Source organism: Pseudophryne corroboree, unplaced genomic scaffold, assembly GCF_028390025.1.
Source record: "Pseudophryne corroboree isolate aPseCor3 unplaced genomic scaffold, aPseCor3.hap2 scaffold_1441, whole genome shotgun sequence".
NCBI classification, from domain to species: Eukaryota; Metazoa; Chordata; class Amphibia; order Anura; family Myobatrachidae; genus Pseudophryne; species Pseudophryne corroboree.
Genome location: NW_026968070.1, coordinates 4,437 through 133,661, shown reverse-complemented (window position 1 = coordinate 133,661; position 129,225 = coordinate 4,437). Strand labels below are relative to the sequence as shown.

Genomic DNA, 129,225 nt, shown 5'->3' with positions numbered 1-129,225 from the left:
ACACTTTTCAGAGAACAAATTAGTTAGCATAAAAATAAAGCCAGAAAATGAAGAGCTGTTTAATCACTCAATTGGATTTTTCTGCCAGCATATTTCATTTTCTCTGCAAACCACTGCTAAATTGTGCTTCCTAGCTGTTTTTGGATAAAATCACTTAATCAAATCTAACTCTGATTACATCAGAGTAGGCCAGGTACCCTACACCATAAGAGGGGGTTTGAAATTTTGACTTGTCTACTTAAAGATCACCAAAATCTGATGACAAGGTCAATAACATCCCTGGGTGGGATTGAACCACCAACCCTTTGGTTAATAACCAAACACACTAACCGATTGCACCACATAGACACTTTGCAAAAGTACATACTGACAAAGGCTAATAAGCATTCATCTAGAACGTTTCCTAGAAAACTTTAAAAAGTCAATAATCTGGAGAGTTTTTGTAAGATGTTTCTTCCATCAACCAATGAAGAAACGCATTGGTACTTTCCCATGATGAGTGAGTGCTTCAGGTTCTCTTGCACTTACATGTGCAGCAGAGTACTGCAATGGAAGCATGCTGGGCCCCTTAACCCAGAGGTAGGCAGATTGAAACTATCCTCTGCTATATGCATTTTTTTTTGTTAATTAAAGTAATCCAAAACTGGGATTGATATTTTTGCTCTTTTATTTTTACTTAAAGTACAATAACTTTTACCATTTTAATTTGTTTTAATAGTATATTGACAGTATTGTTTTCTTTCAAAAATCCACTTAATTTTCTTTACCCTATTATTAAAATGGTAATTGAAAAAAACAAACTACATTGTCACCAGAAGAGCAATACAAAATGTACAAGTGATATATTAAAATCATCTTTCCAGCTTGAATTTCAATGATGCATTGGGGCAACGATTTTGTGAGAAACATCTTCACCCTTAAATAAAGATTTTCTTAATTCCTTACCTGTGTGCTAATTAGATATCACCTTGTTTTCACATTAAACAGACTTCCACATGAGAAAGCAGCAAGGATGCAGTGGCGTTAATGTTTCCTGGTGTCAACCTGTATTATTTCAGTAGATATTGAAATGAGGATGCATCTTGCTGCCTTTGCAATGAAGCAAGTTTAATTTAGTAATAGGTGAAAAACCATCCCTACAAAGATGTTAATCAGATACTTGGCTTTGTGGACACTTTTCAGAGAACAAATTTGTTAGCATAAAAATAAAGCCAGAAAATGAAGAGCTGTTTAATCACTCAATTGGATTTTTTTGCCAGCATATTTCTTTTTCTCTGCAAACCACTGCTAAATTGTGCTTCCTAGCTGTTTTTATAAAATCACTGAATCAAATCTAACTCTGATTACATCAGAGAAGGCCAGGTACCCTACACCATAAGAGGGGGTTTGAAATTTTGACTTGTCTACATAAAGATCACCAAAATCTGATAACAAGGTCAATTACGTCCCTGGGTGGGATTGAACCACCAACCTTTTGGTTATTAGCCTTACACAGTAACTGATTGCGCCACAGCAACACTTTGCAAAAGTCCATACTGACAAAGGCTAATAAGCATTCATCTAGAACGATTCCTAGAAACATTTTAAAAAGTCAATAATGTGGAGAGTTTTTGTAAGATGTTTCTTCCATCAACCAATGAAGAAACACATTGGTACTTTCCCATGATGAGTGAGTGCTTCAGGATCTCTTGCACTTACATGTGCAGCAGAGTACTGTAATGGAAGCATGCTGGGTCCATAACCCAGAGGTAGGCAGATTGAAACTATCCTCTGCTATATGCATTTTTTTTTGTTAATTAAAGTAATCCAAAACTGGGATTGATATTTTTGCTCTTTTATTTTTACTTAAAGTACAATAACTTTTACCATTTTAATTTGTTTTAATAGTATATTGACAGTATTGTTTTCTTTCAAAAATCCAATTAATTTTCTTTACCCGATTATTAAAATGGTAATTGACAAAAACAAACTACATTGTCACCAGAAGAGCAATACAAAATGTACAAATGATATATTAAAATCATCTTTCCAGCTTGAATTTCAATGATGCATTGGGGCAACGATTTTGTGAGAAACATCTTCACCCTTAAATAAAGATTTTCTTAATTCCTTACCTGTGTGCTAATTAGATATCACCTTGTTTTCACATTAAACAGACTTCCACATGAGAAAGCAGCAAGGATGCAGTGGCGTTAATGTTTCCTGGTGTCAACCTGTATTATTTCAGTAGATATTGAAATGAGGATGCACCTTGCTGCCTTTCCAATGAAGCAAGTTTAATTTAGTAATAGGTGAAAAACCATCCCTACAAAGATGTTAATCAGATACTTGGCTTTGTGGACACTTTTCAGAGAACAAATTTGTTAGCATAAAAATAAAGCCAGAAAATGAAGAGCTATTTAATCACTCAATTGGATTTTTTTGCCAGCATATTTCTTTTTCTCTGCAACCCACTGCTAAATTGTGCTTCCTAGCTGTTTTTATAAAATCACTGAATCAAATCTAACTCTGATTACATCAGAGAAGGCCAGGTACCCTACACCATAACAGGGGTTTTCGAAATTTTGACTTGTCTACATAAAGATCACCAAAATCTGATAACAAGGTCAATTACGTCCCTGGGTGGGATTGAACCACCAACCTTTTGGTTAATAGCCTTACGCAGTAACTGATTGCACCACAGCAACACTTTGCAAAAGTCCATACTGACAAAGGCTAATAAGCATTCATCTAGAACGATTCCTAGAAACATTTTAAAAAGTCAATAATGTGGAGAGTTTTTGTAAGATGTTTCTTCCATCAACCAATGAAGAAACACATTGGTACTTTCCCATGATGAGTGAGTGCTTCAGGATCTCTTGCACTTACATGTGCAGCAGAGTACTGTAATGGAAGCATGCTGGGTCCATAACCCAGAGGTAGGCAGATTGAAACTATCCTCTGCTATATGCATTTTTTTTTTGTTAATTAAAGTAATCCAAAACTGGGATTGATATTTTTGCTCTTTTATTTTTACTTAAAGTACAATAACTTTTACCATTTTAATTTGTTTTAATAGTATATTGACAGTATTGTTTTCTTTCAAAAATCCACTTAATTTTCTTTACCCGATTATTAAAATGGTAATTGACAAAAACAAACTACATTATCACCAGAAGAGCAATATAAAATGTTCAAGTAATATATTAAAATCATCTTTCCAGCTTGGATTTCAATGATGCATTGGGGCAACGATTTTGTGAGAAACATCTTCACCCTTAAATAAAGATTTTCTTAATTCCTTACCTGTGTGCTAATTAGAGATCACCTTGTTTTCACATTAAACAGACTTCCACATGAGAAAACAGCAAAGATGCAGTGGCGTTAATGTTTCATGGTGTCAACCTGTATTATTTCCGTAGATATTGAAATGAGGATACATCTTGCTGCCTTTCCAATGAAGCAAGTTTAATTTAGTAATAGGTGAAAAACCATCCCTACAAAGATGTTAATCAGATACTTGGCTTTGTGGACACTTTTCAGAGAACAAATTTGTTATCATAAAAATAAAGCCAGAAAATGAAGAGCTGTTTAATCACTCAATTGGATTTTTCTGCCAGCATTTTTCTTTTTCTCTGCAACCCACTGCTAAATTGTGCTTCCTAGCTGTTTTTTTTATAAAATCACTTAATTAAATCTAACTCTGATTACATCAGAGAAGGCCAGGTACCCTACACCATAAGAGGGGGTTTGCAATTTTGACTTGTCTACTTAAATATCACCAAAATCTGATCACAAGGTCAATCACGTCCCTGGGTGGGATTGAACCACCAACCTTTTGATTAATAGCTGAACACACTAACCGATTGCGCCACAGAGACACTTTGCAAAAAGTAAATACTGACAAAGACTAATAAGCATTCATCTAGAACGTTTCCTAGAAAAACTTTAAAAAGTCAATAATCTGGAGAGTTTTTGTAAGATGTTTCTTCCAGCAACCAATGAAGAAACACATTGGTACTTTCGCATGATGAGTGAGTGCTTCAGGATCTCTTGCACTTACATGAGCAGCAGAGTACTGTAATGGAAGCATGCTGGGTCCATAACCCAGAGGTAGGCAGATTGAAACTATCCTTTGCTATATGCATTTTTTTTTGTTCATTAAAGTAATCCAAAACTGGGATTGATATTTTAGCTTTTATTTTTACTTAAAGTACAATAACTTTTACCATTTTAATTTGTTTTAATAGTATATTGACAGTATTGTTTTCTTTCAAAAATCCACTTAATTTTCTTTACCCGATTATTAAAATGGTAATTGACAAAAACAAACTACATTGTCACCAGAAGAGCAATACAAAATGTACAAGTGATGTATTAAAATCATCTTTCCAGCTTGAATTTCAATGATGCATTGGGGCAACGATTTTGTGAGAAACATCTTCACCCTTAAATAAAGATTTTCTTAATTCCTTACCTGTGTGCTAATTAGATATCACCTTGTTTTCACATTAAACAGACTTCCACATGAGAAAGCAGCAAGGATGCAGTGGCGTTAATGTTTCCTGGTGTCAACCTGTATTATTTCAGTAGATATTGAAATGAGGATGCATCTTGCTGCCTTTCCAATGAAGCAAGTTTAATTTAGTAATAGGTGAAAAACCATTCCTACAAAGATGTTAATCAGATATTTGGCTTTGTGGACACTTTTCAGAGTACAAATTTGTTAGCATAAAAGTAAAGCCAGAAAATGAAGAGCTGTTTAATCACTCAATTGGATTTTTTTGCCAGCATATTTCTTTTTCTCTGCAAACCACTGCTAAATTGTGCTTCCTAGCTGTTTTTATAAAATCACTGAATCAAATCTAACTCTGATTACATCAGAGAAGGCCAGGTACCCTACACCATAACAGGGGTTTTTGAAATTTTGACTTGTCTACTTAAAGATCACCAAAATCTGATAACAAGGTCAATTACGTCCCTGGGTGGGATTGAACCACCAACCTTTTGGTTAATAGCCGTACACACTAACTGATTGCGCCACAGCGACACTTTGCAAAAGTACATACTGACAAAGGCTGATAAGCATTCATCTAGAACGTTTCCAAGAAAAACTTTAAATAGTCAATAATCTGGAGAGTTTTTGTAAGATGTTTCTTCCATCAACCAATGAAGAAACACATTGGTACTTTCCCATGATGAGTGAGTGCTTCAGGATCTCTTGCAATTACATGTGCAGCAGAGTACTGTAATGGAAGCATGCTGGGTCCATAGCCCAGAGGTAGGCAGATTGAAACTATCCTCTGCTATATGCATTTTTTTTTGTTAATTAAAGTAATCCAAAACTGGGATTGATATTTTTGCTCTTTTATTTTTACTTAAAGTACAATAACTTTTACCATTTTAATTTGTTTTAATAGTATATTGACAGTATTGTTTTCTTTCAAAAATCCACTTAATTTTCTTTACCCGATTATTAAAATGGTAATTGACAAAAATAAACTGATGAGGATACTACTGCTGTCTTTGTTTCGTCTGTACCCGCTGAAAGAGCAGCAAAAGGTGGAGATCTTGATGGGACAGTTGAAAGGGCTTGCACTTAGAGAGGTTACTTCCTGGCCTACTGAAGAGAAGAAGACTGTGGACCAGATCCTCAACAGGCTTGCTACCACATTTGACACAAGGACAGTGTCAGAACTTAAAATGCACTTCTTTGCTCGAAAGCAACAACCAGGAGAGTCACTACGGGGCTATGCCCTCAGCTTGCAGGAAGCACTCAGAGATGTTCAGCAAGCAGACCCTGAGCAAGTGCATGACAAAGAGAAAATGTTATTGGACCAGTTCACTGAAGGTGCAAGGGGCGAATTTGTAAAACTCAGCTGCGACTATTGAGATTGCAGAAGCCTGGAAGCACATTCCTGGATTTTAAAGAGGCTGCGATTAAAGTTCTAGGCTCCAGTCTTACTTCAGGGGCTGTTCCACAAGAGTCTATTCCAGAGATGCCACGGTATCAAGAGAATTCTGATGCCCAGGAGTCAAGTTTTAAAGGAGCTACTTACCCACCTACAGTAAAAGGAGTGACAGTGCCATGTTCAAAGACATGCATATTTGACTCTTCTAGTGAGTTACGAAGTCTGCTGGCTGAACTGACACGTGGTGTGACAGAGATGCGCAGAGACCTGCAGATTCTGAAGAGACAGCAGGCACTGCTCCATGAAGAAATGGAATGGTGCCAGGAGAGGAGACCACTGAACAGTTCCCAATGGGACCTACATAGAAACAGGGAGACACTTTTTTCCAACCACTTTGCCTCCCAAAGGCGACCCATTTTTCAAAGCTGTGAAGGAAGCGGACAAATTAAGAGAGAATTTGAGCAGCCAGATCATTTAAACTCCAAATTCATGTGGTTAACCCGTTATGTTAGCCAAAGCCCGGTGGTTCAAGTTTGCATCAATGGAGTCTCAATGCCCGCTCTCTTAGACACTGGATCACAAGTGACCACAATACAAGCAACACAGTTTGAGCAGCATTGGACTGAGGAACAGATGTTTCCGTCAACTTCCACATTGATAAACCCGATTGCAAGCAATGGGCACTGCATCCCTTGCAAAGGATACTCGGAAGCTGAAATTCAAATCGGACGAACAGTGCTACCACAGCAAGGCTTCATCATCACCACTGCCCAAGATGATGGATTGCCTCCAGTGATAGTGGGCATGAATGTGTTGCGGAACTGCTGTGAGGAGCTCGTAGCAGCACTCCAAGGAGAGTTTCAAACTGACAAGCTCCAGGAGAAACAAGGCCTTCAACCTGGGATAGCCAAACAAAAGGGAAGAATGATAACAGAATTATCTGTAAGAGAGGAACATGAAAAAAATAAGGCTAGCCAAATAATGATAGAAATGCCCATCTCCAGTGTCCAGATTATCCGAAAGAATGCTTCAATGTTAGGCATGAATAATATAGCATCCAGTTCTAGAAACTGTGAGCAACCTATTCAAGGAACCAGTTTTGACCACCTGCAAGATAAAAGTCAGATGATAAGACACCTCAAAGCCTTACTGAAGATTGGGAAATACCTGACCAAGCGACAAAGGCAAGAATCCTCGCCAGAACTCCTGAAGTTGTTGAGACAGCGAGAAAGGCTGTTTGAAGAGAAAGGACAGTTGGTTCGATGTAGTGTGGATCCTAATACTCATTATAGGATCAGTCAACTTGTAATTCCAAGACAAAGTGCTTGTTATGTGCTTGAAGAATATCACGACAAGTCAGGTCACCCTGGGTGCAAAAGGATGGAAACAAGCATCTGGAAAAAGTTCTTTTGGGTTGAAATGAGGGAAGACATCAAGAGATGGTGCCGAAACTGTCCAACCTGTTCTGTAAGAAGAACCTTGCTGCCTCTTTCTCTCCAGAATCCATTGTCCCAAACCAGCTGTGATACTGAATCCCAAGATGGAATGGAAGAGGCTCATAAAATGTATTTACAGCAGACTAAGGTGGTTTGTCACCGACAAGGAGGCAAGAAGACTAGGGCTTGCAAAACAGAAAACCACCATAGTCAGCTGCAGTTTTGTACAGCATGTCCCAAAGACAGTTTAGAAAGAGTTCAATACTCATCCATGGCAGGGGGGTTGAGGTTTCCTAGACAAACTTTTCAAGACCATATACTGTCCAGATTTCAACCGATTGCTCCAGGAGCATGTGTTAATGTACTATAGCACAAAAGGAATTATACCTATCAGATACTGATGTTAAAAATGTTGATAAATGTTAATGTTTCAGACATAATCTGTGTTCACTAATGAATGTGACTGGATATAGTGAGAAGTTTATATAGGGATAAAACCAAAATGCGTGAGGACACGCATGTTTTGGGGGGGGGGGGCACGTGTGATATCCCATAACAACAAGGACATTTTTGACAACAGTGTAGTTGCCTGTGCCATTTTAAATAAAGTTTATTTAAAAGAAAATTGAACAGCAGTTTGAGAAGTCAGTTGGAGCCATGGTGAGGAAAGAGCTGGCGACGCCATTACGCAGAGATGAGCAGCTGAGAGAGGGGAGACAAATAAGCTGAAAATTGCATGAGAGAGTAAGCAGTAGTGCAAAATACAGCAGTGGAAGTGCAGCAATTAACAAGTAAGAACGCCATGACACTCTCAGCCAAGAGAGTGCACAGCAAGTGTCAGAGACAGGAGAGTATAAAGCCTTTATACCAATGCTGACTGGCCTACATCTGAGGGGAAACTGCCTCAGAAACATCTATTGACTGGGTGAGATAAATCCATATTTATACTGAAACCTACTCCACTGCAAAGGACATTATCCTATATTTACTATACCTATGCAGCGATTTACATGGGAAGCAGCTCCAGTTTGTTTTAAACAATCATCTTTACTACACAGAGCTACAATATTTTGTTCACAGCTAAAGGAGACAATAGCTGCATATAACTATGTAACAACATAACCGGGCCCCAACGTGCACATAGAGACTCCCTGCAGTGACACCAATGTTATCTGGGACTTAAATATTGTCTGCATAAGTTGATTTCTATTACTAAGCAACATAGTATTAATCTCAGATTTAGTTATATTACCATTTGTGTAATGACTTAAAGTGTATATGGTGTCTGTGTTTAAGTTGCTTGAATCAAATCTTTCCCTTCCCTACTGTAATCAGTTCCTTTTCTGAGTTATGTGGTAAACCATTTATTCTTTCATACAAAGCCCTGCCTGCCTTTCTTTGTGTCTGGGGAAACCTTGCCTCTCTGCCAGGAATAGAGAAGAGCTGCTGCTGAAGGAGGAATAGTCCATCAAGGTATCCCTGACCTGTTCCACATAGTTTACACACTTGTTATACCGGGGTGTTACATTGTGTGTGACTGACCTTAGGAAGAAACCGGAGCCTCCGCTGCAGTGACCCAGCAACCAGGGCACGGGAGTATACAGTGCCGCTGGGAGTGATGAAGCTGCAGTAAAGATGTCTATTAGACCTAGCCTGCTGCAGCCCTTGTAGATTCTCATAAAAAAAGTTCTTCTTTTCTTGTCAAAATTAATAGCTAAGAATAGGCTGCTTGAGGCAGGCCCCTGTTAAGTGGCCTGCTACTGAAGGCAACAACTACAAACTGAGCTCCCTGTTCATGGAAGCGGGGTTATAGAGGAGAATGCGCTGAGCATCTTGGGAACAGTCAAAAGCTTTGAGCCGGTTGGTGCCTCAGATCAAGATCCTACTCTACACCCCAATGTGAATCCTTGTGGAGTCCAGTGTACCCCACAGAAGAAATTAATGTGTCACACCCATTGGCAGCAACCTTAGAATAGCTGCTGACGGGCACAATTGAGAAAGGAAGGGGGGGGGGACATTTGAATCCAGCACATAGATGCAATTCAAATATGTAATTTGAACCTTCCTATTTTAAAATATAATGGATGAACCTCACCCTGTGAGAACAATCTTCATGATATAGAGATCTCATATGCAAAATAAGTATGAGTTGGGATAGGGCTGGGGAGGGTGGCTGCTCGGGCAGCCCCTCCCCCGTCAAGTTAAGGAGATTCAACTGAGGAAGCACAAGGGAACTCTCGTCTGGGGACAACAACTGCAGGGAGACCACATCTTTTCAGATGAACATGGGAGGGCGGAAGGCTGCCTAATACTGAAGCACCATCAAATATCAAACCATATGCAATAACTAGTACAAGCATTCCTGGGGGAAGGTCTGCAGGAGACGAATTTGCATACGGTGATGTCATCCAAGCAGTGGGCCAAAGTTGGCTGGAACCCTCATCTGCATATGAAAAGAGAAAAGGGTTATGCAGGGCATGGCGGCCTTTTGCGGCGCTTGGATGACCCCTAGTTCGCATTAAACACCTCCACCCTCCTTCGGTGTGGGGCTCATGTTGACTATGCCCCAGCCCCTGAAGCATTCAAGCTGATTTCTTGCAGCAGCTGGGCACTGTAACAGCTCCAGAGCTGCTCTGTAAGGCAAATAAAAGGGTGTGGGCCCTGCAGCACTACCTGTAGTTCGCATTGTGCGTTGGAAGGCACAAAGTAATCAGACGGGAGAAGTCAGGATAGTGCGCAAGGGCATAGAAGGGAGCGGCTCAAGAAAAGAGAAGTGGAAACAGACAGCAAACTAGGCTGGAGAGAGACCTGAGACAAAGAGATCTGAATTATACGAGAGCCGACCAGGGGAAACACAAATTATGCAGTCAAGTTTCCCACATTTGGGGAAATCGCAGGGGCAGCACAGCCAGAGTGCAATGGGTGAGCCTTGCCCTGGGAGAAGCACCTTCAAGATCATAGTATCTCACCTGGCAGGTAAGTAGGAGTTGGGCTAGAGCTGGGGAGGGTCGCTGCTCGGGCACCCCCCTGTCAAGTGAAGGAGATCCAACTGAGGCAGCACAATGGAACTCTCGAAAGAAGAACAAGGCTAGAGGAAGATCTGAGACAAAGAAATCTGACTTTTACCAGAGCTGACCAGCGGAAAACACAAACACAGTCCCCCACTACCACAAATAATGCAGGCGAGTTTCCCACATTTGGGGAAATCACAGGGGTCAGCATACCCAGAATGCAATGAATGAACCTCACCCTGGGTGAACAATCTTCATGACCATGGTGTCTCCTATGCAAAATAAGTATGATTTGGGATAGGGCTGGGGAGGGCCGCTGCTCAGGCACATCTCTGTCAAGTAAAGTTAATTCAACTGAGGCAGCACAAGGGAACTCTCATCTGGGGACAACAACTGCAGGGAGAACACATATTTTCAGATGAACATGGGAGGGCAGAAGGCTGCCTAATACTGAAGCACCCCCAAACAACAAACCAAATGCAACAACTAGTGCAAGCATTCCTGGGGGAAGGCCTGCAGCAGATGGATTTGCATATGGTGATGTTATCCAAGCAGTGGGTCAAAGTTGGCTTCAACCCTCATCTGCATATGAAAAGAGAAAAGGGGCGTGCAGGACATGGCGGCCTTTTGCGCTGCTTGGATGACCCCTAGATCGCATTAAACACCCCCACCCTCCTTTGGTGTGGGGCTCATGTTGGCCATGCCCCATCCCATGAAGCATTCAAGCTGATTTCTTGCAGCAGCTGGGCACTGTAACAGCTCCAGAGCTGCTCTGTAAGGCAAGTAAAAGGGTGTGGGCCCTGCAGCACTACCTGTAGTTTGCATTGTGCATTGGAAGGCACAAAGTAAGCAGACGGGAGGAGAAGTCAGGATAGTGCACAAGGGTATAGAAGGGAGGGGCTCAAGAAAAGAGAAGTGGAAACAGACAGCAAACTAGGCTGGAGAGAGACCTGAGACAAAGAGATCTGAATTATACGAGAGCCGACCAGGGGAAACACAAATTATGCAGTCAAGTTTCCCACATTTGGGGAAATTGCAGGGGCAGCACACCCAGAGTGCAATGGGTGAGCCTTGCCCTGGGAGAAGCACCTTCATGATCATAGTATCTCACCTGGCAGGTAAGTAGGAGTTGGGCTAGAGCTGGGGAGGGTCGCTGCTCGGACACCCCCCTGTCAAGTGAAGGAGATCCAACTGAGGCAGCACAAAGGAACTCTCGAAAGAAGAACAAGGCTAGAGGAAGATCTGAGACAAAGAAATCTGACTTTTACCAGAGCTGACCAGAGGAAAGCACAAACACAGTCCACCACTACCACAAATAATGCAGTCGAGTTTCCCACATTTGGGGAAATCACAGGGGTCAGCATACCCAGAGTGCAATGAATGAACCGCACCCTGGGAGAACAATCTTCATAACAATGGTATCTCCTATGCTTCATCTACACGTTATAGCCCTGCATTTTCCAATGCCTAGCTCTTTGCAAAAGAGAGATATTGGCAAGGAAAAGCTGTATTGTACCTTTGCATTTTTCTCCCAAACGAAGGACACTAGAATGAAAATTTTAAAGCCTCCTGTTAGTGCTTCATCTACACGTTATAGCCCTGAATTTTCCAATGCCTAGCTCTTTGCAAAAGAGAGATATCGGCAAGGAAAAGCTGTATTGTACCTTTGCATTTTTCTCCCAAACGAAAGACACTAGAATGAAAATTTTAAAGCCTCCTGTTAGTGCTTCATCTACACGTTATAGCCCTGAATTTTCCAATGCCTATCTCTTTGCAAAAGAGAGATATCGGCAAGGAAAAGCTTTATTGTACCTTTGCATTTTTCTCCCAAATGAAGGACACTAGAATTAAAATTTTAAAGCCTCCTATTAGTGTTTCATCTACACGTTATAGCCCTGAATTTTCCAAAGCCTATCTCTTTGCAAAAGAGAGATATCGGCAAGGAAAAGCTGTATTTTACCTTTGCATTTTTCTCCCAAACGAAGGACACTAGAATGAAAATTTTAAAGCCTCCTGTTAGTGCTTCATCTACACGTTTTAGCCCAGAATTTTCCAATGCCTATCTCTTTGCAAAAGAGAGATATCGGCAAGGAAAAGCATTATTGTACCTTTGCATTTTTCTACCAAACGAAGGACACTAGAATGAAAATTTAAAAGCCTCCTGTTAGTGCTTCATCTACACGGTATAGCCCTGAATTTTCCAATGCCTAGCTCTTTGCAAAAGAGAGATATTGGCAAGGAAAAGCTGTATTGTACCTTTGCATTTTTCTCCCAAACGAAGGACACTAGAATGAAAATTTTAAAGCCTCCTGTTAGTGCTTCATCTACACGTTATAGCCCTGAATTTTCCAATGCCTATCTCTTTGCAAAAGAGAGATATCGGCAAGGAAAAACTGTATTGTACCTTTGCATTTTTCTCCCAAACGAAAGACACTAGAATGAAAATTTTAAAGCCTCCTGTTAGTGCTTCATCTACACGTTATAGCCCTGCATTTTCCAATGCCTATCTCTTTGCAAAAGAGAGATATCGGCAAGGAAAAGCAGCATTGTACCTTTGCATTTTTCTCCCAAACGAAAGACACTAGAATGAAAATTGTAAAGCCTCCTGTTAGTGCTTCATCTACACGTTATAGCCCTGCATTTTCCAATGCCTAGCTCTTTGCAAAAGAGAGATATTGGCAAGGAAAAGCTGTATTGTACCTTTGCATTTTTCTCCCAAACGAAGGACACTAGAATGAAAATTTTAAAGCCTCCTGTTAGTGCTTCATCTACACGTTATAGCCCTGAATTTTCCAATGCCTATCTCTTTGCAAAAGAGAGATATCGGCAAGGAAAAACTGTATTGTACCTTTGCATTTTTCTCCCAAACGAAAGACACTAGAATGAAAATTTTAAAGCCTACTGTTAGTGCTTCATCTACACGTTAATGCCCTGAATTTTCCAATGCCTAGCTCTTTGCAAAAGAGAGATATCGGCAAGGAAAAGCTGTATTGTACCTTTGCATTTTTCTCCCAAAAGAAGGACACTAGAATGAAAATTTTAAAGCCTCCTATTAGTGCTTCATCTACACGTTATAGCCCTGAATTTTCCAATGCCTATCTCTTTGCAAAAGAGAGATATCGGCAAGGAAAAGCTGTATTGTACCTTTGCATTTTTCTCCCAAACGAAGGACACTAGAATGAAAATTTTTAAGCCTCCTGTTAGTGCTTCATCTACACGTTATAGCCCTGAATTTTCCAATGCCTATCTCTTTGCAAAAGAGAGATATCGGCAAGGAAAAGCAGCATTGTATCTTGGCATTTTTCTCCCGAACGAAAGACACTAGAATGAAAATTGTAAAGCCTCCTGTTAGTGCTTCATCTACACGTTATAGCCCTGCATTTTCCAATGCCTAGCTCTTTGCAAAAGAGAGATATTGGCAAGGAAAAGCTGTATTGTACCTTTGCATTTTTCTCCCAAACGAAAGACACTAGAATGAAAATTTTAAAGCCTCCTTCATCTACACGTTATAGCCCTGAATTTTCCAATGCTTATCTCTTTGCAAAAGAGAGATATCGGCAAGGAAAAGCAGCATTGTACTTTTGCATTTTTCTCCCAAACGAAAGACACTAGAATGAAAATTTTAAAGCCTCCTGTTAGGCCATCATCTACACGACATAGCCCTGAATTTTCCAATGCGCAGCTCTTTGCAAAAGAGAGATATTGGCAAGGAAAAGCTGTCTTGTACCTTTGCATTTTTCTCCCAAACGAAGGACACTAGAAAGAAAATTTTAAAGCCTCCTGTTAGGCCATCATCTACACGACATAGCCCTGAATTTTCCAATGCGCAGCTCTTTGCAAAAGAGAGATATTTGCAAGGAAAAGCTGTCTTGTACCATTGCATTTTTCTCCCAAACGAAGGACACTAGAAAGAACATTTTAAAGCCTCCTGTTAGGCCATCATCTACACGACATAGCCCTGAATTTTCCAATGCGCAGCTCTTTGCAAAAGAGAGATATTGGCAAGGAAAAGCTGTCTTGTACCTTTGCATTTTTCTCCCAAACGAAGGTCACTAGAAAGAAAATTTTAAAGCCTCCTGTTAGGCCATAAACTACACGACATAGCCCTGAATTTTCCAATGCGCAGCTCTTTGCAAAAGAGAGATATTGGCAAGGAAAAGCTGTCTTGTACCATTGCATTTTTCTCCCAAACGAAGGACACTAGAAAGAACATTTTAAAGCCTCCTGTTAGGCCATCATCTACACGACATAGCCCTGAATTTTCCAATGCGCAGCTCTTTGCAAAAGAGAGATATTGGCAAGGAAAAGCTGTCTTGTACCTTTGCATTTTTCTCCCAAACGAAGGTCACTAGAAAGAAAATGTTAAAGCCTCCTGTTAGGCCATCATCTACACGACATAGCCCTGAATTTTCCAATGCGTAGCTCTTTGCAAAAGAGAGATATTGGCAAGGAAAAGCTGTCTTGTACCTTTGCATTTTTCTCCCAAACGAAGGACACTAGAAAGAAAATTTTAAAGCCTCCTGTTAGGCCATCATCTACACGACATAGCCCTGAATTTTCCAATGCGTAGCTCTTTGCAAAAGAGAGATATTGGCAAGGAAAAGCTGTCTTGTACCTTTGCATTTTTCTCCCAAACGAAGGACACTAGAAAGAAAATTTTAAAGCCTCCTGTTAGGCCATCATCTACACGACATAGCCCTGAATTTTCCAATGCGCAGCTCTTTGCAAAAGAGAGATATTGGCAAGGAAAAGCTGTCTTGTACCATTGCATTTTTCTCCCAAACGAAGGACACTAGAAAGAAAATTTTAAAGCCTCCTGTTAGGCCATCATCTACACGACATAGCCCTGAATTTTCCAATGCGTAGCTCTTTGCAAAAGAGAGATATTGGCAAGGAAAAGCTGTCTTGTACCTTTGCATTTTTCTCCCAAACGAAGGACACTAGAAAGAAAATTTTAAAGCCTCCTGTTAGGACATCATCTACACGACATAGCCCTGAATTTTCCAATGCGCAGCTCTTTGCAAAAGAGAGATATTGGCAAGGAAAAGCTGTCTTGTACCTTTGCATTTTTCTCCCAAACGAAGGACACTAGAAAGAAAATTTTAAAGCCTCCTGTTAGGCCATCATCTACACGACATAGCCCTGAATTTTCCAATGCGCAGCTCTTTGCAAAAGAGAGATATTTGCAAGGAAAAGCTGTCTTGTACCATTGCATTTTTCTCCCAAACGAAGGACACTAGAAAGAACATTTTAAAGCCTCCTGTTAGGCCATCATCTACACGACATAGCCCTGAATTTTCCAATGCGCAGCTCTTTGCAAAAGAGAGATATTGGCAAGGAAAAGCTGTCTTGTACCTTTGCATTTTTCTCCCAAACGAAGGTCACTAGAAAGAAAATTTTAAAGCCTCCTGTTAGGCCATAAACTACACGACATAGCCCTGAATTTTCCAATGCGCAGCTCTTTGCAAAAGAGAGATATTGGCAAGGAAAAGCTGTCTTGTACCATTGCATTTTTCTCCCAAACGAAGGACACTAGAAAGAACATTTTAAAGCCTCCTGTTAGGCCATCATCTACACGACATAGCCCTGAATTTTCCAATGCGCAGCTCTTTGCAAAAGAGAGATATTGGCAAGGAAAAGCTGTCTTGTACCTTTGCATTTTTCTCCCAAACGAAGGTCACTAGAAAGAAAATTTTAAAGCCTCCTGTTAGGCCATCATCTACACGACATAGCCCTGAATTTTCCAATGCGTAGCTCTTTGCAAAAGAGAGATATTGGCAAGGAAAAGCTGTCTTGTACCTTTGCATTTTTCTCCCAAACGAAGGACACTAGAAAGAAAATTTTAAAGCCTCCTGTTAGGCCATCATCTACACGACATAGCCCTGAATTTTCCAATGCGTAGCTCTTTGCAAAAGAGAGATATTGGCAAGGAAAAGCTGTCTTGTACCTTTGCATTTTTCTCCCAAACGAAGGACACTAGAAAGAAAATTTTAAAGCCTCCTGTTAGGCCATCATCTACACGACATAGCCCTGAATTTTCCAATGCGCAGCTCTTTGCAAAAGAGAGATATTGGCAAGGAAAAGCTGTCTTGTACCATTGCATTTTTCTCCCAAACGAAGGACACTAGAAAGAAAATTTTAAAGCCTCCTGTTAGGCCATCATCTACACGACATAGCCCTGAATTTTCCAATGCGTAGCTCTTTGCAAAAGAGAGATATTGGCAAGGAAAAGCTGTCTTGTACCTTTGCATTTTTCTCCCAAACGAAGGACACTAGAAAGAAAATTTTAAAGCCTCCTGTTAGGACATCATCTACACGACATAGCCCTGAATTTTCCAATCCGTAGCTCTTTGCAAAAGAGAGATATTGGCAAGGAAAAGCTGTCTTGTACCTTTGCATTTTTCTCCCAAACGAAGGACACTAGAAAGAAAATTTTAAAGCCTCCTGTTAGGCCATCATCTACACGACATAGCCCTGAATTTTCCAATGCGCAGCTCTTGGCAAGGAAAAGCTGTCTTGTACCATTGCATTTTTCTCCCAAACGAAGGACACTAGAAAGAAAATTTTAAAGCCTCCTGTTAGGCCATCATCTACACGACATAGCCCTTAATTTTCCAATGCGTAGCTCTTTGCAAAAGATAGATATTGGCAAGGAAAAGCTGTCTTGTACCTTTGCATTTTTCTCCCAAACGAAGGACACTAGAAAGAAAATTTTAAAGCCTCCTGTTAGGCCATCATCTACACGACATAGCCCTGAATTTTCCAATGCGCAGCTCTTTGCAAAAGAGAGATATTGGCAAGGAAAAGCTGTCTTGTACCATTGCATTTTTCTCCCAAACGAAGGACACTAGAAAGAACATTTTAAAGCCTCCTGTTAGGCCATCATCGACACGACATAGCCCTGAATTTTCCAATGCGCAGCTCTTTGCAAAAGAGAGATATTGGCAAGGAAAAGCTGTCTTGTACCTTTGCATTTTTCTCCCAAACGAAGGTCACTAGAAAGAAAATTTTAAAGCCTCCTGTTAGGCCATCATCTACACGACATAGCCCTGAATTTTCCAATGCGCAGCTCTTTGCAAAAGAGAGATATTGGCAAGGAAAAGCTGTCTTGTACCTTTGCATTTTTCTCCCAAACGAAGGACACTAGAAAGAAAATTTTAAAGCCTCCTGTTAGGCCATCATCTACACGACATAACCCTGAATTTTCCAATGCGCAGCTCTTTGCAAAAGAGAGATATTGGCAAGGAAAAGCTGTCTTGTTCCATTGCATTTTTCTCCCAAACGAAGGACACTAGAAAGAACATTTTAAAGCCTCCTGTTAGGCCATCATCTACACGACATAGCCCTGAATTTTCCAATGCGCAGCTCTTTGCAAAAGAGAGATATTGGCAAGGAAAAGCTGTCTTGTACCTTTGCATTTTTCTCCCAAACGAAGGTCACTAGAAAGAAAATTTTAAAGCCTCCTGTTAGGCCATCATCTACACGACATAGCCCTGAATTTTCCAATGCGCAGCTCTTTGCAAAAGAGAGATATTGGCAAGGAAAAGCTGTCTTGTACCATTGCATTTTTCTCCCAAACGAAGGGCACTAGAACGAAAATTTTAAAGCCTCCTGTTAGGCCATCATCTACACGACATAGCCCTGAATTTTCCAATGCGCAGCTCTTTGCAAAAGAGAGATATTGGCAAGGAAAAGCTGTCTTGTACCTTTGCATTTTTCTCCCAAACGAAGGTCACTAGAAAGAAAATTTTAAAGCCTCCTGTTAGGCCATCATCTACACGACATAGCCCTGAATTTTCCAATGCGCAGCTCTTTGCAAAAGAGAGATATTGGCAAGGAAAAGCTGTCTTGTACCATTGCATTTTTCTCCCAAACGAAGGACACTAGAAAGAAAATTTTAAAGCCTCCTGTTATGCCATCATCTACACGACATAGCCCTGAATTTTCCAATGCGCAGCTCTTTGCAAAAGAGAGATATTGGCAAGGAAAAGCTGTCTTGTACCTTTGCATTTTTCTCCCAAACGAAGGACACTAGAAAGAAAATTTTAAAGCCTCCTGTTAGGCCATCATCTACACGACATAGCCCTGAATTTTCCAATGCGCAGCTCTTTGCAAAAGAGAGATATTGGCAAGGAAAAGCTGTCTTGTACCATTGCATTTTTCTCCCAAACGAAGGACACTAGAAAGAAAATTTTAAAGCCTCCTGTTAGGCCATCATCTACACGACATAGCCCTGAATTTTCCAATGCGCAGCTCTTTGCAAAAGAGAGATATTGGCAAGGAAAAGCTGTCTTGTACCATTGCATTTTTCTCCCAAACGAAGGACACTAGAAAGAAAATTTTAAAGCCTACTGTTAGGCCATCATCTACACGACATAGCCCTGAATTTTCCAATGCGCAGCTCTTTGCAAAAGAGAGATATTGGCAAGGAAAAGCTGTCTTGTACCTTTGCATTTTTCTCCCAAACGAAGGTCACTAGAAAGAAAATTGTAAAGCCTCCTGTTAGGCCATCATCTACACGACATAGCCCTGAATTTTCCAATGCGCAGCTCTTTGCAAAAGAGAGATATTGGCAAGGAAAAGCTGTCTTGTACCATTGCATTTTTCTCCCAAACGAAGGACACTAGAAAGAATATTTTAAAGCCTCCTGTTAGGCCATCATCTACACTACATAGCCCTGAATTTTCCAATGCGCAGCTCTTTGCAAAAGAGAGATATTGGCAAGGAAAAGCTGTCTTGTACCTTTGCATTTTTCTACCAAACGAAGGTCACTAGAAAGAACATTTTAAAGCCCCCTGTTAGGCCATCATCTACACGACATAGCCCTGAATTTTCCAATGCGTAGCTCTTTGCAAAATAGAGATATTGGCAAGGAAAAGCTGTCTTGTACCTTTGCATTTTTCTCCCAAACGAAGGACACTAGAAAGAAAATTTTAAAGCCTCCTGTTAGGCCATCATCTACACGACATAGCCCTGAATTTTCCAATGCGCAGCTCTTTGCAAAAGACAGATATTGGCAAGGAAAAGCTGTCTTGTACCATTGCATTTTTCTCACAAACGAAGGGCACTAGAAAGAAAATTTTAAAGCCTCCTGTTAGGCCATCATCTACACGACATAGCCCTGAATTTTCCAATGCGCAGCTCTTTGCAAAAGAGAGATATTGGCAAGGAAAAGCTGTCTTGTACCTTTGCATTTTTCTCCCAAACGAAGGTCACTAGAAAGAAAATTTTAAAGCCTCCTGTTAGGCCATCATCTACACGACATAGCCCTGAATTTTCCAATGCGCAGCTCTTTGCAAAAGAGAGATATTGGCAAGGAAAAGCTGTCTTGTACCTTTGCATTTTTCTCCCAAACGAAGGTCACTAGAAAGAAAATTTTAAAGCCTCCTGTTAGGCCATCATCTACACGACATAGCCCTGAATTTTCCAATGCGCAGCTCTTTGCAAAAGAGAGATATTGGCAAGGAAAAGCTGTCTTGTACCATTGCATTTTTCTCCCAAACGAAGGACACTAGAAAGAAAATTTTAAAGCCTCCTGTTAGGCCATCATCTACACGACATAGCCCTGAATTTTCCAATGCGCAGCTCTTTGCAAAAGAGAGATATTGGCAAGGAAAAGCTGTCTTGTACCATTGCATTTTTCTCCCAAACGAAGGACACTAGAAAGAAAATTTTAAAGCCTCCTGTTAGGCCATCATCTACACGACATAGCCCTGAATTTTCCAATGCGCAGCTCTTTGCAAAAGAGAGATATTGGCAAGGAAAAGCTGTCTTGTACCATTGCATTTTTCTCCCAAACGAAGGACACTAGAAAGAAAATTTTAAAGCCTCCTGTTAGGCCATCATCTACACGACATAGCCCTGAATTTTCCAATGCGCAGCTCTTTGCAAAAGAGAGATATTGGCAAGGAAAAGCTGTCTTGTACCTTTGCATTTTTCTCCCAAACGAAGGACACTAGAAAGAAAATTTTAAAGCCTCCTGTTAGGCCATCATCTACACGACATAGCCCTGAATTTTCCAATGCGCAGCTCTTTGCAAAAGAGAGATATTGGCAAGGAAAAGCTGTCTTGTACCTTTGCATTTTTCTCCCAAACGAAGGTCACTAGAAAGAAAATTTTAAAGCCTCCTGTTAGGCCATCATCTACACGACATAGCCCTGAATTTTCCAATGCGCAGCTCTTTGCAAAAGAGAGATATTGGCAAGGAAAAGCTGTCTTGTACCATTGCATTTTTCTCCCAAACGAAGGACACTAGAAAGAAAATTTTAAAGCCTCCTGTTAGGCCATCATCTACACGACATAGCCCTGAATTTTCCAATGCGCAGCTCTTTGCAAAAGAGAGATATTGGCAAGGAAAAGCTGTCTTGTACCATTGCATTTTTCTCCCAAACGAAGGACACTAGAAAGAACATTTTAAAGCCTCCTGTTAGGCCATCATCTACACGACATAGCCCTGAATTTTCCAATGCGCAGCTCTTTGCAAAAGAGAGATATTGGCAAGGAAAAGCTGTCTTGTACCTTTGCATTTTTCTCCCAAACGAAGGTCACTAGAAAGAAAATTTTAAAGCCTCCTGTTAGGCCATCATCTACACGACATAGCCCTGAATTTTCCAATGCGCAGCTCTTTGCAAAAGAGAGATATTGGCAAGGAAAAGCTGTCTTGTACCATTGCATTTTTCTCCCAAACGAAGGACACTAGAAAGAAAATTTTAAAGCCTCCTGTTAGGCCATCATCTACACGACATAGCCCTGAATTTTCCAATGCGCAGCTCTTTGCAAAAGAGAGATATTGGCAAGGAAAAGCTGTCTTGTACCATTGCATTTTTCTCCCAAACGAAGGACACTAGAAAGAACATTTTAAAGCCTCCTGTTAGGCCATCATCTACACGACATAGCCCTGAATTTTCCAATGCGCAGCTCTTTGCAAAAGAGAGATATTGGCAAGGAAAAGCTGTCTTGTACCTTTGCATTTTTCTCCCAAACGAAGGACACTAGAAAGAAAATTTTAAAGCCTACTGTTAGGCCATCATCTACACGACATAGCCCTGAATTTTCCAATGCGCAGCTCTTTGCAAAAGAGAGATATTGGCAAGGAAAAGCTGTCTTGTACCTTTGCATTTTTCTCCCAAACGAAGGTCACTAGAAAGAAAATTTTAAAGCCTCCTGTTAGGCCATCATCTACACGACATAGCCCTGAATTTTCCAATGCGCAGCTCTTTGCAAAAGAGAGATATTGGCAAGGAAAAGCTGTCTTGTACCATTGCATTTTTCTCCCAAACGAAGGACACTAGAAAGAATATTTTAAAGCCTCCTGTTAGGCCATCATCTACACGACATAGCCCTGAATTTTCCAATGCGCAGCTCTTTGCAAAAGAGAGATATTGGCAAGGAAAAGCTGTCTTGTACCTTTGCATTTTTCTACCAAACGAAGGTCACTAGAAAGAAAATTTTAAAGCCTCCTGTTAGGCCATCATCTACACGACATAGCCCTGAATTTTCCAATGCGTAGCTCTTTGCAAAAGAGAGATATTGGCAAGGAAAAGCTGTCTTGTACCTTTGCATTTTTCTCCCAAACGAAGGTCACTAGAAAGAAAATTTTAAAGCCTCCTGTTAGGCCATCATCTACACGACATAGCCCTGAATTTTCCAATGCGCAGCTCTTTGCAAAAGAGAGATATTGGCAAGGAAAAGCTGTCTTGTACCATTGCATTTTTCTCCCAAACGAAGGACACTAGAAAGAAAATTTTAAAGCCTCCTGTTATGCCATCATCTACACGACATAGCCCTGAATTTTCCAATGCGCAGCTCTTTGCAAAAGAGAGATATTGGCAAGGAAAAGCTGTCTTGTACCTTTGCATTTTTCTCCCAAACGAAGGACACTAGAAAGAAAATTTTAAAGCCTCCTGTTAGGCCATCATCTACACGACATAGCCCTGAATTTTCCAATGCGCAGCTCTTTGCAAAAGAGAGATATTGGCAAGGAAAAGCTGTCTTGTACCATTGCATTTTTCTCCCAAACGAAGGACACTAGAAAGAAAATTTTAAAGCCTCCTTTTAGGCCATCATCTACACGACATAGCCCTGAATTTTCCAATGCGCAGCTCTTTGCAAAAGAGAGATATTGGCAAGGAAAAGCTGTCTTGTACCATTGCATTTTTCTCCCAAACGAAGGACACTAGAAAGAAAATTTTAAAGCCTCCTGTTAGGCCATCATCTACACGACATAGCCCTGAATTTTCCAATGCGCAGCTCTTTGCAAAAGAGAGATATTGGCAAGGAAAAGCTGTCTTGTACCTTTGCATTTTTCTCCCAAACGAAGGACACTAGAAAGAAAATTTTAAAGCCTACTGTTAGGCCATCATCTACACGACATAGCCCTGAATTTTCCAATGCGCAGCTCTTTGCAAAAGAGAGATATTGGCAAGGAAAAGCTGTCTTGTACCTTTGCATTTTTCTCCCAAACGAAGGTCACTAGAAAGAAAATTTTAAAGCCTCCTGTTAGGCCATCATCTACACGACATAGCCCTGAATTTTCCAATGCGCAGCTCTTTGCAAAAGAGAGATATTGGCAAGGAAAAGCTGTCTTGTACCATTGCATTTTTCTCCCAAACGAAGGACACTAGAAAGAATATTTTAAAGCCTCCTGTTAGGCCATCATCTACACGACATAGCCCTGAATTTTCCAATGCGCAGCTCTTTGCAAAAGAGAGATATTGGCAAGGAAAAGCTGTCTTGTACCTTTGCATTTTTCTACCAAACGAAGGTCACTAGAAAGAAAATTTTAAAGCCTCCTGTTAGGCCATCATCTACACGACATAGCCCTGAATTTTCCAATGCGTAGCTCTTTGCAAAAGAGAGATATTGGCAAGGAAAAGCTGTCTTGTACCTTTGCATTTTTCTCCCAAACGAAGGTCACTAGAAAGAAAATTTTAAAGCCTCCTGTTAGGCCATCATCTACACGACATAGCCCTGAATTTTCCAATGCGCAGCTCTTTGCAAAAGAGAGATATTGGCAAGGAAAAGCTGTCTTGTACCATTGCATTTTTCTCCCAAACGAAGGACACTAGAAAGAAAATTTTAAAGCCTCCTGTTATGCCATCATCTACACGACATAGCCCTGAATTTTCCAATGCGCAGCTCTTTGCAAAAGAGAGATATTGGCAAGGAAAAGCTGTCTTGTACCTTTGCATTTTTCTCCCAAACGAAGGACACTAGAAAGAAAATTTTAAAGCCTCCTGTTAGGCCATCATCTACACGACATAGCCCTGAATTTTCCAATGCGCAGCTCTTTGCAAAAGAGAGATATTGGCAAGGAAAAGCTGTTTGGGGAGTGTTTTTTGGAAGGGCCATCCTGCGTGACACTGCAGTGACACTCCTAGATGGGCCAGGTGTTTGTGTCGGCCACTTGGGTCGCTGAGCTTAGTCACACAGCTACCTCATTGCGCCTCTTTTTTTCTTTGCGTCATGTGCTGTTTGGGGAGTGTTTTTTGGAAGGGCCATCCTGCGTGACACTGCAGTGCCACTCCTAGATGGGCCAGGTGTTTGTGTCGGCCACTTGGGTCGCTGAGCTTAGTCACACAGCTACCTCATTGCGCCTCTTTTTTTCTTTGCGTCATGTGCTGTTTGGGGAGTGTTTTTGGAAGGGCCATCCTGCGTGACACTGCAGTGCCACTCCTAGATGGGCCAGGTGTTTGTGTCGGCCACTTGGGTCGCTGAGCTTAGTCACACAGCTACCTCATTGCGCCTCTTTTTTTCTTTGCGTCATGTGCTGTTTGGGGAGTGTTTTTTGGAAGGGCCATCCTGCGTGACACTGCAGTGCCACTCCTAGATGGGCCAGGTGTTTGTGTCGGCCACTTGGGTCGCTGAGCTTAGTCACACAGCTACCTCATTGCGCCTCTTTTTTTCTTTGCGTCATGTGCTGTTTGGGGAGTGTTTTTTGGAAGGGCTATCCTGCGTGACACTGCAGTGCCACTCCTAGATGGGCCAGGTGTTTGTGTCGGCCACTTGGGTCGCTGAGCTTAGTCATCCAGCGACCTCGGTGCAAATTTTAGGACTAAAAATAATATTGTGAGGTGTAAGGTGTTAAGAATAGACTGAAAATGAGTGGAAATTATGGTTATTGAGGTTAATAATACTTTGGGATCAAAATGACTCCCAAATTCTATGAACAAGGGAAAATGTCATCATCCCGCTGTCGGATTCTCGCGAGATTCGGATTCCATATAAAGAGCTGCGCGTTGCCGCCATTTTTACTCGTGCATTGAAGAGAGAGCGGAGAGGACGTGGCTATGTTCTCTCAGTGGAAATCTCAATATCAGTGCTCAGTATCAGTGGATACTTATTGCTGCTCAGTAATACTAGTAGTGTGTCTCTCCTGCTCAGTGTCAGTTCTCAGTAGTATCCTCATCAGTGCTCAGTATCACTGCTCATTGTCTTGTGCTGCATTGTTGTGCTCAGCATACTACAGTACATTACTAATAGTCCAGTGCTGCATCTTGCTGCTCAGTGTCAGTTCTAGTATCCTCATCAGTGCTCACTATCACTGCTCATTGCATTGTGGTGTTCTGTATACTACAGTAACATAGTAATATAGTAACATATAGTAACATAGTTTTTGAGGTTGAATAGAGGCAAATTGCCCATCGTGTTCAACCTGTTTTAAGTTGTGATGATTCTACATACTTGCTTAATAATGTATTATGACTAGTTAGCTACTACAACTCATGTTACCCCCGGATTAACCATGTTGATATTTTAAGTATTATAAACTTGGATAGCTTTTTCATTCAGAAATGTATCCATTCCTTTTTTAAATCCAATTACAGAGTCCGCCATTACCACCTTCCCTGGCAGGGAATTCCACATCCTGATTGCCCTAACAGTGAAGATCATAGTATCTCACCTGGCAGGTAAGTAGGAGTTGGGCCAGAGCTGTGGAGGATTGCTGCTCGGGCACCCCCTGTGAAGTGAAGGAGATCCAACTGAGGCAGCACAAGGGAACTCTCGAAAGAAGAACAAGGCTAGAGGAAGATCTGAGACAAAGAAATCTGACTTTTACCAGAGCTGACCAGAGGAAAGCACAAACACAGTCCCCCACTACCACAAATAATGCAGTCGAGTTTCCCACATTTTGGAAATCACAGGGGTCAGCATACCCAGAATGCAATGAATGAACCTCACCCTGGGAGAACAATCTTCATGACCATGGTATCGCCTATGCAAAATAAGTATGATTTGGGATAGGGCTGGGGAGGGCCGCTGCTCAGGCACATCTCTGTCAAGTATAGGAGATTCAACTGAGGCAGCACAAGGGAACTCTCATCTGGGGACAACAACTGCAGGGAGAACACATATTTTCAGATGAACATGGGAGGGCAGAAGGCTGCCTAATACTGAAGCACCCCCAAACAACAAACCAAATGCAACAACTAGTACAAGCATTCCTGGGGGAAGTTCTGCAGAAGACGGATTTGCATACGGTGATGTCATCCAAGCAGTGGGCCAAAGTTGGCTGGAACCCTCATCTGCATATGAAAAGAGAAAAGGGGCATGCAGGGCATGGCGGCCTTTTGCGGCGCTTGGATGACACTTAGTTCGCATTAAACACCCCCACCCTCCTTCGGTGTGGGGCTCATGTTGACAATGCCCCAGCCCCTGAAGCATTCAAGCTGATTTCTTACAGCAGCTTGGCACTGTAACAGCTCCAGAGCTGCTCTGTAAGGCAAGTAAAAGGGTGTGTAGTTTGCATTGTGCATTGGAAGGCACAAAGTAAGCAGACAGGAGGAGAAGTCAGGATAGTGCACAAGGGTATAAAAGGGAGGGGCTCAAGAAAAAAGAAGTGGAAACAGACAGCAAACTAGGCTGGAGAGAGACCTGAGACAAAGAGATCTGAATTATACGAGAGCCGACCAGGGGAAACACAAATTATGCAGTCAAGTTTCCCACATTTGGGGAAATCGCAGGGGCAGCACACCCAGAGTGCAATGGGTAAGCCTTGCCCTGGAAGAAGCACCTTCATGATCATAGTATCTCACCTGGCAGGTAAGTAGGAGTTGGGCTTGAGCTGGGGAGGGTCGCTGCTCGGGCACCGCCCTGTCAACTGAAGGAGATCCAACTGAGGAAGCACAAGGGAACTCTCGAAAGAAGAACAAGGCTAGAGGAAGATCTGAAACAAAGAAATCTGACTTTTACCAGAGCTGACCAGAGGAAAACACAAACACAGTCCCCCACTACCACAAATAATGCAGTCGAGTTACCCACATTTGGGGAAATCACAGGGGTCAGCATACCCAAAATGCAATGAATGAACCTCACCCTGGGAGAACAATCTTCATGACCATGGTATCTCCTATGCAAAATAAGTATGATTTGGGATAGGGCTGGGGAGGGCCGCTGCTCAGGCACATCTCTGTCAAGTAAAGGAGATTCAACTGAGGCAGCACAAGGGAACTCTCATCTGGGGACAACAACTGCAGGGAGAACACATATTTTCAGATGAACATGGGAGGGCAGAAGGCTGCCTAATACTGAAGCACCCCCAAACAACAAACCAAATGCAACAACTAGTGCAAGCATTCCGGGGGGAAGGCCTGCAGCAGATGGATTTGCATATGGTGATGTCATCCAAGCAGTGGGTCAAAGTTGGCTTCAATCCTCATCTGCATATGAAAAGAGAAAAGGGGCGTGCAGGGTATGGCGGCCTTTTGCGGCGCTTGGATGACCCCTAGTTCGCATTAAACACCTCCACCCTCCTTTGGTGTGGGGCTCATGTTGACAATGCCCCAGCCTCTGAAGCATTCAAGCTTATTTCTTACAGCAGCTTGGCACTGAAACAGCTCCAGAGCTGCTCCGTAAGGCAAGTAAAAGGGTGTGGGCCCTGCAGCACTACCTGTAGTTTGCATTGTGCATTGGAAGGCACAAAGTAAGCAGACAGGAGGAGAAGTCAGAATAGTGCACAAGGGTTAGCTGAACACACTAACCGATTGCGCCACAGAGACACTTTGCAAAAAGTATATACTGACAAAGACTAATAAGCATTCATCTAGAACGTTTCCTAGAAAAACTTTAAAAAGTCAATAATCTGGAGAGTGTTTGTAAGATGTTTCTTCCAGCAACCAATGAAGAAACACATTGGTACTTTCGCATGATGAGTGAGTGCTTCAGGATCTCTTGCACTTACATGTGCAGCAGAGTACTGCAATGGAAGCATGCTGGGTCCATAACCCAGAGGTAGGCAGATTGAAACTATCCTTTGCTATATGCATTTTTTTGTTGTTCATTAAAGTAATCCAAAACTGGGATTGATATTTTAGCTTTTATTTTTACTTAAAGTACAATAACTTTTACCATTTTAATTTGTTTTAATAGTATATTGACAGTATTGTTTTCTTTCAAAAATCCACTTAATTTTCTTTACCCTATTATTAAAATGGTAATTGATAAAAACAAACTACATTGTCACCAGAAGGGCAATACAAAATGTACAAGTGATATATTAAAATCATCTTTCCAGCTTGAATTTCAATGATGCATTGGGGCAACGATTTTGTGAGAAACATCTTCACCCTTAAATAAAGATTTTCTTAATTCCTTACCTGTGTGCTAATTAGATATCACCTTGTTTTCACATTAAACAGACTTCCACATGAGAAAGCAGCAAGGATGCAGTGGCGTTAATGTTTCCTGGTGTCAACCTGTATTATTTCAGTAGATATTGAAATGAGGATGCATCTTGCTGCCTTTCCAATGAAGCAAGTTTAATTTAGTAATAGGTGAAAAACCATCCCTACAAATATGTTAATCAGATACTTGGCTTTGTGGACACTTTTCAGAGAACAAATTAGTTAGCATAAAAATAAAGCCAGAAAATGAAGAGCTGTTTAATCACTCAATTGGATTTTTCTGCCAGCATTTTTCTTTTTCTCTGCAACCCACTGCTAAATTGTGCTTCCTAGCTGTTTTTATAAAATCACTGAATCAAATATAACTCTGATTACATCAGAGAAGGCCAGGTACCCTACACCATAAGAGGGGGTTTGAAATTTTGACTTGTCTACTTAAAGATCACCAAAATCTGATAACAAGGTCAATTAAGTCCCTGGGTGGGATTGAACCACCAACCTTTTGGTTAATAGCCTTACACACTAACTGATTGCGCCACCGCGACACTTTGCAAAAGTACATACTGACAAAGGCTAATAAGCATTCATCTAGAACGATTCCTAGAAACATTTTAAAAAGTCAATAATGTGGAGAGTTTTTGTATGATGTTTCTTCCATCAACCAATGAAGAAACACATTGGTACTTTCCCATGATGAGTGAGTGCTTCAGGATCTCTTGCACTTACATGTGCAGCAGAGTACTGTAATGGAAGCATGCTGGGTCCATAACCCAGAGGTAGGCAGATTGAAACTATCCTCTGCTATATGCATTTTTTTTTTGTTAATTAAAGTAATCCAAAACTGGGATTGATATTTTTGCTCTTTTATTTTTACTTAAAGTACAATAACTTTTACCATTTTAATTTGTTTTAATAGTATATTGACAGTATTGTTTTCTTTCAAAAATCCAATTAATTTTCTTTACCCGATTATTAAAATGGTAATTGACAAAAGCAAACTACATTGTCACCAGAAGAGCAATACAAAATGTACAAGTGATATATTAAAATCATCTTTCCAGCTTGAATTTCAATGATGCATTGGGGCAACGATTTTGTGAGAAACATCTTCAGCCTTAAATAAAGATTTTCTTAATTCCTTACCTGTGTGCTAATTAGATATCACCTTGTTTTCACATTAAACAGACTTCCACATGAGAAAGCAGCAAGGATGCAGTGGCGTTAATGTTTCCTGGTGTCAACCTGTATTATTTCAGTAGATATTGAAATGAGGATGCATCTTGCTGCCTTTCCAATGAAGCAAGTTTAATTTAGTAATAGGTGAAAAACCATCCCTACAAAGATGTTAATCAGATACTTGGCTTTGTGGACACTTTTCAGAGAACAAATTTGTTAGCATAAAAATAAAGCCAGAAAATGAAGAGCTGTTTAATCAGTCAATTGGATTTTTTTGCCAGCATATTTCTTTTTCTCTGCAACCCACTGCTAAATTGTGCTTCCTAGCTGTTTTTATAAAATCACTGAATCAAATCTAACTCTGATTACATCAGAGAAGGCCAGGTACCCTACACCATAACAGGGGTTTTCGAAATTTTGACTTGTCTACTTAAATATCACCAAAATCTGATCACAAGGTCAATTACATCCCTGGGTGGGATTGAACCACCAACCTTTTGATTAATAGCTGAACACACTAACCGATTGCGCCACAGAGACACTTTGCAAAAAGTACATACTGACAAAGACTAATAAGCATTCATCTAGAACGTTTCCTAGAAAAACTTTAAAAAGTCAATAATCTGGAGAGTTTTTGTAAGATGTTTCTTCCAGCAACCAATGAAGAAACACATTGGTACTTTCGCATGATGAGTGAGTGCTTCAGGATCTCTTGCACTTACATGTGCAGCAGAGTACTGCACTGGAAGCATGCTGGGCCCATAACCCAGAGGTAGGCAGATTGAAACTATCCTTTGCTATATGCATTTTTTTTTTTGTTCATTAAAGTAATCCAAAACTGGGATTGATATTTTAGCTTTTATTTTTACTTAAAGTACAATAACTTTTACCATTTTAATTTTTTTTAATAGTATATTGACAGTATTGTTTTCTTTCAAAAATCCAATAAATTTTCTTTACCCGATTATTAAAATGGTAATTGACAAAAACAAACTACATTGTCACCAGAAGAGCAATACAAAATGTACAAGTGATATATTAAAATCATCTTTCCAGCTTGAATTTCAATGATGCATTGGGGCAACGATTTTGTGAGAAACATCTTCACCCTTAAATAAAGATTTTCTTAATTCCTTACCTGTGTGCTAATTAGATATCACCTTGTTTTCACATTAAACAGACTTCCACATGAGAAAGCAGCAAGGATGCAGTGGCGTTAATGTTTCCTGGGTTCAACCTGTATTATTTCAGTAGATATTGAAATGAGGATGCATCTTGCTGCCTTTCCAATGAAGCAAGTTTAATTTAGTAATAGGTGAAAAACCATCCCTACAAATATGTTAATCAGATACCTGGCTTTGTGGACACTTTTCAGAGAACAAATTAGTTAGCATAAAAATAAAGCCAGAAAATGAAGAGCTGTTTAATCACTCAATTGGATTTTTCTGCCAGCATTTTTCTTTTTCTCTGCAACCCACTGCTAAATTGTGCTTCCTAGCTGTTTTTATAAAATCACTGAATCAAATCTAACTCTGATTACATCAGAGAAGGCCAGGTACCCTACACCATAACAGGGGGTTTGAAATTTTGACTTGTCTACTTAAAGATCACCAAAATCTGATAACAAGGTCAATTAAGTCCCTGGGTGGGATTGAACCACCAACCTTTTGGTTAATAGCCTTACACACTAACTGATTGCGCCACCGCGACACTTTGCAAAAGTACTTACTGACAAAGGCTAATAAGCATTCATCTAGAACGATTCCTAGAAACATTTTAAAAAGTCAATAATGTGGAGAGTTTTTGTATGATGTTTCTTCCATCAACCAATGAAGAAACACATTGGTACTTTCCCATGATGAGTGAGTGCTTCAGGATCTCTTGCACTTACATGTGCAGCAGAGTACTGTAATGGAAGCATGCTGGGTCCATAACCCAGAGGTAGGCAGATTGAAACTATCCTCTGCTATATGCATTTTTTTTTTGTTAATTAAAGTAATCCAAAACTGGGATTGATATTTTTGCTCTTTTATTTTTACTTAAAGTACAATAACTTTTACCATTTTAATTTGTTTTAATAGTATATTGACAGTATTGTTTTCTTTCAAAAATCCAATTAATTTTCTTTACCCGATTATTAAAATGGTTATTGACAAAAGCAAACTACATTGTCACCAGAAGAGCAATACAAAATGTACAAGTGATATATTAAAATCATCTTTCCAGCTTGAATTTCAATGATGCATTGGGGCAACGATTTTGTGAGAAACATCTTCACCCTTAAATAAAGATTTTCTTAATTCCTTACCTGTGTGCTAATTAGATATCACCTTGTTTTCACATTAAACAGACTTCCACATGAGAAAGCAGCAAGGATGCAGTGGCGTTAATGTTTCCTGGTGTCAACCTGTATTATTTCAGTAGATATTGAAATGAGGATGCATCTTGCTGCCTTTCCAATGAAGCAAGTTTAATTTAGTAATAGGTGAAAAACCATCCCTACAAAGATGTTAATCAGATACTTGGCTTTGTGGACACTTTTCAGAGAACAAATTTGTTAGCATAAAAATAAAGCCAGAAAATGAAGAGCTGTTTAATCAGTCAATTGGATTTTTTTGCCAGCATATTTCTTTTTCTCTGCAACCCACTGCTAAATTGTGCTTCCTAGCTGTTTTTATAAAATCACTGAATCAAATCTAACTCTGATTACATCAGAGAAGGCCAGGTACCCTACACCATAACAGGGGTTTTCGAAATTTTGACTTGTCTACTTAAATATCACCAAAATCTGATCACAAGGTCAATTACATCCCTGGGTGGGATTGAACCACCAACCTTTTGATTAATAGCTGAACACACTAACCGATTGCGCCACAGAGACACTTTGCAAAAAGTACATACTGACAAAGACTAATAAGCATTCATCTAGAACGTTTCCTAGAAAAACTTTAAAAAGTCAATAATCTGGAGAGTTTTTGTAAGATGTTTCTTCCAGCAACCAATGAAGAAACACATTGGTACTTTCGCATGATGAGTGAGTGCTTCAGGATCTCTTGCACTTACATGTGCAGCAGAGTACTGCACTGGAAGCATGCTGGGCCCATAACCCAGAGGTAGGCAGATTGAAACTATCCTTTGCTATATGCATTTTTTTTTTTGTTCATTAAAGTAATCCAAAACTGGGATTGATATTTTAGCTTTTATTTTTACTTAAAGTACAATAACTTTTACCATTTTAATTTGTTTTAATAGTATATTGACAGTATTGTTTTCTTTCAAAAATCCAATTAATTTTCTTTACCCGATTATTAAAATGGTAATTGACAAAAACAAACTACATTGTCACCAGAAGAGCAATACAAAATGTACAAGTGATATATTAAAATCATCTTTCCAGCTTGAATTTCAATGATGCATTGGGGCAACGATTTTGTGAGAAACATCTTCACCCTTAAATAAAGATTTTCTTAATTCCTTACCTGTGTGCTAATTAGATATCACCTTGTTTTCACATTAAACAGACTTCCACATGAGAAAGCAGCAAGGATGCAGTGGCGTTAATGTTTCCTGGTGTCAACCTGTATTATTTCAGTAGATATTGAAATGAGGATGCATCTTGCTGCCTTTCCAATGAAGCAAGTTTAATTTAGTAATAGGTGAAAAACCATCCCTACAAAGATGTTAATCAGATACTTGGCTTTGTGGACACTTTTCAGAGAACAAATTTGTTAGCATAAAAATAAAGCCAGAAAATGAAGAGCTGTTTAATCAGTCAATTGGATTTTTTTGCCAGCATATTTCTTTTTCTCTGCAACCCACTGCTAAATTGTGCTTCCTAGCTGTTTTTATAAAATCACTGAATCAAATCTAACTCTGATTACATCAGAGAAGGCCAGGTACCCTACACCATAACAGGGGTTTTCGAAATTTTGACTTGTCTACTTAAATATCACCAAAATCTGATCACAAGGTCAATTACGTCCCTGGGTGGGATTGAACCACCAACCTTTTGATTAATAGCTGAACACACTAACCGATTGCGCCACAGAGACACTTTGCAAAAAGTACATACTGACAAAGACTAATAAGCATTCATCTAGAACGTTTCCTAGAAAAACTTTAAAAAGTCAATAATCTGGAGAGTTTTTGTAAGATGTTTCTTCCAGCAACCAATGAAGAAACACATTGGTACTTTCGCATGATGAGTGAGTGCTTCAGGATCTCTTGCACTTACATGTGCAGCAGAGTACTGCACTGGAAGCATGCTGGGCCCATAACCCAGAGGTAGGCAGATTGAAACTATCCTTTGCTATATGCATTTTTTTTTGTTCATTAAAGTAATCCAAAACTGGGATTGATATTTTAGCTTTTATTTTTACTTAAAGTACAATAACTTTTACCATTTTAAATTTTTTTAATAGTATATTGACAGTATTGTTTTCTTTCAAAAATCCAATTAATTTTCTTTACCCGATTATTAAAATGGTAATTGACAAAAACAAACTACATTGTCACCAGAAGAGCAATACAAAATGTACAAGTGATATATTAAAATCATCTTTCCAGCTTGAATTTCAATGATGCATTGGGGCAACGATTTTGTGAGAAACATCTTCACCCTTAAATAAAGATTTTCTTAATTCCTTACCTGTGTGCTAATTAGATATCACCTTGTTTTCACATTAAACAGACTTCCACATGAGAAAGCAGCAAGGATGCAGTGGCGTTAATGTTTCCTGGTGTCAACCTGTATTATTTCAGTAGATATTGAAATGAGGATGCATCTTGCTGCCTTTCCAATGAAGCAAGTTTAATTTAGTAATAGGTGAAAAACCATCACTACAAATATGTTAATCAGATACTTGGCTTTGTGGACACTTTTCAGAGAACAAATTAGTTAGCATAAAAATAAAGCCAGAAAATGAAGAGCTGTTTAATCACTCAATTGGATTTTTCTGCCAGCATATTTCTTTTTCTCTGCAACCCACTGCTAAATTGTGCTTCCTAGCTGTTTTTATAAAATCACTGAATCAAATCTAACTCTGATTACATCAGAGAAGGCCAGGTACCCTACACCATAAGAGGGGGTTTGCAATTTTGACTTGTCTACTTAAATATCACCAAAATCTGATCACAAGGTCAATTACGTCCCTGGGTGGGATTGAACCACCAACCTTTTGATTAATAGCTGAACACACTAACCGATTGCGCCACAGAGACACTTTGCAAAAAGTATATACTGACAAAGACTAATAAGCATTCATCTAGAACGTTTCCTAGAAAAACTTTAAAAAGTCAATAATCTGGAGAGTGTTTGTAAGATGTTTCTTCCAGCAACCAATGAAGAAACACATTGGTACTTTCGCATGATGAGTGAGTGCTTCAGGATCTCTTGCACTTACATGTGCAGCAGAGTACTGCAATGGAAGCATGCTGGGTCCATAACCCAGAGGTAGGCAGATTGAAACTATCCTTTGCTATATGCATTTTTTTTTGTTCATTAAAGTAATCCAAAACTGGGATTGATATTTTAGCTTTTATTTTTACTTAAAGTACAATAACTTTTACCATTTTAATTTGTTTTAATAGTATATTGACAGTATTGTTTTCTTTCAAAAATCCACTTAATTTTCTTTACCCTATTATTAAAATGGTAATTGACAAAAACAAACTACATTGTCACCAGAAGAGCAATACAAAATGTACAAGTGATATATTAAAATCATCTTTCCAGCTTGAATTTCAATGATGCATTGGGGCAACGATTTTGTGAGAAACATCTTCACCCTTAAATAAAGATTTTCTTAATTCCTTACCTGTGTGCTAATTAGATATCACCTTGTTTTCACATTAAACAGACTTCCACATGAGAAAGCAGCAAGGATGCAGTGGCGTTAATGTTTCCTGGTGTCAACCTGTATTATTTCAGTAGATATTGAAATGAGGATGCATCTTGCTGCCTTTCCAATGAAGCAAGTTTAATTTAGTAATAGGTGAAAAACCATCCCTACAAATATGTTAATCAGATACTTGGCTTTGTGGACACTTTTCAGAGAACAAATTAGTTAGCATAAAAATAAAGCCAGAAAATGAAGAGCTGTTTAATCACTCAATTGGATTTTTCTGCCAGCATTTTTCTTTTTCTCTGCAACCCACTGCTAAATTGTGCTTCCTAGCTGTTTTTATAAAATCACTGAATCAAATCTAACTCTGATTACATCAGAGAAGGCCAGGTACCCTACACCATAACAGGGGGTTTGAAATTTTGACTTGTCTACTTAAAGATCACCAAAATCTGATAACAAGGTCAATTAAGTCCCTGGGTGGGATTGAACCACCAACCTTTTGGTTAATAGCCTTACACACTAACTGATTGCGCCACCGCGACACTTTGCAAAAGTACATACTGACAAAGGCTAATAAGCATTCATCTAGAACGTTTCCTAGAAAAACTTTAAAAAGTCAATAATCTGGAGAGTTTTTGTAAGATGTTTCTTCCAGCAACCAATGAAGAAACACATTGGTACTTTCGCATGATGAGTGAGTGCTTCAGGATCTCTTGCACTTACATGTGCAGCAGAGTACTGCACTGGAAGCATGCTGGGCCCATAACCCAGAGGTAGGCAGATTGAAACCATCCTTTGCTATATGCATTTTTTTTTTGTTCATTAAAGTAATCCAAAACTGGGATTGATATTTTAGCTTTTATTTTTACTTAAAGTACAATAACTTTTACCATTTTAATTTGTTTTAATAGTATATTGACAGTATTGTTTTCTTTCAAAAATCCAATTAATTTTCTTTACCCTATTATTAAAATGGTAATTGACAAAAACAAACTACATTGTCACCAGAAGAGCAATACAAAATGTACAAGTGATATATTAAAATCATCTTTCCAGCTTGAATTTCAATGATGCATTGGGGCAACGATTTTGTGAGAAACATCTTCACCCTTAAATAAAGATTTTCTTAATTCCTTACCTGTGTGCTAATTAGATATCACCTTGTTTTCACATTAAACAGACTTCCACATGAGAAAGCAGCAAGGATGCAGTGGCGTTAATGTTTCCTGGTGTCAACCTGTATTATTTCAGTAGATATTGAAATGAGGATGCATCTTGCTGCCTTTCCAATGAAGCAAGTTTAATTTAGTAATAGGTGAAAAACCATCACTACAAATATGTTAATCAGATACTTGGCTTTGTGGACACTTTTCAGAGAACAAATTAGTTAGCATAAAAATAAAGCCAGAAAATGAAGAGCTGTTTAATCACTCAATTGGATTTTTCTGCCAGCATATTTCTTTTTCTCTGCAACCCACTGCTAAATTGTGCTTCCTAGCTGTTTTTATAAAATCACTGAATCAAATCTAACTCTGATTACATCAGAGAAGGCCAGGTACCCTACACCATAACAGGGGGTTTGAAATTTTGACTTGTCTACTTAAAGATCACCAAAATCTGATCACAAGGTCAATTAAGTCCCTGGGTGGGATTGAACCACCAACCTTTTGGTTAATAGCCTTACACACTAACTGATTGCGCCACAGCGACACTTTGCAAAACTATATACTGACAAAGGCTAATAAGCATTCATCTAGAACGATTCCTAGAAACATTTTAAAAAGTCAATAATGTGGAGAGTTTTTGTAAGATGTTTCTTCCATCAACCAATGAAGAAACACATTGGTACTTTCCCATGATGAGTGAGTGCTTCAGGATCTCTTGCACTTACATGTGCAGCAGAGTACTGTAATGGAAGCATGCTGGGTCCATAACCCAGAGGTAGGCAGATTGAAACTATCCTCTGCTATATGCATTTTTTTTGTTAATTAAAGTAATCCAAAACTGGGATTGATATTTTTGCTCTTTTATTTTTACTTAAAGTACAATAACTTTTACCATTTTAATTTGTTTTAATAGTATATTGACAGTATTGTTTTCTTTCAAAAATCCAATTAATTTTCTTTACCCGATTATTAAAATGGTAATTGACAAAAGCAAACTACATTGTCACCAGAAGAGCAATACAAAATGTACAAGTGATATATTAAAATCATCTTTCCAGCTTGAATTTCAATGATGCATTGGGGCAACGATTTTGTGAGAAACATCTTCACCCTTAAATAAAGATTTTCTTAATTCCTTACCTGTGTGCTAATTAGATATCACCTTGTTTTCACATTAAACAGACTTCCACATGAGAAAACAGCAAAGATACAGTGGCGTTAATGTTTCCTGGTGTCAACCTGTATTATTTCCGTAGATATTGAAATGAGGATGCATCTTGCTGCCTTTCCAATGAAGCAAGTTTAATTTAGTAATAGGTGAAAAACCATCCCTACAAAGATGTTAATCAGATACTTGGCTTTGTGGACACTTTTCAGAGAACAAATTTGTTATCATAAAAATAAAGCCAGAAAATGAAGAGCTGTTTAATCACTCAATTAGATTTTTCTGCCAGCATTTTTCTTTTTCTCTGCAACCCACTGCTAAATTGTGCTTCCTAGCTGATTTTTTATAAAATCACTTAATCAAATCTAACTCTGATTACATCAGAGAAGGCCAGGTACCCTACACCATAAGAGGGGGTTTGCAATTTTGACTTGTCTACTTAAATATCACCAAAATCTGATCACAAGGTCAATTACGTCCCTGGGTGGGATTGAACCACCAACCTTTTGACTAATAGCTGAACACACTAACCGATTGCGCCACAGAGACACTTTGCAAAAAGTCCATACTGACAAAGACTAATAAGCATTCATCTAGAACGTTTCCTAGAAAAACTTTAAAAAGTCAATAATCTGGAGAGTTTTTGTAAGATGTTTCTTCCAGCAACCAATGAAGAAACACATTGGTACTTTCCCATGATGAGTGAGTGCTTCAGGATCTCTTGCACTTACATGTGCAGCAGAGTACTGTAATGGAAGCATGCTGGGTCCATAACCCAGAGGTAGGCAGATTGAAACTATCCTCTGCTATATGCATTTTTTTTGTTAATTAAAGTAATCCAAAACTGGGATTGATATTTTTGCTCTTTTATTTTTACTTAAAGTACAATAACTTTTACCATTTTAATTTGTTTTAATAGTATATTGACAGTATTGTTTTCATTCAAAAATCCAATTAATTTTCTTTACCCGATTATTAAAATGGTAATTGACAAAAGCAAACTACATTGTCACCAGAAGAGCAATACAAAATGTACAAGTGATATATTAAAATCATCTTTCCAGCTTGAATTTCAATGATGCATTGGGGCAACAATTTTGTGAGAAACATCTTCACCCTTAAATAAAGATTTTCTTAATTCCTTACCTGTGTGCTAATTAGATATCACCTTGTTTTCACATTAAACAGACTTCCACATGAGAAAGCAGCAAGGATGCAGTGGCGTTAATGTTTCCTGGTGTCAACCTGTATTATTTCAGTAGATATTGAAATGAGGATGCATCTTGCTGCCTTTCCAATGAAGCAAGTTTAATTTAGTAATAGGTGAAAAACCATCCCTACAAAGATGTTAATCAGATACTTGGCTTTGTGGACACTTTTCAGAGAACAAATTTGTTAGCATAAAAATAAAGCCAGAAAATGAAGAGCTGTTTAATCAGTCAATTGGATTTTTTTGCCAGCATATTTCTTTTTCTCTGCAACCCACTGCTAAATTGTGCTTCCTAGCTGTTTTTATAAAATCACTGAATCAAATCTAACTCTGATTACATCAGAGAAGGCCAGGTACCCTACACCATAACAGGGGTTTTCGAAATTTTGACTTGTCTACTTAAATATCACCAAAATCTGATCACAAGGTCAATTACGTCCCTGGGTGGGATTGAACCACCAACCTTTTGATTAATAGCTGAACACACTAACCGATTGCGCCACAGAGACACTTTGCAAAAAGTACATACTGACAAAGACTAATAAGCATTCATCTAGAACGTTTCCTAGAAAAACTTTAAAAAGTCAATAATCTGGAGAGTTTTTGTAAGATGTTTCTTCCAGCAACCAATGAAGAAACACATTGGTACTTTCGCATGATGAGTGAGTGCTTCAGGATCTCTTGCACTTACATGTGCAGCAGAGTACTGCACTGGAAGCAGGCTGGGCCCATAACCCAGAGGTAGGCAGATTGAAACTATCCTTTGCTATATGCATTTTTTTTTGTTCATTAAAGTAATCCAAAACTGGGATTGATATTTTAGCTTTTATTTTTACTTAAAGTACAATAACTTTTACCATTTTAATTTTTTTTAATAGTATATTGACAGTATTGTTTTCTTTCAAAAATCCAATTAATTTTCTTTACCCGATTATTAAAATGGTAATTGACAAAAACAAACTACATTGTCACCAGAAGAGCAATACAAAATGTACAAGTGATATATTAAAATCATCTTTCCAGCTTGAATTTCAATGATGCATTGGGGCAACGATTTTGTGAGAAACATCTTCACCCTTAAATAAAGATTTTCTTAATTCCTTACCTGTGTGCTAATTAGATATCACCTTGTTTTCACATTAAACAGACTTCCACATGAGAAAGCAGCAAGGATGCAGTGGCGTTAATGTTTCCTGGTGTCAACCTGTATTATTTCAGTAGATATTGAAATGAGGATGCATCTTGCTGCCTTTCCAATGAAGCAAGTTTAATTTAGTAATAGGTGAAAAACCATCACTACAAATATGTTAATCAGATACTTGGCTTTGTGGACACTTTTCAGAGAACAAATTAGTTAGCATAAAAATAAAGCCAGAAAATGAAGAGCTGTTTAATCACTCAATTGGATTTTTCTGCCAGCATATTTCTTTTTCTCTGCAACCCACTGCTAAATTGTGCTTCCTAGCTGTTTTTATAAAATCACTGAATCAAATCTAACTCTGATTACATCAGAGAAGGCCAGGTACCCTACACCATAAGAGGGGGTTTGCAATTTTGACTTGTCTACTTAAATATCACCAAAATCTGATCACAAGGTCAATTACGTCCCTGGGTGGGATTGAACCACCAACCTTTTGATTAATAGCTGAACACACTAACCGATTGCGCCACAGAGACACTTTGCAAAAAGTATATACTGACAAAGACTAATAAGCATTCATCTAGAACGTTTCCTAGAAAAACTTTAAAAAGTCAATAATCTGGAGAGTGTTTGTAAGATGTTTCTTCCAGCAACCAATGAAGAAACACATTGGTACTTTCGCATGATGAGTGAGTGCTTCAGGATCTCTTGCACTTACATGTGCAGCAGAGTACTGCAATGGAAGCATGCTGGGTCCATAACCCAGAGGTAGGCAGATTGAAACTATCCTTTGCTATATGCATTTTTTTTTGTTCATTAAAGTAATCCAAAACTGGGATTGATATTTTAGCTTTTATTTTTACTTAAAGTACAATAACTTTTACCATTTTAATTTGTTTTAATAGTATATTGACAGTATTGTTTTCTTTCAAAAATCCACTTAATTTTCTTTACCCTATTATTAAAATGGTAATTGACAAAAACAAACTACATTGTCACCAGAAGAGCAATACAAAATGTACAAGTGATATATTAAAATCATCTTTCCAGCTTGAATTTCAATGATGCATTGGGGCAACGATTTTGTGAGAAACATCTTCACCCTTAAATAAAGATTTTCTTAATTCCTTACCTGTGTGCTAATTAGATATCACCTTGTTTTCACATTAAACAGACTTCCACATGAGAAAGCAGCAAGGATGCAGTGGCGTTAATGTTTCCTGGTGTCAACCTGTATTATTTCAGTAGATATTGAAATGAGGATGCATCTTGCTGCCTTTCCAATGAAGCAAGTTTAATTTAGTAATAGGTGAAAAACCATCCCTACAAATATGTTAATCAGATACTTGGCTTTGTGGACACTTTTCAGAGAACAAATTAGTTAGCATAAAAATAAAGCCAGAAAATGAAGAGCTGTTTAATCACTCAATTGGATTTTTCTGCCAGCATTTTTCTTTTTCTCTGCAACCCACTGCTAAATTGTGCTTCCTAGCTGTTTTTATAAAATCACTGAATCAAATCTAACTCTGATTACATCAGAGAAGGCCAGGTACCCTACACCATAACAGGGGGTTTGAAATTTTGACTTGTCTACTTAAAGATCACCAAAATCTGATAACAAGGTCAATTAAGTCCCTGGGTGGGATTGAACCACCAACCTTTTGGTTAATAGCCTTACACACTAACTGATTGCGCCACCGCGACACTTTGCAAAAGTACATACTGACAAAGGCTAATAAGCATTCATCTAGAACGATTCCTAGAAACATTTTAAAAAGTCAATAATGTGGAGAGTTTTTGTATGATGTTTCTTCCATCAACCAATGAAGAAACACATTGGTACTTTCCCATGATGAGTGAGTGCTTCAGGATCTCTTGCACTTACATGTGCAGCAGAGTACTGTAATGGAAGCATGCTGGGTCCATAACCCAGAGGTAGGCAGATTGAAACTATCCTCTGCTATATGCATTTTTTTTTTGTTAATTAAAGTAATCCAAAACTGGGATTGATATTTTTGCTCTTTTATTTTTACTTAAAGTACAATAACTTTTACCATTTTAATTTGTTTTAATAGTATATTGACAGTATTGTTTTCTTTCAAAAATCCAATTAATTTTCTTTACCCGATTATTAAAATGGTAATTGACAAAAGCAAACTACATTGTCACCAGAAGAGCAATACAAAATGTACAAGTGATATATTAAAATCATCTTTCCAGCTTGAATTTCAATGATGCATTGGGGCAACGATTTTGTGAGAAACATCTTCACCCTTAAATAAAGATTTTCTTAATTCCTTACCTGTGTGCTAATTAGATATCACCTTGTTTTCACATTAAACAGACTTCCACATGAGAAAACAGCAAAGATGCAGTGGCGTTAATGTTTCCTGGTGTCAACCTGTATTATTTCCGTAGATATTGAAATGAGGATGCATCTTGCTGCCTTTCCAATGAAGCAAGTTTAATTTAGTAATAGGTGAAAAACCATCCCTACAAAGATGTTAATCAGATACTTGGCTTTGTGGACACTTTTCAGAGAACAAATTTGTTATCATAAAAATAAAGCCAGAAAATGAAGAGCTGTTTAATCACTCAATTGGATTTTTCTGCCAGCATTTTTCTTTTTCTCTGCAACCCACTGCTAAATTGTGCTTCCTAGCTGATTTTTTATAAAATCACTTAATCAAATCTAACTCTGATTACATCAGAGAAGGCCAGGTACCCTACACCATAAGAGGGGGTTTGCAATTTTGACTTGTCTACTTAAATATCACCAAAATCTGATCACAAGGTCAATTACGTCCCTGGGTGGGATTGAACCACCAACCTTTTGACTAATAGCTGAACACACTAACCGATTGCGCCACAGAGACACTTTGCAAAAAGTCCATACTGACAAAGACTAATAAGCATTCATCTAGAACGTTTCCTAGAAAAACTTTAAAAAGTCAATAATCTGGAGAGTTTTTGTAAGATGTTTCTTCCAGCAACCAATGAAGAAACACATTGGTACTTTCCCATGATGAGTGAGTGCTTCAGGATCTCTTGCACTTACATGTGCAGCAGAGAACTGTAATGGAAGCATGCTGGGTCCATAACCCAGAGGTAGGCAGATTGAAACTATCCTCTGCTATATGCATTTTTTTTGTTAATTAAAGTAATCCAAAACTGGGATTGATATTTTTGCTCTTTTATTTTTACTTAAAGTACAATAACTTTTACCATTTTAATTTGTTTTAATAGTATATTGACAGTATTGTTTTCTTTCAAAAATCCAATTAATTTTCTTTACCCGATTATTAAAATGGTAATTGACAAAAGCAAACTACATTGTCACCAGAAGAGCAATACAAAATGTACAAGTGATATATTAAAATCATCTTTCCAGCTTGAATTTCAATGATGCATTGGGGCAACGATTTTGTGAGAAACATCTTCACCCTTAAATAAAGATTTTCTTAATTCCTTACCTGTGTGCTAATTAGATATCACCTTGTTTTCACATTAAACAGACTTCCACATGAGAAAGCAGCAAGGATGCAGTGGCGTTAATGTTTCCTAGTGTCAACCTGTATTATTTCAGTAGATATTGAAATGAGGATGCATCTTGCTGCCTTTCCAATGAAGCAAGTTTAATTTAGTAATAGGTGAAAAACCATCCCTACAAAGATGTTAATCAGATACTTGGCTTTGTGGACACTTTTCAGAGAACAAATTTGTTAGCATAAAAATAAAGCCAGAAAATGAAGAGCTGTTTAATCAGTCAATTGGATTTTTTTGCCAGCATATTTCTTTTTCTCTGCAACCCACTGCTAAATTGTGCTTCCTAGCTGTTTTTATAAAATCACTGAATCAAATCTAACTCTGATTACATCAGAGAAGGCCAGGTACCCTACACCATAACAGGGGTTTTCGAAATTTTGACTTGTCTACTTAAATATCACCAAAATTTGATCACAAGGTCAATTACGTCCCTGGGTGGGATTGAACCACCAACCTTTTGATTAATAGCTGAACACACTAACCGATTGCGCCACAGAGACACTTTGCAAAAAGTACATACTGACAAAGACTAATAAGCATTCATCTAGAACGTTTCCTAGAAAAACTTTAAAAAGTCAATAATCTGGAGAGTTTTTGTAAGATGTTTCTTCCAGCAACCAATGAAGAAACACATTGGTACTTTCGCATGATGAGTGAGTGCTTCAGGATCTCTTGCACTTACATGTGCAGCAGAGTACTGCACTGGAAGCATGCTGGGCCCATAACCCAGAGGTAGGCAGATTGAAACTATCCTTTGCTATATGCATTTTTTTTTGTTCATTAAAGTAATCCAAAACTGGGATTGATATTTTAGCTTTTATTTTTACTTAAAGTACAATAACTTTTACCATTTTAATTTTTTTTAATAGTATATTGACAGTATTGTTTTCTTTCAAAAATCCAATTAATTTTCTTTACCCGATTATTAAAATGGTAATTGACAAAAACAAACTACATTGTCACCAGAAGAGCAATACAAAATGTACAAGTGATATATTAAAATCATCTTTCCAGCTTGAATTTCAATGATGCATTGGGGCAACGATTTTGTGAGAAACATCTTCACCCTTAAATAAAGATTTTCTTAATTCCTTACCTGTGTGCTAATTAGATATCACCTTGTTTTCACATTAAACAGACTTCCACATGAGAAAGCAGCAAGGATGCAGTGGCGTTAATGTTTCCTGGTGTCAACCTGTATTATTTCAGTAGATATTGAAATGAGGATGCATCTTGCTGCCTTTCCAATGAAGCAAGTTTAATTTAGTAATAGGTGAAAAACCATCACTACAAATATGTTAATCAGATACTTGGCTTTGTGGACACTTTTCAGAGAACAAATTAGTTAGCATAAAAATAAAGCCAGAAAATGAAGAGCTGTTTAATCACTCAATTGGATTTTTCTGCCAGCATATTTCTTTTTCTCTGCAACCCACTGCTAAATTGTGCTTCCTAGCTGTTTTTATAAAATCACTGAATCAAATCTAACTCTGATTACATCAGAGAAGGCCAGGTACCCTACACCATAAGAGGGGGTTTGCAATTTTGACTTGTCTACTTAAATATCACCAAAATCTGATCACAAGGTCAATTACGTCCCTGGGTGGGATTGGACCACCAACCTTTTGATTAATAGCTGAACACACTAACCGATTGCGCCACAGAGACACTTTGCAAAAAGTATATACTGACAAAGACTAATAAGCATTCATCTAGAACGTTTCCTAGAAAAACTTTAAAAAGTCAATAATCTGGAGAGTGTTTGTAAGATGTTTCTTCCAGCAACCAATGAAGAAACACATTGGTACTTTCGCATGATGAGTGAGTGCTTCAGGATCTCTTGCACTTACATGTGCAGCAGAGTACTGCAATGGAAGCATGCTGGGTCCATAACCCAGAGGTAGGCAGATTGAAACTATCCTTTGCTATATGCATTTTTTTTTGTTCATTAAAGTAATCCAAAACTGGGATTGATATTTTAGCTTTTATTTTTACTTAAAGTACAATAACTTTTACCATTTTAATTTGTTTTAATAGTATATTGACAGTATTGTTTTCTTTCAAAAATCCACTTAATTTTCTTTACCCTATTATTAAAATGGTAATTGACAAAAACAAACTACATTGTCACCAGAAGAGCAATACAAAATGTACAAGTGATATATTAAAATCATCTTTCCAGCTTGAATTTCAATGATGCATTGGGGCAACGATTTTGTGAGAAACATCTTCACCCTTAAATAAAGATTTTCTTAATTCCTTACCTGTGTGCTAATTAGATATCACCTTGTTTTCACATTAAACAGACTTCCACATGAGAAAGCAGCAAGGATGCAGTGGCGTTAATGTTTCCTGGTGTCAACCTGTATTATTTCAGTAGATATTGAAATGAGGATGCATCTTGCTGCCTTTCCAATGAAGCAAGTTTAATTTAGTAATAGGTGAAAAACCATCCCTACAAATATGTTAATCAGATACTTGGCTTTGTGGACACTTTTCAGAGAACAAATTAGTTAGCATAAAAATAAAGCCAGAAAATGAAGAGCTGTTTAATCACTCAATTGGATTTTTCTGCCAGCATTTTTCTTTTTCTCTGCAACCCACTGCTAAATTGTGCTTCCTAGCTGTTTTTATAAAATCACTGAATCAAATCTAACTCTGATTACATCAGAGAAGGCCAGGTACCCTACACCATAACAGGGGGTTTGAAATTTTGACTTGTCTACTTAAAGATCACCAAAATCTGATAACAAGGTCAATTAAGTCCCTGGGTGGGATTGAACCACCAACCTTTTGGTTAATAGCCTTACACACTAACTGATTGCGCCACCGCGACACTTTGCAAAAGTACATACTGACAAAGGCTAATAAGCATTCATCTAGAACGATTCCTAGAAACATTTTAAAAAGTCAATAATGTGGAGAGTTTTTGTATGATGTTTCTTCCATCAACCAATGAAGAAACACATTGGTACTTTCCCATGATGAGTGAGTGCTTCAGGATCTCTTGCACTTACATGTGCAGCAGAGTACTGTAATGGAAGCATGCTGGGTCCATAACCCAGAGGTAGGCAGATTGAAACTATCCTCTGCTATATGCATTTTTTTTTTGTTAATTAAAGTAATCCAAAACTGGGATTGATATTTTTGCTCTTTTATTTTTACTTAAAGTACAATAACTTTTACCATTTTAATTTGTTTTAATAGTATATTGACAGTATTGTTTTCTTTCAAAAATCCAATTAATTTTCTTTACCCGATTATTAAAATGGTAATTGACAAAAGCAAACTACATTGTCACCAGAAGAGCAATACAAAATGTACAAGTGATATATTAAAATCATCTTTCCAGCTTGAATTTCAATGATGCATTGGGGCAACGATTTTGTGAGAAACATCTTCACCCTTAAATAAAGATTTTCTTAATTCCTTACCTGTGTGCTAATTAGATATCACCTTGTTTTCACATTAAACAGACTTCCACATGAGAAAGCAGCAAGGATGCAGTGGCGTTAATGTTTCCTGGTGTCAACCTGTATTATTTCAGTAGATATTGAAATGAGGATGCATCTTGCTGCCTTTCCAATGAAGCAAGTTTAATTTAGTAATAGGTGAAAAACCATCCCTACAAAGATGTTAATCAGATACTTGGCTTTGTGGACACTTTTCAGAGAACAAATTTGTTAGCATAAAAATAAAGCCAGAAAACGAAGAGCTGTTTAATCAGTCAATTGGATTTTTTTGCCAGCATATTTCTTTTTCTCTGCAACCCACTGCTAAATTGTGCTTCCTAGCTGTTTTTATAAAATCACTGAATCAAATCTAACTCTGATTACATCAGAGAAGGCCAGGTACCCTACACCATAACAGGGGTTTTCGAAATTTTGACTTGTCTACTTAAATATCACCAAAATCTGATCACAAGGTCAATTACGTCCCTGGGTGGGATTGAACCACCAACCTTTTGATTAATAGCTGAACACACTAACCGATTGCGCCACAGAGACACTTTGCAAAAAGTACATACTGACAAAGACTAATAAGCATTCATCTAGAACGTTTCCTAGAAAAACTTTAAAAAGTCAATAATCTGGAGAGTTTTTGTAAGATGTTTCTTCCAGCAACCAATGAAGAAACACATTGGTACTTTCCCATGATGAGTGAGTGCTTCAGGATCTCTTGCACTTACATGTGCAGCAGAGTACTGTAATGGAAGCATGCTGGGTCCATAACCCAGAGGTAGGCAGATTGAAACTATCCTCTGCTATATGCATTTTTTTTGTTAATTAAAGTAATCCAAAACTGGGATTGATATTTTTGCTCTTTTATTTTTACTTAAAGTACAATAACTTTTACCATTTTAATTTGTTTTAATAGTATATTGACAGTATTGTTTTCTTTCAAAAATCCAATTAATTTTCTTAACCCGATTATTAAAATGGTAATTGACAAAAGCAAACTACATTGTCACCAGAAGAGCAATACAAAATGTACAAGTGATATATTAAAATCATCTTTCCAGCTTGAATTTCAATGATGCATTGGGGCAACGATTTTGTGAGAAACATCTTCACCCTTAAATAAAGATTTTCTTAATTCCTTACCTGTGTGCTAATTAGATATCACCTTGTTTTCACATTAAACAGACTTCCACATGAGAAAGCAGCAAGGATGCAGTGGCGTTAATGTTTCCTGGTGTCAACCTGTATTATTTCAGTAGATATTGAAATGAGGATGCATCTTGCTGCCTTTCCAATGAAGCAAGTTTAATTTAGTAATAGGTGAAAAACCATCCCTACAAAGATGTTAATCAGATACTTGGCTTTGTGGACACTTTTCAGAGAACAAATTTGTTAGCATAAAAATAAAGCCAGAAAATGAAGAGCTGTTTAATCAGTCAATTGGATTTTTTTGCCAGCATATTTCTTTTTCTCTGCAACCCACTGCTAAATTGTGCTTCCTAGCTGTTTTTATAAAATCACTGAATCAAATCTAACTCTGATTACATCAGAGAAGGCCAGGTACCCTACACCATAACAGGGGTTTTCGAAATTTTGACTTGTCTACTTAAATATCACCAAAATCTGATCACAAGGTCAATTACGTCCCTGGGTGGGATTGAACCACCAACCTTTTGATTAATAGCTGAACACACTAACCGATTGCGCCACAGAGACACTTTGCAAAAAGTACATACTGACAAAGACTAATAAGCATTCATCTAGAACGTTTCCTAGAAAAACTTTAAAAAGTCAATAATCTGGAGAGTTTTTGTAAGATGTTTCTTCCAGCAACCAATGAAGAAACACATTGGTACTTTCGCATGATGAGTGAGTGCTTCAGGATCTCTTGCACTTACATGTGCAGCAGAGTACTGCACTGGAAGCATGCTGGGCCCATAACCCAGAGGTAGGCAGATTGAAACTATCCTTTGCTATATGCATTTTTTTTTGTTCATTAAAGTAATCCAAAACTGGGATTGATATTTTAGCTTTTATTTTTACTTAAAGTACAATAACTTTTACCATTTTAATTTTTTTTAATAGTATATTGACAGTATTGTTTTCTTTCAAAAATCCAATTAATTTTCTTTACCCGATTATTAAAATGGTAATTGACAAAAACAAACTACATTGTCACCAGAAGAGCAATACAAAATGTACAAGTGATATATTAAAATCATCTTTCCAGCTTGAATTTCAATGATGCATTGGGGCAACGATTTTGTGAGAAACATCTTCACCCTTAAATAAAGATTTTCTTAATTCCTTACCTGTGTGCTAATTAGATATCACCTTGTTTTCACATTAAACAGACTTCCACATGAGAAAGCAGCAAGGATGCAGTGGCGTTAATGTTTCCTGGTGTCAACCTGTATTATTTCAGTAGATATTGAAATGAGGATGCATCTTGCTGCCTTTCCAATGAAGCAAGTTTAATTTAGTAATAGGTGAAAAACCATCACTACAAATATGTTAATCAGATACTTGGCTTTGTGGACACTTTTCAGAGAACAAATTAGTTAGCATAAAAATAAAGCCAGAAAATGAAGAGCTGTTTAATCACTCAATTGGATTTTTCTGCCAGCATATTTCTTTTTCTCTGCAACCCACTGCTAAATTGTGCTTCCTAGCTGTTTTTATAAAATCACTGAATCAAATCTAACTCTGATTACATCAGAGAAGGCCAGGTACCCTACACCATAAGAGGGGGTTTGCAATTTTGACTTGTCTACTTAAATATCACCAAAATCTGATCACAAGGTCAATTACGTCCCTGGGTGGGATTGAACCACCAACCTTTTGATTAATAGCTGAACACACTAACCGATTGCGCCACAGAGACACTTTGCAAAAAGTATATACTGACAAAGACTAATAAGCATTCATCTAGAACGTTTCCTAGAAAAACTTTAAAAAGTCAATAATCTGGAGAGTGTTTGTAAGATGTTTCTTCCAGCAACCAATGAAGAAACACATTGGTACTTTCGCATGATGAGTGAGTGCTTCAGGATCTCTTGCACTTACATGTGCAGCAGAGTACTGCAATGGAAGCATGCTGGGTCCATAACCCAGAGGTAGGCAGATTGAAACTATCCTTTGCTATATGCATTTTTTTTTGTTCATTAAAGTAATCCAAAACTGGGATTGATATTTTAGCTTTTATTTTTACTTAAAGTACAATAACTTTTACCATTTTAATTTGTTTTAATAGTATATTGACAGTATTGTTTTCTTTCAAAAATCCACTTAATTTTCTTTACCCTATTATTAAAATGGTAATTGACAAAAACAAACTACATTGTCACCAGAAGAGCAATACAAAATGTACAAGTGATATATTAAAATCATCTTTCCAGCTTGAATTTCAATGATGCATTGGGGCAACGATTTTGTGAGAAACATCTTCACCCTTAAATAAAGATTTTCTTAATTCCTTACCTGTGTGCTAATTAGATATCACCTTGTTTTCACATTAAACAGACTTCCACATGAGAAAGCAGCAAGGATGCAGTGGCGTTAATGTTTCCTGGTGTCAACCTGTATTATTTCAGTAGATATTGAAATGAGGATGCATCTTGCTGCCTTTCCAATGAAGCAAGTTTAATTTAGTAATAGGTGAAAAACCATCCCTACAAATATGTTAATCAGATACTTGGCTTTGTGGACACTTTTCAGAGAACAAATTAGTTAGCATAAAAATAAAGCCAGAAAATGAAGAGCTGTTTAATCACTCAATTGGATTTTTCTGCCAGCATTTTTCTTTTTCTCTGCAACCCACTGCTAAATTGTGCTTCCTAGCTGTTTTTATAAAATCACTGAATCAAATCTAACTCTGATTACATCAGAGAAGGCCAGGTACCCTACACCATAACAGGGGGTTTGAAATTTTGACTTGTCTACTTAAAGATCACCAAAATCTGATAACAAGGTCAATTAAGTCCCTGGGTGGGATTGAACCACCAACCTTTTGGTTAATAGCCTTACACACTAACTGATTGCGCCACCGCGACACTTTGCAAAAGTACATACTGACAAAGGCTAATAAGCATTCATCTAGAACGATTCCTAGAAACATTTTAAAAAGTCAATAATGTGGAGAGTTTTTGTATGATGTTTCTTCCATCAACCAATGAAGAAACACATTGGTACTTTCCCATGATGAGTGAGTGCTTCAGGATCTCTTGCACTTACATGTGCAGCAGAGTACTGTAATGGAAGCATGCTGGGTCCATAACCCAGAGGTAGGCAGATTGAAACTATCCTCTGCTATATGCATTTTTTTTTTGTTAATTAAAGTAATCCAAAACTGGGATTGATATTTTTGCTCTTTTATTTTTACTTAAAGTACAATAACTTTTACCATTTTAATTTGTTTTAATAGTATATTGACAGTATTGTTTTCTTTCAAAAATCCAATTAATTTTCTTTACCCGATTATTAAAATGGTAATTGACAAAAGCAAACTACATTGTCACCAGAAGAGCAATACAAAATGTACAAGTGATATATTAAAATCATCTTTCCAGCTTGAATTTCAATGATGCATTGGGGCAACGATTTTGTGAGAAACATCTTCACCCTTAAATAAAGATTTTCTTAATTCCTTACCTGTGTGCTAATTAGATATCACCTTGTTTTCACATTAAACAGACTTCCACATGAGAAAGCAGCAAGGATGCAGTGGCGTTAATGTTTCCTGGTGTCAACCTGTATTATTTCAGTAGATATTGAAATGAGGATGCATCTTGCTGCCTTTCCAATGAAGCAAGTTTAATTTAGTAATAGGTGAAAAACCATCCCTACAAAGATGTTAATCAGATACTTGGCTTTGTGGACACTTTTCAGAGAACAAATTTGTTAGCATAAAAATAAAGCCAGAAAACGAAGAGCTGTTTAATCAGTCAATTGGATTTTTTTGCCAGCATATTTCTTTTTCTCTGCAACCCACTGCTAAATTGTGCTTCCTAGCTGTTTTTATAAAATCACTGAATCAAATCTAACTCTGATTACATCAGAGAAGGCCAGGTACCCTACACCATAACAGGGGTTTTCGAAATTTTGACTTGTCTACTTAAATATCACCAAAATCTGATCACAAGGTCAATTACGTCCCTGGGTGGGATTGAACCACCAACCTTTTGATTAATAGCTGAACACACTAACCGATTGCGCCACAGAGACACTTTGCAAAAAGTACATACTGACAAAGACTAATAAGCATTCATCTAGAACGTTTCCTAGAAAAACTTTAAAAAGTCAATAATCTGGAGAGTTTTTGTAAGATGTTTCTTCCAGCAACCAATGAAGAAACACATTGGTACTTTCGCATGATGAGTGAGTGCTTCAGGATCTCTTGCACTTACATGTGCAGCAGAGTACTGCACTGGAAGCATGCTGGGCCCATAACCCAGAGGTAGGCAGATTGAAACTATCCTTTGCTATATGCATTTTTTTTTGTTCATTAAAGTAATCCAAAACTGGGATTGATATTTTAGCTTTTATTTTTACTTAAAGTACAATAACTTTTACCATTTTAATTTGTTTTAATAGTATATTGACAGTATTGTTTTCTTTCAAAAATCCAATTAATTTTCTTTACCCGATTATTAAAATGGTAATTGACAAAAACAAACTACATTGTCACCAGAAGAGCAATACAAAATGTACAAGTGATATATTAAAATCATCTTTCCAGCTTGAATTTCAATGATGCATTGGGGCAACGATTTTGTGAGAAACATCTTCACCCTTAAATAAAGATTTTCTTAATTCCTTACCTGTGTGCTAATTAGATATCACCTTGTTTTCACATTAAACAGACTTCCACATGAGAAAGCAGCAAGGATGCAGTGGCGTTAATGTTTCCTGGTGTCAACCTGTATTATTTCAGTAGATATTGAAATGAGGATGCATCTTGCTGCCTTTCCAATGAAGCAAGTTTAATGTAGTAATAGGTGAAAAACCATCACTACAAATATGTTAATCAGATACTTGGCTTTGTGGACACTTTTCAGAGAACAAATTAGTTAGCATAAAAATAAAGCCAGAAAATGAAGAGCTGTTTAATCACTCAATTGGATTTTTCTGCCAGCATATTTCTTTTTCTCTGCAACCCACTGCTAAATTGTGCTTCCTAGCTGTTTTTATAAAATCACTGAATCAAATCTAACTCTGATTACATCAGAGAAGGCCAGGTACCCTACACCATAACAGGGGGTTTGAAATTTTGACTTGTCTACTTAAAGATCACCAAAATCTGATCACAAGGTCAATTAAGTCCCTGGGTGGGATTGAACCACCAACCTTTTGGTTAATAGCCTTACACACTAACTGATTGCGCCACAGCGACACTTTGCAAAACTATATACTGACAAAGGCTAATAAGCATTCATCTAGAACGATTCCTAGAAACATTTTAAAAAGTCAATAATGTGGAGAGTTTTTGTAAGATGTTTCTTCCATCAACCAATGAAGAAACACATTGGTACTTTCCCATGATGAGTGAGTGCTTCAGGATCTCTTGCACTTACATGTGCAGCAGAGTACTGTAATGGAGGCATGCTGGGTCCATAACCCAGAGGTAGGCAGATTGAAACTATCCTCTGCTATATGCATTTTTTTTGTTAATTAAAGTAATCCAAAACTGGGATTGATATTTTTGCTCTTTTATTTTTACTTAAAGTACAATAACTTTTACCATTTTAATTTGTTTTAATAGTATATTGACAGTATTGTTTTCTTTCAAAAATCCAATTAATTTTCTTTACCCGATTATTAAAATGGTAATTGACAAAAACAAACTACATTGTCACCAGAAGAGCAATACAAAATGTACAAGTGATATATTAAAATCATCTTTCCAGCTTGAATTTCAATGATGCATTGGGGCAACGATTTTGTGAGAAACATCTTCACCCTTAAATAAAGATTTTCTTAATTCCTTACCTGTGTGCTAATTAGATATCACCTTGTTTTCACATTAAACAGACTTCCACATGAGAAAACAGCAAAGATGCAGTGGCGTTAATGTTTCCTGGTGTCAACCTGTATTATTTCCGTAGATATTGAAATGAGGATGCATCTTGCTGCCTTTCCAATGAAGCAAGTTTAATTTAGTAATAGGTGAAAAACCATCCCTACAAAGATGTTAATCAGATACTTGGCTTTGTGGACACTTTTCAGAGAACAAATTTGTTATCATAAAAATAAAGCCAGAAAATGAAGAGCTGTTTAATCACTCAATTGGATTTTTCTGCCAGCATTTTTCTTTTTCTCTGCAACCCACTGCTAAATTGTGCTTCCTAGCTGATTTTTTATAAAATCACTTAATCAAATCTAACTCTGATTACATCAGAGAAGGCCAGGTACCCTACACCATAAGAGGGGGTTTGCAATTTTGACTTGTCTACTTAAATATCACCAAAATCTGATCACAAGGTCAATTACGTCCCTGGGTGGGATTGAACCACCAACCTTTTGACTAATAGCTGAACACACTAACCGATTGCGCCACAGAGACACTTTGCAAAAAGTCCATACTGACAAAGACTAATAAGCATTCATCTAGAACGTTTCCTAGAAAAACTTTAAAAAGTCAATAATCTGGAGAGTTTTTGTAAGATGTTTCTTCCAGCAACCAATGAAGAAACACATTGGTACTTTCGCATGATGAGTGAGTGCTTCAGGATCTCTTGCACTTACATGTGCAGCAGAGTACTGCAATGGAAGCATGCTGGGCCCATAACCCAGAGGTAGGCAGATTGAAACTATCCTTTGCTATATGCATTTTTTTTTTGTTCATTAAAGTAATCCAAAACTGGGATTGATATTTTAGCTTTTATTTTTACTTAAAGTACAATAACTTTTACCATTTTAATTTGTTTTAATAGTATATTGACAGTATTGTTTTCTTTCAAAAATCCACTTAATTTTCTTTACCCTATTATTAAAATGGTAATTGACAAAAACAAACTACATTGTCACCAGAAGAGCAATACAAAATGTACAAGTGATATATTAAAATCATCTTTCCAGCTTGAATTTCAATGATGCATTGGGGCAACGATTTTGTGAGAAACATCTTCACCCTTAAATAAAGATTTTCTTAATTCCTTACCTGTGTGCTAATTAGATATCACCTTGTTTTCACATTAAACAGACTTCCACATGAGAAAGCAGCAAGGATGCAGTGGCGTTAATGTTTCCTGGTGTCAACCTGTATTATTTCAGTAGATATTGAAATGAGGATGCATCTTGCTGCCTTTCCAATGAAGCAAGTTTAATTTAGTAATAGGTGAAAAACCATCCCTACAAATATGTTAATCAGATACTTGGCTTTGTGGACACTTTTCAGAGAACAAATTAGTTAGCATAAAAATAAAGCCAGAAAATGAAGAGCTGTTTAATCACTCAATTGGATTTTTCTGCCAGCATATTTCTTTTTCTCTGCAACCCACTGCTAAATTGTGCTTCCTAGCTGTTTTTATAAAATCACTGAATCAAATCTAACTCTGATTACATCAGAGAAGGCCAGGTACCCTACACCATAACAGGGGGTTTGAAATTTTGACTTGTCTACTTAAAGATCACCAAAATCTGATAACAAGGTCAATTAAGTCCCTGGGTGGGATTGAACCACCAACCTTTTGGTTAATAGCCTTACACACTAACTGATTGCGCCACAGCGACACTTTGCAAAAGTACATACTGACAAAGGCTAATAAGCATTCATCTAGAACGATTCCTAGAAACATTTTAAAAAGTCAATAATGTGGAGAGTTTTTGTAAGATGTTTCTTCCATCAACCAATGAAGAAACACATTGGTACTTTCCCATGACGAGTGAGTGCTTCAGGATCTCTTGCACTTACATGTGCAGCAGAGTACTGTAATGGAAGCATGCTGGGTCCATAAGCCAGAGGTAGGCAGATTGAAACTATCCTCTGCTATATGCATTTTTTTTTGTTAATTAAATTAATCCAAAACTGGGATTGATATTTTTGCTCTTTTATTTTTACTTAAAGTACAATAACTTTTACCATTTTAATTTGTTTTAATAGTATATTGACAGTATTGTTTTCTTTCAAAAATCCAATTAATTTTCTTTAACCGATTATTAAAATGGTAATTGACAAAAACAAACTACATTGTCACCAGAAGAGCAATACAAAATGTACAAGTGATATATTAAAATCATCTTTCCAGCTTGAATTTCAATGATGCATTGGGGCAACGATTTTGTGAGAAACATCTTCACCCTTAAATAAAGATTTTCTTAATTCCTTACCTGTGTGCTAATTAGATATCACCTTGTTTTCACATTAAACAGACTTCCACATGAGAAAACAGCAAAGATGCAGTGGCGTTAATGTTTCCTGGTGTCAACCTGTATTATTTCCGTAGATATTGAAATGAGGATGCATCTTGCTGCCTTTCCAATGAAGCAAGTTTAATTTAGTAATAGGTGAAAAAACATCCCTACAAAGATGTTAATCAGATACTTGGCTTTGTGGACACTTTTCAGAGAACAAATTTGTTATCATAAAAATAAACCCAGAAAATGAAGAGCTGTTTAATCACTCAATTGGATTTTTCTGCCAGCATTTTTCTTTTTCTCTGCAACCCACTGCTAAATTGTGCTTCCTAGCTGTTTTTTTTATAAAATCACTTAATCAAATCTAACTCTGATTACATCAGAGAAGGCCAGGTACCCTACACCATAAGAGGGGGTTTGCAATTTTGACTTGTCTACTTAAATATCACCAAAATCTGATTACAAGGTCAATTACGTCCCTGGGTGGGATTGAACCACCAACCTTTTGATTAATAGCTGAACACACTAACCGATTGCACCACAGAGACACTTTGCAAAAAGTACATACTGACAAAGATTAATAAGCATTCATCTAGAACGTTTCCTAGAAAAACTTTAAAAAGTCAATAATCTGGAGAGTTTTTGTAAGATGTTTCTTCCAGCAACCAATGAAGAAACACATTGGTACTTTCGCATGATGAGTGAGTGCTTCAGGATCTCTTGCACTTACATGTGCAGCAGAGTACTGCAATGGAAGCATGCTGGGCCCATAACCCAGAGGTAGGCAGATTGAAACTATCCTTTGCTATATGCATTTTTTTTTTGTTCATTAAAGTAATCCAAAACTGGGATTGATATTTTAGCTTTTATTTTTACTTAAAGTACAATAACTTTTACCATTTTAATTTGTTTTAGTGCAAAAGGCATATCAGCAGTCAGCACTAACTGGTGACATGCCATTTGTACAAGTAAGCCATGTGTGACTAATATATAAACATACTTTATTAAATAACACCTCAAACTATCATACCCTGGATTCAAACCTATAACCTGTTGAATTCTAATCAAACACCCTACCCATGGAGCTACTTGATCCTGCATCTTTTCTAACCTCCAAAAACAGATTCAGTTGCATTTTCCAGCGTGTTTTGTTTGCGCCTTTGCAAATGTCTTACATCGACAAACTTATTTAGTACTATTTTGCAAATAGGGTTACATTGTCGCAACATTGTGTTCCCTAATTGCTTGATTTTTTAAATGCAACAATTGATAAAGACACCTGATAATTGCTCTGTGGAGTCTTATTTTGTGTTTTGTGTTTAGTCTTTAGATCTGAATTTGAATGTACTTGTGAACTAACTTAATTTCCTACTTCTAAATTCATTCCTAAATTCACTACTTACATGAATCCTGTAGTTGGGCATTTTGGGACTTCGATTGTGGGCATTGTTTTGTGTCCAGACCAGCAGCAGGTGGTGTGCATTTGCTGGAAAGGCATCGAAGACCTCCGATATGCTGCATCTCCTGATGTGTGTCTCCCTCAAGTGGCTGTCAGCAAATGCCTGCTAGACACCCCATTCCAAGCTGATTGTGACATCATGGAACATGCATCATAGAACAGGCATGCTAAAACATGGGTCTTCAACCTGCGACCCTCCAGCTGCTGTGGAACTACACATCCCAGCATGCCCTGCCTCAGTTTTAGCATACCTTAATAGCAAAACTGTGGCAGGGCATGCTGGGATGTGTAGTTTCACAGCAGCTGGAGGGCCACAGGATGAAGACCCATGTGCTAGAGCCAAGCCGCAGGTACATTGAATGCTAGCAAGCTGAATATTTAAATCCTTTTTGTTCCGCAGCATTCCAATGCGGAAGATTCCATGGAACCAGAGATCCTTCCATTGAGAAGGACATGCTGCCTGGATGACTACACTGTGCAAATTAAATCACGGAGCCAGTTGGCTTGTGGGTGGCTCTGGTGACTGGGTGGTTGGGTGGGTGGTGTGTCGGAAGTGGAGCGCATGCAAATGATTGTGTATCATCCAGCTAGTGAGAGAGAAAACTCATGCAGGAGTGTGCCTGCTTGTCAGTGGGTTATGCACCTTGCCAGACGTTAAATCTACATAGAGCTGCTGGAGGGGACAAGAGCAGGTTTGCAAAATATAGATAGAAGAGCATATATGCTGGCGCATTCTCCATGATTGTGTCAGCTTATGTTTTGGTGCACTGCACTTTCCTCCACTAAGTTTTAGCCATTTTTGTTAAGCTCAAGTGTAGTTGCTTCTCGCCCTTTTGGCTGTGATCTTGTATCGTGGTTGAAGGGTCTGCTGGAGGGAGGGATTGTTTTCTTCATTGGCGAAAGACCAAAGATATTCCAGGATGGAAGGCTTGGGAACACTATCTGTTTTTCAGTTGTGGAAGAGCACAGAGGTCGGATTGGACTACATTCTATAGTAAAGGATATCTTTCTATTTATTGACCCTCCCCTTATATGTGTCTGTGTTACAATAAAGCTTCGGTTTTGTGAATCCCTCACCCTCTTACACTCCACACCCATAGCCTTATTAACTGTTGTATTATTGTATAGTTTAAATGTATAGTGCAGTTCATGATTTATAGTGTAGGCTGGCCTGTGCTGTAGTTCTGGAACTGTACTATACCGTCAGCATTTGTATTGTGTTTTGGCTGTGCTGCAACACTGTACTTATGTGTGTAATGTTTATGTATGTTTTTTTAATGTCAATAAAAACTGCTTTTTCAAGCCAATATCTGAAAACAATCAATGTTTATCTTTGATGGCAATAAAAGTGGTATGATATTTGATGCTTTTGAAAGGCAATATCTGATATGTCCCCTATCTGGGAACCATATATTAAATGGCTTTTCAGAAAAGGGAGATGGGAGAAGAGCTTTCAGTACTTGTAGGACCGATGCACATAAAGAAGCAAAAAAACATACATAAACATTACACACATAAGTACCGCGTTGCGGCAATGCCAAAACACAATAGAAATGCTGACGGTATAGTACAGTTCAAGAACTACAGCACAGGCCAGCCTACACTATAAATCATGAACTGCACTATACATTTAAACTGTACAATAATACAACAGTTAATAAGGCTATGGGTGTGGAGTGTAAGAGGGTGAGGGAATCACAAGCCCGAAGCTTTATTGAAAGACTGACACATATAAGGGGAGGATTAATAAATAGAAAGACATCCTTTACTATAGAATGTAGTCCAATCCGGTCTTTCAACTCTTCCACAATTGAAAAACGGATAGTGTTCCCAAGCCTTCCATCCTGGAATATCTTTGGTCTTTCGCCAATGAAGAAAGCAATCCCTCCCTCCAGCAGACCCTTCAACCACAATACAAGATCACAGCCAAAAGGCCGAGAAGCAACTACACTTGAGCTTAACAAAAATGGCTAAAACTTAGTGGAGGAAAGTGCAGTGCACCAAAACATAAGCTGACACAATCATGGAGAATGCGCCAGCATATATGCTCTTCTATCTATATTTTGCAAACCTGCTCTTGTCCCCTCCAGCTGCTCTATGTAGATTTAACGTCTGGCAAGGTGCATAACCCACTGACAAGCAGGCACACTCCTGCATGAGTTTTCACTCTCACTAGCTGGATGATACACAATCATTTGCATGTGCTCCACCTCCGACACACCACCCACCCAACCACCCAGTCACCAGAGCCACCCACAAACCAACTGGCTCCGTGATTTAATTTGCACAGTGTAGTCATCCAGGCAGCATGTCCTTCTCAATGGAAGGATCTCTGGTTCCATGGAATCTTCCGCATTGGAATGCTGCGGAACAAAAAGGATTTAAATATTCAGCTTGCTAGCATTCAATGTACCTGCGGCTTGGCTCTAGCACATGGGTCTTCATCCTGTGGCCCTCCAGCTGCTGTGAAACTACACATCCCAGCATGCCCTGCCACAGTTTTGCTATAAGGTATGCTAAAACTGAGGCAGGGCATGCTGGGATGTGTAGTTCCACAGCAGCTGGAGGGTCGCAGGTTGAAGACCCATGTTTTAGCATGCCTGTTCTATGATGCATGTTCCGTGATGTCACAATCAGCTTGGAATGGGGTGTCTAGCAGGCATTTGCTGACAGCCACTTGAGGGAGACACACATCAGGAGATGCAGCATATCGGAGGTCTTCGATGCCTTTCCAGCAAATGCACACCACCTGCTGCTGGTCTGGACACAAAACAATGCCCACAATCGAAGTCCCAAAATGCCCAACTACAGGATTCATGTAAGTAGTGAATTTAGGAATGAATTTAGAAGTAGGAAATTAAGTTAGTTCACAAGTACATTCAAATTCAGATCTAAAGTCTAGGTAGGCCTCACGTCCTGGCAGCCGCCAGCATTTAAAAATGCCTTGATTAGAGGTACGGAATTAAATGTAGATAAGAAGTAGACACAAAATAAGACTCCGCAGAGCAGTTATCAGGTGTTTTTATCAATTGTTGCATTTAAAAAATCAAGCAATTAGGGAACACAATGTTGCAACAATGTAACCCTATTTGCAAAATAGTACTAAATAAGTTTGTCGATGTAAGACATTTGCAAAGGCGCATCCAAAACACGCTGGAAAATGCAACTGAATCTGTTTTTGGAGGCTAGAATAGGAAATGTGCATCGGTCCTACAAGTACTGAAAGCTCTTCTCCCATCTCCCTTTTCTGAAAAGCCATTTAATATATGGTTCCCAGATAGGGGACATATCAGATATTGCCTTTCAAAAGCAGCAAATATCATACCACTTCTATTGCCATCAAAGATAAACATTGATTGTTTTCAGATATTGGATTGAAAAAGCAGTCTTTATTGACATAAAGAAGCAAAAAAACATACATAAACATTACACACATAAGTACTGTGTTGCAGCACAGCCAAAACACAATACAAATGCTGTCGGTATAGTACAGTTCAAGAACTACAGCACAGGTCAGCCTACACTATAAATCATGAACTGCACTATACATTTAAACAATACAATAGTTAATAAGGCTATGGGTGTGGAGTGTAAGAGGGTGACGGAATCACAAGCCCAAAGCTTTATTGAAAGACAGACACATATAAAGGGAGGATTAATAAATACAAAGATACCCTTTACTATAGAATGTAGTCCAATCCGGTCTTTCAACTCTTCCACAACTGAAAAACGGATAGTGTTCCCAAGCCTTCCATCCTGGAATATCTTCAGTCTCTCGCCAATGAAGAAAACAATCCCTCCAGCAGACTCTTCAACCACAATACAATATCACAGCCAAAAGAGCGAGAAGCAACTACACTTGCGTTTAAACAAAATGGCTAAAACTTAGTGGAGGAAAGTGCAGTGCACCAAAACATAAGCTGACACAATCATGGAGAATGCGCCAGCATATATGCTCTTCTGTCTATATTTTCCAAACCTGCTCTTGTCCCCTCCAGTTGCTCCATGTAGATTTGACGTCTGGCAAGGTGCATAACTCACTGACAAGCAGGCACACTCCTACATGAGTTTTCTCTCTCACTAGCTGGATGATACACATTCATTTGCATGTGCTCCACCTCCGACACACCGCCCACCCAACCACCCAGTCACCAGAGCCACCCACAAGCCAACTGGCTCCGTGATTTAATTTGCACAGTGCAGTCATCCAGGCAGCATGTCCTTCTCAATGGAATAATCTCTGGTTCCATGGAATCTTCCGCATTGGAATGCTGCGGAACAAAAAGGATTTAAACATTCAGCTTGCTAGCATTCAATGTACCTGCGGTTTGGTTCTAGCACATGGGTCTTCATCCTGTGGCCCTCCAGCTGCTGTGAAACTACACATCCCAGCATGCCCTGCCACAGTTTTGCTTTTAAGGTATGCTAAAACTGAGGCAGGGCATGCTGGGATATGTAGTTCCACAGCAGCTGGAGGGTCGCAGGTTGAAGACCCATGTTCTAGCATGCCTGTTCTATGATGCATGTTCCGTGATGTCACAATCAGCTTGGAATGGGGTGTCTAGCATGCATTTGCTGACAGCCACTTGAGGCAGACACACATCAGGAGATGCAGCATATCGGAGGTCTTCGATGCCTTTCCAGCAAATGCACACCACCAGCTGCTGGTCTGGACACAAAACAATGCCCACAATTGAAGGCTCAAAATGCCCAACTACAGGATTAATGTAAGTAGTGAATTTAGGAATGAATTTAGAAGTAGGAAATTAAGTTAGTTCACAAGTACATTCAAATTCAGATCTAAAGACTAGGTAGGCCTCACGTCCTGGCAGCACCCAGCATTTAAAAATGCCTTGATTATAGGTAGGGAATTAAATGTAGATAAGAAGTAGACACAAAAGAAGACTCCACAGAGCAATTATCAGGTGTCTTTATCAATTTTTGCATTTAAAAAATCAAGCAATTAGGGAACACAATGTTGCGACAATGTAACCCTATTTGCAAAATAGTACTAAATAAGTTTGTCGATGTAAGACATTTGCAAAGGCGCAAACAAAACACGCTGGAAAATGCAACTGAATCTGTTTTTGGAGGTTAGAATAGATGCAGGATCAAGTAGCTCAATGGGTAGGGTGTTTGATTAGAATTTAACAGGTTTTAGGTTTGAATCCTGGGTATGATAGTTTGAGGTGTTATTTAATAAAGTATGTTTATATATTAGTCACACATGGCTTACTTGTACAAATGGCATGTCACCAGTTAGTGCTGACTGCTGATATGCCATTTACACAAACATGCCATGTGTGACTGTATATGCATTTAAGGAGGGCACCCCTGCAATACCACAAACCATTGAGTGTCAAGTATACTAGATATATCTTCATATCTCATGTGCTTTCTCTGAGACCAATCTTGTTATGCCCCTTCCCCACAAGGCATGCGCCTTTTGTCCATATTGCAAAAATGGGGGGGAGGGCATATAATTCTCTGTCACAGGGCACCAAAAAGTCTAGTTATGGCTCTGGTATGCATTATGTAATCTGGCAGACCATCTCTCCAACACTGGCTGGTTGGAATAGAAATCCGGTTATCTATGTGAGCAAATGACCATCAACGATTTACTCTCAAACACTAAAAAATGGACAAAAATGGTCCCCTAAACAAATTGGTTAAATTTTGGGTTTAACCAATTTGTGTAATGACCATTTTTGACCACTTTTCTAGTGTTTGGGAGCAAATGGTTAATTGACATTTGCTCCTATACATTACCAGATTTTCATTCCAACCATCCAGACTGGATAGATAGCCTGACAGATAATTGTGTAGTGTACGCCCAGGATAACTGTTAGTCATGCTTTATTTTATGGCGGCACATAAATGGGTGGACAGATCCAGGGCAAGCACTGCCCACTCATGCATAGTTGTCAACTGATGTGAAGTTCCAGGGGGCAATCTCAGTTATAAAGGGAAGTATCTGGAAATTGTCCCTAGTTAAAAAAAAAAAAAAATTTTTATCAACTCCATTTATTTAGTATGATATCCCAGGTGATAGGATGCCGGCAGTCAGAACAACATACTTTATTAAATAACACATCTCAAACTACCATACCCAGGATTCAAACCTATAACCTGTTGAATTCTAATCAAACACCTTACCTATTGAGCTGTTTGATCCTGCATAAAAATTGTGAACATTATATGAAGCTATTGGTACTTTGCAAAAAAAAAGAATCAGCATTACAACGCTGCAGATCCATGCAGTTTGCAGCCACACACTACATGTATCTGCTCAGCCACAATGCTGATTATTTCTTCACAAAGTACAAGGTGAGCTCCAAACAGAATTCTCTAGCTTAGAATTATACCTTTCTTTGCCAAACCTAGAAGTCGGGCCCCCCACCCTGGGATCCCCCAGAGGGAGGCCTGCACCGTCATGCGGCAGGCTTGTCCGTTTTGGAAGCAGGCTGATGGGCAGCCCAGGATTGCTTCAGTCTGGGCTTGGCAGGTCTGGAAACATGAGCTTGCTTTGGGTATGCCTGACCTTGGGTACGCTTTACCTGGAGGATGAAAGGGCCAAGAAAAGTACTTTTAGCCTTCTGCGTGGTAGGAGTCATACTAGGTAGGCAAGCTGTTTTAGCAGTAGCCAGATCAGCTACAATCTTATTGAGGTCTTCTCCAAAAGGAGATTCAACTGAGGCAGCACAAGGGAACTCTCATCTGGGGACAACAACTGCAGGGAGAACACATATTTTCAGATGAACATGGTAGGGCAGAAGGCTGCCTAATACTGAAGCACCCCCAAACAACAAATCAAATGCAACTTACTTGACAGAGATGTGCCTGAGCAACGGCCCTCCCCAGCCCTATCCCAAATCATACTTATTTTGCATAGGAGATACCATGGTCATGAAGATTGTTCTCCCAGGGTTAGGTTCATTCATTGCATTCTGGGTATGCTGACCCCTGTGATTTCCCCAAATGTGGGAAACTCGACTGCATTATTTGTGGTAGTGGGGGACTGTATTTGTGCTTTCCTCTGGTCAGCTCTGGTAAAATTCAGATTTCTTTGTCTCAGATCTTCCTCTAGCCTTGTTCTTCTTTCGAGAGTTCCCTTGTGCTGCCTCAGTTGGATCTCCTTCACTTGACAGGGGGGTGCCCGAGCAGCGACCCTCCCCAGCTCTAGCCCAACTCCTACTTACCTGCCAGGTGAGATACTATGATCATGAAGTTGCTTCTCCCAGGGCAAGGCTCACCCATTGCACTCTGGGTGTGCTGCCCCTGCGATTTCCCCAAATGTGGGAAACTTGACTGCATAATTTGAGTTTTCCCTGGTCGGCTCTCATGTAATTCAGATCTCTTTGTCTCAGGTCTCTCTCCAGCCTAGTTTGCTGTCTGGTTCCACTTCTTTTTTCTTGAGCCCCTCCCTTCTATACCCTTGTGCACTATCCTGACTTCTCCTCCCCTCTGCTTACTTTGTGCCTCCCAATGCACAATGCAAACTACGGGTAGTGCTGCAGGGCCCACACCCTTTTACTTGCTTTACAGAGCAGCTCTGGAGCTGTTACAGTGCCCAGCTGCTGCAAGAAATCAGCTTGAATGCTTCAGGGGCTGGGGAATGGCCAACATGAGCCCCACACCGAAGGAGGGTGGGGGTGCTTAATGCGAACTAGGGGTCATCCAAGCACCACAAAAGGCCTCCATGCCCTGCACGCTCCTTTTCTCTTTTCATATGCAGACAAGGGTTGAAGCCAACTTTGACCCACTGCTTGGATGACATCACCATATTCAAATCCATCTGCTGCAGGCCATCCCCCAGGAATGCTTGCACTAGTTGTTGCATTTGGTTTGTTGTTTGGGGGTGCTTCAGTATTAGGCAGCCTTCTGCCACCCCATGTTCATCTGAAAATATGTGTTCTCCCTGCAGTTGTTGTCCCTAGATGAGAGTTCCCTTGTGCTGCCTCAGTTGAATCTCCTTTACTTGACAGAGATGTGCCTGAGCAGCGGCCCTCCCCAGCCCTATCCCAAATCATACTTATTTTGCATAGGAGATACTATTGTCATGAAGATTGTTTTCCCAGGGTGAGGTTCATTCATTGCATTCTGGGTATGCTGACCCCTGTGATTTCCCCAAATGTGGGAAACTCGACTGCATTATTTGTGGTAGTGGTGGACTGTGTTTGTGCTTTCCTCTGGTCAGCTCTGGTAAAGTCAGATTTCTTTGTCTCAGATCTTCCTCTAGCCTTGTTCTTCTTTTGAGAGTTCCCTTGTGCTGCCTCAGTTGGATCTCCTTCACTTGAAAGGTAGTGCCCGAGCAGCGACCCTCCCCAGCTCTAGCCCAACTCCTACTAACCTGCCAGGTGAGATACTATGATCATGAAGGTGCTTCTCCCAGGGCAAGGCTCACCCATTGCACTCTGGGTGTGCTGCCCCTTGCGATTTCCCCAAATGTGGGAAACTTGACTGCATAATTTGTGTTTCCCCTGGACGGCTCTCGTATAATTCAGATCTCTTTGTCTCAGGTCTCTCTCCAGCCTAGTATGCTGTCTGTTTCCACTTCTCTTTTCTTGAGCCCCTCCCTTCTATAACCTTGTGCACTATCCTGACTTCTCCTCCCGTCTGCTTACTTTGTGCCTTCCAATGCACAATGCAAACTACAGGTAGTGCTGCAGGGCCCACACCCTTTTACTTGCCTTACAGAGCAGCTCTGGAGCTGTTACAGTACCCAGCTGCTGCAAGAAATCAGCTTGAATGCTTCAGGGGCTGGGGCATGGCCAACATGAGCCCCACACCGAAGGAGGGTGGGGGTGTTTAATGCGAACTAGGGGTCATCCAAGCGTCGCAAAAGGCCGCCATGCCCTGCATATCCCTTTTCTCTTTTCATAAGCAGACGAGGGTTGAAGCCAACTTTGACCCACTGCTTGGATGACATCACTTGCTGCCTTTCCAATGAAGCAAGTTTAATTTAGTAATAGGTGAAAAACCATCCCTACAAAGGTGTTAATCAGATACTTGGCTTTGTGGACACTTTTCAGAGAACAAATTAGTTAGCATAAAAATAAAGCCAGAAAATGAAGAGCTGTTTAATCACTCAATTGGATTTTTCTGCAAGCGTATTTCTTTTTCTCTGCAACCCACTGCTAAGTTGTGCTTCCTAGCTGTTCTTTTATAAAATCACTTAATCAAATCTAACTCTGATTACATCAGAGAAGGCCAGGTACCCTACACCATAAGAGGGGGTTTGAAATTTTGACTTGTCTACTTAAAGATCACCAAAATCTGATGACAAGGTCAATAACATCCCTGGGTGGGATTGAACCACCAACCTTTTGGTTAATAGCTGTACACACTAACTGATTGCGCCACAGCGACACTTTGCAAAAGTACATACTGACAAAGGCTAATAAGCATTCATCTAGAATGTTTCCTAGAAAAACTTTAAATAGTCAATAATCTGGAGAGTTTTTGTAAGATGTTTCTTCCATCAACCAATGAAGAAACACATTGGTACTTTCCCATGATGAGTGAGTGCTTCAGGATCTCTTGCAATTACATGTGCAGCAGAGTACTGTAATGGAAGCATGCTGGGTCCATAGCCCAGAGGTAGGCAGATTGAAACTATCCTCTGCTATATGCATTTTTTTTTTGTTAATTAAAGTAATCCAAAACTGGGATTGATATTTTTGCTCTTTTATTTTTACTTAAAGTACAATAACTTTTACCATTTTCATTTGTTTTAATAGTATATTGACAGTATTGTTTTCTTTCAAAAATCCACTTAATTTTCTTTACCCGATTATTAAAATGGTAATTGACAAAAACAAACTACATTGTCACCAGAAGAGCAATACAAAATGTACAAGTGATATATTAAAATCATCTTTCCAGCTTGAATTTCAATGATGCATTGGGGCAACGATTTTGTGAGAAACATCTTCACCCTTAAATAAAGATTTTCTTAATTCCTTACCTGTGTGCTAATTAGATATCACCTTGTTTTCACATTAAACAGACTTCCACATGAGAAAGCACAAAGGATGCAGTGGCGTTAATGTTTCCTGGTGTCAACCTGTATTATTTCAGTAGATATTGAAATGAGGATGCATCTTGCTGCCTTTCCAATGAAGCAAGTTTAATTTAGTAATAGGTTAAAAACCATCCCTACAAATGTGTTAATCAGAAACTTGGCTTTGTGGACACTTTTCAGAGAACAAATTTGTTAGCATAAAAATAAAGCCAGAAAATGAAAAGCTGTTTAATCACTCAATTGGATTTTTTTGCCAGCATATTTCTTTTTCTCTGCAACCCACTGCTAAATTGTGCTTCCTAGCTGTTTTTATAAAATCACTGAATCAAATCTAACTCTGATTACATCAGAGAAGGCCAGGTACCCTACACCAGGCCTGGCCAACCTGTGGCTCTCCAGCTGTTGTAAAACTACAAGTCCCATCATGCTTTGCCACAGTTTTGCTACGAGGGAATGCTAAAACTGTGGCAGGGCATGCTGGGATGTGTAGTTTCACAACATCTGGAGAGCCACAGGTTGGCCAGGCCTGCCCTACACCATAACAGGGGTTTTCGAAATTTTGACTTGTCTACTTAAATATCACCAAAATCTGATCACAAGGTCAATTACATCCCTGGGTGGGATTGAACCACCAACCTTTTGATTAATAGCTGAACACACTAACCGATTGCGCCACAGAGACACTTTGCAAAAGTCCATACTGACAAAGGCTAATAAGCATTCATCTAGAACGATTCCTAGAAACATTTTAAAAAGTCAATAATGTGGAGAGTTTTTGTAAGATGTTTCTTCCATCAACCAATGAAGAAACACATTGGTACTTTCCCATGATGAGTGAGTGCTTCAGGATCTCTTGCACTTACATGTGCAGCAGAGTACTGTAATGGAAGCATGCTGGGTCCATAACCCAGAGGTAGGCAGATTGAAACTATCCTTTGCTATATGCATTTTTTTTTGTTCATTAAAGTAATCCAAAACTGGGATTGATATTTTAGCTTTTATTTTTACTTAAAGTACAATAACTTTTACCATTTTAATTTGTTTTAGTGCAAATGGCATATCAGCAGTCAGCACTAACTGGTGACATGCCATTTGTACAAGTAAGCCATGTGTGACTAATATATAAACATGCTTTATTAAATAACACCTCAAACTATCATACCCAGGATTCAAACCTATAACCTGTTGAATTCTAATCAAACACCCTACCCATGGAGCTACTTGATCCTGCATCTTTTCTAACCTCCAAAAACAGATTCAGTTGCATTTTCCAGCGTGTTTTGTTTGCGCCTTTGCAAATGTCTTACATCGACAAACTTATTTAGTACTATTTTGCAAATAGGGTTACATTGTCGCAACATTGTGTTCCCTAATTGCTTGATTTTTTAAATGCAACAATTGATAAAGACACCTGATAATTGCTCTGTGGAGTCTTATTTTGTGTTTTGTGTTTAGTCTTTAGATCTGAATTTGAATGTACTTGTGAACTAACTTAATTTCCTACTTCTAAATTCATTCCTAAATTCACTACTTACATGAATCCTGTAGTTGGGCATTTTGGGACTTCGATTGTGGGCATTGTTTTGTGTCCAGACCAGCAGCAGGTGGTGTGCATTTGCTGGAAAGGCATCGAAGACCTCCGATATGCTGCATCTCCTGATGTGTGTCTCCCTCAAGTGGCTGTCAGCAAATGCCTGCTAGACACCCCATTCCAAGCTGATTGTGACATCATGGAACATGCATCATAGAACAGGCATGCTAAAACATTGGTCTTCAACCTGCGACCCTCCAGCTGCTGTGGAACTACACATCCCAGCATGCCCTGCCTCAGTTTTAGCATACCTTAATAGCAAAACTGTGGCAGGGCATGCTGGGATGTGTAGTTTCACAGCAGCTGGAGGGCCACAGGATGAAGACCCATGTGCTAGAGCCAAGCCGCAGGTACATTGAATGCTAGCAAGCTGAATATTTAAATCCTTTTTGTTCCGCAGCATTCCAATGCGGAAGATTCCATGGAACCAGAGATCCTTCCATTGAGAAGGACATGCTGCCTGGATGACTACACTGTGCAAATTAAATCACGGAGCCAGTTGGCTTGTGGGTGGCTCTGGTGACTGGGTGGTTGGGTGGGTGGTGTGTCGGAAGTGGAGCGCATGCAAATGATTGTGTATCATCCAGCTAGTGAGAGAGAAAACTCATGCAGGAGTGTTCCTGCTTGTCAGTGGGTTATGCACCTTGCCAGACGTTAAATCTACATAGAGCAGCTGGAGGGGACAAGAGCAGGTTTGCAAAATATAGATAGAAGAGCATATATGCTGGCGCATTCTCCATGATTGTGTCAGCTTATGTTTTGGTGCACTGCACTTTCCTCCACTAAGTTTTAGCCATTTTTGTTAAGCTCAAGTGTAGTTGCTTCTCGGCCTTTTGGCTGTGATCTTGTATCGTGGTTGAAGGGTCTGCTGGAGGGAGGGATTGTTTTCTTCATTGGCGAAAGACCAAAGATATTCCAGGATGGAAGGCTTGGGAACACTATCTGTTTTTCAGTTGTGGAAGAGCACAGAGGTCGGATTGGACTACATTCTATAGTAAAGGATATCTTTCTATTTATTGACCCTCCCCTTATATGTGTCTGTGTTACAATAAAGCTTCGGTTTTGTGAATCCCTCACCCTCTTACACTCCACACCCATAGCCTTATTAACTGTTGTATTATTGTATACTTTAAGTGTATAGTGCAGTTCATGATTTATAGTGTACACTGGCCTGTGCTGTAGTTCTTGAACTGTACTATACCGTCAGCATTTGTATTGTGTTTTGGCTGTGCTGCAACACTGTATTTATGTGTGCAATGTTTATGTATGTTTTTTTTTATGTCAATAAAGACTGCTTTTTCAAGCCAATATCTGAAAACAATCAATGTTTATCTTTGATGGCAATAAAAGTGGTATGATATTTGATGCTTTTGAAATCCAATATCTGATATGTCCCCTATCTGGGAACCATATATTAAATGGCTTTTCAGAAAAGGGAGATGGGAGAAGAGCTTTCATTACTTGTAGGACCGATGCACATAAAGAAGCAAAAAAACATACATAAACATTACACACATAAGTACCCGCGTTGCGGCACAGCCAAAACACAATAGAAATGCTGATGGTATAGTACAGTTCAAGAACTACAGCACAGGCCAGCCTACACTATAAATCATGAACTGCACTATACATTTAAACTGTACAATAATACAACAGTTAATAAGGCTATGGGTGTGGAGTGTAAGAGGGTGAGGGAATCACAAGCCCGAAGCTTTATTGAAAGACTGACACATATAAGGGGAGGTTTAATAAATAGAAAGACATCCTTTACTATAGAATGTAGTCCAATCCGACCTCTGTGCTCTTCCACAACTGAAAAACAGATAGTGTTCCCAAGCCTTCCATCCTGGAATATCTTTGGTCTTTCGCCAATGAAGAAAGCAATCCCTCCCTCCAGCAGACCCTTCAACCACAATACAAGATCACAGCCAAAAGGCCGAGAAGCAACTACACTTGAGCTTAACAAAAATGGCTAAAACTTAGTGGAGGAAAGTGCAGTGCACCAAAACATAAGCTGACACAATCATGGAGAATGCGCCAGCATATATGCTCTTCTATCTATATTTTGCAAACATGCTCTTGTCCCCTCCAGCTGCTCTATGTAGATTTAACGTCTGGCAAGGTGCATAACCCACTGACAAGCAGGCACACTCCTGCATGAGTTTTCACTCTCACTAGCTGGATGATACACAATCATTTGCATGTGCTCCACCTCCGACACACCACCCACCCAACCACCCAGTCACCAGAGCCACCCACAAACCAACTGGCTCCGTGATTTAATTTGCACAGTGTAGTCATCCAGGCAGCATGTCCTTCTCAATGGAAGGATCTCTGGTTCCATGGAATCTTCCGCATTGGAATGCTGCGGAACAAAAAGGATTTAAATATTCAGCTTGCTAGCATTCAATGTACCTGCGGCTTGGCTCTAGCACATGGGTCTTCATCCTGTGGCCCTCCAGCTGCTGTGAAACTACACATCCCAGCACGCCCTGCCACAGTTTTGCTATAAGGTATGCTAAAACTGAGGCAGGGCATGCTGGGATGTGTAGTTCCACAGCAGCTGGAGGGTCGCAGGTTGAAGACCCATGTTTTAGCATGCCTGTTCTATGATGCATGTTCCGTGATGTCACAATCAGCTTGGAATGGGGTGTCTAGCAGGCATTTGCTGACAGCCACTTGAGGGAGACACACATCAGGAGATGCAGCATATCGGAGGTCTTTGATGCCTTTCCAGCAAATGCACACCACCTGCTGCTGGTCTGGACACAAAACAATGCCCACAATCGAAGTCCCAAAATGCCCAACTACAGGATTCATGTAAGTAGTGAATTTAGGAATGAATTTAGAAGTAGGAAATTAAGTTAGTTCACAAGTACATTCAAATTCAGATCTAAAGTCTAGGTAGGCCTCACGTCCTGGCAGCCGCCAGCATTTAAAAATGCCTTGATTAGAGGTACGGAATTAAATGTAGATAAGAAGTAGACACAAAATAAGACTCCGCAGAGCAGTTATCAGGTGTTTTTATCAATTGTTGCATTTAAAAAATCAAGCAATTAGGGAACACAATGTTGCAACAATGTAACCCTATTTGCAAAATAGTACTAAATAAGTTTGTCGATGTAAGACATTTGCAAAGGCGCATCCAAAACACGCTGGAAAATGCAACTGAATCTGTTTTTGGAGGCTAGAATAGGAAATGTGCATCGGTCCTACAAGTACTGAAAGCTCTTCTCCCATCTCCCTTTTCTGAAAAGCCATTTAATATATGGTTCCCAGATAGGGGACATATCAGATATTGCCTTTCAAAAGCAGCAAATATCATACCACTTCTATTGCCATCAAAGATAAACATTGATTGTTTTCAGATATTGGATTGAAAAAGCAGTCTTTATTGACATAAAGAAGCAAAAAAACATACATAAACATTACACACATAAGTACTGTGTTGCAGCACAGCCAAAACACAATACAAATGCTGTCGGTATAGTACAGTTCAAGAACTACAGTACAGGTCAGCCTACACTATAAATCATGAACTGCACTATACATTTAAACAATACAATAGTTAATAAGGCTATGGGTGTGGAGTGTAAGAGGGTGACGGAATCACAAGCCCAAAGCTTTATTGAAAGACAGACACATATAAAGGGAGGATTAATAAATACAAAGATACCCTTTACTATAGAATGTAGTCCAATCCGGTCTTTCAACTCTTCCACAACTGAAAAACGGATAGTGTTCCCAAGCCTTCCATCCTGGAATATCTTCAGTCTCTCGCCAATGAAGAAAACAATCCCTCCAGCAGACTCTTCAACCACAATACAATATCACAGCCAAAAGAGCGAGAAGCAACTACACTTGCGTTTAAACAAAATGGCTAAAACTTAGTGGAGGAAAGTGCAGTGCACCAAAACATAAGCTGACACAATCATGGAGAATGCGCCAGCATATATGCTCTTCTGTGTATATTTTCCAAACCTGCTCTTGTCCCCTCCAGTTGCTCCATGTAGATTTGACGTCTGGCAAGGTGCATAACTCACTGACAAGCAGGCACACTCCTGCATGAGTTTTCTCTCTCACTAGCTGGATGATACACATTCATTTGCATGTGCTCCACCTCCGACACACCGCCCACCCAACCACCCAGTCACCAGAGCCACCCACAAGCCAACTGGCTCGCTGATTTAATTTGCACAGTGCAGTCATCCAGGCAGCATGTCCTTCTCAATGGAATAATCTCTGGTTCCATGGAATCTTCCGCATTGGAATGCTGCGGAACAAAAAGGATTTAAACATTCAGCTTGCTAGCATTCAATGTACCTGCGGTTTGGTTCTAGCACATGGGTCTTCATCCTGTGGCCCTCCAGCTGCTGTGAAACTACACATCCCAGCATGCCCTGCCACAGTTTTGCTATTAAGGTATGCTAAAACTGAGGCAGGGCATGCTGGGATATGTAGTTCCACAGCAGCTGGAGGGTCGCAGGTTGAAGACCCATGTTCTAGCATGCCTGTTCTATGATGCATGTTCCGTGATGTCACAATCAGCTTGGAATGGGGTGTCTAGCATGCATTTGCTGACAGCCACTTGAGGCAGACACACATCAGGAGATGCAGCATATCGGAGGTCTTCGATGCCTTTCCAGCAAATGCACACCACCAGCTGCTGGTCTGGACACAAAACAATGCCCACAATTGAAGGCTCAAAATGCCCAACTACAGGATTAATGTAAGTAGTGAATTTAGGAATGAGTTTAGAAGTAGGAAATTAAGTTAGTTCACAAGTACATTCAAATTCAGATCTAAAGACTAGGTAGGCCTCACGTCCTGGCAGCACCCAGCATTTAAAAATGCCTTGATTATAGGTAGGGAATTAAATGTAGATAAGAAGTAGACACAAAAGAAGACTCCACAGAGCAATTATCAGGTGTCTTTATCAATTTTTGCATTTAAAAAATCAAGCAATTAGGGAACACAATGTTGCGACAATGTAACCCTATTTGCAAAATAGTACTAAATAAGTTTGTCGATGTAAGACATTTGCAAAGGCGCAAACAAAACACGCTGGAAAATGCAACTGAATCTGTTTTTGGAGGTTAGAATAGATGCAGGATCAAGTAGCTCAATGGGTAGGGTGTTTGATTAGAATTTAACAGGTTTTAGGTTTGAATCCTGGGTATGATAGTTTGAGGTGTTATTTAATAAAGTATGTTTATATATTAGTCACACATGGCTTACTTGTACAAATGGCATGTCACCAGTTAGTGCTGACTGCTGATATGCCATTTACACAAACATGCCATGTGTGACTGTATATGCATTTAAGGAGGGCACCCCTGCAATACCACAAACCATTGAGTGTCAAGTATACTAGATATATCTTCATATCTCATGTGCTTTCTCTGAGACCAATCTTGTTATGCCCCTTCCCCACAAGGCATGCGCCTTTTGTCCATATTGCAAAAATGGGGGGGAGGGCATATAATTCTCTGTCACAGGGCACCAAAAAGTCTAGTTATGGCTCTGGTATGCATTATGTAATCTGGCAGACCATCTCTCCAACACTGGCTGGTTGGAATAGAAATCCGGTTATCTATGTGAGCAAATGACCATCAACGATTTACTCTCAAACACTAAAAAATGGACAAAAATGGTCCCCTAAACAAATTGGTTAAATTTTGGGTTTAACCAATTTGTGTAATGACCATTTTTGACGACTTTTCTAGTGTTTGGGAGCAAATGGTTAATTGACATTTGCTCCTATACATTACCAGATTTTCATTCCATCCATCCAGACTGGATAGATAGCCTGACAGATAATTGTGTAGTGTACGCCCAGGATAACTGTTAGTCATGCTTTATTTTATGGCGGCACATAAATGGGTGGACAGATCCAGGGCAAGCACTGCCCACTCATGCATAGTTGTCAACTGATGTGAAGTTCCAGGGGGCAATCTCAGTTATAAAGAGAAGTATCTGGAAATTGTCCCTAGTTAAAAAAAAAAAAAAAAAAATTTTTATCAACTCCATTTATTTAGTATGATATCCCAGGTGATAGGATGCCGGCAGTCAGAACAACATACTTTATTAAATAACACATCTCAAACTACCATACCCAGGATTCAAACCTATAACCTGTTGAATTCTAATCAAACACCCTACCTATTGAGCTATTTGATCCTGCATAAAAATTGTGAACATTATATGAAGCTATTGGTACTTTGCAAAAAAAAAGAATCAGCATTACAACGCAGCAGATCCATGCAGTTTGCAGCCACACACTACATGTATCTGCTCAGCCACAATGCTGATTATTTCTTCACAAAGTACAAGGTGAGCTCCAAACAGAATTCTCTAGCTTAGAATTATACCTTTCTTTGCCAAACCTAGAAGTCGGGCCCCCCACCCTGGGATCCCCCAGAGGGAGGCCTGCACCGTCATGCGGCAGGCTTGTCCGTTTTGGAAGCAGGCTGATGGGCAGCCCAGGATTGCTTCAGTCTGGGCTTGGCAGGTCTGGAAACATGAGCTTGCTTTGGGTATGCCTGACCTTGGGTACGCTTTACCTGGAGGATGAAAGGGCCAAGAAAAGTACTTTTAGCCTTCTGCGTGGTAGGAGCTATACTAGGTAGGCAAGCTGTTTTAGCAGTAGCCAGATCAGCTACAATCTTATTGAGGTCTTCTCCAAAAGGAGATTCAACTGAGGCAGCACAAGGGAACTCTCATCTGGGGACAACAACTGCAGGGAGAACACATATTTTCAGATGAACATGGTAGGGCAGAAGGCTGCCTAATACTGAAGCACCCCCAAACAACAAATCAAATGCAACTTACTTGACAGAGATGTGCCTGAGCAACGGCCCTCCCCAGCCCTATCCCAAATCATACTTATTTTGCATAGGAGATACCATGGTCATGAAGATTGTTCTCCCAGGGTTAGGTTCATTCATTGCATTCTGGGTATGCTGACCCCTGTGATTTCCCCAAATGTGGGAAACTCGACTGCATTATTTGTGGTAGTGGGGGACTGTGTTTGTGCTTTCCTCTGGTCAGCTCTGGTAAAAGTCAGATTTCTTTGTCTCAGATCTTCCTCTAGCCTTTGTCTTCTTTCGAGAGTTCCCTTGTGCTGCCTCAGTTGGATCTCCTTCACTTGACAGGGGGGTGCCCGAGCAGCGACCCTCCCCAGCTCTAGCCCAACTCCTACTTACCTGCCAGGTGAGATACTATGATCATGAAGTTGCTTCTCCCAGGGCAAGGCTCACCCATTGCACTCTGGGTGTGCTGCCCCTGCGATTTCCCCAAATGTGGGAAACTTGACTGCATAATTTGAGTTTTCCCTGGTCGGCTCTCATGTAATTCAGATCTCTTTGTCTCAGGTCTCTCTCCAGCCTAGTTTGCTGTCTGGTTCCACTTCTTTTTTCTTGAGCCCCTCCCTTCTATACCCTTGTGCACTATCCTGACTTCTCCTCCCGTCTGCTTACTTTGTGCCTCCCAATGCACAATGCAAACTACGGGTAGTGCTGCAGGGCCCACACCCTTTTACTTGCTTTACAGAGCAGCTCTGGAGCTGTTACAGTGCCCAGCTGCTGCAAGAAATCAGCTTGAATGCTTCAGGGGCTGGGGAATGGCCAACATGAGCCCCACACCGAAGGAGGGTGGGGGTGCTTAATGCGAACTAGGGGTCATCCAAGCACCACAAAAGGCCTCCATGCCCTGCACGCTCCTTTTCTCTTTTCATATGCAGACGAGGGTTGAAGCCAACTTTGACCCACTGCTTGGATGACATCACCATATTCAAATCCATCTGCTGCAGGCCATCCCCCAGGAATGCTTGCACTAGTTGTTGCATTTGGTTTGTTGTTTGGGGGTGCTTCAGTATTAGGCAGCCTTCTGCCACCCCATGTTCATCTGAAAATATGTGTTCTCCCTGCAGTTGTTGTCCCCAGATGAGAGTTCCCTTGTGCTGCCTCAGTTGAATCTCCTTTACTTGACAGAGATGTGCCTGAGCAACGGCCCTCCCCAGCCCTATCCCAAATCATACTTATTTTGCATAGGAGATACTATTGTCATGAAGATTGTTCTCCCAGGGTGAGGTTCATTCATTGCATTCTGGGTATGCTGACCCCTGTGATTTCCCCAAATGTGGGAAACTCGACTGCATTATTTGTGGTAGTGGTGGACTGTGTTTGTGCTTTCCTCTGGTCAGCTCTGGTAAAAGTCAGATTTCTTTGTCTCAGATCTTCCTCTAGCCTTGTTCTTCTTTTGAGAGTTCCCTTGTGCTGCCTCAGTTGGATCTCCTTCACTTGAAAGGTAGTGCCCGAGCAGCGACCCTCCCCAGCTCTAGCCCAACTCCTACTAACCTGCCAGGTGAGATACTATGATCATGAAGGTGCTTCTCCCAGGGCAAGGCTCACCCATTGCACTCTGGGTGTGCTGCCCCTTGCGATTTCCCCAAATGTGGGAAACTTGACTGCATAATTTGTGTTTCCCCTGGACGGCTCTCGAATAATTCAGATCTCTTTGTCTCAGGTCTCTCTCCAGCCTAGTATGCTGTCTGTTTCCACTTCTCTTTTCTTGAGCCCATCCCTTCTATAACCTTGTGCACTATCCTGACTTCACCTCCCGTCTGCTTACTTTGTGCCTTCCAATGCACAATGCAAACTACAGGTAGTGCTGCAGGGCCCACACCCTTTTACTTGCCTTACAGAGCAGCTCTGGAGCTGTTACAGTACCCAGCTGCTGCAAGAAATCAGCTTGAATGCTTTAGGGGCTGGGGCATGGCCAACATGAGCCCCACACCGAAGGAGGGTGGGGGTGTTTAATGCGAACTAGGGGTCATCCAAGCGTCGCAAAAGGCCGCCATGCCCTGCATATCCCTTTTCTCTTTTCATAAGCAGACGAGGGATGAAGCCAACTTTGACCCACTGCTTGGATGACATCACTTGCTGCCTTTCCAATGAAGCAAGTTTAATTTAGTAATAGGTGAAAAACCATCCCTACAAAGGTGTTAATCAGATACTTGGCTTTGTGGACACTTTTCAGAGAACAAATTTGTTAGCATAAAAATAAAGCCAGAAAATGAAGAGCTGTTTAATCACTCAATTGGATTTTTCTGCAAGCGTATTTCTTTTTCTCTGCAACCCACTGCTAAGTTGTGCTTCCTAGCTGTTCTTTTATAAAATCACTTAATCAAATCTAACTCTGATTACATCAGAGAAGGCCAGGTACCCTACACCATAAGAGGGGGTTTGAAATTTTGACTTGTCTACTTAAAGATCACCAAAATCTGATAACAAGGTAAATTACGTCCCTGGGTAGGATTGAACCACCAACCTTTTGGTTAATAACCGAACACGCTAACTGATTGCGCCACAGAGACACATTGCAAAAGTATATACTGACAAAGGCTAATAAGCATTCATCTAGAACGTTTCCTAGAAAAACTTTAAAAAGTCAATAATCTGGAGAGTTTTTGTAAGATGTTTCTTCCATCAACCAATGAAGAAACACATTGGTACTTTCCCATGATGAGTGAGTGCTTCAGGATCTCTTGCACTTACATGTGCAGCAGAGTACTGCAATGGAAGCATGCTGGGCCCATAACCCAGAGGTAGGCAGATTGAAACTATCCTCTGCTATATGCATTTTTTTTTGTTAATTAAAGTAATCCAAAACTGGGATTGATATTTTTGCTCTTTTATTTTTACTTAAAGTACAATAACTTTTATTATTTTAATTTGTTTTAATAGTATATTGACAGTATTGTTTTCTTTCAAAAATCCACTTAATTTTCTTTACCCTATTATTCAAATGGTAATTGACAAAAACAAACTACATTGTCACCAGAAGAGCAATACAAAATGTACAAGTGATATATTAAAATCATCTTTCCAGCTTGAATTTCAATGATGCATTGGGGCAACGATTTTGTGAGAAACCTCTTCACCCTTAAATAAAGATTTTCTTAATTCCTTACCTGTGTGCTAATTAGATATCACCTTGTTTTCACATTAAACAGACTTCCACATGAGAAAGCAGCAAGGATGCAGTGGCGTTAATGTTTCCTGGTGTCAACCTGTATTATTTCAGTAGATATTGAAATGAGGATGCATATTGCTGCCTTTCCAATGAAGCATGTTTAATTTAGTAATAGGTGAAAAACCATCCCTACAAAGGTGTTAATCAGATACTTGGCTTTGTGGACTCTTTTCAGAGAACAAATTTGTTAGCATAAAAATAAAGCCAGAAAATGAAGAGCTGTTTAATCACTCAATTGGATTTTTCTGCCAGCATATTTCTTTTTCTCTGCAACCCACTGCTAAATTGTGCTTCCTAGCTGTTTTTTTTCATAAAATCACTTAATCAAATCTAACTGATTACATCAGAGTAGGCCAGGTACCCTACACCATAAGAGAGGGTTTGAAATTTTGACTTGTCTACTTAAATATCACCAAAATCTGATCACAAGGTCAATTACGTCCCTGGGTGGGATTGAACCACCAACTTTTTGGTTAATAGCCGTACACACTAACTGATTGCGCTACAGCGACACTTTGTGAAAGTACATACTGACAAAGGCTAATAAGCATTCATCTAGAACGTTTCCTAGAAAAACTTTAAATAGTCAATAATCTGGAGAGTTTTTGTAAGATGTTTCTTCCATCAACCAATGAAGAAACACATTGGTACTTTCCCATGATGAGTGAGTGCTTCAGGATCTCTTGCACTTACATGTGCAGCAGAGTACTGTAATGGAAGCATGCTGGGTCCATAACCCAGAGGTAGGCAGATTGAAATTATCCTCTGCTATATGCATTTTTTTTGTTAATTAAAGTAATCCAAAACTGGGATTGATATTTTTGCTCTTTTTATTTTACTTAAAGTACAATAACTTTTACCTTTTTAATTTGTTTTAATAGTATATAGACAGTATTGTTTTCTTTCAAAAATCCACTTAATTTTCTTTACCCGATTATTAAAATGGTAATTGACAAAAACAAACTACATTGTCACCAGAAGAGCAATACAAAATGTACAAGTGATATATTAAAATCATCTTTCCAGCTTGAATTTCAATGATGCATTGGGGCAACGATTTTGTGAGAAACATCTTACCCTTAAATAAAGATTTTCTTAATTCCTTACCTGTGTGCTAATTAGATATCACCTTGTTTTCACATTAAACAGACTTCCACATGAGAAAGCAGCAAGGATGCAGTGGCGTTAATGTTTCCTGGTGTCAACCTGTATTATTTCAGTAGATATTGAAATGAGGATGCATCTTGCTGCCTTTCCAATGAAGCAAGTTTAATTTAGTAATAGGTGAAAAACCATCCCTACAAAGATGTTAATCCGATACTTGGCTTTGTGGACACTTTTCAGAGAACAAATTAGTTAGCATAAAAATAAAGCCAGAAAATGAAGAGCTGTTTAATCACTCAATTGGATTTTTCTGCCAGCATATTTCATTTTCTCTGCAAACCACTGCTAAATTGTGCTTCCTAGCTGTTTTTTGATAAAATCACTTAATCAAATCTAACTCTGATTACATCAGAGTAGGCCAGGTACCCTACACCATAAGAGGGGGTTTGAAATTTTGACTTGTCTACTTAAAGATCACCAAAATCTGATGACAAGGTCAATAACATCCCTGGGTGGGATTGAACCACCAACCCTTTGGTTAATAACCAAACACACTAACCGATTACACCACAGAGACACTTTGCAAAAGTACATACTGACAAAGGCTAATAAGCATTCATCTAGAACGTTTCCTAGAAAACTTTAAAAAGTCAATAATCTGGAGAGTTTTTGTAAGATGTTTCTTCCATCAACCAATGAAGAAACGCATTGGTACTTTCCCATGATGAGTGAGTGCTTCAGGATCTCTTGCACTTACATGTGCAGCAGAGTACTGCAATGGAAGCATGCTGGGCCCCTTAACCCAGAGGTAGGCAGATTGAAACTATCCTCTGCTATATGCATTTTTTTTTTGTTAATTAAAGTAATCCAAAACTGGGATTGATATTTTTGCTCTTTTATTTTTACTTAAAGTACAATAACTTTTACCATTTTAATTTGTTTTAATAGTATATTGACAGTATTGTTTTCTTTCAAAAATCCACTTAATTTTCTTTACCCTATTATTAAAATGGTAATTGACAAAAACAAACTACATTGTCACCAGAAGAGCAATACAAAATGTACAAGTGATATATTAAAATCATCTTTCCAGCTTGAATTTCAATGATGCATTGGGGCAACGATTTTGTGAGAAACATCTTCACCCTTAAATAAAGATTTTCTTAATTCCTTACCTGTGTGCTAATTAGATATCACCTTGTTTTCACATTAAACAGACTTCCACATGAGAAAGCAGCAAGGATGCAGTGGCGTTAATGTTTCCTGGTGTCAACCTGTATTATTTCAGTAGATATTGAAATGAGGATGCATCTTGCTGCCTTTCCAATGAAGCAAGTTTAATTTAGTAATAGGTGAAAAACCATCCCTACAAAGATGTTAATCAGATACTTGGCTTTGTGGACACTTTTCAGAGAACAAATTTGTTAGCATAAAAATAAAGCCAGAAAATGAAGAGCTGTTTAATCACTCAATTGGATTTTTTTGCCAGCATATTTCTTTTTCTCTGCAAACCACTGCTAAATTGTGCTTCCTAGCTGTTTTTATAAAATCACTGAATCAAATCTAACTCTGATTACATCAGAGAAGGCCAGGTACCCTACACCATAACAGGGGTTTTTGAAATTTTGACTTGTCTACTTAAAGATCACCAAAATCTGATAACAAGGTCAATTACATCCCTGGGTGGGATTGAACCACCAACCTTTTGGTTAATAGCCGTACACACTAACTGATTGCGCCACAGCGACACTTTGCAAAAGTACATACTGACAAAGGCTAATAAGCATTCATCTAGAACGTTTCCTAGAAAAACTTTAAATAGTCAATAATCTGGAGAGTTTTTGTAAGATGTTTCTTCCATCAACCAATGAAGAAACACATTGGTACTTTCCCATGATGAGTAAGTACTTCAGGATCTCTTGCAATTACATGTGCAGCAGAGTACTGTAATGGAAGCATGCTGGGTCCATAGCCCAGAGGTAGGCAGATTGAAACTATCCTCTGCTATATGCGTTTTTTTTTTGTTAATTAAAGTAATCCAAAACTGGGATTGATATTTTTGCTCTTTTATTTTTACTTAAAGTACAATAACTTTTACCATTTTCATTTGTTTTAATAGTATATTGACAGTATTGTTTTCTTTCAAAAATCCACTTAATTTTCTTTACCCGATTATTAAAATGGTAATTGACAAAAACAAACTACATTGTCACCAGAAGAGCAATACAAAATGTACAAGTGTTATATTAAAATCATCTTTCCAGCTTGAATTTCAATGATGCATTGGGGCAACGATTTTGTGAGAAACATCTTCACCCTTAAATAAAGATTTTCTTAATTCCTTACCTGTGTGCTAATTAGATATCACCTTGTTTTCACATTAAACAGACTTCCACATGAGAAAGCAGCAAGGATGCAGTGGCGTTAATGTTTCCTGGTGTCAACCTGTATTATTTCAGTAGATATTCAAATGAGGATGCATCTTGCTGCCTTTCCAATGAAGCAAGTTTAATTTAGTAATAGGTGAAAAACCATCCCTACAAAGGTGTTAATCAGAAACTTGGCTTTGTGGACACTTTTCAGAGAACAAATTTGTTAGCATAAAAATAAAGCCAGAAAATGAAGAGCTGTTTAATCACTCAATTGGATTTTTTTGCCAGCATATTTCTTTTTCTCTGCAACCCACTGCTAAATTGTGCTTCCTAGCTGTTTTTATAAAATCACTGAATCAAATCTAACTCTGATTACATCAGAGAAGGCCAGGTACCCTACACCATAAGAGGGGGTTTGAAATTTTGACTTGTCTACATAAAGATCACCAAAATCTGATAACAAGGTCAATTACGTCCCTGGGTGGGATTGAACCACCAACCTTTTGGTTAATAGTCTTACACAGTAACTGATTGCGCCACAGCAACACTTTGCGAAAGTCCATACTGACAAAGGCTAATAAGCATTCATCTAGAACGATTCCTAGAAACATTTTAAAAAGTCAATAATGTGGAGAGTTTTTGTAAGATGTTTCTTCCATCAACCAATGAAGAAACACATTGGTACTTTCCCATGATGAGTGAGTGCTTCAGGATCTCTTGCACTTACATGTGCAGCAGAGTACTGTAATGGAAGCATGCTTGGTCCATAACCCAGAGGTAGGCAGATTGAAACTATCCTCTGCTATATGCATTTTTTTTTTGTTAATTAAAGTAATCCAAAACTGGGATTGATATTTTTGCTCTTTTATTTTTACTTAAAGTACAATAACTTTTACCATTTTAATTTGTTTTAATAGTATATTGACAGTATTGTTTTCTTTCAAAAATCCAATTAATTTTCTTTACCCGATTATTAAAATGGTAATTGACAAAAACAAACTACATTGTCACCAGAAGAGCAATACAAAATGTACAAATGATATATTAAAATCATCTTTCCAGCTTGAATTTCAATGATGCATTGGGGCAACGATTTTGTGAGAAACATCTTCACCCTTAAATAAAGATTTTCTTAATTCCTTACCTGTGTGCTAATTAGATATCACCTTGTTTTCACATTAAACAGACTTCCACATGAGAAAGCAGCAAGGATGCAGTGGCGTTAATGTTTCCTGGTGTCAACCTGTATTATTTCAGTAGATATTGAAATGAGGATGCATCTTGCTGCCTTTCCAATGAAGCAAGTTTAATTTAGTAATAGGTGAAAAACCATCCCTACAAAGATGTTAATCAGATACTTGGCTTTGTGGACACTTTTCAGAGAACAAATTTGTTAGCATAAAAATAAAGCCAGAAAATGAAGAGCTATTTAATCACTCAATTGGATTTTTTTGCCAGCATATTTCTTTTTCTCTGCAACCCACTGCTAAATTGTGCTTCCTAGCTGTTTTTATAAAATCACTGAATCAAATCTAACTCTGATTACATCAGAGAAGGCCAGTTACCCTACACCAGGCCTGGCCAACCTGTGGCTCTCCAGATGTTGTGAAACTACACATCCCAGCATGCCCTGCCATAGTTTTAGCATTCCCTAAGAGCAAAACTGTGGCAAGGCATGATGGGACTTGTAGTTTTACAACAGCTGGAGAGCCACAGGTTGGCCAGGCCTGCCCTACACCATAACAGGGGTTTTCGAAATTTTGACTTGTCTACATAAAGATCACCAAAATCTGATAACAAGGTCAATTACATCCCTGGGTGGGATGGAACCACCAACCTTTTGGTTAATAGCCTTACACAGTAACTGATTGCGCCACAGCAACACTTTGCAAAAGTCCATACTGACAAAGGCTAATAAGCATTCATCTAGAACGATTCCTAGAAACATTTTAAAAAGTCAATAATGTGGAGAGTTTTTGTAAGATGTTTCTTCCATCAACCAATGAAGAAACACATTGGTACTTTCCCATGATGAGTGAGTGCTTCAGGATCTCTTGCACTTACATGTGCAGCAGAGGACTGTAATGGAAGCATGCTGGGTCCATAACCCAGAGGTAGGCAGATTGAAACAATCCTCTGCTATATGCATTTTTTTTTTGTTAATTAAAGTAATCCAAAACTGGTATTGATATTTTTGCTCTTTTATTTTTACTTAAAGTACAATAACTTTTACCATTTTAATTTGTTTTAATAGTATATTGACAGTATTGTTTTCTTTCAAAAATCCACTTAATTTTCTTTACCCGATTATTAAAATGGTAATTGACAAAAACAAACTACATTGTCACCAGAAGAGCAATACAAAATGTACAAGTGATATATTAAAATCATCTTTCCAGCTTGAATTTCAATGATGCATTGGGGCAACGATTTTGTGAGAAACATCTTACCCTTAAATAAAGATTTTCTTAATTCCTTACCTGTGTGCTAATTAGATATCACCTTGTTTTCACATTAAACAGACTTCCACATGAGAAAGCAGCAAGGATGCAGTGGCGTTAATGTTTCCTGGTGTCAACCTGTATTATTTCAGTAGATATTGAAATGAGGATGCATCTTGCTGCCTTTCCAATGAAGCAAGTTTAATTTAGTAATAGGTGAAAAACCATCCCTACAAAGATGTTAATCCGATACTTGGCTTTGTGGACACTTTTTAGAGAACAAATTAGTTAGCATAAAAATAAAGCCAGAAAATGAAGAGCTGTTTAATCACTCAATTGGATTTTTCTGCCAGCATATTTCATTTTCTCTGCAAACCACTGCTAAATTGTGCTTCCTAGCTGTTTTTTGATAAAATCACTTAATCAAATCTAACTCTGATTACATCAGAGTAGGCCAGGTACCCTACACCATAAGAGGGGGTTTGAAATTTTGACTTGTCTACTTAAAGATCACCAAAATCTGATGACAAGGTCAATAACATCCCTGGGTGGGATTGAACCACCAACCCTTTGGTTAATAACCAAACACACTAACCGATTGCACCACAGAGACACTTTGCAAAAGTACATACTGACAAAGGCTAATAAGCATTCATCTAGAACGTTTCCTAGAAAACTTTAAAAAGTCAATAATCTGGAGAGTTTTTGTAAGATGTTTCTTCCATCAACCAATGAAGAAACGCATTGGTACTTTCCCATGATGAGTGAGTGCTTCAGGATCTCTTGCACTTACATGTGCAGCAGAGTACTGCAATGGAAGCATGCTGGGCCCCTTAACCCAGAGGTAGGCAGATTGAAACTATCCTCTGCTATATGCATTTTTTTTTTGTTAATTAAAGTAATCCAAAACTGGGATTGATATTTTTGCTCTTTTATTTTTACTTAAAGTACAATAACTTTTACCATTTTAATTTGTTTTAATAGTATATTGACAGTATTGTTTTCTTTCAAAAATCCACTTAATTTTCTTTACCCTATTATTAAAATGGTAATTGACAAAAACAAACTATATTGTCACCAGAAGAGCAATACAAAATGTACAAGTGATATATTAAAATCATCTTTCCAGCTTGAATTTCAATGATGCATTGGGGCAACGATTTTGTGAGAAACATCTTCACCCTTAAATAAAGATTTTCTTAATTCCTTACCTGTGTGCTAATTAGATATCACCTTGTTTTCACATTAAACAGACTTCCACATGAGAAAGCAGCAAGGATGCAGTGGCGTTAATGTTTCCTGGTGTCAACCTGTATTATTTCAGTAGATATTGAAATGAGGATGCATCTTGCTGCCTTTCCAATGAAGCAAGTTTAATTTAGTAATAGGTGAAAAACCATCCCTACAAAGATGTTAATCAGATACTTGGCTTTGTGGACACTTTTCAGAGAACAAATTTGTTAGCATAAAAATAAAGCCAGAAAATGAAGAGCTGTTTAATCACTCAATTGGATTTTTTTGCCAGCATATTTCTTTTTCTCTGCAAACCACTGCTAAATTGTGCTTCCTAGCTGTTTTTATAAAATCACTGAATCAAATCTAACTCTGATTACATCAGAGAAGGCCAGGTACCCTACACCATAACAGGGGTTTTTGAAATTTTGACTTGTCTACTTAAAGATCACCAAAATCTGATAACAAGGTCAATTACATCCCTGGGTGGGATTGAACCACCAACCTTTTGGTTAATAGCCGTACACACTAACTGATTGCGCCACAGCGACACTTTGCAAAAGTACATACTGACAAAGGCTAATAAGCATTCATCTAGAACGTTTCCTAGAAAAACTTTAAGTAGTCAATAATCTGGAGAGTTTTTGTAAGATGTTTCTTCCATCAACCAATGAAGAAACACATTGGTACTTTCCCATGATGAGTGAGTACTTCAGGATCTCTTGCAATTACATGTGCAGCAGAGTACTGTAATGGAAGCATGCTGGGTCCATAGCCCAGAGGTAGGCAGATTGAAACTATCCTCTGCTATATGCGTTTTTTTTTGTTAATTAAAGTAATCCAAAACTGGGATTGATATTTTTGCTCTTTTATTTTTACTTAAAGTACAATAACTTTTACCATTTTCATTTGTTTTAATAGTATATTGACAGTATTGTTTTCTTTCAAAAATCCACTTAATTTTCTTTACCCGATTATTAAAATGGTAATTGACAAAAACAAACTACATTGTCACCAGAAGAGCAATACAAAATGTACAAGTGATATATTAAAATCATCTTTCCAGCTTGAATTTCAATGATGCATTGGGGCAACGATTTTGTGAGAAACATCTTCACCCTTAAATAAAGATTTTCTTAATTCCTTACCTGTGTGCTAATTAGATATCACCTTGTTTTCACATTAAACAGACTTCCACATGAGAAAGCAGCAAGGATGCAGTGGCGTTAATGTTTCCTGGTGTCAACCTGTATTATTTCAGTAGATATTCAAATGAGGATGCATCTTGCTGCCTTTCCAATGAAGCAAGTTTAATTTAGTAATAGGTGAAAAACCATCCCTACAAAGGTGTTAATCAGAAACTTGGCTTTGTGGACACTTTTCAGAGAACAAATTTGTTAGCATAAAAATAAAGCCAGAAAATGAAGAGCTGTTTAATCACTCAATTGGATTTTTTTGCCAGCATATTTCTTTTTCTCTGCAACCCACTGCTAAATTGTGCTTCCTAGCTGTTTTTATAAAATCACTGAATCAAATCTAACTCTGATTACATCAGAGAAGGCCAGGTACCCTACACCATAAGAGGGGGTTTGAAATTTTGACTTGTCTACATAAAGATCACCAAAATCTGATAACAAGGTCAATTACGTCCCTGGGTGGGATTGAACCACCAACCTTTTGGTTAATAGCCTTACACAGTAACTGATTGCGCCACAGCAACACTTTGCAAAAGTCCATACTGACAAAGGCTAATAAGCATTCATCTAGAACGATTCCTAGAAACATTTTAAAAAGTCAATAATGTGGAGAGTTTTTGTAAGATGTTTCTTCCATCAACCAATGAAGAAACACATTGGTACTTTCCCATGATGAGTGAGTGCTTCAGGATCTCTTGCACTTACATGTGCAGCAGAGTACTGTAATGGAAGCATGCTGGGTCCATAACCCAGAGGTAGGCAGATTGAAACTATCCTCTGCTATATGCATTTTTTTTTGTTAATTAAAGTAATCCAAAACTGGGATTGATATTTTTGCTCTTTTATTTTTACTTAAAGTACAATAACTTTTACCATTTTAATTTGTTTTAATAGTATATTGACAGTATTGTTTTCTTTCAAAAATCCAATTAATTTTCTTTACCCGATTATTAAAATGGTAATTGACAAAAACAAACTACATTGTCACCAGAAGAGCAATACAAAATGTACAAATGATATATTAAAATCATCTTTCCAGCTTGAATTTCAATGATGCATTGGGGCAACGATTTTGTGAGAAACATCTTACCCTTAAATAAAGATTTTCTTAATTCCTTACCTGTGTGCTAATTAGATATCACCTTGTTTTCACATTAAACAGACTTCCACATGAGAAAGCAGCAAGGATGCAGTGGCGTTAATGTTTCCTGGTGTCAACCTGTATTATTTCAGTAGATATTGAAATGAGGATGCATCTTGCTGCCTTTCCAATGAAGCAAGTTTAATTTAGTAATAGGTGAAAAACCATCCCTACAAAGATGTTAATCCGATACTTGGCTTTGTGGACACTTTTCAGAGAACAAATTAGTTAGCATAAAAATAAAGCCAGAAAATGAAGAGCTGTTTAATCACTCAATTGGATTTTTCTGCCAGCATATTTCATTTTCTCTGCAAACCACTGCTAAATTGTGCTTCCTAGCTGTTTTTTGATAAAATCACTTAATCAAATCTAACTCTGATTACATCAGAGTAGGCCAGGTACCCTACACCATAAGAGGGGGTTTGAAATTTTGACTTGTCTACTTAAAGATCACCAAAATCTGATGACAAGGTCAATAACATCCCTGGGTGGGATTGAACCACCAACCCTTTGGTTAATAACCAAACACACTAACCGATTGCACCACATAGACACTTTGCAAAAGTACATACTGACAAAGGCTAATAAGCATTCATCTAGAACGTTTCCTAGAAAACTTTAAAAAGTCAATAATCTGGAGAGTTTTTGTAAGATGTTTCTTCCATCAACCAATGAAGAAACGCATTGGTACTTTCCCATGATGAGTGAGTGCTTCAGGTTCTCTTGCACTTACATGTGCAGCAGAGTACTGCAATGGAAGCATGCTGGGCCCCTTAACCCAGAGGTAGGCAGATTGAAACTATCCTCTGCTATATGCATTTTTTTTTGTTAATTAAAGTAATCCAAAACTGGGATTGATATTTTTGCTCTTTTATTTTTACTTAAAGTACAATAACTTTTACCATTTTAATTTGTTTTAATAGTATATTGACAGTATTGTTTTCTTTCAAAAATCCACTTAATTTTCTTTACCCTATTATTAAAATGGTAATTGAAAAAAACAAACTACATTGTCACCAGAAGAGCAATACAAAATGTACAAGTGATATATTAAAATCATCTTTCCAGCTTGAATTTCAATGATGCATTGGGGCAACGATTTTGTGAGAAACATCTTCACCCTTAAATAAAGATTTTCTTAATTCCTTACCTGTGTGCTAATTAGATATCACCTTGTTTTCACATTAAACAGACTTCCACATGAGAAAGCAGCAAGGATGCAGTGGCGTTAATGTTTCCTGGTGTCAACCTGTATTATTTCAGTAGATATTGAAATGAGGATGCATCTTGCTGCCTTTCCAATGAAGCAAGTTTAATTTAGTAATAGGTGAAAAACCATCCCTACAAAGATGTTAATCAGATACTTGGCTTTGTGGACACTTTTCAGAGAACAAATTTGTTAGCATAAAAATAAAGCCAGAAAATGAAGAGCTGTTTAATCACTCAATTGGATTTTTTTGCCAGCATATTTCTTTTTCTCTGCAAACCACTGCTAAATTGTGCTTCCTAGCTGTTTTTATAAAATCACTGAATCAAATCTAACTCTGATTACATCAGAGAAGGCCAGGTACCCTACACCATAACAGGGGGGTTTGAAATTTTGACTTGTCTACATAAAGATCACCAAAATCTGATGACAAGGTCAATAACATCCCTGGGTGGGATTGAACCACCAACCCTTTGGTTAATAACCAAACACACTAACCGATTGCACCACATAGACACTTTGCAAAAGTACATACTGACAAAGGCTAATAAGCATTCATCTAGAACGTTTCCTAGAAAACTTTAAAAAGTCAATAATCTGGAGAGTTTTTGTAAGATGTTTCTTCCATCAACCAATGAAGAAACGCATTGGTACTTTCCCATGATGAGTGAGTGCTTCAGGTTCTCTTGCACTTACATGTGCAGCAGAGTACTGCAATGGAAGCATGCTGGGCCCCTTAACCCAGAGGTAGGCAGATTGAAACTATCCTCTGCTATATGCATTTTTTTTTGTTAATTAAAGTAATCCAAAACTGGGATTGATATTTTTGCTCTTTTATTTTTACTTAAAGTACAATAACTTTTACCATTTTAATTTGTTTTAATAGTATATTGACAGTATTGTTTTCTTTCAAAAATCCACTTAATTTTCTTTACCCTATTATTAAAATGGTAATTGAAAAAAACAAACTACATTGTCACCAGAAGAGCAATACAAAATGTACAAGTGATATATTAAAATCATCTTTCCAGCTTGAATTTCAATGATGCATTGGGGCAACGATTTTGTGAGAAACATCTTCACCCTTAAATAAAGATTTTCTTAATTCCTTACCTGTGTGCTAATTAGATATCACCTTGTTTTCACATTAAACAGACTTCCACATGAGAAAGCAGCAAGGATGCAGTGGCGTTAATGTTTCCTGGTGTCAACCTGTATTATTTCAGTAGATATTGAAATGAGGATGCATCTTGCTGCCTTTCCAATGAAGCAAGTTTAATTTAGTAATAGGTGAAAAACCATCCCTACAAAGATGTTAATCAGATACTTGGCTTTGTGGACACTTTTCAGAGAACAAATTTGTTAGCATAAAAATAAAGCCAGAAAATGAAGAGCTGTTTAATCACTCAATTGGATTTTTTTGCCAGCATATTTCTTTTTCTCTGCAAACCACTGCTAAATTGTGCTTCCTAGCTGTTTTTATAAAATCACTGAATCAAATCTAACTCTGATTACATCAGAGAAGGCCAGGTACCCTACACCATAACAGGGGTTTTTGAAATTTTGACTTGTCTACTTAAAGATCACCAAAATCTGATAACAAGGTCAATTACATCCCTGGGTGGGATTGAACCACCAACCTTTTGGTTAATAGCCGTACACACTAACTGATTGCGCCACAGCGACACTTTGCAAAAGTACATACTGACAAAGGCTAATAAGCATTCATCTAGAACGTTTCCTAGAAAAACTTTAAGTAGTCAATAATCTGGAGAGTTTTTGTAAGATGTTTCTTCCATCAACCAATGAAGAAACACATTGGTACTTTCCCATGATGAGTGAGTACTTCAGGATCTCTTGCAATTACATGTGCAGCAGAGTACTGTAATGGAAGCATGCTGGGTCCATAGCCCAGAGGTAGGCAGATTGAAACTATCCTCTGCTATATGCGTTTTTTTTTGTTAATTAAAGTAATCCAAAACTGGGATTGATATTTTTGCTCTTTTATTTTTACTTAAAGTACAATAACTTTTACCATTTTCATTTGTTTTAATAGTATATTGACAGTATTGTTTTCTTTCAAAAATCCACTTAATTTTCTTTACCCGATTATTAAAATGGTAATTGACAAAAACAAACTACATTGTCACCAGAAGAGCAATACAAAATGTACAAGTGATATATTAAAATCATCTTTCCAGCTTGAATTTCAATGATGCATTGGGGCAACGATTTTGTGAGAAACATCTTCACCCTTAAATAAAGATTTTCTTAATTCCTTACCTGTGTGCTAATTAGATATCACCTTGTTTTCACATTAAACAGACTTCCACATGAGAAAGCAGCAAGGATGCAGTGGCGTTAATGTTTCCTGGTGTCAACCTGTATTATTTCAGTAGATATTCAAATGAGGATGCATCTTGCTGCCTTTCCAATGAAGCAAGTTTAATTTAGTAATAGGTGAAAAACCATCCCTACAAAGGTGTTAATCAGAAACTTGGCTTTGTGGACACTTTTCAGAGAACAAATTTGTTAGCATAAAAATAAAGCCAGAAAATGAAGAGCTGTTTAATCACTCAATTGGATTTTTTTGCCAGCATATTTCTTTTTCTCTGCAACCCACTGCTAAATTGTGCTTCCTAGCTGTTTTTATAAAATCACTGAATCAAATCTAACTCTGATTACATCAGAGAAGGCCAGGTACCCTACACCATAAGAGGGGGTTTGAAATTTTGACTTGTCTACATAAAGATCACCAAAATCTGATAACAAGGTCAATTACGTCCCTGGGTGGGATTGAACCACCAACCTTTTGGTTAATAGCCTTACACAGTAACTGATTGCGCCACAGCAACACTTTGCAAAAGTCCATACTGACAAAGGCTAATAAGCATTCATCTAGAACGATTCCTAGAAACATTTTAAAAAGTCAATAATGTGGAGAGTTTTTGTAAGATGTTTCTTCCATCAACCAATGAAGAAACACATTGGTACTTTCCCATGATGAGTGAGTGCTTCAGGATCTCTTGCACTTACATGTGCAGCAGAGTACTGTAATGGAAGCATGCTGGGTCCATAACCCAGAGGTAGGCAGATTGAAACTATCCTCTGCTATATGCATTTTTTTTTGTTAATTAAAGTAATCCAAAACTGGGATTGATATTTTTGCTCTTTTATTTTTACTTAAAGTACAATAACTTTTACCATTTTAATTTGTTTTAATAGTATATTGACAGTATTGTTTTCTTTCAAAAATCCAATTAATTTTCTTTACCCGATTATTAAAATGGTAATTGACAAAAACAAACTACATTGTCACCAGAAGAGCAATACAAAATGTACAAATGATATATTAAAATCATCTTTCCAGCTTGAATTTCAATGATGCATTGGGGCAACGATTTTGTGAGAAACATCTTACCCTTAAATAAAGATTTTCTTAATTCCTTACCTGTGTGCTAATTAGATATCACCTTGTTTTCACATTAAACAGACTTCCACATGAGAAAGCAGCAAGGATGCAGTGGCGTTAATGTTTCCTGGTGTCAACCTGTATTATTTCAGTAGATATTGAAATGAGGATGCATCTTGCTGCCTTTCCAATGAAGCAAGTTTAATTTAGTAATAGGTGAAAAACCATCCCTACAAAGATGTTAATCCGATACTTGGCTTTGTGGACACTTTTCAGAGAACAAATTAGTTAGCATAAAAATAAAGCCAGAAAATGAAGAGCTGTTTAATCACTCAATTGGATTTTTCTGCCAGCATATTTCATTTTCTCTGCAAACCACTGCTAAATTGTGCTTCCTAGCTGTTTTTGGATAAAATCACTTAATCAAATCTAACTCTGATTACATCAGAGTAGGCCAGGTACCCTACACCATAAGAGGGGGTTTGAAATTTTGACTTGTCTACTTAAAGATCACCAAAATCTGATGACAAGGTCAATAACATCCCTGGGTGGGATTGAACCACCAACCCTTTGGTTAATAACCAAACACACTAACCGATTGCACCACATAGACACTTTGCAAAAGTACATACTGACAAAGGCTAATAAGCATTCATCTAGAACGTTTCCTAGAAAACTTTAAAAAGTCAATAATCTGGAGAGTTTTTGTAAGATGTTTCTTCCATCAACCAATGAAGAAACGCATTGGTACTTTCCCATGATGAGTGAGTGCTTCAGGTTCTCTTGCACTTACATGTGCAGCAGAGTACTGCAATGGAAGCATGCTGGGCCCCTTAACCCAGAGGTAGGCAGATTGAAACTATCCTCTGCTATATGCATTTTTTTTTGTTAATTAAAGTAATCCAAAACTGGGATTGATATTTTTGCTCTTTTATTTTTACTTAAAGTACAATAACTTTTACCATTTTAATTTGTTTTAATAGTATATTGACAGTATTGTTTTCTTTCAAAAATCCACTTAATTTTCTTTACCCTATTATTAAAATGGTAATTGAAAAAAACAAACTACATTGTCACCAGAAGAGCAATACAAAATGTACAAGTGATATATTAAAATCATCTTTCCAGCTTGAATTTCAATGATGCATTGGGGCAACGATTTTGTGAGAAACATCTTCACCCTTAAATAAAGATTTTCTTAATTCCTTACCTGTGTGCTAATTAGATATCACCTTGTTTTCACATTAAACAGACTTCCACATGAGAAAGCAGCAAGGATGCAGTGGCGTTAATGTTTCCTGGTGTCAACCTGTATTAATTCAGTAGATATTGAAATGAGGATGCATCTTGCTGCCTTTGCAATGAAGCAAGTTTAATTTAGTAATAGGTGAAAAACCATCCCTACAAAGATGTTAATCAGATACTTGGCTTTGTGGACACTTTTCAGAGAACAAATTTGTTAGCATAAAAATAAAGCCAGAAAATGAAGAGCTGTTTAATCACTCAATTGGATTTTTTTGCCAGCATATTTCTTTTTCTCTGCAAACCACTGCTAAATTGTGCTTCCTAGCTGTTTTTATAAAATCACTGAATCAAATCTAACTCTGATTACATCAGAGAAGGCCAGGTACCCTACACCATAAGAGGGGGTTTGAAATTTTGACTTGTCTACATAAAGATCACCAAAATCTGATAACAAGGTCAATTACGTCCCTGGGTGGGATTGAACCACCAACCTTTTGGTTATTAGCCTTACACAGTAACTGATTGCGCCACAGCAACACTTTGCAAAAGTCCATACTGACAAAGGCTAATAAGCATTCATCTAGAACGATTCCTAGAAACATTTTAAAAAGTCAATAATGTGGAGAGTTTTTGTAAGATGTTTCTTCCATCAACCAATGAAGAAACACATTGGTACTTTCCCATGATGAGTGAGTGCTTCAGGATCTCTTGCACTTACATGTGCAGCAGAGTACTGTAATGGAAGCATGCTGGGTCCATAACCCAGAGGTAGGCAGATTGAAACTATCCTCTGCTATATGCATTTTTTTTTGTTAATTAAAGTAATCCAAAACTGGGATTGATATTTTTGCTCTTTTATTTTTACTTAAAGTACAATAACTTTTACCATTTTAATTTGTTTTAATAGTATATTGACAGTATTGTTTTCTTTCAAAAATCCAATTAATTTTCTTTACCCGATTATTAAAATGGTAATTGACAAAAACAAACTACATTGTCACCAGAAGAGCAATACAAAATGTACAAATGATATATTAAAATCATCTTTCCAGCTTGAATTTCAATGATGCATTGGGGCAACGATTTTGTGAGAAACATCTTCACCCTTAAATAAAGATTTTCTTAATTCCTTACCTGTGTGCTAATTAGATATCACCTTGTTTTCACATTAAACAGACTTCCACATGAGAAAGCAGCAAGGATGCAGTGGCGTTAATGTTTCCTGGTGTCAACCTGTATTATTTCAGTAGATATTGAAATGAGGATGCACCTTGCTGCCTTTCCAATGAAGCAAGTTTAATTTAGTAATAGGTGAAAAACCATCCCTACAAAGATGTTAATCAGATACTTGGCTTTGTGGACACTTTTCAGAGAACAAATTTGTTAGCATAAAAATAAAGCCAGAAAATGAAGAGCTATTTAATCACTCAATTGGATTTTTTTGCCAGCATATTTCTTTTTCTCTGCAACCCACTGCTAAATTGTGCTTCCTAGCTGTTTTTATAAAATCACTGAATCAAATCTAACTCTGATTACATCAGAGAAGGCCAGGTACCCTACACCATAACAGGGGTTTTCGAAATTTTGACTTGTCTACATAAAGATCACCAAAATCTGATAACAAGGTCAATTACGTCCCTGGGTGGGATTGAACCACCAACCTTTTGGTTAATAGCCTTACGCAGTAACTGATTGCACCACAGCAACACTTTGCAAAAGTCCATACTGACAAAGGCTAATAAGCATTCATCTAGAACGATTCCTAGAAACATTTTAAAAAGTCAATAATGTGGAGAGTTTTTGTAAGATGTTTCTTCCATCAACCAATGAAGAAACACATTGGTACTTTCCCATGATGAGTGAGTGCTTCAGGATCTCTTGCACTTACATGTGCAGCAGAGTACTGTAATGGAAGCATGATGGGTCCATAACCCAGAGGTAGGCAGATTGAAACTATCCTCTGCTATATGCATTTTTTTTTTGTTAATTAAAGTAATCCAAAACTGGGATTGATATTTTTGCTCTTTTATTTTTACTTAAAGTACAATAACTTTTACCATTTTAATTTGTTTTAATAGTATATTGACAGTATTGTTTTCTTTCAAAAATCCACTTAATTTTCTTTACCCGATTATTAAAATGGTAATTGACAAAAACAAACTACATTATCACCAGAAGAGCAATATAAAATGTTCAAGTAATATATTAAAATCATCTTTCCAGCTTGGATTTCAATGATGCATTGGGGCAACGATTTTGTGAGAAACATCTTCACCCTTAAATAAAGATTTTCTTAATTCCTTACCTGTGTGCTAATTAGAGATCACCTTGTTTTCACATTAAACAGACTTCCACATGAGAAAACAGCAAAGATGCAGTGGCGTTAATGTTTCATGGTGTCAACCTGTATTATTTCCGTAGATATTGAAATGAGGATACATCTTGCTGCCTTTCCAATGAAGCAAGTTTAATTTAGTAATAGGTGAAAAACCATCCCTACAAAGATGTTAATCAGATACTTGGCTTTGTGGACACTTTTCAGAGAACAAATTTGTTATCATAAAAATAAAGCCAGAAAATGAAGAGCTGTTTAATCACTCAATTGGATTTTTCTGCCAGCATTTTTCTTTTTCTCTGCAACCCACTGCTAAATTGTGCTTCCTAGCTGTTTTTTTTTATAAAATCACTTAATTAAATCTAACTCTGATTACATCAGAGAAGGCCAGGTACCCTACACCATAAGAGGGGGTTTGCAATTTTGACTTGTCTACTTAAATATCACCAAAATCTGATCACAAGGTCAATCACGTCCCTGGGTGGGATTGAACCACCAACCTTTTGATTAATAGCTGAACACACTAACCGATTGCGCCACAGAGACACTTTGCAAAAAGTAAATACTGACAAAGACTAATAAGCATTCATCTAGAACGTTTCCTAGAAAAACTTTAAAAAGTCAATAATCTGGAGAGTTTTTGTAAGATGTTTCTTCCAGCAACCAATGAAGAAACACATTGGTACTTTCGCATGATGAGTGAGTGCTTCAGGATCTCTTGCACTTACATGAGCAGCAGAGTACTGTAATGGAAGCATGCTGGGTCCATAACCCAGAGGTAGGCAGATTGAAACTATCCTTTGCTATATGCATTTTTTTTTGTTCATTAAAGTAATCCAAAACTGGGATTGATATTTTAGCTTTTATTTTTACTTAAAGTACAATAACTTTTACCATTTTAATTTGTTTTAATAGTATATTGACAGTATTGTTTTCTTTCAAAAATCCACTTAATTTTCTTTACCCGATTATTAAAATGGTAATTGACAAAAACAAACTACATTGTCACCAGAAGAGCAATACAAAATGTACAAGTGATGTATTAAAATCATCTTTCCAGCTTGAATTTCAATGATGCATTGGGGCAACGATTTTGTGAGAAACATCTTCACCCTTAAATAAAGATTTTCTTAATTCCTTACCTGTGTGCTAATTAGATATCACCTTGTTTTCACATTAAACAGACTTCCACATGAGAAAGCAGCAAGGATGCAGTGGCGTTAATGTTTCCTGGTGTCAACCTGTATTATTTCAGTAGATATTGAAATGAGGATGCATCTTGCTGCCTTTCCAATGAAGCAAGTTTAATTTAGTAATAGGTGAAAAACCATTCCTACAAAGATGTTAATCAGATATTTGGCTTTGTGGACACTTTTCAGAGTACAAATTTGTTAGCATAAAAGTAAAGCCAGAAAATGAAGAGCTGTTTAATCACTCAATTGGATTTTTTTGCCAGCATATTTCTTTTTCTCTGCAAACCACTGCTAAATTGTGCTTCCTAGCTGTTTTTATAAAATCACTGAATCAAATCTAACTCTGATTACATCAGAGAAGGCCAGGTACCCTACACCATAACAGGGGTTTTTGAAATTTTGACTTGTCTACTTAAAGATCACCAAAATCTGATAACAAGGTCAATTACGTCCCTGGGTGGGATTGAACCACCAACCTTTTGGTTAATAGCCGTACACACTAACTGATTGCGCCACAGCGACACTTTGCAAAAGTACATACTGACAAAGGCTGATAAGCATTCATCTAGAACGTTTCCAAGAAAAACTTTAAATAGTCAATAATCTGGAGAGTTTTTGTAAGATGTTTCTTCCATCAACCAATGAAGAAACACATTGGTACTTTCCCATGATGAGTGAGTGCTTCAGGATCTCTTGCAATTACATGTGCAGCAGAGTACTGTAATGGAAGCATGCTGGGTCCATAGCCCAGAGGTAGGCAGATTGAAACTATCCTCTGCTATATGCATTTTTGTTTGTTAATTAAAGTAATCCAAAACTGGGATTGATATTTTTGCTCTTTTATTTTTACTTAAAGTACAATAACTTTTACCATTTTAATTTGTTTTAATAGTATATTGACAGTATTGTTTTCTTTCAAAAATCCACTTAATTTTCTTTACCCGATTATTAAAATGGTAATTGACAAAAATAAACTGATGAGGATACTACTGCTGTCTTTGTTTCGTCTGTACCCGCTGAAAGAGCAGCAAAAGGTGGAGATCTTGATGGGACAGTTGAAAGGGCTTGCACTTAGAGAGGTTACTTCCTGGCCTACTGAAGAGAAGAAGACTGTGGACCAGATCCTCAACAGGCTTGCTACCACATTTGACACAAGGACAGTGTCAGAACTTAAAATGCACTTCTTTGCTCGAAAGCAACAACCAGGAGAGTCACTACGGGGCTATGCCCTCAGCTTGCAGGAAGCACTCAGAGATGTTCAGCAAGCAGACCCTGAGCAAGTGCATGACAAAGAGAAAATGTTATTGGACCAGTTCACTGAAGGTGCAAGGGGCGAATTTGTAAAACTCAGCTGCGACTATTGAGATTGCAGAAGCCTGGAAGCACATTCCTGGATTTTAAAGAGGCTGCGATTAAAGTTCTAGGCTCCAGTCTTACTTCAGGGGCTGTTCCACAAGAGTCTATTCCAGAGATGCCACGGTATCAAGAGAATTCTGATGCCCAGGAGTCAAGTTTTAAAGGAGCTACTTACCCACCTACAGTAAAAGGAGTGACAGTGCCATGTTCAAAGACATGCATATTTGACTCTTCTAGTGAGTTACGAAGTCTGCTGGCTGAACTGACACGTGGTGTGACAGAGATGCGCAGAGACCTGCAGATTCTGAAGAGACAGCAGGCACTGCTCCATGAAGAAATGGAATGGTGCCAGGAGAGGAGACCACTGAACAGTTCCCAATGGGACCTACATAGAAACAGGGAGACACTTTTTTCCAACCACTTTGCCTCCCAAAGGCGACCCATTTTTCAAAGCTGTGAAGGAAGCGGACAAATTAAGAGAGAATTTGAGCAGCCAGATCATTTAAACTCCAAATTCATGTGGTTAACCCGTTATGTTAGCCAAAGCCCGGTGGTTCAAGTTTGCATCAATGGAGTCTCAATGCCCGCTCTCTTAGACACTGGATCACAAGTGACCACAATACAAGCAACACAGTTTGAGCAGCATTGGACTGAGGAACAGATGTTTCCGTCAACTTCCACATTGATAAACCCGATTGCAAGCAATGGGCACTGCATCCCTTGCAAAGGATACTCGGAAGCTGAAATTCAAATCGGACGAACAGTGCTACCACAGCAAGGCTTCATCATCACCACTGCCCAAGATGATGGATTGCCTCCAGTGATAGTGGGCATGAATGTGTTGCGGAACTGCTGTGAGGAGCTCGTAGCAGCACTCCAAGGAGAGTTTCAAACTGACAAGCTCCAGGAGAAACAAGGCCTTCAACCTGGGATAGCCAAACAAAAGGGAAGAATGATAACAGAATTATCTGTAAGAGAGGAACATGAAAAAAATAAGGCTAGCCAAATAATGATAGAAATGCCCATCTCCAGTGTCCAGATTATCCGAAAGAATGCTTCAATGTTAGGCATGAATAATATAGCATCCAGTTCTAGAAACTGTGAGCAACCTATTCAAGGAACCAGTTTTGACCACCTGCAAGATAAAAGTCAGATGATAAGACACCTCAAAGCCTTACTGAAGATTGGGAAATACCTGACCAAGCGACAAAGGCAAGAATCCTCGCCAGAACTCCTGAAGTTGTTGAGACAGCGAGAAAGGCTGTTTGAAGAGAAAGGACAGTTGGTTCGATGTAGTGTGGATCCTAATACTCATTATAGGATCAGTCAACTTGTAATTCCAAGACAAAGTGCTTGTTATGTGCTTGAAGAATATCACGACAAGTCAGGTCACCCTGGGTGCAAAAGGATGGAAACAAGCATCTGGAAAAAGTTCTTTTGGGTTGAAATGAGGGAAGACATCAAGAGATGGTGCCGAAACTGTCCAACCTGTTCTGTAAGAAGAACCTTGCTGCCTCTTTCTCTCCAGAATCCATTGTCCCAAACCAGCTGTGATACTGAATCCCAAGATGGAATGGAAGAGGCTCATAAAATGTATTTACAGCAGACTAAGGTGGTTTGTCACCGACAAGGAGGCAAGAAGACTAGGGCTTGCAAAACAGAAAACCACCATAGTCAGCTGCAGTTTTGTACAGCATGTCCCAAAGACAGTTTAGAAAGAGTTCAATACTCATCCATGGCAGGGGGATTGAGGTTTCCTAGACAAACTTTTCAAGACCATATACTGTCCAGATTTCAACCGATTGCTCCAGGAGCATGTGTTAATGTACTATAGCACAAAAGGAATTATACCTATCAGATACTGATGTTAAAAATGTTGATAAATGTTAATGTTTCAGACATAATCTGTGTTCACTAATGAATGTGACTGGATATAGTGAGAAGTTTATATAGGGATAAAACCAAAATGCGTGAGGACACGCATGTTTTGGGGGGGGGGGGGCACGTGTGATATCCCATAACAACAAGGACATTTTTGACAACAGTGTAGTTGCCTGTGCCATTTTAAATAAAGTTTATTTAAAAGAAAATTGAACAGCAGTTTGAGAAGTCAGTTGGAGCCATGGTGAGGAAAGAGCTGGCGACGCCATTACGCAGAGATGAGCAGCTGAGAGAGGGGAGACAAATAAGCTGAAAATTGCATGAGAGAGTAAGCAGTAGTGCAAAATACAGCAGTGGAAGTGCAGCAATTAACAAGTAAGAACGCCATGACACTCTCAGCCAAGAGAGTGCACAGCAAGTGTCAGAGACAGGAGAGTATAAAGCCTTTATACCAATGCTGACTGGCCTACATCTGAGGGGAAACTGCCTCAGAAACATCTATTGACTGGGTGAGATAAATCCATATTTATACTGAAACCTACTCCACTGCAAAGGACATTATCCTATATTTACTATACCTATGCAGCGATTTACATGGGAAGCAGCTCCAGTTTGTTTTAAACAATCATCTTTACTACACAGAGCTACAATATTTTGTTCACAGCTAAAGGAGACAATAGCTGCATATAACTATGTAACAACATAACCGGGCCCCAACGTGCACATAGAGACTCCCTGCAGTGACACCAATGTTATCTGGGACTTAAATATTGTCTGCATAAGTTGATTTCTATTACTAAGCAACATAGTATTAATCTCAGATTTAGTTATATTACCATTTGTGTAATGACTTAAAGTGTATATGGTGTCTGTGTTTAAGTTGCTTGAATCAAATCTTTCCCTTCCCTACTGTAATCAGTTCCTTTTCTGAGTTATGTGGTAAACCATTTATTCTTTCATACAAAGCCCTGCCTGCCTTTCTTTGTGTCTGGGGAAACCTTGCCTCTCTGCCAGGAATAGAGAAGAGCTGCTGCTGAAGGAGAAATAGTCCATCAAGGTATCCCTGACCTGTTCCACATAGTTTACACACTTGTTATACCGGGGTGTTACATTGTGTGTGACTGACCTTAGGAAGAAACCGGAGCCTCCGCTGCAGTGACCCAGCAACCAGGGCACGGGAGTATACAGTGCCGCTGGGAGTGATGAAGCTGCAGTAAAGATGTCTATTAGACCTAGCCTGCTGCAGCCCTTGTAGATTCTCATAAAAAAAGTTCTTCTTTTCTTGTCAAAATTAATAGCTAAGAATAGGCTGCTTGAGGCAGGCCCCTGTTAAGTGGCCTGCTACTGAAGGCAACAACTACAAACTGAGCTCCCTGTTCATGGAAGCGGGGTTATAGAGGAGAATGCGCTGAGCATCTTGGGAACAGTCAAAAGCTTTGAGCCGGTTGGTGCCTCAGATCAAGATCCTACTCTACACCCCAATGTGAATCCTTGTGGAGTCCAGTGTACCCCACAGAAGAAATTAATGTGTCACACCCATTGGCAGCAACCTTAGAATAGCTGCTGACGGGCACAATTGAGAAAGGAAGGGGGGGGGGGACATTTGAATCCAGCACATAGATGCAATTCAAATATGTAATTTGAACCTTCCTATTTTAAAATATAATGGATGAACCTCACCCTGTGAGAACAATCTTCATGATATAGAGATCTCATATGCAAAATAAGTATGAGTTGGGATAGGGCTGGGGAGGGTGGCTGCTCGGGCAGCCCCTCCCCCGTCAAGTTAAGGAGATTCAACTGAGGAAGCACAAGGGAACTCTCGTCTGGGGACAACAACTGCAGGGAGACCACATCTTTTCAGATGAACATGGGAGGGCGGAAGGCTGCCTAATACTGAAGCACCATCAAATATCAAACCATATGCAATAACTAGTACAAGCATTCCTGGGGGAAGGTCTGCAGGAGACGAATTTGCATACGGTGATGTCATCCAAGCAGTGGGCCAAAGTTGGCTGGAACCCTCATCTGCATATGAAAAGAGAAAAGGGTTATGCAGGGCATGGCGGCCTTTTGCGGCGCTTGGATGACCCCTAGTTCGCATTAAACACCTCCACCCTCCTTCGGTGTGGGGCTCATGTTGACTATGCCCCAGCCCCTGAAGCATTCAAGCTGATTTCTTGCAGCAGCTGGGCACTGTAACAGCTCCAGAGCTGCTCTGTAAGGCAAATAAAAGGGTGTGGGCCCTGCAGCACTACCTGTAGTTCGCATTGTGCGTTGGAAGGCACAAAGTAATCAGACGGGAGAAGTCAGGATAGTGCGCAAGGGCATAGAAGGGAGCGGCTCAAGAAAAGAGAAGTGGAAACAGACAGCAAACTAGGCTGGAGAGAGACCTGAGACAAAGAGATCTGAATTATACGAGAGCCGACCAGGGGAAACACAAATTATGCAGTCAAGTTTCCCACATTTGGGGAAATCGCAGGGGCAGCACACCCAGAGTGCAATGGGTGAGCCTTGCCCTGGGAGAAGCACCTTCAAGATCATAGTATCTCACCTGGCAGGTAAGTAGGAGTTGGGCTAGAGCTGGGGAGGGTCGCTGCTCGGGCACCCCCCTGTCAAGTGAAGGAGATCCAACTGAGGCAGCACAATGGAACTCTCGAAAGAAGAACAAGGCTAGAGGAAGATCTGAGACAAAGAAATCTGACTTTTACCAGAGCTGACCAGCGGAAAACACAAACACAGTCCCCCACTACCACAAATAATGCAGGCGAGTTTCCCACATTTGGGGAAATCACAGGGGTCAGCATACCCAGAATGCAATGAATGAACCTCACCCTGGGTGAACAATCTTCATGACCATGGTGTCTCCTATGCAAAATAAGTATGATTTGGGATAGGGCTGGGGAGGGCCGCTGCTCAGGCACATCTCTGTCAAGTAAAGTTAATTCAACTGAGGCAGCACAAGGGAACTCTCATCTGGGGACAACAACTGCAGGGAGAACACATATTTTCAGATGAACATGGGAGGGCAGAAGGCTGCCTAATACTGAAGCACCCCCAAACAACAAACCAAATGCAACAACTAGTGCAAGCATTCCTGGGGGAAGGCCTGCAGCAGATGGATTTGCATATGGTGATGTTATCCAAGCAGTGGGTCACAGTTGGCTTCAACCCTCATCTGCATATGAAAAGAGAAAAGGGGCGTGCAGGGCATGGCGGCCTTTTGCGCTGCTTGGATGACCCCTAGATCGCATTAAACACCCCCACCCTCCTTTGGTGTGGGGCTCATGTTGGCCATGCCCCATCCCATGAAGCATTCAAGCTGATTTCTTGCAGCAGCTGGGCACTGTAACAGCTCCAGAGCTGCTCTGTAAGGCAAGTAAAAGGGTGTGGGCCCTGCAGCACTACCTGTAGTTTGCATTGTGCATTGGAAGGCACAAAGTAAGCAGACGGGAGGAGAAGTCAGGATAGTGCACAAGGGTATAGAAGGGAGGGGCTCAAGAAAAGAGAAGTGGAAACAGACAGCAAACTAGGCTGGAGAGAGACCTGAGACAAAGAGATCTGAATTATACGAGAGCCGACCAGGGGAAACACAAATTATGCAGTCAAGTTTCCCACATTTGGGGAAATTGCAGGGGCAGCACACCCAGAGTGCAATGGGTGAGCCTTGCCCTGGGAGAAGCACCTTCATGATCATAGTATCTCACCTGGCAGGTAAGTAGGAGTTGGGCTAGAGCTGGGGAGGGTCGCTGCTCGGACACCCCCCTGTCAAGTGAAGGAGATCCAACTGAGGCAGCACAAAGGAACTCTCGAAAGAAGAACAAGGCTAGAGGAAGATCTGAGACAAAGAAATCTGACTTTTACCAGAGCTGACCAGAGGAAAGCACAAACACAGTCCACCACTACCACAAATAATGCAGTCGAGTTTCCCACATTTGGGGAAATCACAGGGGTCAGCATACCCAGAGTGCAATGAATGAACCGCACCCTGGGAGAACAATCTTCATAACAATGGTATCTCCTATGCTTCATCTACACGTTATAGCCCTGCATTTTCCAATGCCTAGCTCTTTGCAAAAGAGAGATATTGGCAAGGAAAAGCTGTATTGTACCTTTGCATTTTTCTCCCAAACGAAGGACACTAGAATGAAAATTTTAAAGCCTCCTGTTAGTGCTTCATCTACACGTTATAGCCCTGAATTTTCCAATGCCTAGCTCTTTGCAAAAGAGAGATATCGGCAAGGAAAAGCTGTATTGTACCTTTGCATTTTTCTCCCAAACGAAAGACACTAGAATGAAAATTTTAAAGCCTCCTGTTAGTGCTTCATCTACACGTTATAGCCCTGAATTTTCCAATGCCTATCTCTTTGCAAAAGAGAGATATCGGCAAGGAAAAGCTTTATTGTACCTTTGCATTTTTCTCCCAAATGAAGGACACTAGAATTAAAATTTTAAAGCCTCCTATTAGTGCTTCATCTACACGTTATAGCCCTGAATTTTCCAAAGCCTATCTCTTTGCAAAAGAGAGATATCGGCAAGGAAAAGCTGTATTTTACCTTTGCATTTTTCTCCCAAACGAAGGACACTAGAATGAAAATTTTAAAGCCTCCTGTTAGTGCTTCATCTACACGTTTTAGCCCAGAATTTTCCAATGCCTATCTCTTTGCAAAAGAGAGATATCGGCAAGGAAAAGCATTATTGTACCTTTGCATTTTTCTACCAAACGAAGGACACTAGAATGAAAATTTAAAAGCCTCCTGTTAGTGCTTCATCTACACGGTATAGCCCTGAATTTTCCAATGCCTAGCTCTTTGCAAAAGAGAGATATTGGCAAGGAAAAGCTGTATTGTACCTTTGCATTTTTCTCCCAAACGAAGGACACTAGAATGAAAATTTTAAAGCCTCCTGTTAGTGCTTCATCTACACGTTATAGCCCTGAATTTTCCAATGCCTATCTCTTTGCAAAAGAGAGATATCGGCAAGGAAAAACTGTATTGTACCTTTGCATTTTTCTCCCAAACGAAAGACACTAGAATGAAAATTTTAAAGCCTCCTGTTAGTGCTTCATCTACACGTTATAGCCCTGCATTTTCCAATGCCTATCTCTTTGCAAAAGAGAGATATCGGCAAGGAAAAGCAGCATTGTACCTTTGCATTTTTCTCCCAAACGAAAGACACTAGAATGAAAATTGTAAAGCCTCCTGTTAGTGCTTCATCTACACGTTATAGCCCTGCATTTTCCAATGCCTAGCTCTTTGCAAAAGAGAGATATTGGCAAGGAAAAGCTGTATTGTACCTTTGCATTTTTCTCCCAAACGAAGGACACTAGAATGAAAATTTTAAAGCCTCCTGTTAGTGCTTCATCTACACGTTATAGCCCTGAATTTTCCAATGCCTATCTCTTTGCAAAAGAGAGATATCGGCAAGGAAAAACTGTATTGTACCTTTGCATTTTTCTCCCAAACGAAAGACACTAGAATGAAAATTTTAAAGCCTACTGTTAGTGCTTCATCTACACGTTAATGCCCTGAATTTTCCAATGCCTAGCTCTTTGCAAAAGAGAGATATCGGCAAGGAAAAGCTGTATTGTACCTTTGCATTTTTCTCCCAAAAGAAGGACACTAGAATGAAAATTTTAAAGCCTCCTATTAGTGCTTCATCTACACGTTATAGCCCTGAATTTTCCAATGCCTATCTCTTTGCAAAAGAGAGATATCGGCAAGGAAAAGCTGTATTGTACCTTTGCATTTTTCTCCCAAACGAAGGACACTAGAATGAAAATTTTTAAGCCTCCTGTTAGTGCTTCATCTACACGTTATAGCCCTGAATTTTCCAATGCCTATCTCTTTGCAAAAGAGAGATATCGGCAAGGAAAAGCAGCATTGTATCTTGGCATTTTTCTCCCGAACGAAAGACACTAGAATGAAAATTGTAAAGCCTCCTGTTAGTGCTTCATCTACACGTTATAGCCCTGCATTTTCCAATGCCTAGCTCTTTGCAAAAGAGAGATATTGGCAAGGAAAAGCTGTATTGTACCTTTGCATTTTTCTCCCAAACGAAAGACACTAGAATGAAAATTTTAAAGCCTCCTTCATCTACACGTTATAGCCCTGAATTTTCCAATGCTTATCTCTTTGCAAAAGAGAGATATCGGCAAGGAAAAGCAGCATTGTACTTTTGCATTTTTCTCCCAAACGAAAGACACTAGAATGACAATTTTAAAGCCTCCTGTTAGGCCATCATCTACACGACATAGCCCTGAATTTTCCAATGCGCAGCTCTTTGCAAAAGAGAGATATTGGCAAGGAAAAGCTGTCTTGTACCTTTGCATTTTTCTCCCAAACGAAGGACACTAGAAAGAAAATTTTAAAGCCTCCTGTTAGGCCATCATCTACACGACATAGCCCTGAATTTTCCAATGCGCAGCTCTTTGCAAAAGAGAGATATTGGCAAGGAAAAGCTGTCTTGTACCATTGCATTTTTCTCCCAAACGAAGGACACTAGAAAGAACATTTTAAAGCCTCCTGTTAGGCCATCATCTACACGACATAGCCCTGAATTTTCCAATGCGCAGCTCTTTGCAAAAGAGAGATATTGGCAAGGAAAAGCTGTCTTGTACCTTTGCATTTTTCTCCCAAACGAAGGTCACTAGAAAGAAAATGTTAAAGCCTCCTGTTAGGCCATCATCTACACGACATAGCCCTGAATTTTCCAATGCGTAGCTCTTTGCAAAAGAGAGATATTGGCAAGGAAAAGCTGTCTTGTACCTTTGCATTTTTCTCCCAAACGAAGGACACTAGAAAGAAAATTTTAAAGCCTCCTGTTAGGCCATCATCTACACGACATAGCCCTGAATTTTCCAATGCGTAGCTCTTTGCAAAAGAGAGATATTGGCAAGGAAAAGCTGTCTTGTACCTTTGCATTTTTCTCCCAAACGAAGGACACTAGAAAGAAAATTTTAAAGCCTCCTGTTAGGCCATCATCTACACGACATAGCCCTGAATTTTCCAATGCGCAGCTCTTTGCAAAAGAGAGATATTGGCAAGGAAAAGCTGTCTTGTACCATTGCATTTTTCTCCCAAACGAAGGACACTAGAAAGAAAATTTTAAAGCCTCCTGTTAGGCCATCATCTACACGACATAGCCCTGAATTTTCCAATGCGTAGCTCTTTGCAAAAGAGAGATATTGGCAAGGAAAAGCTGTCTTGTACCTTTGCATTTTTCTCCCAAACGAAGGACACTAGAAAGAAAATTTTAAAGCCTCCTGTTAGGACATCATCTACACGACATAGCCCTGAATTTTCCAATGCGCAGCTCTTTGCAAAAGAGAGATATTGGCAAGGAAAAGCTGTCTTGTACCTTTGCATTTTTCTCCCAAACGAAGGACACTAGAAAGAAAATTTTAAAGCCTCCTGTTAGGCCATCATCTACACGACATAGCCCTGAATTTTCCAATGCGCAGCTCTTTGCAAAAGAGAGATATTTGCAAGGAAAAGCTGTCTTGTACCATTGCATTTTTCTCCCAAACGAAGGACACTAGAAAGAACATTTTAAAGCCTCCTGTTAGGCCATCATCTACACGACATAGCCCTGAATTTTCCAATGCGCAGCTCTTTGCAAAAGAGAGATATTGGCAAGGAAAAGCTGTCTTGTACCTTTGCATTTTTCTCCCAAACGAAGGTCACTAGAAAGAAAATTTTAAAGCCTCCTGTTAGGCCATAAACTACACGACATAGCCCTGAATTTTCCAATGCGCAGCTCTTTGCAAAAGAGAGATATTGGCAAGGAAAAGCTGTCTTGTACCATTGCATTTTTCTCCCAAACGAAGGACACTAGAAAGAACATTTTAAAGCCTCCTGTTAGGCCATCATCTACACGACATAGCCCTGAATTTTCCAATGCGCAGCTCTTTGCAAAAGAGAGATATTGGCAAGGAAAAGCTGTCTTGTACCTTTGCATTTTTCTCCCAAACGAAGGTCACTAGAAAGAAAATTTTAAAGCCTCCTGTTAGGCCATCATCTACACGACATAGCCCTGAATTTTCCAATGCGTAGCTCTTTGCAAAAGAGAGATATTGGCAAGGAAAAGCTGTCTTGTACCTTTGCATTTTTCTCCCAAACGAAGGACACTAGAAAGAAAATTTTAAAGCCTCCTGTTAGGCCATCATCTACACGACATAGCCCTGAATTTTCCAATGCGTAGCTCTTTGCAAAAGAGAGATATTGGCAAGGAAAAGCTGTCTTGTACCTTTGCATTTTTCTCCCAAACGAAGGACACTAGAAAGAAAATTTTAAAGCCTCCTGTTAGGCCATCATCTACACGACATAGCCCTGAATTTTCCAATGCGCAGCTCTTTGCAAAAGAGAGATATTGGCAAGGAAAAGCTGTCTTGTACCATTGCATTTTTCTCCCAAACGAAGGACACTAGAAAGAAAATTTTAAAGCCTCCTGTTAGGCCATCATCTACACGACATAGCCCTGAATTTTCCAATGCGTAGCTCTTTGCAAAAGAGAGATATTGGCAAGGAAAAGCTGTCTTGTACCTTTGCATTTTTCTCCCAAACGAAGGACACTAGAAAGAAAATTTTAAAGCCTCCTGTTAGGACATCATCTACACGACATAGCCCTGAATTTTCCAATCCGTAGCTCTTTGCAAAAGAGAGATATTGGCAAGGAAAAGCTGTCTTGTACCTTTGCATTTTTCTCCCAAACGAAGGACACTAGAAAGAAAATTTTAAAGCCTCCTGTTAGGCCATCATCTACACGACATAGCCCTGAATTTTCCAATGCGCAGCTCTTGGCAAGGAAAAGCTGTCTTGTACCATTGCATTTTTCTCCCAAACGAAGGACACTAGAAAGAAAATTTTAAAGCCTCCTGTTAGGCCATCATCTACACGACATAGCCCTTAATTTTCCAATGCGTAGCTCTTTGCAAAAGATAGATATTGGCAAGGAAAAGCTGTCTTGTACCTTTGCATTTTTCTCCCAAACGAAGGACACTAGAAAGAAAATTTTAAAGCCTCCTGTTAGGCCATCATCTACACGACATAGCCCTGAATTTTCCAATGCGCAGCTCTTTGCAAAAGAGAGATATTGGCAAGGAAAAGCTGTCTTGTACCATTGCATTTTTCTCCCAAACGAAGGACACTAGAAAGAACATTTTAAAGCCTCCTGTTAGGCCATCATCGACACGACATAGCCCTGAATTTTCCAATGCGCAGCTCTTTGCAAAAGAGAGATATTGGCAAGGAAAAGCTGTCTTGTACCTTTGCATTTTTCTCCCAAACGAAGGTCACTAGAAAGAAAATTTTAAAGCCTCCTGTTAGGCCATCATCTACACGACATAGCCCTGAATTTTCCAATGCGCAGCTCTTTGCAAAAGAGAGATATTGGCAAGGAAAAGCTGTCTTGTACCTTTGCATTTTTCTCCCAAACGAAGGACACTAGAAAGAAAATTTTAAAGCCTCCTGTTAGGCCATCATCTACACGACATAACCCTGAATTTTCCAATGCGCAGCTCTTTGCAAAAGAGAGATATTGGCAAGGAAAAGCTGTCTTGTTCCATTGCATTTTTCTCCCAAACGAAGGACACTAGAAAGAACATTTTAAAGCCTCCTGTTAGGCCATCATCTACACGACATAGCCCTGAATTTTCCAATGCGCAGCTCTTTGCAAAAGAGAGATATTGGCAAGGAAAAGCTGTCTTGTACCTTTGCATTTTTCTCCCAAACGAAGGTCACTAGAAAGAAAATTTTAAAGCCTCCTGTTAGGCCATCATCTACACGACATAGCCCTGAATTTTCCAATGCGCAGCTCTTTGCAAAAGAGAGATATTGGCAAGGAAAAGCTGTCTTGTACCATTGCATTTTTCTCCCAAACGAAGGGCACTAGAACGAAAATTTTAAAGCCTCCTGTTAGGCCATCATCTACACGACATAGCCCTGAATTTTCCAATGCGCAGCTCTTTGCAAAAGAGAGATATTGGCAAGGAAAAGCTGTCTTGTACCTTTGCATTTTTCTCCCAAACGAAGGTCACTAGAAAGAAAATTTTAAAGCCTCCTGTTAGGCCATCATCTACACGACATAGCCCTGAATTTTCCAATGCGCAGCTCTTTGCAAAAGAGAGATATTGGCAAGGAAAAGCTGTCTTGTACCATTGCATTTTTCTCCCAAACGAAGGACACTAGAAAGAAAATTTTAAAGCCTCCTGTTATGCCATCATCTACACGACATAGCCCTGAATTTTCCAATGCGCAGCTCTTTGCAAAAGAGAGATATTGGCAAGGAAAAGCTGTCTTGTACCTTTGCATTTTTCTCCCAAACGAAGGACACTAGAAAGAAAATTTTAAAGCCTCCTGTTAGGCCATCATCTACACGACATAGCCCTGAATTTTCCAATGCGCAGCTCTTTGCAAAAGAGAGATATTGGCAAGGAAAAGCTGTCTTGTACCATTGCATTTTTCTCCCAAACGAAGGACACTAGAAAGAAAATTTTAAAGCCTCCTTTTAGGCCATCATCTACACGACATAGCCCTGAATTTTCCAATGCGCAGCTCTTTGCAAAAGAGAGATATTGGCAAGGAAAAGCTGTCTTGTACCATTGCATTTTTCTCCCAAACGAAGGACACTAGAAAGAACATTTTAAAGCCTCCTGTTAGGCCATCATCTACACGACATAGCCCTGAATTTTCCAATGCGCAGCTCTTTGCAAAAGAGAGATATTGGCAAGGAAAAGCTGTCTTGTACCTTTGCATTTTTCTCCCAAACGAAGGACACTAGAAAGAAAATTTTAAAGCCTACTGTTAGGCCATCATCTACACGACATAGCCCTGAATTTTCCAATGCGCAGCTCTTTGCAAAAGAGAGATATTGGCAAGGAAAAGCTGTCTTGTACCTTTGCATTTTTCTCCCAAACGAAGGTCACTAGAAAGAAAATTGTAAAGCCTCCTGTTAGGCCATCATCTACACGACATAGCCCTGAATTTTCCAATGCGCAGCTCTTTGCAAAAGAGAGATATTGGCAAGGAAAAGCTGTCTTGTACCATTGCATTTTTCTCCCAAACGAAGGACACTAGAAAGAATATTTTAAAGCCTCCTGTTAGGCCATCATCTACACTACATAGCCCTGAATTTTCCAATGCGCAGCTCTTTGCAAAAGAGAGATATTGGCAAGGAAAAGCTGTCTTGTACCTTTGCATTTTTCTACCAAACGAAGGTCACTAGAAAGAACATTTTAAAGCCTCCTGTTAGGCCATCATCTACACGACATAGCCCTGAATTTTCCAATGCGTAGCTCTTTGCAAAAGAGAGATATTGGCAAGGAAAAGCTGTCTTGTACCTTTGCATTTTTCTCCCAAACGAAGGACACTAGAAAGAAAATTTTAAAGCCTCCTGTTAGGCCATCATCTACACGACATAGCCCTGAATTTTCCAATGCGCAGCTCTTTGCAAAAGACAGATATTGGCAAGGAAAAGCTGTCTTGTACCATTGCATTTTTCTCACAAACGAAGGGCACTAGAAAGAAAATTTTAAAGCCTCCTGTTAGGCCATCATCTACACGACATAGCCCTGAATTTTCCAATGCGCAGCTCTTTGCAAAAGAGAGATATTGGCAAGGAAAAGCTGTCTTGTACCTTTGCATTTTTCTCCCAAACGAAGGTCACTAGAAAGAAAATTTTAAAGCCTCCTGTTAGGCCATCATCTACACGACATAGCCCTGAATTTTCCAATGCGCAGCTCTTTGCAAAAGAGAGATATTGGCAAGGAAAAGCTGTCTTGTACCTTTGCATTTTTCTCCCAAACGAAGGTCACTAGAAAGAAAATTTTAAAGCCTCCTGTTAGGCCATCATCTACACGACATAGCCCTGAATTTTCCAATGCGCAGCTCTTTGCAAAAGAGAGATATTGGCAAGGAAAAGCTGTCTTGTACCATTGCATTTTTCTCCCAAACGAAGGACACTAGAAAGAAAATTTTAAAGCCTCCTGTTAGGCCATCATCTACACGACATAGCCCTGAATTTTCCAATGCGCAGCTCTTTGCAAAAGAGAGATATTGGCAAGGAAAAGCTGTCTTGTACCATTGCATTTTTCTCCCAAACGAAGGACACTAGAAAGAAAATTTTAAAGCCTCCTGTTAGGCCATCATCTACACGACATAGCCCTGAATTTTCCAATGCGCAGCTCTTTGCAAAAGAGAGATATTGGCAAGGAAAAGCTGTCTTGTACCATTGCATTTTTCTCCCAAACGAAGGACACTAGAAAGAAAATTTTAAAGCCTCCTGTTAGGCCATCATCTACACGACATAGCCCTGAATTTTCCAATGCGCAGCTCTTTGCAAAAGAGAGATATTGGCAAGGAAAAGCTGTCTTGTACCTTTGCATTTTTCTCCCAAACGAAGGTCACTAGAAAGAAAATTTTAAAGCCTCCTGTTAGGCCATCATCTACACGACATAGCCCTGAATTTTCCAATGCGCAGCTCTTTGCAAAAGAGAGATATTGGCAAGGAAAAGCTGTCTTGTACCATTGCATTTTTCTCCCAAACGAAGGACACTAGAAAGAAAATTTTAAAGCCTCCTGTTAGGCCATCATCTACACGACATAGCCCTGAATTTTCCAATGCGCAGCTCTTTGCAAAAGAGAGATATTGGCAAGGAAAAGCTGTCTTGTACCATTGCATTTTTCTCCCAAACGAAGGACACTAGAAAGAAAATTTTAAAGCCTCCTGTTAGGCCATCATCTACACGACATAGCCCTGAATTTTCCAATGCGCAGCTCTTTGCAAAAGAGAGATATTGGCAAGGAAAAGCTGTCTTGTACCATTGCATTTTTCTCCCAAACGAAGGACACTAGAAAGAAAATTTTAAAGCCTCCTGTTAGGCCATCATCTACACGACATAGCCCTGAATTTTCCAATGCGCAGCTCTTTGCAAAAGAGAGATATTGGCAAGGAAAAGCTGTCTTGTACCATTGCATTTTTCTCCCAAACGAAGGACACTAGAAAGAAAATTTTAAAGCCTCCTGTTAGGCCATCATCTACACGACATAGCCCTGAATTTTCCAATGCGCAGCTCTTTGCAAAAGAGAGATATTGGCAAGGAAAAGCTGTCTTGTACCTTTGCATTTTTCTCCCAAACGAAGGTCACTAGAAAGAAAATTTTAAAGCCTCCTGTTAGGCCATCATCTACACGACATAGCCCTGAATTTTCCAATGCGCAGCTCTTTGCAAAAGAGAGATATTGGCAAGGAAAAGCTGTCTTGTACCATTGCATTTTTCTCCCAAACGAAGGACACTAGAAAGAAAATTTTAAAGCCTCCTGTTAGGCCATCATCTACACGACATAGCCCTGAATTTTCCAATGCGCAGCTCTTTGCAAAAGAGAGATATTGGCAAGGAAAAGCTGTCTTGTACCATTGCATTTTTCTCCCAAACGAAGGACACTAGAAAGAATATTTTAAAGCCTCCTGTTAGGCCATCATCTACACTACATAGCCCTGAATTTTCCAATGCGCAGCTCTTTGCAAAAGAGAGATATTGGCAAGGAAAAGCTGTCTTGTACCTTTGCATTTTTCTACCAAACGAAGGTCACTAGAAAGAACATTTTAAAGCCTCCTGTTAGGCCATCATCTACACGACATAGCCCTGAATTTTCCAATGCGTAGCTCTTTGCAAAAGAGAGATATTGGCAAGGAAAAGCTGTCTTGTACCTTTGCATTTTTCTCCCAAACGAAGGACACTAGAAAGAAAATTTTAAAGCCTCCTGTTAGGCCATCATCTACACGACATAGCCCTGAATTTTCCAATGCGCAGCTCTTTGCAAAAGACAGATATTGGCAAGGAAAAGCTGTCTTGTACCATTGCATTTTTCTCACAAACGAAGGGCACTAGAAAGAAAATTTTAAAGCCTCCTGTTAGGCCATCATCTACACGACATAGCCCTGAATTTTCCAATGCGCAGCTCTTTGCAAAAGAGAGATATTGGCAAGGAAAAGCTGTCTTGTACCTTTGCATTTTTCTCCCAAACGAAGGTCACTAGAAAGAAAATTTTAAAGCCTCCTGTTAGGCCATCATCTACACGACATAGCCCTGAATTTTCCAATGCGCAGCTCTTTGCAAAAGAGAGATATTGGCAAGGAAAAGCTGTCTTGTACCTTTGCATTTTTCTCCCAAACGAAGGTCACTAGAAAGAAAATTTTAAAGCCTCCTGTTAGGCCATCATCTACACGACATAGCCCTGAATTTTCCAATGCGCAGCTCTTTGCAAAAGAGAGATATTGGCAAGGAAAAGCTGTCTTGTACCATTGCATTTTTCTCCCAAACGAAGGACACTAGAAAGAAAATTTTAAAGCCTCCTGTTAGGCCATCATCTACACGACATAGCCCTGAATTTTCCAATGCGCAGCTCTTTGCAAAAGAGAGATATTGGCAAGGAAAAGCTGTCTTGTACCATTGCATTTTTCTCCCAAACGAAGGACACTAGAAAGAAAATTTTAAAGCCTCCTGTTAGGCCATCATCTACACGACATAGCCCTGAATTTTCCAATGCGCAGCTCTTTGCAAAAGAGAGATATTGGCAAGGAAAAGCTGTCTTGTACCATTGCATTTTTCTCCCAAACGAAGGACACTAGAAAGAAAATTTTAAAGCCTCCTGTTAGGCCATCATCTACACGACATAGCCCTGAATTTTCCAATGCGCAGCTCTTTGCAAAAGAGAGATATTGGCAAGGAAAAGCTGTCTTGTACCTTTGCATTTTTCTCCCAAACGAAGGTCACTAGAAAGAAAATTTTAAAGCCTCCTGTTAGGCCATCATCTACACGACATAGCCCTGAATTTTCCAATGCGCAGCTCTTTGCAAAAGAGAGATATTGGCAAGGAAAAGCTGTCTTGTACCATTGCATTTTTCTCCCAAACGAAGGACACTAGAAAGAAAATTTTAAAGCCTCCTGTTAGGCCATCATCTACACGACATAGCCCTGAATTTTCCAATGCGCAGCTCTTTGCAAAAGAGAGATATTGGCAAGGAAAAGCTGTCTTGTACCATTGCATTTTTCTCCCAAACGAAGGACACTAGAAAGAAAATTTTAAAGCCTCCTGTTAGGCCATCATCTACACGACATAGCCCTGAATTTTCCAATGCGCAGCTCTTTGCAAAAGAGAGATATTGGCAAGGAAAAGCTGTCTTGTACCATTGCATTTTTCTCCCAAACGAAGGACACTAGAAAGAAAATTTTAAAGCCTCCTGTTAGGCCATCATCTACACGACATAGCCCTGAATTTTCCAATGCGCAGCTCTTTGCAAAAGAGAGATATTGGCAAGGAAAAGCTGTCTTGTACCATTGCATTTTTCTCCCAAACGAAGGACACTAGAAAGAAAATTTTAAAGCCTCCTGTTAGGCCATCATCTACACGACATAGCCCTGAATTTTCCAATGCGCAGCTCTTTGCAAAAGAGAGATATTGGCAAGGAAAAGCTGTCTTGTACCTTTGCATTTTTCTCCCAAACGAAGGTCACTAGAAAGAAAATTTTAAAGCCTCCTGTTAGGCCATCATCTACACGACATAGCCCTGAATTTTCCAATGCGCAGCTCTTTGCAAAAGAGAGATATTGGCAAGGAAAAGCTGTCTTGTACCATTGCATTTTTCTCCCAAACGAAGGACACTAGAAAGAAAATTTTAAAGCCTCCTGTTAGGCCATCATCTACACGACATAGCCCTGAATTTTCCAATGCGCAGCTCTTTGCAAAAGAGAGATATTGGCAAGGAAAAGCTGTCTTGTACCATTGCATTTTTCTCCCAAACGAAGGACACTAGAAAGAACATTTTAAAGCCTCCTGTTAGGCCATCATCTACACGACATAGCCCTGAATTTTCCAATGCGCAGCTCTTTGCAAAAGAGAGATATTGGCAAGGAAAAGCTGTCTTGTACCTTTGCATTTTTCTCCCAAACGAAGGTCACTAGAAAGAAAATTTTAAAGCCTCCTGTTAGGCCATCATCTACACGACATAGCCCTGAATTTTCCAATGCGCAGCTCTTTGCAAAAGAGAGATATTGGCAAGGAAAAGCTGTCTTGTACCATTGCATTTTTCTCCCAAACGAAGGACACTAGAAAGAAAATTTTAAAGCCTCCTGTTAGGCCATCATCTACACGACATAGCCCTGAATTTTCCAATGCGCAGCTCTTTGCAAAAGAGAGATATTGGCAAGGAAAAGCTGTCTTGTACCATTGCATTTTTCTCCCAAACGAAGGACACTAGAAAGAACATTTTAAAGCCTCCTGTTAGGCCATCATCTACACGACATAGCCCTGAATTTTCCAATGCGCAGCTCTTTGCAAAAGAGAGATATTGGTAAGGAAAAGCTGTCTTGTACCTTTGCATTTTTCTCCCAAACGAAGGACACTAGAAAGAAAATTTTAAAGCCTACTGTTAGGCCATCATCTACACGACATAGCCCTGAATTTTCCAATGCGCAGCTCTTTGCAAAAGAGAGATATTGGCAAGGAAAAGCTGTCTTGTACCTTTGCATTTTTCTCCCAAACGAAGGTCACTAGAAAGAAAATTTTAAAGCCTCCTGTTAGGCCATCATCTACACGACATAGCCCTGAATTTTCCAATGCGCAGCTCTTTGCAAAAGAGAGATATTGGCAAGGAAAAGCTGTCTTGTACCATTGCATTTTTCTCCCAAACGAAGGACACTAGAAAGAATATTTTAAAGCCTCCTGTTAGGCCATCATCTACACGACATAGCCCTGAATTTTCCAATGCGCAGCTCTTTGCAAAAGAGAGATATTGGCAAGGAAAAGCTGTCTTGTACCTTTGCATTTTTCTACCAAACGAAGGTCACTAGAAAGAAAATTTTAAAGCCTCCTGTTAGGCCATCATCTACACGACATAGCCCTGAATTTTCCAATGCGTAGCTCTTTGCAAAAGAGAGATATTGGCAAGGAAAAGCTGTCTTGTACCTTTGCATTTTTCTCCCAAACGAAGGTCACTAGAAAGAAAATTTTAAAGCCTCCTGTTAGGCCATCATCTACACGACATAGCCCTGAATTTTCCAATGCGCAGCTCTTTGCAAAAGAGAGATATTGGCAAGGAAAAGCTGTCTTGTACCATTGCATTTTTCTCCCAAACGAAGGACACTAGAAAGAAAATTTTAAAGCCTCCTGTTATGCCATCATCTACACGACATAGCCCTGAATTTTCCAATGCGCAGCTCTTTGCAAAAGAGAGATATTGGCAAGGAAAAGCTGTCTTGTACCTTTGCATTTTTCTCCCAAACGAAGGACACTAGAAAGAAAATTTTAAAGCCTCCTGTTAGGCCATCATCTACACGACATAGCCCTGAATTTTCCAATGCGCAGCTCTTTGCAAAAGAGAGATATTGGCAAGGAAAAGCTGTCTTGTACCATTGCATTTTTCTCCCAAACGAAGGACACTAGAAAGAAAATTTTAAAGCCTCCTTTTAGGCCATCATCTACACGACATAGCCCTGAATTTTCCAATGCGCAGCTCTTTGCAAAAGAGAGATATTGGCAAGGAAAAGCTGTCTTGTACCATTGCATTTTTCTCCCAAACGAAGGACACTAGAAAGAAAATTTTAAAGCCTCCTGTTAGGCCATCATCTACACGACATAGCCCTGAATTTTCCAATGCGCAGCTCTTTGCAAAAGAGAGATATTGGCAAGGAAAAGCTGTCTTGTACCATTGCATTTTTCTCCCAAACGAAGGACACTAGAAAGAACATTTTAAAGCCTCCTGTTAGGCCATCATCTACACGACATAGCCCTGAATTTTCCAATGCGCAGCTCTTTGCAAAAGAGAGATATTGGCAAGGAAAAGCTGTCTTGTACCTTTGCATTTTTCTCCCAAACGAAGGACACTAGAAAGAAAATTTTAAAGCCTACTGTTAGGCCATCATCTACACGACATAGCCCTGAATTTTCCAATGCGCAGCTCTTTGCAAAAGAGAGATATTGGCAAGGAAAAGCTGTCTTGTACCTTTGCATTTTTCTCCCAAACGAAGGTCACTAGAAAGAAAATTTTAAAGCCTCCTGTTAGGCCATCATCTACACGACATAGCCCTGAATTTTCCAATGCGCAGCTCTTTGCAAAAGAGAGATATTGGCAAGGAAAAGCTGTCTTGTACCATTGCATTTTTCTCCCAAACGAAGGACACTAGAAAGAAAATTTTAAAGCCTCCTGTTAGGCCATCATCTACACGACATAGCCCTGAATTTTCCAATGCGTAGCTCTTTGCAAAAGAGAGATATTGGCAAGGAAAAGCTGTCTTGTACCTTTGCATTTTTCTCCCAAACGAAGGACACTAGAAAGAAAATTTTAAAGCCTCCTGTTAGGACATCATCTACACGACATAGCCCTGAATTTTCCAATCCGTAGCTCTTTGCAAAAGAGAGATATTGGCAAGGAAAAGCTGTCTTGTACCTTTGCATTTTTCTCCCAAACGAAGGACACTAGAAAGAAAATTTTAAAGCCTCCTGTTAGGCCATCATCTACACGACATAGCCCTGAATTTTCCAATGCGCAGCTCTTGGCAAGGAAAAGCTGTCTTGTACCATTGCATTTTTCTCCCAAACGAAGGACACTAGAAAGAAAATTTTAAAGCCTCCTGTTAGGCCATCATCTACACGACATAGCCCTTAATTTTCCAATGCGTAGCTCTTTGCAAAAGATAGATATTGGCAAGGAAAAGCTGTCTTGTACCTTTGCATTTTTCTCCCAAACGAAGGACACTAGAAAGAAAATTTTAAAGCCTCCTGTTAGGCCATCATCTACACGACATAGCCCTGAATTTTCCAATGCGCAGCTCTTTGCAAAAGAGAGATATTGGCAAGGAAAAGCTGTCTTGTACCATTGCATTTTTCTCCCAAACGAAGGACACTAGAAAGAACATTTTAAAGCCTCCTGTTAGGCCATCATCGACACGACATAGCCCTGAATTTTCCAATGCGCAGCTCTTTGCAAAAGAGAGATATTGGCAAGGAAAAGCTGTCTTGTACCTTTGCATTTTTCTCCCAAACGAAGGTCACTAGAAAGAAAATTTTAAAGCCTCCTGTTAGGCCATCATCTACACGACATAGCCCTGAATTTTCCAATGCGCAGCTCTTTGCAAAAGAGAGATATTGGCAAGGAAAAGCTGTCTTGTACCTTTGCATTTTTCTCCCAAACGAAGGACACTAGAAAGAAAATTTTAAAGCCTCCTGTTAGGCCATCATCTACACGACATAACCCTGAATTTTCCAATGCGCAGCTCTTTGCAAAAGAGAGATATTGGCAAGGAAAAGCTGTCTTGTTCCATTGCATTTTTCTCCCAAACGAAGGACACTAGAAAGAACATTTTAAAGCCTCCTGTTAGGCCATCATCTACACGACATAGCCCTGAATTTTCCAATGCGCAGCTCTTTGCAAAAGAGAGATATTGGCAAGGAAAAGCTGTCTTGTACCTTTGCATTTTTCTCCCAAACGAAGGTCACTAGAAAGAAAATTTTAAAGCCTCCTGTTAGGCCATCATCTACACGACATAGCCCTGAATTTTCCAATGCGCAGCTCTTTGCAAAAGAGAGATATTGGCAAGGAAAAGCTGTCTTGTACCATTGCATTTTTCTCCCAAACGAAGGGCACTAGAACGAAAATTTTAAAGCCTCCTGTTAGGCCATCATCTACACGACATAGCCCTGAATTTTCCAATGCGCAGCTCTTTGCAAAAGAGAGATATTGGCAAGGAAAAGCTGTCTTGTACCTTTGCATTTTTCTCCCAAACGAAGGTCACTAGAAAGAAAATTTTAAAGCCTCCTGTTAGGCCATCATCTACACGACATAGCCCTGAATTTTCCAATGCGCAGCTCTTTGCAAAAGAGAGATATTGGCAAGGAAAAGCTGTCTTGTACCATTGCATTTTTCTCCCAAACGAAGGACACTAGAAAGAAAATTTTAAAGCCTCCTGTTATGCCATCATCTACACGACATAGCCCTGAATTTTCCAATGCGCAGCTCTTTGCAAAAGAGAGATATTGGCAAGGAAAAGCTGTCTTGTACCTTTGCATTTTTCTCCCAAACGAAGGACACTAGAAAGAAAATTTTAAAGCCTCCTGTTAGGCCATCATCTACACGACATAGCCCTGAATTTTCCAATGCGCAGCTCTTTGCAAAAGAGAGATATTGGCAAGGAAAAGCTGTCTTGTACCATTGCATTTTTCTCCCAAACGAAGGACACTAGAAAGAAAATTTTAAAGCCTCCTTTTAGGCCATCATCTACACGACATAGCCCTGAATTTTCCAATGCGCAGCTCTTTGCAAAAGAGAGATATTGGCAAGGAAAAGCTGTCTTGTACCATTGCATTTTTCTCCCAAACGAAGGACACTAGAAAGAACATTTTAAAGCCTCCTGTTAGGCCATCATCTACACGACATAGCCCTGAATTTTCCAATGCGCAGCTCTTTGCAAAAGAGAGATATTGGCAAGGAAAAGCTGTCTTGTACCATTGCATTTTTCTCCCAAACGAAGGACACTAGAAAGAACATTTTAAAGCCTCCTGTTAGGCCATCATCTACACGACATAGCCCTGAATTTTCCAATGCGCAGCTCTTTGCAAAAGAGAGATATTGGCAAGGAAAAGCTGTCTTGTACCTTTGCATTTTTCTCCCAAACGAAGGACACTAGAAAGAAAATTTTAAAGCCTACTGTTAGGCCATCATCTACACGACATAGCCCTGAATTTTCCAATGCGCAGCTCTTTGCAAAAGAGAGATATTGGCAAGGAAAAGCTGTCTTGTACCTTTGCATTTTTCTCCCAAACGAAGGTCACTAGAAAGAAAATTGTAAAGCCTCCTGTTAGGCCATCATCTACACGACATAGCCCTGAATTTTCCAATGCGCAGCTCTTTGCAAAAGAGAGATATTGGCAAGGAAAAGCTGTCTTGTACCATTGCATTTTTCTCCCAAACGAAGGACACTAGAAAGAATATTTTAAAGCCTCCTGTTAGGCCATCATCTACACTACATAGCCCTGAATTTTCCAATGCGCAGCTCTTTGCAAAAGAGAGATATTGGCAAGGAAAAGCTGTCTTGTACCTTTGCATTTTTCTACCAAACGAAGGTCACTAGAAAGAACATTTTAAAGCCTCCTGTTAGGCCATCATCTACACGACATAGCCCTGAATTTTCCAATGCGTAGCTCTTTGCAAAAGAGAGATATTGGCAAGGAAAAGCTGTCTTGTACCTTTGCATTTTTCTCCCAAACGAAGGACACTAGAGAGAAAATTTTAAAGCCTCCTGTTAGGCCATCATCTACACGACATAGCCCTGAATTTTCCAATGCGCAGCTCTTTGCAAAAGACAGATATTGGCAAGGAAAAGCTGTCTTGTACCATTGCATTTTTCTCACAAACGAAGGGCACTAGAAAGAAAATTTTAAAGCCTCCTGTTAGGCCATCATCTACACGACATAGCCCTGAATTTTCCAATGCGCAGCTCTTTGCAAAAGAGAGATATTGGCAAGGAAAAGCTGTCTTGTACCTTTGCATTTTTCTCCCAAACGAAGGTCACTAGAAAGAAAATTTTAAAGCCTCCTGTTAGGCCATCATCTACACGACATAGCCCTGAATTTTCCAATGCGCAGCTCTTTGCAAAAGAGAGATATTGGCAAGGAAAAGCTGTCTTGTACCTTTGCATTTTTCTCCCAAACGAAGGTCACTAGAAAGAAAATTTTAAAGCCTCCTGTTAGGCCATCATCTACACGACATAGCCCTGAATTTTCCAATGCGCAGCTCTTTGCAAAAGAGAGATATTGGCAAGGAAAAGCTGTCTTGTACCATTGCATTTTTCTCCCAAACGAAGGACACTAGAAAGAAAATTTTAAAGCCTCCTGTTAGGCCATCATCTACACGACATAGCCCTGAATTTTCCAATGCGCAGCTCTTTGCAAAAGAGAGATATTGGCAAGGAAAAGCTGTCTTGTACCATTGCATTTTTCTCCCAAACGAAGGACACTAGAAAGAAAATTTTAAAGCCTCCTGTTAGGCCATCATCTACACGACATAGCCCTGAATTTTCCAATGCGCAGCTCTTTGCAAAAGAGAGATATTGGCAAGGAAAAGCTGTCTTGTAGCATTGCATTTTTCTCCCAAACGAAGGACACTAGAAAGAAAATTTTAAAGCCTCCTGTTAGGCCATCATCTACACGACATAGCCCTGAATTTTCCAATGCGCAGCTCTTTGCAAAAGAGAGATATTGGCAAGGAAAAGCTGTCTTGTACCATTGCATTTTTCTCCCAAACGAAGGACACTAGAAAGAAAATTTTAAAGCCTCCTGTTAGGCCATCATCTACACGACATAGCCCTGAATTTTCCAATGCGCAGCTCTTTGCAAAAGAGAGATATTGGCAAGGAAAAGCTGTCTTGTACCTTTGCATTTTTCTCCCAAACGAAGGTCACTAGAAAGAAAATTTTAAAGCCTCCTGTTAGGCCATCATCTACACGACATAGCCCTGAATTTTCCAATGCGCAGCTCTTTGCAAAAGAGAGATATTGGCAAGGAAAAGCTGTCTTGTACCATTGCATTTTTCTCCCAAACGAAGGACACTAGAAAGAAAATTTTAAAGCCTCCTGTTAGGCCATCATCTACACGACATAGCCCTGAATTTTCCAATGCGTAGCTCTTTGCAAAAGAGAGATATTGGCAAGGAAAAGCTGTCTTGTACCTTTGCATTTTTCTCCCAAACGAAGGACACTAGAAAGAAAATTTTAAAGCCTCCTGTTAGGACATCATCTACACGACATAGCCCTGAATTTTCCAATCCGTAGCTCTTTGCAAAAGAGAGATATTGGCAAGGAAAAGCTGTCTTGTACCTTTGCATTTTTCTCCCAAACGAAGGACACTAGAAAGAAAATTTTAAAGCCTCCTGTTAGGCCATCATCTACACGACATAGCCCTGAATTTTCCAATGCGCAGCTCTTGGCAAGGAAAAGCTGTCTTGTACCATTGCATTTTTCTCCCAAACGAAGGACACTAGAAAGAAAATTTTAAAGCCTCCTGTTAGGCCATCATCTACACGACATAGCCCTTAATTTTCCAATGCGTAGCTCTTTGCAAAAGATAGATATTGGCAAGGAAAAGCTGTCTTGTACCTTTGCATTTTTCTCCCAAACGAAGGACACTAGAAAGAAAATTTTAAAGCCTCCTGTTAGGCCATCATCTACACGACATAGCCCTGAATTTTCCAATGCGCAGCTCTTTGCAAAAGAGAGATATTGGCAAGGAAAAGCTGTCTTGTACCATTGCATTTTTCTCCCAAACGAAGGACACTAGAAAGAACATTTTAAAGCCTCCTGTTAGGCCATCATCGACACGACATAGCCCTGAATTTTCCAATGCGCAGCTCTTTGCAAAAGAGAGATATTGGCAAGGAAAAGCTGTCTTGTACCTTTGCATTTTTCTCCCAAACGAAGGTCACTAGAAAGAAAATTTTAAAGCCTCCTGTTAGGCCATCATCTACACGACATAGCCCTGAATTTTCCAATGCGCAGCTCTTTGCAAAAGAGAGATATTGGCAAGGAAAAGCTGTCTTGTACCTTTGCATTTTTCTCCCAAACGAAGGACACTAGAAAGAAAATTTTAAAGCCTCCTGTTAGGCCATCATCTACACGACATAACCCTGAATTTTCCAATGCGCAGCTCTTTGCAAAAGAGAGATATTGGCAAGGAAAAGCTGTCTTGTTCCATTGCATTTTTCTCCCAAACGAAGGACACTAGAAAGAACATTTTAAAGCCTCCTGTTAGGCCATCATCTACACGACATAGCCCTGAATTTTCCAATGCGCAGCTCTTTGCAAAAGAGAGATATTGGCAAGGAAAAGCTGTCTTGTACCTTTGCATTTTTCTCCCAAACGAAGGTCACTAGAAAGAAAATTTTAAAGCCTCCTGTTAGGCCATCATCTACACGACATAGCCCTGAATTTTCCAATGCGCAGCTCTTTGCAAAAGAGAGATATTGGCAAGGAAAAGCTGTCTTGTACCATTGCATTTTTCTCCCAAACGAAGGGCACTAGAACGAAAATTTTAAAGCCTCCTGTTAGGCCATCATCTACACGACATAGCCCTGAATTTTCCAATGCGCAGCTCTTTGCAAAAGAGAGATATTGGCAAGGAAAAGCTGTCTTGTACCTTTGCATTTTTCTCCCAAACGAAGGTCACTAGAAAGAAAATTTTAAAGCCTCCTGTTAGGCCATCATCTACACGACATAGCCCTGAATTTTCCAATGCGCAGCTCTTTGCAAAAGAGAGATATTGGCAAGGAAAAGCTGTCTTGTACCATTGCATTTTTCTCCCAAACGAAGGACACTAGAAAGAAAATTTTAAAGCCTCCTGTTATGCCATCATCTACACGACATAGCCCTGAATTTTCCAATGCGCAGCTCTTTGCAAAAGAGAGATATTGGCAAGGAAAAGCTGTCTTGTACCTTTGCATTTTTCTCCCAAACGAAGGACACTAGAAAGAAAATTTTAAAGCCTCCTGTTAGGCCATCATCTACACGACATAGCCCTGAATTTTCCAATGCGCAGCTCTTTGCAAAAGAGAGATATTGGCAAGGAAAAGCTGTCTTGTACCATTGCATTTTTCTCCCAAACGAAGGACACTAGAAAGAAAATTTTAAAGCCTCCTTTTAGGCCATCATCTACACGACATAGCCCTGAATTTTCCAATGCGCAGCTCTTTGCAAAAGAGAGATATTGGCAAGGAAAAGCTGTCTTGTACCATTGCATTTTTCTCCCAAACGAAGGACACTAGAAAGAACATTTTAAAGCCTCCTGTTAGGCCATCATCTACACGACATAGCCCTGAATTTTCCAATGCGCAGCTCTTTGCAAAAGAGAGATATTGGCAAGGAAAAGCTGTCTTGTACCATTGCATTTTTCTCCCAAACGAAGGACACTAGAAAGAACATTTTAAAGCCTCCTGTTAGGCCATCATCTACACGACATAGCCCTGAATTTTCCAATGCGCAGCTCTTTGCAAAAGAGAGATATTGGCAAGGAAAAGCTGTCTTGTACCTTTGCATTTTTCTCCCAAACGAAGGACACTAGAAAGAAAATTTTAAAGCCTACTGTTAGGCCATCATCTACACGACATAGCCCTGAATTTTCCAATGCGCAGCTCTTTGCAAAAGAGAGATATTGGCAAGGAAAAGCTGTCTTGTACCTTTGCATTTTTCTCCCAAACGAAGGTCACTAGAAAGAAAATTGTAAAGCCTCCTGTTAGGCCATCATCTACACGACATAGCCCTGAATTTTCCAATGCGCAGCTCTTTGCAAAAGAGAGATATTGGCAAGGAAAAGCTGTCTTGTACCATTGCATTTTTCTCCCAAACGAAGGACACTAGAAAGAATATTTTAAAGCCTCCTGTTAGGCCATCATCTACACTACATAGCCCTGAATTTTACAATGCGCAGCTCTTTGCAAAAGAGAGATATTGGCAAGGAAAAGCTGTCTTGTACCTTTGCATTTTTCTACCAAACGAAGGTCACTAGAAAGAACATTTTAAAGCCTCCTGTTAGGCCATCATCTACACGACATAGCCCTGAATTTTCCAATGCGTAGCTCTTTGCAAAAGAGAGATATTGGCAAGGAAAAGCTGTCTTGTACCTTTGCATTTTTCTCCCAAACGAAGGACACTAGAAAGAAAATTTTAAAGCCTCCTGTTAGGCCATCATCTACACGACATAGCCCTGAATTTTCCAATGCGCAGCTCTTTGCAAAAGACAGATATTGGCAAGGAAAAGCTGTCTTGTACCATTGCATTTTTCTCACAAACGAAGGGCACTAGAAAGAAAATTTTAAAGCCTCCTGTTAGGCCATCATCTACACGACATAGCCCTGAATTTTCCAATGCGCAGCTCTTTGCAAAAGAGAGATATTGGCAAGGAAAAGCTGTCTTGTACCTTTGCATTTTTCTCCCAAACGAAGGTCACTAGAAAGAAAATTTTAAAGCCTCCTGTTAGGCCATCATCTACACGACATAGCCCTGAATTTTCCAATGCGCAGCTCTTTGCAAAAGAGAGATATTGGCAAGGAAAAGCTGTCTTGTACCTTTGCATTTTTCTCCCAAACGAAGGTCACTAGAAAGAAAATTTTAAAGCCTCCTGTTAGGCCATCATCTACACGACATAGCCCTGAATTTTCCAATGCGCAGCTCTTTGCAAAAGAGAGATATTGGCAAGGAAAAGCTGTCTTGTACCATTGCATTTTTCTCCCAAACGAAGGACACTAGAAAGAAAATTTTAAAGCCTCCTGTTAGGCCATCATCTACACGACATAGCCCTGAATTTTCCAATGCGCAGCTCTTTGCAAAAGAGAGATATTGGCAAGGAAAAGCTGTCTTGTACCATTGCATTTTTCTCCCAAACGAAGGACACTAGAAAGAAAATTTTAAAGCCTCCTGTTAGGCCATCATCTACACGACATAGCCCTGAATTTTCCAATGCGCAGCTCTTTGCAAAAGAGAGATATTGGCAAGGAAAAGCTGTCTTGTACCATTGCATTTTTCTCCCAAACGAAGGACACTAGAAAGAAAATTTTAAAGCCTCCTGTTAGGCCATCATCTACACGACATAGCCCTGAATTTTCCAATGCGCAGCTCTTTTGCAAAAGAGAGATATTGGCAAGGAAAAGCTGTCTTGTACCTTTGCATTTTTCTCCCAAACGAAGGACACTAGAAAGAAAATTTTAAAGCCTCCTGTTAGGCCATCATCTACACGACATAGCCCTGAATTTTCCAATGCGCAGCTCTTTGCAAAAGAGAGATATTGGCAAGGAAAAGCTGTCTTGTACCTTTGCATTTTTCTCCCAAACGAAGGTCACTAGAAAGAAAATTTTAAAGCCTCCTGTTAGGCCATCATCTACACGACATAGCCCTGAATTTTCCAATGCGCAGCTCTTTGCAAAAGAGAGATATTGGCAAGGAAAAGCTGTCTTGTACCATTGCATTTTTCTCCCAAACGAAGGACACTAGAAAGAAAATTTTAAAGCCTCCTGTTAGGCCATCATCTACACGACATAGCCCTGAATTTTCCAATGCGCAGCTCTTTGCAAAAGAGAGATATTGGCAAGGAAAAGCTGTCTTGTACCATTGCATTTTTCTCCCAAACGAAGGACACTAGAAAGAAAATTTTAAAGCCTCCTGTTAGGCCATCATCTACACGACATAGCCCTGAATTTTCCAATGCGCAGCTCTTTGCAAAAGAGAGATATTGGCAAGGAAAAGCTGTCTTGTACCATTGCATTTTTCTCCCAAACGAAGGACACTAGAAAGAAAATTTTAAAGCCTCCTGTTAGGCCATCATCTACACGACATAGCCCTGAATTTTCCAATGCGCAGCTCTTTGCAAAAGAGAGATATTGGCAAGGAAAAGCTGTCTTGTACCTTTGCATTTTTCTCCCAAACGAAGGACACTAGAAAGAAAATTTTAAAGCCTCCTGTTAGGCCATCATTTACACGACATAGCCCTGAATTTTCCAATGCGCAGCTCTTTGCAAAAGAGAGATATTGGCAAGGAAAAGCTGTCTTGTACCTTTGCATTTTTCTCCCAAACGAAGGTCACTAGAAAGAAAATTTTAAAGCCTCCTGTTAGGCCATCATCTACACGACATAGCCCTGAATTTTCCAATGCGCAGCTCTTTGCAAAAGAGAGATATTGGCAAGGAAAAGCTGTCTTGTACCATTGCATTTTTCTCCCAAACGAAGGACACTAGAAAGAAAATTTTAAAGCCTCCTGTTAGGCCATCATCTACACGACATAGCCCTGAATTTTCCAATGCGCAGCTCTTTGCAAAAGAGAGATATTGGCAAGGAAAAGCTGTCTTGTACCATTGCATTTTTCTCCCAAACGAAGGACACTAGAAAGAACATTTTAAAGCCTCCTGTTAGGCCATCATCTACACGACATAGCCCTGAATTTTCCA

At 39.2% G+C, this 129,225-nt stretch overlaps 19 non-coding genes across 19 annotated transcripts; 8 read left to right on the top strand and 11 right to left on the bottom strand.

The window, feature by feature from the left end:
• Window positions 1–10,148: 10,148 nt before the first annotated feature.
• On the bottom strand, window positions 10,149–10,311 carry LOC134997522 (U1 spliceosomal RNA). Its single transcript, XR_010200002.1, has one exon. It is a non-coding gene; the product is annotated as a U1 spliceosomal RNA (small nuclear RNA).
• Window positions 10,312–10,463: 152 nt separating this feature from the next.
• LOC134997510 (U1 spliceosomal RNA) lies at window positions 10,464–10,627 on the bottom strand. Its single transcript, XR_010199990.1, has one exon. It is a non-coding gene; the product is annotated as a U1 spliceosomal RNA (small nuclear RNA).
• Window positions 10,628–11,301: 674 nt separating this feature from the next.
• Window positions 11,302–11,464, bottom strand: LOC134997514 (U1 spliceosomal RNA). The gene has a single exon (XR_010199994.1). It is a non-coding gene; the product is annotated as a U1 spliceosomal RNA (small nuclear RNA).
• A 152-nt stretch (window positions 11,465–11,616) lies between these two features.
• On the bottom strand, window positions 11,617–11,776 carry LOC134997517 (U1 spliceosomal RNA). The gene has a single exon (XR_010199997.1). It is a non-coding gene; the product is annotated as a U1 spliceosomal RNA (small nuclear RNA).
• A 13,630-nt stretch (window positions 11,777–25,406) lies between these two features.
• LOC134997507 (U1 spliceosomal RNA) lies at window positions 25,407–25,569 on the bottom strand. Its single transcript, XR_010199988.1, has one exon. It is a non-coding gene; the product is annotated as a U1 spliceosomal RNA (small nuclear RNA).
• Window positions 25,570–26,224: 655 nt separating this feature from the next.
• Window positions 26,225–26,387, bottom strand: LOC134997519 (U1 spliceosomal RNA). The gene has a single exon (XR_010199999.1). It is a non-coding gene; the product is annotated as a U1 spliceosomal RNA (small nuclear RNA).
• Window positions 26,388–26,539: 152 nt separating this feature from the next.
• LOC134997523 (U1 spliceosomal RNA) lies at window positions 26,540–26,703 on the bottom strand. The gene has a single exon (XR_010200003.1). It is a non-coding gene; the product is annotated as a U1 spliceosomal RNA (small nuclear RNA).
• Window positions 26,704–64,358: 37,655 nt separating this feature from the next.
• Window positions 64,359–64,522, top strand: LOC134997506 (U1 spliceosomal RNA). Its single transcript, XR_010199987.1, has one exon. It is a non-coding gene; the product is annotated as a U1 spliceosomal RNA (small nuclear RNA).
• A 152-nt stretch (window positions 64,523–64,674) lies between these two features.
• On the top strand, window positions 64,675–64,837 carry LOC134997521 (U1 spliceosomal RNA). Its single transcript, XR_010200001.1, has one exon. It is a non-coding gene; the product is annotated as a U1 spliceosomal RNA (small nuclear RNA).
• A 674-nt stretch (window positions 64,838–65,511) lies between these two features.
• On the top strand, window positions 65,512–65,675 carry LOC134997525 (U1 spliceosomal RNA). Its single transcript, XR_010200005.1, has one exon. It is a non-coding gene; the product is annotated as a U1 spliceosomal RNA (small nuclear RNA).
• A 150-nt stretch (window positions 65,676–65,825) lies between these two features.
• LOC134997512 (U1 spliceosomal RNA) lies at window positions 65,826–65,989 on the top strand. The gene has a single exon (XR_010199992.1). It is a non-coding gene; the product is annotated as a U1 spliceosomal RNA (small nuclear RNA).
• Window positions 65,990–75,979: 9,990 nt separating this feature from the next.
• On the top strand, window positions 75,980–76,143 carry LOC134997518 (U1 spliceosomal RNA). Its single transcript, XR_010199998.1, has one exon. It is a non-coding gene; the product is annotated as a U1 spliceosomal RNA (small nuclear RNA).
• Window positions 76,144–76,295: 152 nt separating this feature from the next.
• LOC134997520 (U1 spliceosomal RNA) lies at window positions 76,296–76,458 on the top strand. Its single transcript, XR_010200000.1, has one exon. It is a non-coding gene; the product is annotated as a U1 spliceosomal RNA (small nuclear RNA).
• Window positions 76,459–77,132: 674 nt separating this feature from the next.
• Window positions 77,133–77,296, top strand: LOC134997524 (U1 spliceosomal RNA). The gene has a single exon (XR_010200004.1). It is a non-coding gene; the product is annotated as a U1 spliceosomal RNA (small nuclear RNA).
• A 151-nt stretch (window positions 77,297–77,447) lies between these two features.
• Window positions 77,448–77,611, top strand: LOC134997511 (U1 spliceosomal RNA). The gene has a single exon (XR_010199991.1). It is a non-coding gene; the product is annotated as a U1 spliceosomal RNA (small nuclear RNA).
• A 26,044-nt stretch (window positions 77,612–103,655) lies between these two features.
• LOC134997515 (U1 spliceosomal RNA) lies at window positions 103,656–103,818 on the bottom strand. The gene has a single exon (XR_010199995.1). It is a non-coding gene; the product is annotated as a U1 spliceosomal RNA (small nuclear RNA).
• Window positions 103,819–103,970: 152 nt separating this feature from the next.
• On the bottom strand, window positions 103,971–104,134 carry LOC134997508 (U1 spliceosomal RNA). The gene has a single exon (XR_010199989.1). It is a non-coding gene; the product is annotated as a U1 spliceosomal RNA (small nuclear RNA).
• A 674-nt stretch (window positions 104,135–104,808) lies between these two features.
• LOC134997513 (U1 spliceosomal RNA) lies at window positions 104,809–104,971 on the bottom strand. The gene has a single exon (XR_010199993.1). It is a non-coding gene; the product is annotated as a U1 spliceosomal RNA (small nuclear RNA).
• A 152-nt stretch (window positions 104,972–105,123) lies between these two features.
• Window positions 105,124–105,283, bottom strand: LOC134997516 (U1 spliceosomal RNA). The gene has a single exon (XR_010199996.1). It is a non-coding gene; the product is annotated as a U1 spliceosomal RNA (small nuclear RNA).
• Window positions 105,284–129,225: the final 23,942 nt, after the last annotated feature.